The following is a 139,590-nucleotide window of genomic DNA, read 5'->3' as shown; positions in this document are numbered from 1 at the left end:
GCTGAAAAAACAAGCCGAAATACTGTTATGGCTGATTTGTTGTGAGAGAAATTCCGGCTGAAAAACAAGCTGAAAAGTACAGATTATAAGAGAAGCAAACAGGGCCACACACACTACTTAATTATGTGGTCAACTCAAGTGTCCACGCTAGTTGTCAAGCGTCGCATTATATCTCACTACTACTTTAACACCTACGTTGTAACAAATCAAACAGGTTGCGTACGCACTTGACGATTCTCAGAATCATGGAGAGAAGCAGACACACGCCCTGCAAATCAATTTCCATCAGTAAGCATGCATTATGCATGGGTCCAAATTCCAAAGTTCCCAAAGATATTTGCTTGAGTGGAGATATGCATGCAGCCGTAGTAGGTGCATGATCGAGTTCAGTCCTCAACTATACATGGCCAAGGAGCAGCGGCGAAGCCAGTGCAAAGTTGTCGGGGTCATGCGACCCCGATAACTTTGTACGAATCAGTGGAACCCCGCGTATTCCGGTCAGCTACGACCCCATCAAATTGAGTTCATGAATCTGTGCGACCCCGGTAGCAGTTTAGTCTATAGTTGCCGCTGCCAAGGAGACAACACGTCATGAGACAAAGGAATGGCGGCATGGTCAGCTAGCCGTTCCATGTCGTGCCGGCCCTTGTGTGCTGAGTTTACTGGTTAATTAGGACCCCGGCATGATAATGATAATGACATTAAAATGAATGTCATTGAAATATATATTCCATATGTCCTGAAATATAGTGCATTCTAGCATTTGAAATTTGTTCTGAAATATAGTGCATTCGAGGAAAAAAAGATATTGTTTACTTAAATAAAAATACATGATTATTTTGTATAAGGAAAGTAATTCATATACTTGCCATATTTTATATAATGAGACGGAGATTTCACCTTTTAATCATGCAGAAATAGAATTAGATTTTAATAGATTAGGAAGTTAAGTGAGGGGTACATTGCACTCTCCCTTATTTTATCTGAGAATGGTCAGAATGCATTATATTTCAGAACAGAGAGAGTAGACCACGATCTTAAGCCGATATATACCCACTCTATTAATTGTTTCTAGAGCTAAGACATCAATTTTGTAGATATTTTTTTAATCCTAAAACATCAAGTTTACTGGGCCGGACTACGGAGGGAGTATTATGGCCCTGTTTAAATCCAGAGTGTAAAGTTTTGAGGTGTCACATGAGAGTGTCGCATGTGGTGTTCGGATACTAATAAAAAAAACAAATTATAGAATCCGTCAGTAATCCGCGAGACGAATTTATTAAACCTAATTAATTTGTCATTAGCACATGTGTTACTGTAGCGCCACGTTGTCAAATCATGGACTAATTAGGCTTAAAAGATTTATCTTGTAAATTAGTCACAAACTGTACAATTAGTTATTTTTTTAGTTTATATTTAATACTCTATGTATGTGTCTAAACATTCGATAGGATATGTCCATATATATGTCTAAATATTCGATGGGGTAGAGAGTAAACTCCTGTGCTCCGTGCCAGTGACCAGTGAGCATTGAGCCGGCCGTAGTAAATCAGGTTGCTCGCTAATCATGGGTCGGACAACCTGGGTTTGTATGCATCCGACTCTCCGGCTGGTTATTCTTAGGTGCCGTTTGGATTTTGGAATAACTCCACTTTTGGTGAAGCAGTTTATTTTTCTTCAGCTTGACTAGTAGCTTTATTGTCTATTTTTTAAAACATTTGGTAAAACAACACTTCATAGTAGAACCCCTTGGTTCTAAAATAGTGAACGTTACAGTATTTAAACTTTATCTCAAAATACTTAACATTCTCACTTCTCAATGCACATTTTCCTTCTCTCAATACATTTCTATCTCTATTTCCCTCTCTTTTCTTATTGTGTTTTTTTTTCGCACCATACGTTTTCAGTCCTCCTTAATTAATTCCCGTGTCTAAACCTAAAACGTTAAATATTTTTGAGAAGCAGAGATAGTAGTGTCGTTCTTTTTTTTTTTTCCTCTTCTCCTATTTTTTCTTCCTTATTATCTGCTCGTTCCTTCATTCGTTTGTTTTCTTTTTATTTAATGTCAAAGCTATGGCTAGCTTGTTCGGTGGTGACACGGCTTAATTAGGCAAGGACGACAGCAGGTGGGGAGTGCTGGATTATTCTTTCTTTCTGTGTCTTGTGTTGTATTGTGCCCACCAGCAGCACAGCAGGTCATCGATCGTACGGTGCATGCGTGGTGACGCCAATCCACTTTCAATTTGAGTTTGACACCAACGCAACGCATAACTAACGCCTGCATTCATGTCCATCGAGCTACAGGCTGCTGCTGCTCGCGCACGCACGCAACAATGCTTTGTTTATATGCATCCCCCGGGGGTGTCGTCGTCGTCGACGCTTTTGCGTGTTGCCGCGTGACGATCGCGAGCACGGCCGCCACTTCTCCCAGTCCCAGGAGAGGCGGCGGAGGCCCCTGCCAATGCGACTGCCGCCGTACGTTTCCTCCTCAGCTTTCCTGTGGACGCAGACGGACGGGGCAGGCCGATCGAGGAGACGGCCTGATCCATATCCATCCCCCGGCCGGACGCCGCCGTACGATCCATCACGTGAAAAATATGAATGCCGCCAATCATAATACATGTCTGTTTGTCTGGATCAAGCCAAGACCTCCTCACCCTCCCCCGTCCCCGGCCTCTCAGCGCTTGCCGCACTCGCTCGACCCAGTGTCCTCGAGGGAAACCGAGCCTGTGCTCGCGCTCGAGTGTGTCACGGGCTTAGCAGCCAAACATGGAACGTACATGGCCACCCCGTTCCTGGTTCCGCAAACGTTCGTTTAGGTTTCCGATTCAGAAACATTTACGTTCCTAAGTTAATAACACCCTAAGTCGGCTCCCTTCGACTCCTCCCAGGTCTAGAATCTCTTCGCCATGGTGCTCTCCTGCATCTCGCTCAGTGGAGGCGGGGACGAAGTGCTCGAGCTCACCGCCGCCACCACCACCTCGTCATCGTCCGACGGGCACGGCTGGAGCGGCCACCATGCACACGTTGCTCCCAGGGTGAAGGACTTCTCATGCAAACCAAGTGCTCGATGCAATGCCAGTGACAAATGCCGGAATAACTCTACCACATGCTAGTCCAAGATGACCACATCTAGCTGTCAAGATAAGAGGGTCCTATCTTGCCTGGCTCTACAAAAAAATAGAAACAAACACAATAAGTTGTACCTGTCTGTCTCGTATTTCATGCCATTTTGCACCGTACGTACTCCAAAAGACATGGTTAGGTATGAGGTTATTGTTGAGAACCAAATGGCATGTCAGTGTATGAATATGATCAAAAATACCACCACCAAAATTAGTAAAATACGTACGCCGACCAAGTACAAGGTCCAAATATGGCTGTCCAAAATGAGTAGTGAAGCTTGACTTGTTGGTCGACGTTTCTCTTAACCATCATGGGTCCTTAAATGTTATCTAGCGAGCATAAAAACATTTTTCAAGAGGAGCATAAAAGCATCAGAAATGCTGGGTCAGATCGTCCTGACGGCCCTGTTGCCGTGGGCCGCGACGATATGAACGGTCCAACTATCCCAGATGACTCCTCTGGTCGGTTGTTTGATAAAAAACGTTCAGCTATGTTCTTCACTCAGGGGTTTCTAGAAACATCATTATGTGGCAAAATCGTCTAATCTAATGCTTTCCAGGAGTACTTGTCTTCCATTAGACATTAAGTACTCAAGGGAGAACACTAAATTACGCAGTTCCGTCGGACACACCCCAAGGGAGAACCCGAAGATCCACATTTTTCTATCAGGATCACAAATGATAGGATAAAGCTTACAACATTTTAGCCATTTCTTGCATCCCTTTCCATGCAACATCAGAGTATAATATTTATTGTTTATAATAGCAAAATATGATCATGCTATCAGGGTTATGAACAATTTAATTTAACCGCGGAATATAAACATGTGATCAAAGTTACAGCAAAAATAAATATCAATTTAAGACATGATGAAGCATCGACATATAAACTATGACAACAGATTACAAAACTTCTATTTATAAAAATATTTAGTGAGAGTTATAAATAAAAAAAATTACGATCGCAGCGTAAAGGAATCCTCGCTGAGCCCACCAAGAGATTTCCGCACACAAGTGTCACCTCTAGCATCCTCATGTCACCTGCAATAGGGTTGAACAAACCCTGAGTACTCAATTGTACTCCGCAAGACTTACCTGTCAGGAGAAAAGAAAAGACTCCAAGGACATGCAAGGCTATCTGGCTTGTGAGTTTATTGCATCTGCAGGAGCTTTACTAAACGTGAGTCCTTATATTCAATTTTATTAGCAGCCATCATTAGTTCATTAACTAACCATTTTATGTAAGCACATATACTACTTTCAAGCATGTGGTAAGCAATCAAAACCAGTTTTACAGCTTTCATATTCCAGTTCTTACTACGGTACTAGATTGTAGACAAGTCATACCAGATCACCCGGTGATTCGTGAACCAATGTATCCCAGTTGGGTACCATAAAACACACGTCCTGCTTGTATCCCAGGCACAAGCAAGACCAACCCACTACCCTCCTGTCACGGGGTCCAGGTTTCCGTCCAAACTTGGACTCCAAGCCTCCGCTTCTGAGTCCTAGACTCAGTGCGGTCCTTAGACCTCCACCATCCCCGCCTCCAATCAGTCGGTCCGGAAAGAGCCGGAACCTATGACAAGAGGTCAATGAGCCTTCTCGTGCCCATACACAAGTATGTGTTCAGAATAATAAGTCTGTGACCTGACTACCATCCATTGCAACGGCCGGTCCCTAACCGACATAGGCGGAACAAGTGTAATCCGAGCCTCGCTTGAATGCCAAACCAAGTCCAGAACCAAAGTACCATTCCGTCCGATCTCCTATTATCATTCATATATATTTTTCAGGTGATAACAATATAATAGCAATATTAATATCTTTCCTATCTCTCGCTAGTGACCGGCAATCACTCGACTTCTACCGAAGTCCTATAGCATAGCAATCTACACGATCCTGACATACTAGTAAAACATATAGGGTAAGGATATATATATGCAAGTGGGTTTTATTCAACTCCTTAAACTTAATGCACAAGCAAAAATTAAAGTGCAGAATAATAGGGGTTATGCATCGGGGCTTGCCTGGGTGACATATAACCAAAAGTTAGTATTCCATCTTTGTGATTTGATCCCTAGCACCATCTTTTCAGCTACTCCGTTTGATACCATCGATCCACCGTCGTTCCTATTATGATATGTATTGATGCAAATGCAGAGATGTCGCAATCAATCAAAAGGCAACAACAATTCTTAAAATACGAGTGCACAAATCAAGCTAACAAGCTAACTTTAATGACTAATATATTAGCTAAGTATCAACTTCACTAAACAAAGCATCATTTTCATCAACAAGTACTAATTCTTACCAAATCAAGTCTCTTTTTGATTTATTAATGATTTAATATACTCGAAACTAGGGCACATTAACTACTCTAATAAACTAATTATTATTGGGCTACAAAAATTACAGAGAACACCTGATAACACTTCTAACCTACTGTAAATTTTTTAGAGCTAACACTATCATCGATTTATCACAGAAATTCCTACAAGTTTATGTCTTAATAATATTAAGCATGTTAAAATAATTAGAGCAACCCTAAAAACATACAGAACCTATGCGAACAAAATACACTATCAGTTAGATTATGATTTTAGAAACGTAACAAAATTGGTGTGGCATTTCTATGATTTACTATGAATTTTGTAAGATCCCCGTTTTGGTAGAAAAAGAAAAAGACTAAGAAAAAGGAAGAGGACCGCTTGGACCAAATCTGGCCTAGCTCGACCCACGCACGGCGCAGGCGCGACGGTGGGCCGGCCAGAGCAGCCTAGCCAAGCCGACCTGGCGGTTATGCAATAAGGGCCCTGCATTTACCTTAAACTAACTCGAGGTAAACAACACTATGTGCTACTATTCATATAAGTCACAGTTTTCACACCTAGCCCTCCGAAAAAGCTTTTATTTACACTTCTACGCCCTCACCTCCTCTAGAGCTGAGTACGTGGTGGGGGAGCCGTCACCGGTGGGTCTCCAGCCGGGGCAGCCACGGCGGTGACGCTGGCAATGCACGGAGCACGACCACGCTCGGCCACACTAGTGGGGGCTGAATCACAGCCCGAGGGCGGCGCGTGGAGGCGACGCCCGCGGCGAGCATCAGCACCAGGGGCGGCCCGGCGTGGACAATGGCGGGGCGACAGTTGTCGCCGACGACGAGAGAGATGATGCAGGGGCATGGGCCAGCCTCCCTGAAGCCACGGTTCGGCCTCGCTACACCGGAGGTGGCGCATGTCGGCCCGACTCGTGCAATGCGGCATCGGTGGTTGGTAGCAGAGAGAGCGGACGGGCTCCGACCGATTCCCACCGGAGGGCGTCTCCCTGGCGGCACTAGAGCAGCAGCAGACCCGGCTATGTTTGCAGGCGCCGGCGGCATGGCTAAGGGCGGCCCGAGGCACCCTGGCCATGCACCCACACGGGCAGCCGCTTGGCGACAATGGCGCGGCCACGATGGGGGCTTGGGCGCGCTCGCGCGCGCGATGGCTGGGCGATGGGAGCGGCTGCGGTCTTGTTGGAGGTCGCCCGAAGCAGCAGGCCGCGAGCGTGACTGGACAGAAGGCGCAGCGACGGCAGCGCACCAGCACGGCAGCGGCGCTGCGGACTATGGAGGAGGCGCTCGGAAGGGGCAGCGCTGTGGGGCTATAAGTCCAACGCGGGGCCATGGGGGCTCGTGCGCGCTCACGAGGGGCCTAGCGACAGATGGGCGTGGCCACGATGGGTGATGCGGGGCGAGGGAGAGAAAGTGGCAGAGGCAAGCAGGGAGGAATGGAGAGCAAGCAGCGGCTCAACAACATCTAGAATGCAGAGGACAGGGGCAACGCAGCGTAGGCAGTGGTTGTGGCACCATCGAGCTCGGTCCTTTCTTCAACAACACGCGAGTCGTACCGGGCGAGGTAGGTGAGATGAGTGGCTGAGAGCGAGCACTGCAGTGACCGAACAGCAACAGACAAGAGCACCTCCTAGCACTCACACACGGACGACATTACGGTCGACAGCAGCTACGCACAAGTTTTAAAGCAAACGAAAAACTACTAACTATCACGATTGAGGTTTGACTAATTCCACAATTCTAAAGTTGATCTTATCAGCTATCTAATGGAGCAATCCGCACAACAAAAGGACCACCCGAGAGGAAGATACATGCGTGCCAAGATGAGTTCGTCTTCGAAGTTCCGGTTCACGACAGAGCGTTGACATAGGGCTCGCAACGCGTTCTAATGAACTTAGGTAAATTTTTCCGAGATCTACGTGACACTCAACACGACTATAACCTACACCATTCTCGAGTGCTCACCTTAGTGCAAATCACTAAATAAAAACATGGCACTAGTGTTTAACTAAATTTTCAGAAATCAATTGTCTAAATGGCATTGTCTACTATCATTTCATATTTAAAAGAATTCAAGGTTTCAGTTAGAATTAACATTCCTAAGCACTTTGCCGAATTTATTGCAAGGTCTAAACCTCGATGATTTTAACTAACAAACATAGCATGACATAGCCCATACTCCATACTAACCCACAGGAGCAAAACATTTGAACGCCTCTTAATTATTTTGCTTAATATAAATAGTCAAAAATAGCATCCTAACTATAATTTCAACTTCCTACCGATTCACGAAAGGACTAGTTTAAATGTCGGATTCGATTTCTGAACTCTCATATATACTATTTTGAACAACTTTTATTCACCAAAACAAGAGTTGCATTTCCATTTATTAAACTTGCGCTCCAAATTTTATTCAAGTACTAAATACAAGTTATGTTTTATTTTGTTTATAAAAATTGCTTCTCGTGCCAAACAATTAAAAGTATTTTTCCTATTTTCTTGTTAAGATTTTCATTAGCACATTTAAGTAACTAACTCACTATATTTATAGATATATTCCTCAGGCCATAATCTCAGTGCTTAGCGGACTCGTAACACCAGAGGTGTTACACATTCCCCAATCCCCACTCACCACCGAATTCCATTTTCCGCGCTCCACCGTGACCGTGCTCCCATGGCGCTCTCGACCGTGGCTGGCCGACCGCCATTCTTCATCTCCACCTCACTTAAGCGCCGCTGGCCGCCTTCCTCCCTCTCCATCGTAGTTCACCGACCATCATGTGGCTTTAGTTCGTCGCGCCCGCCCGACCGCTTCCATCCCTCTCTAATGGCACCGCGGGCCAAGAGCGGCGACTAATCGCCCTCTGCCTCTCTTCCTCTCTACAGAGCTTGGTCCGCATCCTCCCTCGGTGACGGCAACCAACGACGCGGACAAGATCGGGTAGGGCAGCGTCGCCTGCCTCTACTGGCGTTGGTGGTGCTGTCGCGCACATCATGCCAATCCCCACCGAGCCAAGGGCACCCACGAAGCGCGGCCCGTGCTGGTGGGGCTCGTGCGCTGCCGCTCGGCTTTAGCCCCACTCCAAGGCCGGAATCAACCGGCTCTGGCCTCTCCCTCTCCCTATGTTGCAAATGTATGTTTTTAGTGTTTCATATGTTATCAGAGATATGTTGCAAGTGTTTCATATGGATGTCGTTGCATATGTTGCAAGTGTTTCAGAGGCATGTTGCAAGTGTTTCAAAGGCATATTGCAAGCATTTGTTCAAAATATTTCATCTGTTTTAGACGTATGTTGCGAGCGTTTTTTATCTAGATGTTGCACATGTTTCACACATATGTTGCAAGAGTATGTTCAAAGTGTAATAAGTGTTTTCATGTTGCAAGCGTTTTAACTGGATGTTGCATATATTTCACACACATGATGCAAGTGTATGTTCCAAATGTTTTATCTGCTTCAGACGTATGTTGCACTCAAGTGTTTCATGTTGCAAGTGTTTCTTGTTTCAGAGGTATGTTCAGAGAGTCATGTGGGTACAGTCGGGCGCCGAGAGAAGGGGCGCGTTGAGCCAGGTGCTGCGGATAGGGCGCGCGGCACGCCTGAGGTGCTATGGACGGGGCATGCTCGTTCTCATCCCGGATCTTGGGTCTCGTCCGCGTGGAGAGAGAGAGAGGAGGGGATCAGGGGAAGGAGTGGGCACAGGGCGAGGCGAGGTGGACAGGGGCGGGGTACACGTGCGAGACGGGACGAGACGGACGTGCACGTGTAACCGCGAATGGCGCAGCGGTAGGCACAGGTGGGCGAGCTGGCGACGAAAGAAGCCGGGGTCGCACGATGGCATTTTTCCGATGGGGCATTCTGTACTTCTGCTAGGCCGTTTCGATGGAAGTATGCCTAAGTTACCGGCCGACGGAATCCTATCCCTTCAAACATCCCATCGCTAGCCATTACATTTAGGCTGACCTGTGACGCACATTGGGCCATCAAGGTCGAAGCTTTTAAGCCTTAGTTTCTTCTCCAAAAGTTTACACCCTATCTCATCGAATATTTAGACACATGCATAGACTATTAAATATAGACTAAAAAATAACTAATTGCACAGTTTACGACTAATTTGCGAGACTAATCTTTTAAGCCTAATTAGTCCATGATTTGACAATGTGGTGTTACAGTAACACATGTGCTAATGACTGATTAATTAGGCTTAATAAATTCGTCTCGCGGTTTACTAACGGGTTCTACAATTTGTTTTTTATTAGTATTCGAACACCCCATGCGACGCCTCATATCATACCTAATGTGATACTCAAAACTTCACGCCCTCGATTTAAACAAACCCGGATTTAGCCCTTGTTTAGTTCCACCCCAACTTCCAAAAAGTTGCTACAGTACATGTCACATCGAATATTTGCGACCCATGCATGGAGCATTAAATATAGACGAAAAGAAAACTAATTGCACAGTTTGGTGGGAAATTGCGAGATGAACATTTTGAGCCTAATTAGTCCATGTTTGAACACTATTTGCCAAATAAAAACGAACATGCTACAGTAGCCCTAAAATCCAAATTCCTACAACTAAACAGGGGCTTAAACAAGCCCAGTTGAAAATTGTCCTTTGCCATGGACCAGGTGCCAGGACATGTTCCCATTTCTGTTCTGTTTTCTAGCAGGCGTCGCCAATGGCATGCAGACGAATCATTGGATGGGCTCGCTGCAGCTTTTCAGGCTGCAGCTGCAGCTGTGGCCGTAAAAAATGAATTGATATCTACTATTGCCCGTGCTAACGCTACGATAATTTTTTAAGGTAACATAATTAAACAACTAAAATGGTGTATACATCGATCACATATTATAATATTAGATAGAATAAAAAAATATGATTTCGATGACAACCTGATACCAAATAAAGATTACTTGCATGACAAAAATGATATCAGAATATTGTAGATCTATACACAACCTTCCATTTTTTTACTAACAACAAAAATAGTTTGGCAAACATCGAAAATTAACATGTGTAGCCTGACTGACAGGTAGATTTTACTCCGCACTTGACAATCAAAATTCCACTTCACGAACAAATAAGCAAAAAGAACATTCCAAGGCTTGTAATTAATCCCAAGGGCTTGCAAAACTACCTGGATGATGAAATGACCTTGGATAGACTTTGCATGGAAGATATCTACCCCTTGACAACATTCTCTGCACAGATCTATCTCACGTTCTAACAGTTCCATATCCTTTGATATTTTCAAATATTGCCAGCTCATGCAATCATACTCCATTTTATGTGATATGTTATCATACCTACCAGCAATGTAACAAAGTAAGGTCAAGTTCTAGCCTGGCATATTAGATACACAATTTGAAAAATACCGTGCATTCTCACCAACACACATGATCTTAGAAGCAGAAATTAGCATCCTTACAGTTCAGGCACATGATAATTTATTTTTGATAAAAAATATGTTCAATCTGTTGGGAGTTTTTTCTTGCCATAGCAAGAGATACAGGAATCGGTTCACATTACCTGAAGATTATTTGTGTATGCCCACAATTTCACGATGGTCATCCTTGCACAAGAAGGTTCCAGCAGTGAACCAAGGTCGAGTGAATATACCAGGCTATTTGCTCGGAGCTTCAGATGAAACAAAGAAAGAAAACCATTTAATAAATGATGAAGGTTTCTTCTATATTAGTATTAGAGAGAAATTAAATAAGTCAATGAGTGCATACAGATTTAGCAGAGCATGTCCTACTACAAGATGTGATATCCCACAAGTTCACTTCATGGCCTAACTAACAGGATAATGTATAAGTAAAAAAATAGCACTGGGAATTGAAGGTACCTCTAGGAGTACCCCAATTCTGCATTAGGAGTTCCAGGTTCAGAGAATATCTGCTAACCTATCGTGATGAGAGCACTATTCGCCAACTCACAACAACAGCTATGTGGTTGTGATACTTCCATTACTGGCTTCCTGGTGCCGGCAATCCATCAAACACCTTAGGAGAACGGATGTCTCCATGTATAGAACACATAAGCATCAGTGTAGTTTGTACTCTGGCGCTCGGAACAGATCAAGTGTGAGTTTGTTCTCACTCTGTTGTCTCCTCCTAGGTAGGGCATAGCCTGTCCACACTTCAAATTGGAGAAGCATCATGATTGGATGGGGCAATTTTAGTCAAGAAAGGGAAACGATTCATATCCATAGTGGAACGGGCAACACAAAGCCTATAGAACAATGCAAAAATCAAGTAGAACAATGGTACAATTTGGGATGGAAGAAAATTAGTTGAAACAGAATAAATGAATTAAAAATCTGGAGCTTCTAGTGATGGTCTCTACCTGCTGCCGACGCCGCCTGGGTCAGCTGACACTTAACTCAGAGTCCTCCAGAGATGCTCTTATGGACATCCTCCGCCTCTGCATTCAATGACCTCAAGGTAGCCGCACCTGCTGCGCCTGCGCATCCTCTGCATTCAACGGCCTCAAGGTTGCCGCATCTCTGTGCCTGCGCCTCCGTCCACGGGAGCGAGAAGTCGAGCTCACGGCACGAGCGAGGGAACTGCGCGGCAGGCATTGTGGCGAATCGAGCGAGAGTGGCCGCAGGGGAGGGAGGGTTGCGAGCCCAGATTCGGGACCTAGGCAGATCCGCACCTTGGGAGACATTGGTGGTCCTGTCCTTGATGACGGTGACCTCGTCGACGACGATGACCTCGCGGTACATGTCGAGCGCAGGTCCGCCTCGGTCATGTGGTGTTCGTGGGCGCCGGCTTGCGGGCCGATGCGCCACCTCGCTGGTGGCGGCCACCGTCAGGCCCCGCCGCGCCGATGCGCGTCACCCTTGGGGGAGGGGCGACGCCTCGAAGGCGGCGTTGACGTGATGGCGGAGAAGTCCGCCTTGGCCACGTCCGCCAGGACGATCGCCGCCACCCTCGGCTCCCCGAACCCCGCCGCCGCCGCCGCCCTCATCCATGCGTTGGATTAGATCAGAGAGAGAAGGGGCACACACCAATGGCAGAAGAGGAGGAGACGCAACTGCAGGGGGAGGGCACGGGCGATCGAAATGTTTCAACGTCGAACGACGCGGCGGCGGCCCGGAAGGTTTTGAACGCGTTTTTTTTATTCGGTGATGACTAGCTTTGAGCGTTAAATCGCAGTCGCGGCGGGTCGCAGCGTGCGGCGTGGGAGGAGGGCACGGGGTGAGAAGCCTGGCATCCCACATCTAATCGTGGTCGTCAGATTTAGTTTAGGTGTCTTATTAGCCCTTGATTTTAATGTAGATGAATTATTGTGTGTATTTTTCTGGATACATAATGGCTGTAGGCTCTCAGCGGAGGACTTTTTCCTGGAGGACCTAGTACAATTTTGATTGGTCAATTATAGTAGAGATTATAAAATAATACAATTCTATCACAATGTCACAACCTTAAGAGAACCTTAAGATTGACCAATTATAAATAAAAAGTATCATGTTTATAATATTAAATAAATATCATCATATTAATTATGAAATATATTTTTATAATAAATTAATTTAAAGATATAAATATAAATATTATTCACTAAAAACTTGATCAAACATGAATCATTTTTTATAAATAAAAAGTATCCATGTTTATGATATTAAATAAATATCATCATATTAATTATGAAATATATTTTTATAATAAATTAATTTAAAGATATAAATATAAATATTATTCACTAAAAACTTGATCAAACATGAATTATTTTTTGTGGCACGCAACCCACAGTACATTCTTTTCGTGACGTAGGTAGTACTGTACATTCTACACCAAACAGCCGCAGCCAAAAAAGTCTTGCAGCGGTTGTGGCTGCAAAAAATGAATTGCTATCTACTTCCTGTTCGTGGAATGCATGAATGGTCGCCTGTCTTTACTTCGGTCATGAGCTCTCCATGTCAACTTTCAACCCAGTCTTATACATAGTAAAAAAGAAGAAGAAGAAACTCAAACCAGTATTTCTTGAAAACCAGCTTTCAAAAAGGGGGAAAAACACTCAACTCATGGACGGTACACGGAAGTGGATTACGTGAAAAATGACACAATCAATTACTACGAGAGCACAAAAATTATGCAAGGAACAACATGATTTTTTCTATTGCAGAAAGGCCGCCGCATCGACGAGGTGAGTTGCGTGTACCCAAGAGCCCAACAACAACCTGTCTCCAACTATACAAACATCTAATTAAACAACACAGGCCTGGGAAAAAAATACTCTCTTCGTTTCGCCATATTTATCAGGTCCTTGTTACCTAACCAGCACAGTAATGGATCAAAACTAAACAGAACAATGCCAAATTCGTACTCATTGGGTAAATCTATTCATCAAGTAAGCATACAGCCTTGTTGGGCTGAGTAAGCAGACTGGTTGTAATGTTGTATTACTAAGTTGCATGAGCAAGAAAATACAAAATAGGGTGGGAATGATTCAACGTTGAACTCCGGTGAAGATCTTGCACTAGTTTTCAATCTACCAGATCTGCTTCGTGTGATTTGGTGATTCGGTCACATCATGTTGGAAGTTCAATGAGCCATATTCCACAAGTACCGCACAATAGAAGTAGCCATAAATTAAGTGCTGATATCAAGTTAGGCCAGCCAGATAAACTTTGAACATCATACAAAATAACATGGGTAAATAATATTGGAACAAGTCATCAAGAAAATACATCAGCATATAAAAGTAAGCCAAACCGGATTAAAAGAAGAGACCAATGCTTAATTTTTCCACATCTCCAAAACCAATTTTGCATTTAGTAGACTATATCACCAACATAAAGACCTCTGATTTTTCCGTGAAAAAAGAAAGACTAATCCCAACTAAATCAAGTCCAAATCCAGCATCAAATAGCAAATTGCAAACTGCACATAACTGAGTCGATCCAAAATAATCCCAAAACATAGATATCAAATATGTAAATTTTGGATTACCATCAAAAGGGTGGTAATGTTGGAGAAAGCCCTTATGCTAAAATGAAAATCTCAAGCTTACATAGATAGGAAATCACCTACACAAATGTATTCTCCAGCCCTTTGCTATCATACAGACCTCAACACCCTGTCACAGATCCCTTCCAAATTTATGCCACAAGCCCACAAGGCAAGGACAATGGGCATTAATATTGCTTTCATGCCATTACATTCAAAATCAAAACATACACACTCTATCCTATGCCTACGAGAAACCCTGCAACAGATTTTAACAGCTTATCTACTAATATATCATTCATATTGCCGCTCAGAGCAACCCTAATTCTCCAAGTACCAATGAACTTTCCATATAATTCTGTTAAGATAACATGTAGTTGCATTATTCTGCAAAACTAGGTGGACTTACTACATCTCTAAAAGTCAATTAAACTAGCAATATCACAGATGGAAGGTTTATTTCATTATGATTTATGGAAAATTGCTCACTGCATTTTTTTTTTCTCAATAGCATATTGATTGAATCATTCTTTTCTAAAATCAGAGGATACAAATCATTTAAAATCATACTAAAAGTCTAAAGCAATGGATGGCCACTGGAGCTTTTTTCTGAAATATTTGTGCTGCTATGAATTAAGAAAAGTTATCAATTGCCCACAAGACTGAACACTACAAATCAGCAGCTTCAACAGAGAATCAATGGCTACCATCTGTGTCACTATAAACATGATGTAAAAATACAATGTGATATCCTGATAAGCTACAGATAATATTAGAGTCACCACCAACGATCAGTCAAAATGTAACCCCCAGAACATCCAACAAGCAAATCATCCCATTGCATCAAGAATTCAAGATATACAGCTATCCTCACTAAATATCGAACAAGTAAATCATTCCATTGCATCAAGATATCCAGCTCACCTCTCTGATTTTTTATAATAAGTACAGCAGTATGTAGTGCCAACTAGTATATGTCAACCTCTGTCATTTGGACAAACATAAGTCCCTCTTTAAGGAGAAAAGGAAACCGATCAAGTTGCGCAAAACCATCTCTGCATCTACCTCTATACTTTGCCTTTGATACAGCTGAGTAACAACCTCGTAACCAAAGCAACCGATTCAAAACCAACCCATACATACAACTCTATAAAACCATACCAGAAGAGCATGCGGCCGCCACCGCCTGGTTGGATGATTCACGCGGCGACGGTCCGACCGGCTTTCCAGGACTCGTACTCCGGGTCGTCGGTGGGCAGCTCGTAGCGGCACAGCGGGCACGAGTTGCGCACCTGGAGCCACGGCACGATGCAGTCGTCGTGGTAGCGGTGCGAGCACGGCAGCCTCTTGACTCGCTGGCCGGCGGCTACCCCGTCCTTGCAGACCGCGCACTCATCCCAATCGCCTTCCTGGCCGGCCGCGACGACGGCGGACGGGAGCGCCTCGACGGCGGATCTGGCGGCCGGGGGCTTGTTCTTGAGTAACATCCCCTCCCCGCCTGCCACGAGCACCTCGTACGCCGCCGCCTCCTCCCTGTGGTTAGAGGTGTACACAAACCCCTCCTCAGCGTCAGCGGGCGGCGGGAGCACGTCGGCGAGCACCTCCCACTCGGGGTCCGGGGCTTCCCCGGCGGCGGCGCCCGAGGGGGACGCGACCTCCTCCCACTCGAACTCCTCGAGCGGGTCGTCGGCGTCCTCGATCTCGAGGCAGTCCCAGCAGGTGGAGGTGAGATCGCCGTCGTACTCGGCCGCTTCCGCATCCGCGTCCGTGAACCCGAGGCCGTCGCCGTCGCACCCGGGCGCGAAGAGCGCGTCGCGGAAGAGGGCGACGTCGACGGAGCTGAAGAGGCTGCGGACGCGGTCGGCCGCCGCGGCCACCGCCGCCGACGCGGACGCGGACGGATCCGGGCGGAAGACGGGCACGAAGGCGTCGTCGGAGCAGTAGGACGCGCTGGGGGAGTAGGAGGACTCCAGGGTCCGGTGGATCTCGTCGCCGGCGAGCCGGGGATGGTGGATGTGGATCGACGAGGAAGCCATGGATGCGCGATTACGAAGCGAGAGGGGGGGATGGGGGGAAAAAATCGTGCCCGACTGGCCCGTGCCCCCTGCCCTGGGGAAGCGGCGTTTTCGTTTTCGGGAGGCCCTTTTTTGCTACACAAACAGGAGCCCTACAATTCCACGCTTCTCGGGCGACCGCGTGCTTCGTCCATGACGTGTGGGGTCACATGTTGTGGAGCCCCTGTGGCAGTGGGGTGGGGGCGGAGCACGCGATGCGCGTGGTTGGTGATCGCGCGGTCTCATGGCAGGTGGGGTACACGCTGCTGGACCCACATGTCAGTAGTGAGATGGGTGCAAGACGACAAGCGGCATAGGGTCCAAGCATGAAGATGGTGCCGATACCTTTGGCTGACAGGTGGGGGCCGAGGCGCTGTGTAGTGTGAAAGCGGAGCAAAGGTGGCCGGTTGCTTGGGCTGCGGGAACGACAGCGACGCTGGGCCGCTGGGAGCCTGGGATGCCGCTGCTCGCAGCAGCGTCACGGCACGGCAGCGCGGCGCGGGCCATTCGGCTCCGGCGTTGACCAACTGGGCCTCTCTACCCTCTAGGCCCAAGCCCAGTCGTGTAGTGTAGGTGATGTATGTCATGACTAGTTCAAAGAATTTACGCCACAAAATTCAGCGACTGCTGCTTTTATACCGCAAAAATCTTCTCGTCCTACATTTTTTTTCAAACATTATATATGCAAATATTTTATACTAGTACAGTAATTAGACTTTACACCTAGAACATGCGAATTCCCCATCTACATATGGTTTGATCGTTTTCTCTGTGCTACGCCTTATGCAGCATAATCCATGCCATTATAAATATATGCAAAGTATTGGTGTTTTGTTATACTACAGGAGCAAATAGAAAGTTAGATTGTTTATATTGTGTGCCTTATGGTCACCTCTATGTAATAGAATATATGAGGGAACTGAGAAAATATTGTGTTCACGCCTTGTGGTCATCTCTATGTTCCACATTCATATATTGTCTTTCTTATGGTCACTTCTATCTTAAGTTAGTTTCACTATATTATTCTTTAAAATATATTTTCTAAAACTCGTATTTGTTCGAAGTTGTAGATGTTAATATATCTTTTTAAAACCTTATCAAAGTTAGATATATAATATTAAGCTTCTAAAAGAGTGGGACTCGACAGAACACACTCGATGTCCTGTTTGAGTTGTCCATGCCTCACAAACCAACTAATCTAGAGTTAGGGGTTTGTTTATTAGATATCTGCCCCTAACTTTTTCGATCGGATTTCGTGGAGCTCTACCAAACGATTAAAATGCAATCGGATTGATCAATAAGAATTACTTCTCCATTTACATCACAAGCTTGGAGCTTAGAGCTTCCCCAACAACTATCGAAATCGCCAGCATATAATGTATTTAATTCCATCCGGACAAGAGAGAACATCAAAAGCGAACTCGCTAGCACCTGCTTAAATGGTACTCCCTCCGTCCCATTGAGTTTGTCGTTGGAAAACCGTGCCCCCCTCACAATCTCGGTTCCCGAGCAACAAACTCAATGGGACGGAGGGAGTAGGCTCGCATGGAAATTTGAAAAAATTACGGTCAGTGACACTGCGTCAATCATGCGTACACAGAGTTTTCCTCTATTTTTTAACTTTCTTCCTTCTCTTCTCGATGGCGATTTGAAGGGACCCATTGGGATGCCCTCAAAACAATCCACTCTCTAGCGCTCCGTACTTAGTCACAACAAAAAACAATTGTTTCTCACCAGCTGCTCTCAACTATACTATCATCAGAATTAGGCCATGTTTAGATCCCACCCAAAATCCAAAATTTTTCAAGATTCTCCGTCACATCAAATCTTGCGGCACATGCATGGAGCATTAAATGTAGGTAAAAAGAATAACTAATTGCACAGTTTGTCCGTAATTGACGAGACGAATCTTTTAAGCCTAAATAATCCATAATTGAATAATTTTTACCAAATACAAACGAAAGTGCTATAGTAGCCAAAAGCCAAAAAATTTCGCATCTAAACGGGGCCTTACTCTATCAGAAAATCAAGAGCGAAGCTTAAATATTAGAAAGTAGGGTTTTACTAAAGTGGCACTTGAACTTGGTAGGCAGTACCTGCTCCTTGATACGTACCAACATTTGCTGTCACTAAAAAAACCAGAACGTGCAGGCTTTTGATTTTTTTTCCTACTCGTTGTACTAATCCCGTTGGTGATGGCTTGTCACGTACCACACTGCACGTGGGCATTAGGAAAAGAATGAATCAACTGTTGACATTGATGGATGAGGAGGTGTGTGTGTGGGCACAATCCACATGCTTCCCTCCTCTGAAGTTTGTTGGACTTGAGCTCTTACCGAGCTTAGCCCCTAATATATGAAGCTTATTTCAATCTCTAAATGTGCGTGTGATTGGCCAAAAGGCAGCATTTTTAGTTGATGTGTCTCGTTGGATGAGCTGGATGGGGAGAGGGACGCTTCACCAATCGCTAGTGTGTCATGAGGAATAGTTAGGTTTCTTGTACGAGGAGGCACTCAGGATCCCGTGACGTTTTGAAGTCACCGTGGCATGGTCGCGGAGTCCAGTGTAGAGTTTTATAGTGCTATTTTCAAAACGACAATGGTTGGGCACGGGCATCCATCCTGTCCGGGTGGCTCATCCTCATCTACTCATTTGCTCTCTCTTCTCAAGAAAAAATACCCACTGCGCTTATCCGCTGATTCGCCTGTCTCTGCATGAGCGTGTGGATGCACATCCGCCCGGCCCACGCCCCCTTCTCCACACCGCGAGCTAGTCGGGTGCTGTGCCGTGCCCTTCCCTTCCGCTCGCCTCGTACCCCATCGCTGGTCGCGTCGTGCCTCGTCCCAGTCACCTGCGCCGCTCACTCCCTCGCTGTCTGTATCTCCCCCATCATCATCGCGCGCGCCGTTGCCCCCGCCATGGCCACATGGGCGCACGTGCCGTGGCGCCTTAGGTCTTCCCCGGCCGAGCCAAGGGCTCCCACCCCCGCCGGCCAGAACCGACCGGTCTCAGCCTTTTCTCACCTTATGTTGCATATGTATGTTTTAAGTGTTTCAGATGTATGTTGCAATTATTTTATCTTGATGTAGCAAAAGTATATCGGGGGATGTTGCATATGTTGCAAGTCTCTCAGAGGCATGTTGCAAGCGTTTGTTCAAAATGTTTTATCTGTTTCTAGACGAATGTTGTAATCGTTTTGGTTGCGTATGTTGCATATGTTTCACACAAATGTTGCAATAGTATGTTCCAAATGTTTCAGCTGTCTTATGTTGCAGCAAGTGGTTTTATGTTGCAAGTTGCAAGTATTTTATTTAGATTTCCATGTGTTTTCGCACCATGTTGCAAGTGCATGTTCCAAATATTTGATCTGTATTTAGACGTATGTTGCATTTAAAAAAATTCATGTTGTAAGGTTTTTATGTTGTTCGACCGGGGGCCGGCGGTCGGGGCGTGCTCGTTCTCAACTGCTCATCCTGGCTCTCGAGTGCCGCCCGCGCGGAGAGAGAGAGGAGGGGGTTAGGGGAAGGACTGGCGGGCGGAGTGCGTGCGTGGGATAGGGCGAAGGCGGACAGAAACGAGCTACACGTGTATCTATCCGGGCGCTAGCCACGCCGTTAATCCTAGTATTGTTATCCGGTCGCGGTGATGGCAGCAGTGTGAGCACCTGTTCATTTTGCTAAAATTTGGCTTATGTTGATATTTATGCTGAAATTCTATGAAAGAAAAATATCGTTCATTTATTGAAAAGTATGGCTGAAGTAGTACAGAACTTATTGGGCTCAGTTGCAGAGCCCACTCGCACTCAGCGGGAGTGACACCAGCAGCGATACGAATGCCAGTGGGCTTCCGATCCCGTGCTTCGCAAAGGGCCCAGTTGAGTTCTTCATCGAGCTGCCCAGGTCCCATATATTGATGTGTTCATCCGTGCAAATGCAATGAACACAAACAGAGTTCAGTTTTGCAGGAGCTGCTCTGATTCTTACTCTCTACTAAGAGTACACAGTATAAATATTGCTCTGATTCTTGCTGCAAGATTAATATGGCGATCACGCTCACGCATTGCAAAGACATGACCTGGACTGGTTGAGTTCCATGCCTTCTAGTTCCAGCCATAGGGAGCTTCTATGTAAGGAGGAACTGGCACCTTTGATGCATTTGCAAGTTTTTCTATATTTTTTTTTCTGGGAAAAAAACTGGAGCTCAAGGTCTAACTGTTCCCATGTGAGAGTGAAAACTGAAAACTGAACCTTAGGAAATGGAACTGTTCCCATCACCGTTGTCAGTCACTGCACAAGTCAAGAAGCAATCGGGGAGCAGAGCAGAGCTGCTGATTTCTGGGAAAGCAAAGGCATGCAGTGACAGCACCCCAACAGTTACTCCATCCATTCCAGAAATAAAAAAATTGTTTCAGCTTTTATTTATAATAAGTACATAGTATGTTTAGATACACAAAAAAACAGAACCATATATAATTTGGAAGAGAATACTCCCTCCATACTTAAAAAATAAAGTCGTTTTAGACAAGGCTTGGATCAAACATTGGAAATATAAATCATAAATAACTTTTAAGTTGTTGAATTTGAAAATATGAAAACCATATGTATAGATTTGTCTTGAAAAATACTTTTACAAAAATTTACATATATCACTTTTTGATAAATATATTTATAAAAATAAGTAGTCAAAGTTATACTTTGAAACCGTATCACTGTTCAAAACGACTTTATTTTTGAATATGGAGGGCCTACTATTTACCAATAGCGTGTTGCATTGATCTTCGTTGTTTCGTGGCCTCCGATCCATTATGCTTCCACGCGTCTCTGCAAACCGCTGTTCTAAGAGTAAGTATAATAGCAGACTGTAAGTTGGCTAAATGTTAAGATAGAAGAGAGAGAAGAGGAGAGAGAAGATAAGCAAGCTGTAAGTTTATAGCCGACTTACGCACAGGAACCAAGAAACTCCGTGAGAGAGACAAGTGAGTCATATATTAATAACAAAGAGCTAACTATTATATAAGTGGATTGTTATTAGCCTTGCTCTAAACAGACGTGCAAGTCAGGCGAGATCCGATTCTCTTGGACCCCCGTTCCTGCTAATCATTTTACGACTTGAATACTAACCTGCTTGACAAATCATTCGACGTTCAGTCACCAAAAAAAAAAAGAAAAAGAAAAATCCTTGACGACAATCAATTAGTCTCGGTAATGACCCCATTACGCCGCCCTCTGTTCTTTGTGTCTCGGTAACCGTTCCGTCTCGGAAATAAACAACAATCTTCTTCTTCCCGGAGTATGCGTAGCATGCACACCCGGTTTCATGTTTGCATCTCCTTTCTGCCACCACCACGTCTCTCTCTGAAGTCTGAAGACTGAAGAGACTGACGACGAAAGCTGACACCGTTCTGTTCCTTCCCATCTTAGTCTGGTTTATATTGAGGTTAGGAATCAATATTCGGCACTGTAGCACTTTCGTTTGTATTTAACCATTATTGTTCAATCATGGTCTAACTAGGCTTAAAAGATTCGTCTTGTAATTTACAATCAAACTGTATAATTAGTTATTTTTTTTATCTACATTTAATACTCCGTGCATGTGTCCAAAGATTTGATGTGATGGAGAGAGAGTGAAAAAACTTAATCTAAACAAGGCCTTACATCATGCCGCGTTTAGTTGCGTCCGGAATTAGCGCGCCGGATTTCCAGTGATACTGTAGCGCACTATAGCATTTCGTTTGTATTTGGTAATAATTGTCCAATCGTTGACTAATTAGGCTCAAAACGTTCGTCTCGCAAAGTACAACCAAACTGTGTAATTATTTTTTGATTTCGTCAACATTTAGTACTCCATGCATGTACCGTAAGTTTGATGTGACGGAGAATCTTTTTTTTACATAGTGTCAAAGTTGGGAGTTGGGGGTGAACTAAACGTGGCCTCAGCTCTGGTCTGATGAACATCAGTTACTGCTTCCCAGTTGCAGTTGGCTTTGCAGTTTGCACAAAAGCACAAAACAACTCCCTTTTGTCCACAGTTCACTCAAGATATATATATGCAATGCAAGCCCCCTGTTTTCTCTCCAAAGACTGAAACATTCTTAATCGGCCCTTGTGTTGGCAAGCTTCCCAATGACATGTTCACCACTCATGAAGTAGCTAACACAGATTGGCCATGCCCATGCATGCTACTGACTGTTCGGGTAGCTTCAAGCAACATGCTCAGCCTTGGTTACCTCATGTTCTCGCAAAGCTTCATTCCTTGGCTAGGTTACTTTGCAATGCAAGGCCGGCCGGCATGCATTCAGTTCTTTGGTGTCGGAAACATGCTAGGTTACTTTGCAATGCAATGCAAGCCCACAGTGCGCAAAGGCAAAAGGGCGAGCAACCGAAAGGCGGTGCTCCCGTTCAAAAGAAGAGAAGCCCATCATCCATCAACTCTGTGTTGTGCTAGCAGCAGTAGCTTGCAAGTCACTCCTTGCCTTCTTGCTTGGCTCTCCCACTGTCACTGTGAATTTTATTTTATTTTAGTACTACTACACATGCATCCGAAAGGAGGATGTAAACAGTAACAGCAGGAAGTTACCGGGGGATCAAAGCGTCTACGTATGGTTTGCTTTAGACAGTAGGAGTAATGAAAAGATTAGATTCGGGGCGGTCGCAAACCCCGAGGCTAATGATAGTTTAGTTTAAATAGCTGGAGACTAGAGAGGCTAAGGGAGTCAGAATAAGGGCATCTCAGTCAGTAGGCTCTGTATTGCATTGGAAATTCTGCATCAAGGAACAGTAACTTTCTTTTTCTTTCTTTTGAGATTGTAGCTACTATGTAGAAAATGAGGAAATTCAGGAGAACCTACTTATTTATGTTCTTTAGACTGTCTCCAACGATGAGAGCGCAAACATGAGACCTATTCCGGATTTGAGTCACCTACAGGGAAAAAAAAGTCACGGACTCAAATCCCTCGTTCTCCAACAACGAACCCAAAACAAGACTCGCAGTTTCCTCCGTCCGTCCGGTGCCGCTTGCTCCTCCGTCTTCGTCTTCCCCGCGGCCGGCCACCGAGCTGCGAGCTCCGGCGAGGCGCTGAGGAAAGGCCGACACAGGGAGTGGACGGAGGCAAGAAACGCCGCGGGCTTAAGCAGAAGAGGAGGGAAGAGGGAGCAGAGAAGGTACAGCGGCGGCCGGACGCGCCGAGCAATTAGCAGCGCACCGACGGCCGGCGCGCGACGCCACAGGTCCGCCACGGCGGCCGGCCGACCAACGGCGACGGCGAGGCACGCACAGAAGGCGGCAACACGGGAGAGACGCAGCAGTAGAGCGGGTGGGAGACGAAGAAGAAAGCGAAGCAAGCGCGAGAGGACAAGGGGGCGGAGAGCGGACGGACCGCGGGAGGCGCCGGAGCCGATTCCGCCGCCGCATCGGGACGGAGCGAGCGACGAAGAGGATGGGGAACGGTGCGTTCTTTTTTCTTTTCTTTGTTTGGCCAACGGACGACGGATGAGATTTGCGCCGTCTCTCTGGCGAGACGTTTATTTGCGTTTCGGATCGGCTTCGACGCAAAATGCGTCGTCAGTTTGGGTCATCCGTTGGAACGTATTTTCGGTACCCAAAAACACTGTGAACTACCTATTTTGTGTTTAGGTTGCGTCGTTGGAGATAGTCTTAGAAGAAAATTTCCCTTGATCTGAGCCTCATTTCAACACAACACAACCCTAGAAAGAAAATCCCTGCCATTGAATGGAAATGCAGTTTACAGCAATACTTGCCTCCAAGTAGTACTGGCACTATATTAGCAGTCAACTAATGATGATAGGGCAAGGGACACTCACAGTTTTTAAGTACAGGAAGATTAAACAACGTCAGTGGTGGTAGTCGGCACTGTCAGAGAGTCAGTCAGGAGGCCGTGAGATTTGGTAGTGTCAGATGTCAGTCAGATTAGATGGAAGAAGCAACAAGTAGTAGTCACGGAGCAGTTATTTTTGTCGTCTACAGTAAAAGAGCAGGTTTGGACACATTCATGGAGTACTGAATGTAGACGAAAAAAACTAATTGCACAGTTCTCGGTAAAATCGCGAGACGAATCTTTTAAGCCTAACTAGTCCATGAAAAGCCTTAAATGCTACAGTAACCCCACATGTGCTAATGACCGATTAATTAGGATCGTTAGATTCGTCGCGCAGTTTCCTGATGGGTTCTGTAATTTGTTTTTTTATTAGTATCCAAAAACCCCTCCCAACATCCTTCCGACACATCCGATGTGACACTCAAAATTTTTCACCTCCCCAACTAAACACACCCGTAGCTAGTAGCAGCGTGTTGGTTTGGTCGTAAATGATCGTGGATTATTTACTGTTGGTCGGTTTGGTGTGAGAGAAAAATACTGTTCTAGTTTATAATCCTCGATTGTATACGAGCAAGCGAACAGGCTGCTACGCCTTTGTTCGGCCTGTTTGCTGGTTGATTTCTGGGCTAATAAGTTCGACTAGTGCTGGTTTGTTGTGAGAGAAAAACACTGTTGGCTGACTGATAAGCTCTGGCTGAAACCAAAGGCTGGTTGATTTCAGGAAAGCAGGTTCTGTCACCCCAAGACAATGCTAGTTCTGTTTTTTCAAACGAACATGGTGATTCTAATCGCCTTGGTACCACATCGAAAACTTAAGAAAACTACTTAGGAAAAAAAAAATAAGAAAACGAGGGCTGTTTATATTTCAGGGTCTAAATTTTCAGGTAACAATTTTACACCATCAACTAGTATAATTAAAAAGACAGCTTATAAGAGCTAATTTATATTTTTTCTATAAACAGATAATAATAAAACAGAATTGCATGCTACCTGATTAATAACAACAAAAAATCAGACGTCTGAAACACTCGAGAAGCGAAAGAAAATGCTTTTGGCAAGATAATGCAGTGCCAATTGCCAAACCGAGCTAAGCAAGCAAAAGCAAAGGTTAAAGCACAGAGTAAAGAGCTCCCTGAGAGGTCAATACTGAAGAGCTCCATAAATTACTCATTCAAGAACACCCATTTGATCTCTCTCTCTCTCTCTCTCTCTCTGTCTCTGTCTCTGTCTCTTTCTCTCTATCCATGGATTCATTTGCATGGGCGTCGGTGTCTCAAGCTGCGGGGCTAGCCGGCGGCAGCGCCGTCGTCTCCGACGGGAGAGGCGGGGGGCTCTTGCCGCCGCCGACGCTCGGGCTCCAGCTCCCGGCACGGGCCGGTCTCGAGCACTTCATGGACCCCGGCCTAGTCCAGCTGGCCATGCGCTTCTCCTGCTTCGCTGCTGCAAACGGAGCACCCACTGCAATCCCCTCGTACATCACCTCCGAGGAGCACCCACTGCAACCCACCACCGGCAGTGGCAACGGCGAGCCGGGGTTCGGCGGCGGCGGCGACGCGCCGAGCGCCGAGGCCTGCTCGTCCAGGGCACCGGAGGCGGATTCCAACTCCAAGAAGAGGAAGCGATCGAACGAGGTAGTTGCTTACTGCTCACTAGTCACTACTACTACAGTGCTAATTGGTTTGCACCGGCCGGTGTCTCAGCGTTGTTGTCGGATCGCAGTCGCAGGACGTTCTTGGGATGATTGGGACGGATCAAGATCAAGGGATGGCGTCCGTGGATTCTTCGAAGGAGCGTGGCGAGGACGACGCCAAAGGCAAGGAGGAGACGCCGCCGGTGACCCGCAAGAAGAAAGGGAAGGGAGCTTCGGCGGCCGACGACGAGTCGGAGTCGTACATCCATGTCAGGGCCCGGAAGGGGCAGGCAACCAACAGGCATAGCCTCGCAGAGAGGGTAGGCACAGTACACACAGATTTAATTTGTTACTACTACTGTCTTGTAGAATGCAAGCAACTGGTCACCTGGATGAATTAGCTTTAGCACTTGAAAATACTCCTGAATGATGAACACCAAATTTGGTTCTTTTTTGACAGCTGAGAAGGGAGAAGATCAGTGAGAGGATGAAGCTTCTGCAAGACCTTGTTCCTGGTTGCACTAAAGTGAGCCTCCTGACCGCAAGAACAACTATACTTACTTTTCTGAAATCAGAACTTCTTAAGAATAATGACACCTTCTTTGGGCTGGGTTGGGTTTGGATCGATTTAGGTCACTGGGAAGGCGGTGATGCTGGACGAGATCATCAACTATGTCCAGTCCCTGCAAAGGCAAGTGGAGGTATGCATGGTTCATCTTGAATCTCATATACTGAAAGTCTCCCTTTCTCATCTGACAAAGGCAATGTACTGAACAAATGCATGATCCCCCTTGCATCTCCCAGTTCTTATCCATGAAGCTCGCGGCGGTCAATCCACAGCTCGGCCTCAACATAAAACAACTTCTGTCGAAAGATGTAAGCAATCTACAAACTCACCTGCAGTTCTTCCTTGTTCTCTTTTTTTTTTTCAGTTTTGCAAGAAACGCGCACCAAAATTACAAAATGATTCTGTATCCTTAATTTGGTGGAATGCAGCTTTTTCGCGCCCCCAGTGCTCCTTCAAGCTCATCTACTCACCTGGGATTCTCAATCTCCCACGAAATGATGCCCAAACTACCGCCATTGTCACGGTCAGGCATGCTCCCGGGAGGCGTTCATGGTTTGACCAATCCAGATGGCTTCAGAACAGCCATGGAGCAGCAACAAAACGGCAAAGATTCCATAGGAGATCATGTCTCTCAGGTTTGCATAGCAGAATCCCAGCGTGTTTCAGAGTACAAATTTAGAGCAATTATGCATTTGCAATCAGATTGGTTTTCAAGAATCCTAACCAAACTTTAGCCTCTTGAGCAGATGCCTCTCACTTTGGACGGATCGTTCCACCACAATGCAGCGCAAACGGCGGTGTATGGGGCCATAGTCGGTCCAGAGCATCTGAGCATGAGGTCTGTTCAGGATGGGTTTCATATGTGAAGTTCGGCACAAGCTCCAGCAGTCCAGCTCCATGGAGGATCAGAGTTGCTTCTGGTCACCTGACATGTGCCATGGAGTAGAGTAGGGCAAGGCACATAACTAGCATTTGTGCTATGGAGTTACTGCATAGTGCAGAGGCAGGACAAGCTTGATTCCTCCATGAAATGTTAGCATTGCTTCATGGTTGTAATCAGAGCTGAAAGTTCAGACACCGGAAGTAACTCTGCTGCAGCTATGAATTTATGATGATGTTGGAAACCCTGTCCGGGTGGAGTGTGAAGTGAAATTTGTGTTCTTGAAGAGAAACACCTGAAAATAGACACAGAATTGCTGCATTACAGGATCTTACTGGCAGCGTATTGTTTGTGTTTTTAGTTAATAATACATAAATAGCTAGTTAGCGAGCAGCACTAAAAACATTGTGTTCAGATTAAGCCCTCAGCTATTAGTTTTTTGTGGTAAAAGTGTTAACTATGACACAAATGCTCTTACTGATTCAAACTGCTGGTCCTCTGGAAAACACTTGGGGTCCTGCGCCTGACCTGAACGCCCAAAACAGCAGCCGGGCCGACGCCATGCTCGTGCTCACGTGCGCCAACGCCTCCAGGCTCGGCGGCCCCATCGCCCGCGCGGCCGCCGCATCCGCATCCACGGGGAGCGCTCACGGGTGGGCTCGCGGGGCCCTTCGTCGTCGCCGTCGACCTCCTCGCGCCAACCCACCGAGCGGAGGTACATGGAGCACTGCGAGAAGGACACGGGGAAGCCGGTGTTCGCCGTCGGGCTGGTAGGAGTAGGGCGGGGCAGGGGTGGCGCCGGAGTGGTCCAGAGCAGGGGCGGCGGCGTCTGGACGAACGAGAAGAGCACGCCGCCCGTGTAAAATCTTGGTGAAGGGCACAATTGCCATCCCCTGTTTGCGACACGTCTTTCGGTGGTATTTTCTTTCCAAAACACGCGATCTTTTTTTATTTTTTATGCTAGCTAGAGAACGAATTTTCCCATATTTTTTTCGGGTTATCTGGGTTCTTCTCCTTGGACAAGGGTTTGGCGTGCCCTAACAGGAGTTGAAGCAGTAATAACATCATGCCAAGAGCACCCTCTGTTGCACTCGCTGGAATATCCTTGCACCAGGCGCCTCCGTCGCCGGCGGCTACTTGCCTGCATCCGAATGCACAGCCATGTCGACGTCTACCTAACGTACGCTCCAACGAAACCCTTGTTGATTCGTCCATCCCTCGACCTCCCCTGGGTATGATTTGGCTGATCACACAACTGATCTATTAACATCAAATCGCAGTGCGAGACAGAAGACGTATGTGATCCTCAACGTCAAGTATCTGGCGAAGATGGTCAGGGAAGGCCAATCGCGAGACGCTTCCTACTACCTAGGTGGTACGGCTCGAGCTACGAGGGCAGGCTCCTCAATGTGTTCCTGTTTGACCTCCTTGCCTACAGGGCCTGCGACTGGCTCATGAGCATCTACAAGAAACCTGTGCTTGATAAGTATCCGTGCTTTGCCACGCGATGTCCTCTTCCTGCGCAAAGATCATGCCAGGTCAGGTCTCTCTTAATTACCCTCTTGATGTGCTGCGACTGTGATTGATTGATTGAAATATGCAGCTAGCATGCTAACTTTCTGTGATGAACTACTACTGCGTGCAGTGCCTTCCTGGATTGGCAACTCGTCAGGAAGAAGGCAGCGAAGATGGTCGAGGAGATGGCCTACAGGGCGCCCGAGCTCAGGGATAGGATGCAGTACCCGCGCAGCAGGAACAGCCTGTACCATTGGGTCCAAGTACGTATATATGTGCGCACTAGTTCTAGCACAATGGATTGATTTACTGGTCAAGTTATCTAATCTTACCTACCGTTCGTTGAAAAAAAAGGCGTCGCGTGAAGCATGTAAACCGGAAGCAGCAGTCAACTGATCTCGCCCAGTTCTATCTTCAGATGAAGAAGAGGTACAACAACATGCACGTGAGTGGATACCCTCTTGCTGCTTCTGCTTGTTGTTTTTTTACACTAGTAATAATGGGCCTGCAATTTGTTTAGGCTACCTTCTTCTTTGAGTCCGGGGGCAGATCTAGTGTCAACGGACATGTCTGGATAATGACATCTTTTTCTAACATCATATACACATGATAAAAAAAATATATATTTAGCTCTCGATTCATACCATACAATTGCTCTGCTTCATGACTGAGCTTTTCAACTGCAGAATCAGCAAGGGTAGGAGGAGAGCCGCTGATAGCTCTATTTGGTACGTACAGGGTACAGCTAGTTTTTCCTCTGTTTCATTCCTGTAATTATTTTGCTTACCAATTTACATGTTAACCGGTGTGCTAACGAGATTGAGTGAAACCTAGTTTTACCAATTAGTCTGCCTGAAAGCTACTTTTCCCCTTTTGAGTGAGTTTTGTTGTTTTCTGTCTTATTTATTTGCTCCTATGCCTGTACATTTTCGTCCTGATAGATGTTATTATTGGCTTGATAGCATAAAACACCATGTATGTTATGATTTGAATTGGATCCACATGCAAGCTAACGAAACAGCAACGGCCCCAATTTAGTTTCAACTTCTAGTTATTGTGCGAAGTCACTTTTGACTTGCTTCTATATAATAATGACTGGTAAACTCTTGTGGTCTTCAGATACATGTTTTGAAGCTGGTAGACTTCTGGGGCTTGAGCAAGGGCAATTCCCTGAATTTTTGTCAAAAGAAGGTAATTTCGGTTCACCACTGTTAAAAACTACCTTCATTTTTTAATTGCTGAGATTGTTTCTTCTCTGCAGACTTTCCGTACTTTCAGCATAAGCTAGCTCGTGGATGTGAGGTCATATCCAGTAAAAAAGTCAAACCTTCATCCAAACCAAGTAACGTGAATAATGTTTTCTGCAATTAGTCGCAGAGGCGTGCTGTTGTGGGCTCTTCAGTAACTAACTCAGGCAAGTTGTACCAGATTTCGTTGATTAAATTGGGGCAAGCTTCTGTAAGCTACAGCCAGGAACTCACTCGCACTCACGAACACAAAGTACCGGCGAGGGAGACGATGAACACAAGCTGTTTCCAACGACGAACGCCGCGGCCGACACAACGGCCTGTATCTTGGCACTTTTTATTTCTCTCGACTTGGCAACTATGAAACGAGGAGTACATGGTGTATTTAACAACCACGTGACGCACCACGGAGCTCACCTCCACTCACCCGGTCTTTACGCCATGATCACCCGCTCAGCGACACCAGGGAGCCATTCGCTCGTCCCGGACTGCGGCTTCCTCCATGCTGACCGGCGCCACGCACACCACGAACTCCTAAAATAGCCAAGCACTGAACCGGTCCTGGCAACTTCCATGCACAGCGACTAGAGTCCAGCTCGACCACGGCATGCCCGAACACAACGCGCCCTGGACAGGCCCTACACCCAGCCTCGCACCGCAGCTCGCCTGCAATGGCACAGACACGGACACAACACACACGACACCACCACGACGCGGCACAGTGACGCACACGCCATGGGCACTATGTGTCGGGGTTTATTCTAACAATCACCCCCTAAACCACAACACCCCGTACGCCGAACCTACATGAGCGTCTGCTCGTTGTCGACATCAGCGAGGAGAGCTGTTTCCTTCTTTTTCCCACGGCAGTCCTTGCCCATGTGGCCGCGCTCGCCGCACTCATAGCATCGCCCACGGAAGCGGCTCCCGCCACGCCTGCTTCCTGAGCTCGTGGTGCTGCGAGCGTCGTCGTCGTCGCGGCCACCGCCACGGGCGTTCTGCGCATCTCCCGCACGTGCACGATCCTTGTTGCGTCGCTGACGACGACGCGCCTCCCACTGCTCCTCCGTGAGCAGCAGCTGCCCGGTGCGCTCGCCTCCAAGCTCGCCGCCGCCACAACGCTCCTCGGCCACGCGCAGCCTGCCGACGAGCTCCTCGAGCGACATCTTCTTGAAGTCGGCGAACATCTCGATGGAGCATGCAACTTGGTTGAACCTCGACGGCACAACCCGCAGCATCTTCTTGACGACGCGCTCGTCCTCCGTGTCCTCGCCCAACTCGCGCAGCTCCGCGGCAATGGAGCCGATCCTCACGGCGAAGTCGTCGATCGCCTCGCCGTCCTTGAACGCCGCATTCTCGAACTGCTTGAGGAGGTGCTGCGCCTTGGCTTCCTGCACACGCGTGTCTCCCACGCGCAGCGACTTGATCGCCTCCCAAGCCTCCTTGACCGTCTTCTTCGCGACGAGCCCAGACTTCATCTCCGGCGGCACACCGCGGAGAATGACAGCCAGTGCCCGTCGATCCTTGCCGCGCTCGGCGTTGCCGCCCTCCACGGCATCCTAGAGCTCCATGCCCTCCAGGTTGCACTGCACTTCAAGTGCCCACTCGCGGTAGTTCGTCTTCGTCAGCTTCGGGATCTCGACGCCACCAAAACCGCGCTCCACCATGACCGTACGTGGCGAGCTGGTGCCTTCCTTCACATCACCACCGGCCATCGTCGTTGCCGTCGGACCTCTGCGTGGGATCACGCGCTTCTTCTTCGGCGGCTCTCGTGGTGGACTGAAGGAACCACCGTAGTACATACACCGGCTCTGGTACCAAATGTAAGCTACCGCCAGGAACTCACTCGCACTCACGAACACAAAGTACCGGCGAGGGAGACGATGAACACAAGCTGTTTCCAGCGACGAACGCCGCGGCCGACACAACGGCCTGTATCTTGGCACTTTTTATTTCTCTGGACTTGGCAACTATGAAACGAGGAGTACATGGCGTATTTAACAACCACGGGACGCACCACGGAGCTCACCTCCACTCACCCGGTCTTTACGCCATGATCAGCACGACCCGCTCAGCGACACCAGGGAGCCATTCGCTCGTCCCGGACTGCGGCTTCCTCCATGCTGACCGGCGCCACGCACACCACGAACTCCTAAAATAGCCAAGCACTGAACCGGTCCTGGCAACTTCCATGCACAGCGACTAGAGTCCAGCTCGACCACGGCATGCCCGAACACAACGCACCCTGGACAGGCCCTACACCCAGCCTCGCACCGCAGCTCGCCTGCAATGGCACAGACACGGACACAACACACACGACACCACCACGACGCGGCACAGTGACGCACACGCCATGGGCACTATGTGTCGGGGTTTATTCTAACAATCACCCCCTAAACCACAACACCCCGTACGCCGAACCTACATGAGCGTCTGCTTATTGTCGACATCAGCGAGGAGAGCTGTTTCCTTCTTTTTCCCACGGCAGTCCTTGCCCATGTGGCCGCGCTCGCCGCACTCATAGCATCGCCCACGGAAGCAGCTCCCGCCACGCCTGCTTCCTGAGCTCGTGGTGCTGCGAGCGTCGTCGTCGTCGCGGCCACCGCCACGGGCGTTCTGCGCATCTCCCGCACGTGCACGATCCTTGTTGCGTCGCTGACGACGACGCGCCTCCCACTGCTCCTCCGTGAGCAGCAGCTGCCCGGTGTGCTCGCCTCCAAGCTCGCCGCCGCCACAACGCTCCTCGGCCACGCGCAGCCTGCCGACGAGCTCCTCGAGCAACATCTTCTTGAAGTCGGCGAACATCTCGATGGAGCAAGCAACTTGGTTGAACCTCGATGGCACAACCCGCAGCATCTTCTTGACGACGCGCTCGTCCTCCATGTCCTCGCCCAACTCGCGCAGCTCCGCGGCAATGGAGACGATCCTCACGGCGAAGTCGTCGATCGCCTCGCCGTCCTTGAACGCCGCATTCTCGAACTGCTTGAGGAGGTGCTGCGCCTTGGCTTCCTGCACACGCGTGTCTCCCACACGCAGCGACTTGATCGCCTCCCAAGCGTCCTTGACCGTCTTCTTCGCGACAAGCCCAGACTTCATCTCCGGTGGCACACCGCGGAGAATGACAGCCAGTGCCCATCGATCCTTGCCGCGCTCGGCGTTGCCGCCCTCCACGGCATCCTAGAGCTCCATGCCCTCCAGGTTGCACTGCACTTCAAGTGCCCACTCGCGGTAGTTCGTCTTCGTCAGCTTCGGGATCTCGACGCCACCAAAACCGCGCTCCACCACGACCGTACGTGGCGAGCTGGTGCCTTCCTTCACATCACCACCGGCCATCGTCGTTGCCGTCGGACCTCTGCGTGGGATCACGCGCTTCTTCTTCGGCGGCTCTCGTGGTGGACTGAAGGAACCACCGTAGTACATACACCGGCTCTGGTACCAAATGTAAGCTACAGCCAGGAACTCACTCGCACTCACGAACACAAAGTACCGGCGAGGGAGACGATGAACACAAGCTGTTTCCGGCGACGAACGCCGCGGCCGACACAACGGCCTGTATCTTGGCACTTTTTATTTCTCTGGACTTGGCAACTATGAAACGAGGAGTACATGGCGTATTTAACAACCACGGGACGCACCACGGAGCTCACCTCCACTCACCCGGTCTTTACGCCATGATCAGCACGACCCGCTCAGCGACACCAGGGAGCCATTCGCTCGTCCCAGACTGCGGCTTCCTCCATGCTGACCGGCGCCACGCACACCACGAACTCCTAAAATAGCCAAGCACTGAACCGGTCCTGGCAACTTCCATGCACAGCGACTAGAGTCCAGCTCGACCACGGCATGCCTGAACACAACGTGCCCTGGACAGGCCCTACACCTAGCCTCGCACCGCAGCTCGCCTGCAATGGCACAGACACGGACACAACACACACGACACCACCACGACGCGGCACAGTGACGCACACGCCATGGGCACTATGTGTCGGGGTTTATTCTAACAATCACCCCCTAAACCACAACACCCCGTACGCCGAACCTACATGAGCGTCTGCTCGTTGTCGACATCAGCGAGGAGAGCTGTTTCCTTCTTTTTCCCACGGCAGTCCTTGCCCATGTGGCCGCGCTCGCCGCACTCATAGCATCGCCACGGAAGCGGCTCCCGCCACGCCTGCTTCCTGAGCTCGTGGTGCTGCGAGCGTCGTCGTCGTCGCGGCCACCGCCACGGGCGTTCTGCGCATCTCCCGCACGTGCACGATCCTTGTTGCGTCGCTGACGACGACGCGCCTCCCACTGCTCCACCGTGAGCAGCAGCTACCCGGTGCGCTCGCCGCCACCACAACGCTCCTCGCCCACACGCAGCCTGCCGACGAGCTCCTCGAGCGACATCTTCTTGAAGTCGGCGAACATCTCGATGGAGCATGCAACTTGGTTGAACCTCGACGGCACAACCCGCAGCATCTTCTTGACGACGCGCTCGTCCTCCATGTCCTCGCCCAACTCGCGCAGCTCCGCGGCAATGGAGCCGATCCTCACGGCGAAGTCGTCGATCGCCTCGCCGTCCTTGAACGCCGCATTCTCGAACTGCTTGAGGAGGTGCTGCGCCTTGGCTTCCTGCACACGCGTGTCTCCCACGCGCAGCGACTTGATCGCCTCCCAAGCCTCCTTGACCGTCTTCTTCGCGACGAGCCCAGACTTCATCTCCGGCGGCACACCGCGGAGAATGACAGCCAGTGCCCGTCGATCCTTGCCGCGCTCGGCGTTGCCGCCCTCCACGGCATCCTAGAGCTCCATGCCCTCCAGGTTGCACTGCACTTCAAGTGCCCACTCGCGGTAGTTCGTCTTCGTCAGCTTCGGGATCTCGACGCCACCAAAACCGCGCTCCACCACGACCGTACGCGGCGAGCTGGTGCCTTCCTTCACATCACCACCGGCCATCGTCGTTGCCGTCGGACCTCTGCATGGGATCACGCGCTTCTTCTTCGGCGGCTCTCGTGGTGGACTGAAGGAACCACCGTAGTACATACACCGGCTCTGGTACCAAATGTAAGATACAACCAGGAACTCACTCGCACTCACGAACACAAAGTACCGGCGAGGGAGACGATGAACACAAGCTGTTTCCGGCGACGAACGCCGCGGCCGACACAACGGCCTGTATCTTGGCACTTTTTATTTCTCTGGACTTGGCAACTATGAAACGAGGAGTACATGGCGTATTTAACAACCACGGGACGCACCACGGAGCTCACCTCCACTCACCCGGTCTTTACGCCATGATCAGCACGACCCGCTCAGCGACACCAGGGAGCCATTCGCTCGTCCCGGACTGCGGCTTCCTCCATGCTGACCGGCGCCACGCACACCACGAACTCCTAAAATAGCCAAGCACTGAACCGGTCCTGGCAACTTCCATGCACAGCGACTAGAGTCCAGCTCGACCACGGCATGCCCGAACACAACGCGCCCTGGACAGGCCCTACACCCAGCCTCACACCGCAGCTCGCCTGCAATGGCACAGACACGGACACAACACACACGACACCACCACGACATGGCACAGTGACGCACACGCCATGGGCACTATGTGTCGTGGTTTATTCTAACAGCTTCCACCTTACTGTCTTGTAGAATGCAAGCAACTGGTCACCTGGACGAATTAGCTTTAGCACTTGAAAATACTCCTGAATGATGAACACCAAATTTGGTTCTTTTTTGACAGCTGAGAAGGGAGAAGATCAGTGAGAGGATGAAGCTTCTGCAAGACCTTGTTCCTGGTTGCACTAAAGTGAGCCTCCTGACCGCAAGAACAACTATACTTACTTTTCTGAAATCAGAACTTCTTAAGAATAATGACACCTTCTTTGGGCCGGGTTGGGTTTGGATCGATTTAGGTCACTGGGAAGGCGGTGATGCTGGACGAGATCATCAACTATGTCCAGTCCCTGCAAAGGCAAGTGGAGGTATGCATGGTTCATCTTGAATCTCATATACTGAAAGTCTCCCTTTCTCATCTGACAAAGGCAATGTACTGAACAAATGCATGATTCCCCTTGCATCTCCCAGTTCTTATCCATGAAGCTCGCGGCGGTCAATCCACAGCTCGGCCTCAACATAAAACAACTTCTGTCGAAAGATGTAAGCAATCTACAAACTCACCTGCAGTTCTTCCTTGTTCTCTTTTTTTTTCAGTTTTGCAAGAAACGCGCACCAAAATTACAAAATGATTCTGTATCCTTAGTTTGGTGGAATGCGGCTTTTTCGCGCCCCCAGTGCTCCTTCAAGCTCATCTACTCACCTGGGATTCTCAATCTCCCACGAAATGATGCCCAAACTACCACCATTGTCACGGTCAGGCATGCTCCCGGGAGGCGTTCATGGTTTGACCAATCCAGATGGCTTCAGAACAGCCATGGAGCAGCAACAAAACGGCAAAGATTCCATAGGAGATCATGTCTCTCAGGTTTGCATAGCAGAATCCCAGCGTGTTTCAGAGTACAAATTTAGAGCAATTATGCATTTGCAATCAGATTGGTTTTCAAGAATCCTAACCAAACTTTAGCCTCTTGAGCAGATGCCTCTCACTTTGGACGGATCGTTCCACCACAATGCAGCGCAAACGGCGGTGTATGGGGCCATAGTCGGTCCAGAGCATCTGAGCATGAGGTCTGTTCAGGATGGGTTTCATATGTGAAGTTCGGCACAAGCTCCAGCAGTCCAGCTCCATGGAGGATCAGAGTTGCTTCTGGTCACCTGACATGTGCCATGGAGTAGAGTAGGGCAAGGCACATAACTAGCATTTGTGCTATGGAGTTACTGCATAGTGCAGAGGCAGGACAAGCTTGATTCCTCCATGAAATGTTAGCATTGCTTCATGGTTGTAATCAGAGCTGAAAGTTCAGACACCGGAAGTAACTCTGCTGCAGCTATGAATTTATGATGATGTTGGAAACCCTGTCCGGGTGGAGTGTGAAGTGAAATTTGTGTTCTTGAAGAGAAACACCTGAAAATAGACACAGAATTGCTGCATTACAGGATCTTACTGGCAGCGTATTGTTTGTGTTTTTAGTTAATAATACATAAATAGCTAGTTAGCGAGCAGCACTAAAAACATTGTGTTCAGATTAAGCCCTCAGCTATTAGTTTTTTGTGGTAAAAGTGTTAACTATGACACAAATGCTCTTACTGATTCAAACTGCTGGTCCTCTGGAAAACACTTGGGGTCCTGCGCCTGACCTGAACGCCCAAAACAGCAGCCGGGCCGACGCCATGCTCGTGCTCACGTGCGCCAACGCCTCCAGGCTCGGCGGCCCCATCGCCCGCGCGGCCGCCGCATCCGCATCCACGGGGAGCGCTCACGGGTGGGCTCGCGGGGCCCTTCGTCGTCGCCGTCGACCTCCTCGCGCCAACCCACCGAGCGGAGGTACATGGAGCACTGCGAGAAGGACACGGGGAAGCCGGTGTTCGCCGTCGGGCTGGTAGGAGTAGGGCGGGGCAGGGGTGGCGCCGGAGTGGTCCAGAGCAGGGGCGGCGGCGTCTGGACGAACGAGAAGAGCACGCCGCCCGTGTAAAATCTTGGTGAAGGGCACAATTGCCATCCCCTGTTTGCGACACGTCTTTCGGTGGTATTTTCTTTCCAAAACACGCGATCTTTTTTTATTTTTTATGCTAGCTAGAGAACGAATTTTCCCATATTTTTTTCGGGTTATCTGGGTTCTTCTCCTTGGACAAGGGTTTGGCGTGCCCTAACAGGAGTTGAAGCAGTAATAACATCATGCCAAGAGCACCCTCTGTTGCACTCGCTGGAATATCCTTGCACCAGGCGCCTCCGTCGCCGGCGGCTACTTGCCTGCATCCGAATGCACAGCCATGTCGACGTCTACCTAACGTACGCTCCAACGAAACCCTTGTTGATTCGTCCATCCCTCGACCTCCCCTGGGTATGATTTGGCTGATCACACAACTGATCTATTAACATCAAATCGCAGTGCGAGACAGAAGACGTATGTGATCCTCAACGTCAAGTATCTGGCGAAGATGGTCAGGGAAGGCCAATCGCGAGACGCTTCCTACTACCTAGGTGGTACGGCTCGAGCTACGAGGGCAGGCTCCTCAATGTGTTCCTGTTTGACCTCCTTGCCTACAGGGCCTGCGACTGGCTCATGAGCATCTACAAGAAACCTGTGCTTGATAAGTATCCGTGCTTTGCCACGCGATGTCCTCTTCCTGCGCAAAGATCATGCCAGGTCAGGTCTCTCTTAATTACCCTCTTGATGTGCTGCGACTGTGATTGATTGATTGAAATATGCAGCTAGCATGCTAACTTTCTGTGATGAACTACTACTGCGTGCAGTGCCTTCCTGGATTGGCAACTCGTCAGGAAGAAGGCAGCGAAGATGGTCGAGGAGATGGCCTACAGGGCGCCCGAGCTCAGGGATAGGATGCAGTACCCGCGCAGCAGGAACAGCCTGTACCATTGGGTCCAAGTACGTATATATGTGCGCACTAGTTCTAGCACAATGGATTGATTTACTGGTCAAGTTATCTAATCTTACCTACCGTTCGTTGAAAAAAAAGGCGTCGCGTGAAGCATGTAAACCGGAAGCAGCAGTCAACTGATCTCGCCCAGTTCTATCTTCAGATGAAGAAGAGGTACAACAACATGCACGTGAGTGGATACCCTCTTGCTGCTTCTGCTTGTTGTTTTTTTACACTAGTAATAATGGGCCTGCAATTTGTTTAGGCTACCTTCTTCTTTGAGTCCGGGGGCAGATCTAGTGTCAACGGACATGTCTGGATAATGACATCTTTTTCTAACATCATATACACATGATAAAAAAAATATATATTTAGCTCTCGATTCATACCATACAATTGCTCTGCTTCATGACTGAGCTTTTCAACTGCAGAATCAGCAAGGGTAGGAGGAGAGCCGCTGATAGCTCTATTTGGTACGTACAGGGTACAGCTAGTTTTTCCTCTGTTTCATTCCTGTAATTATTTTGCTTACCAATTTACATGTTAACCGGTGTGCTAACGAGATTGAGTGAAACCTAGTTTTACCAATTAGTCTGCCTGAAAGCTACTTTTCCCCTTTTGAGTGAGTTTTGTTGTTTTCTGTCTTATTTATTTGCTCCTATGCCTGTACATTTTCGTCCTGATAGATGTTATTATTGGCTTGATAGCATAAAACACCATGTATGTTATGATTTGAATTGGATCCACATGCAAGCTAACGAAACAGCAACGGCCCCAATTTAGTTTCAACTTCTAGTTATTGTGCGAAGTCACTTTTGACTTGCTTCTATATAATAATGACTGGTAAACTCTTGTGGTCTTCAGATACATGTTTTGAAGCTGGTAGACTTCTGGGGCTTGAGCAAGGGCAATTCCCTGAATTTTTGTCAAAAGAAGGTAATTTCGGTTCACCACTGTTAAAAACTACCTTCATTTTTTAATTGCTGAGATTGTTTCTTCTCTGCAGACTTTCCGTACTTTCAGCATAAGCTAGCTCGTGGATGTGAGGTCATATCCAGTAAAAAAGTCAAACCTTCATCCAAACCAAGTAACGTGAATAATGTTTTCTGCAATTAGTCGCAGAGGCGTGCTGTTGTGGGCTCTTCAGTAACTAACTCAGGCAAGTTGTACCAGATTTCGTTGATTAAATTGGGGCAAGCTTCTGTAAGCTACAGCCAGGAACTCACTCGCACTCACGAACACAAAGTACCGGCGAGGGAGACGATGAACACAAGCTGTTTCCAACGACGAACGCCGCGGCCGACACAACGGCCTGTATCTTGGCACTTTTTATTTCTCTCGACTTGGCAACTATGAAACGAGGAGTACATGGTGTATTTAACAACCACGTGACGCACCACGGAGCTCACCTCCACTCACCCGGTCTTTACGCCATGATCACCCGCTCAGCGACACCAGGGAGCCATTCGCTCGTCCCGGACTGCGGCTTCCTCCATGCTGACCGGCGCCACGCACACCACGAACTCCTAAAATAGCCAAGCACTGAACCGGTCCTGGCAACTTCCATGCACAGCGACTAGAGTCCAGCTCGACCACGGCATGCCCGAACACAACGCGCCCTGGACAGGCCCTACACCCAGCCTCGCACCGCAGCTCGCCTGCAATGGCACAGACACGGACACAACACACACGACACCACCACGACGCGGCACAGTGACGCACACGCCATGGGCACTATGTGTCGGGGTTTATTCTAACAATCACCCCCTAAACCACAACACCCCGTACGCCGAACCTACATGAGCGTCTGCTCGTTGTCGACATCAGCGAGGAGAGCTGTTTCCTTCTTTTTCCCACGGCAGTCCTTGCCCATGTGGCCGCGCTCGCCGCACTCATAGCATCGCCCACGGAAGCGGCTCCCGCCACGCCTGCTTCCTGAGCTCGTGGTGCTGCGAGCGTCGTCGTCGTCGCGGCCACCGCCACGGGCGTTCTGCGCATCTCCCGCACGTGCACGATCCTTGTTGCGTCGCTGACGACGACGCGCCTCCCACTGCTCCTCCGTGAGCAGCAGCTGCCCGGTGCGCTCGCCTCCAAGCTCGCCGCCGCCACAACGCTCCTCGGCCACGCGCAGCCTGCCGACGAGCTCCTCGAGCGACATCTTCTTGAAGTCGGCGAACATCTCGATGGAGCATGCAACTTGGTTGAACCTCGACGGCACAACCCGCAGCATCTTCTTGACGACGCGCTCGTCCTCCGTGTCCTCGCCCAACTCGCGCAGCTCCGCGGCAATGGAGCCGATCCTCACGGCGAAGTCGTCGATCGCCTCGCCGTCCTTGAACGCCGCATTCTCGAACTGCTTGAGGAGGTGCTGCGCCTTGGCTTCCTGCACACGCGTGTCTCCCACGCGCAGCGACTTGATCGCCTCCCAAGCCTCCTTGACCGTCTTCTTCGCGACGAGCCCAGACTTCATCTCCGGCGGCACACCGCGGAGAATGACAGCCAGTGCCCGTCGATCCTTGCCGCGCTCGGCGTTGCCGCCCTCCACGGCATCCTAGAGCTCCATGCCCTCCAGGTTGCACTGCACTTCAAGTGCCCACTCGCGGTAGTTCGTCTTCGTCAGCTTCGGGATCTCGACGCCACCAAAACCGCGCTCCACCATGACCGTACGTGGCGAGCTGGTGCCTTCCTTCACATCACCACCGGCCATCGTCGTTGCCGTCGGACCTCTGCGTGGGATCACGCGCTTCTTCTTCGGCGGCTCTCGTGGTGGACTGAAGGAACCACCGTAGTACATACACCGGCTCTGGTACCAAATGTAAGCTACAGCCAGGAACTCACTCGCACTCACGAACACAAAGTACCGGCGAGGGAGACGATGAACACAAGCTGTTTCCAGCGACGAACGCCGCGGCCGACACAACGGCCTGTATCTTGGCACTTTTTATTTCTCTGGACTTGGCAACTATGAAACGAGGAGTACATGGCGTATTTAACAACCACGGGACGCACCACGGAGCTCACCTCCACTCACCCGGTCTTTACGCCATGATCAGCACGACCCGCTCAGCGACACCAGGGAGCCATTCGCTCGTCCCGGACTGCGGCTTCCTCCATGCTGACCGGCGCCACGCACACCACGAACTCCTAAAATAGCCAAGCACTGAACCGGTCCTGGCAACTTCCATGCACAGCGACTAGAGTCCAGCTCGACCACGGCATGCCCGAACACAACGCGCCCTGGACAGGCCCTACACCCAGCCTCACACCGCAGCTCGCCTGCAATGGCACAGACACGGACACAACACACACGACACCACCACGACATGGCACAGTGACGCACACGCCATGGGCACTATGTGTCGTGGTTTATTCTAACAGCTTCCACCTTACTGTCTTGTAGAATGCAAGCAACTGGTCACCTGGACGAATTAGCTTTAGCACTTGAAAATACTCCTGAATGATGAACACCAAATTTGGTTCTTTTTTGACAGCTGAGAAGGGAGAAGATCAGTGAGAGGATGAAGCTTCTGCAAGACCTTGTTCCTGGTTGCACTAAAGTGAGCCTCCTGACCGCAAGAACAACTATACTTACTTTTCTGAAATCAGAACTTCTTAAGAATAATGACACCTTCTTTGGGCCGGGTTGGGTTTGGATCGATTTAGGTCACTGGGAAGGCGGTGATGCTGGACGAGATCATCAACTATGTCCAGTCCCTGCAAAGGCAAGTGGAGGTATGCATGGTTCATCTTGAATCTCATATACTGAAAGTCTCCCTTTCTCATCTGACAAAGGCAATGTACTGAACAAATGCATGATTCCCCTTGCATCTCCCAGTTCTTATCCATGAAGCTCGCGGCGGTCAATCCACAGCTCGGCCTCAACATAAAACAACTTCTGTCGAAAGATGTAAGCAATCTACAAACTCACCTGCAGTTCTTCCTTGTTCTCTTTTTTTTTCAGTTTTGCAAGAAACGCGCACCAAAATTACAAAATGATTCTGTATCCTTAGTTTGGTGGAATGCGGCTTTTTCGCGCCCCCAGTGCTCCTTCAAGCTCATCTACTCACCTGGGATTCTCAATCTCCCACGAAATGATGCCCAAACTACCACCATTGTCACGGTCAGGCATGCTCCCGGGAGGCGTTCATGGTTTGACCAATCCAGATGGCTTCAGAACAGCCATGGAGCAGCAACAAAACGGCAAAGATTCCATAGGAGATCATGTCTCTCAGGTTTGCATAGCAGAATCCCAGCGTGTTTCAGAGTACAAATTTAGAGCAATTATGCATTTGCAATCAGATTGGTTTTCAAGAATCCTAACCAAACTTTAGCCTCTTGAGCAGATGCCTCTCACTTTGGACGGATCGTTCCACCACAATGCAGCGCAAACGGCGGTGTATGGGGCCATAGTCGGTCCAGAGCATCTGAGCATGAGGTCTGTTCAGGATGGGTTTCATATGTGAAGTTCGGCACAAGCTCCAGCAGTCCAGCTCCATGGAGGATCAGAGTTGCTTCTGGTCACCTGACATGTGCCATGGAGTAGAGTAGGGCAAGGCACATAACTAGCATTTGTGCTATGGAGTTACTGCATAGTGCAGAGGCAGGACAAGCTTGATTCCTCCATGAAATGTTAGCATTGCTTCATGGTTGTAATCAGAGCTGAAAGTTCAGACACCGGAAGTAACTCTGCTGCAGCTATGAATTTATGATGATGTTGGAAACCCTGTCCGGGTGGAGTGTGAAGTGAAATTTGTGTTCTTGAAGAGAAACACCTGAAAATAGACACAGAATTGCTGCATTACAGGATCTTACTGGCAGCGTATTGTTTGTGTTTTTAGTTAATAATACATAAATAGCTAGTTAGCGAGCAGCACTAAAAACATTGTGTTCAGATTAAGCCCTCAGCTATTAGTTTTTTGTGGTAAAAGTGTTAACTATGACACAAATGCTCTTACTGATTCAAACTGCTGGTCCTCTGGAAAACACTTGGGGTCCTGCGCCTGACCTGAACGCCCAAAACAGCAGCCGGGCCGACGCCATGCTCGTGCTCACGTGCGCCAACGCCTCCAGGCTCGGCGGCCCCATCGCCCGCGCGGCCGCCGCATCCGCATCCACGGGGAGCGCTCACGGGTGGGCTCGCGGGGCCCTTCGTCGTCGCCGTCGACCTCCTCGCGCCAACCCACCGAGCGGAGGTACATGGAGCACTGCGAGAAGGACACGGGGAAGCCGGTGTTCGCCGTCGGGCTGGTAGGAGTAGGGCGGGGCAGGGGTGGCGCCGGAGTGGTCCAGAGCAGGGGCGGCGGCGTCTGGACGAACGAGAAGAGCACGCCGCCCGTGTAAAATCTTGGTGAAGGGCACAATTGCCATCCCCTGTTTGCGACACGTCTTTCGGTGGTATTTTCTTTCCAAAACACGCGATCTTTTTTTATTTTTTATGCTAGCTAGAGAACGAATTTTCCCATATTTTTTTCGGGTTATCTGGGTTCTTCTCCTTGGACAAGGGTTTGGCGTGCCCTAACAGGAGTTGAAGCAGTAATAACATCATGCCAAGAGCACCCTCTGTTGCACTCGCTGGAATATCCTTGCACCAGGCGCCTCCGTCGCCGGCGGCTACTTGCCTGCATCCGAATGCACAGCCATGTCGACGTCTACCTAACGTACGCTCCAACGAAACCCTTGTTGATTCGTCCATCCCTCGACCTCCCCTGGGTATGATTTGGCTGATCACACAACTGATCTATTAACATCAAATCGCAGTGCGAGACAGAAGACGTATGTGATCCTCAACGTCAAGTATCTGGCGAAGATGGTCAGGGAAGGCCAATCGCGAGACGCTTCCTACTACCTAGGTGGTACGGCTCGAGCTACGAGGGCAGGCTCCTCAATGTGTTCCTGTTTGACCTCCTTGCCTACAGGGCCTGCGACTGGCTCATGAGCATCTACAAGAAACCTGTGCTTGATAAGTATCCGTGCTTTGCCACGCGATGTCCTCTTCCTGCGCAAAGATCATGCCAGGTCAGGTCTCTCTTAATTACCCTCTTGATGTGCTGCGACTGTGATTGATTGATTGAAATATGCAGCTAGCATGCTAACTTTCTGTGATGAACTACTACTGCGTGCAGTGCCTTCCTGGATTGGCAACTCGTCAGGAAGAAGGCAGCGAAGATGGTCGAGGAGATGGCCTACAGGGCGCCCGAGCTCAGGGATAGGATGCAGTACCCGCGCAGCAGGAACAGCCTGTACCATTGGGTCCAAGTACGTATATATGTGCGCACTAGTTCTAGCACAATGGATTGATTTACTGGTCAAGTTATCTAATCTTACCTACCGTTCGTTGAAAAAAAAGGCGTCGCGTGAAGCATGTAAACCGGAAGCAGCAGTCAACTGATCTCGCCCAGTTCTATCTTCAGATGAAGAAGAGGTACAACAACATGCACGTGAGTGGATACCCTCTTGCTGCTTCTGCTTGTTGTTTTTTTACACTAGTAATAATGGGCCTGCAATTTGTTTAGGCTACCTTCTTCTTTGAGTCCGGGGGCAGATCTAGTGTCAACGGACATGTCTGGATAATGACATCTTTTTCTAACATCATATACACATGATAAAAAAAATATATATTTAGCTCTCGATTCATACCATACAATTGCTCTGCTTCATGACTGAGCTTTTCAACTGCAGAATCAGCAAGGGTAGGAGGAGAGCCGCTGATAGCTCTATTTGGTACGTACAGGGTACAGCTAGTTTTTCCTCTGTTTCATTCCTGTAATTATTTTGCTTACCAATTTACATGTTAACCGGTGTGCTAACGAGATTGAGTGAAACCTAGTTTTACCAATTAGTCTGCCTGAAAGCTACTTTTCCCCTTTTGAGTGAGTTTTGTTGTTTTCTGTCTTATTTATTTGCTCCTATGCCTGTACATTTTCGTCCTGATAGATGTTATTATTGGCTTGATAGCATAAAACACCATGTATGTTATGATTTGAATTGGATCCACATGCAAGCTAACGAAACAGCAACGGCCCCAATTTAGTTTCAACTTCTAGTTATTGTGCGAAGTCACTTTTGACTTGCTTCTATATAATAATGACTGGTAAACTCTTGTGGTCTTCAGATACATGTTTTGAAGCTGGTAGACTTCTGGGGCTTGAGCAAGGGCAATTCCCTGAATTTTTGTCAAAAGAAGGTAATTTCGGTTCACCACTGTTAAAAACTAGCTTCATTTTTTAATTGCTGAGATTGTTTCTTCTCTGCAGACTTTCCGTACTTTCAGCATAAGCTAGCTCGTGGATGTGAGGTCATATCCAGTAAAAAAGTCAAACCTTCATCCAAACCAAGTAACGTGAATAATGTTTTCTGCAATTTTATCTAAGCTGTTATTTCAGAATGCTAAGCTTGTTGCTTCCTTGGAGATACGTCGCAGAGGCGTGCTGTTGTAGGCTCTTCAGTAACTAACTCAGGCAAGTTGTACCAGATTTCGTTGATTAAATTGGGGCAAGCTTCCACCTTCTTTTGACCAGTTAAGTTAATTGTTGGAAGGTTAGATTTGTTACTGTGGGACGCCACTGCAGACGTCTGTTTAAAATTCCTTAGGCTTGTTAATTTCCTTAACTTTGTGATATTAGGCTATGTGCTGAATGGTTTGTGATAGATAATAGACTTGGTGCATCTATGGATGCAGAGGCTGGTATTAATTTTCATCCAGGAAAACTGCAAATGCTGCCATTGTGTTATTTTTGTCCTTATGAGTTTGTTGTTTTGGGCAGGCACAAAGGGCTCAAGATGCTTTCAGGAGTCTCAGCTAGATACTGTGCATCCAGGAAATGATCCAAAGAGGCCACGGACTGCTGGAAATTTTGGGATGTGAGTCCATTTGAGTACTGAATTGTGACGTGTTCATCAGTAACGATGCATTTTGGCACATACAAATACACAGTTATGCAGCCATGTTTATACTTCTTTTTCTATTCTGTGTGATGTTCTATGCAGAATTAGATAGGCTAAGGGAGTCAGAATAAGAGCATCTCTGTACATTGCAAATTCTGCGTGAAGATTGATCGGGGGGGGGGGGGGGGGGGGGGGGGTGTTGGAAATCTGCGTGAAGAAACAATAACTTATTTCTTTCTTTCTTTCTTTCCTTTTGAGATTCTAGCTACGTAGAAAATGAGAGAGTTCAGGAGAACCTACTTATTTGTATTCTTCAGAAGAAAATTTGCCTTGAGGCTCAATTCAACTTTCAACACAACCCTGTAGAAAGAAAATTCCCGGCCATTGAATGGAAACGCAGTTTACAACAGTACTTGCCTCAAAGTAGCACCGGCGCTATATTAACATTCAACTAATGATGATAGGGCAAGGAACCACTCACGGTTGTTTACAATTACAGGCAGGCACATTAAACAGTGTCAGTGGTAATCGTCACTGTCAGAGTGTGAAGTGAATTAGAGAAACACCTGAAAATAGACACGGATTGCTGCTGCATGGCAGCGTATTTGTTTGTGTGGTTATAGTTAATATATATAGCTAGTTAGCGAGCAGCACTAAAAAGACATATGTTCAGATTAAACGCTCAGCTTCTACTCTATTCTTTTTACTTCTTATTATTCTTTTTTTTTTCCACCACAGCGCTTTGTAGATTTCTCATCATTATATTCATTGTAGGCTTTGCTATTCCATGGATCCCTTTTCAGATCAGTTTGTTGTGATTTAGTGTGAATGTTGATGATTTCGCATGCTCTCTGTTCGTAACATTATGTTGTCCATTGAAACTTGCTGAGGCGTTGCAACATATGGAATCATATTGGCTTCAATAACTTGAACCTCGTAAAACGGGTCATTTTCATCTTGGATCAATGGGACATAAGCTGCTTGCAGTAAGCTTACAGTAAGAACGAAAGGAAACGATGCAGGAATGTGAAAACAGCTTCGGCAACAGCAACAACATACGAGTACCAGGCAATGGTTTCCTTATGGTCATCGTGCGTTTTGTATATATATATATATATATATTATATTTCATCATGGGTACATTAACTAATTCCTAAAATAAAGCCGAGCTGCCCACAACACAAACTGTTGATCTGATCTCCAAGAAGCAGTCTGTCAGTAACAACTATATAAAGGGGAGGGAAACAGCTGTGCACAAACTTCTTTTTTTATTATTATATTGTGAGGGACATCACAATTTTGCTATGTAATCATCCTCCATGCTTTATTGTTTTCCAAGGCCACTACTACCTCAATAAAATGTTAGTGGCCAGCAAGTCTACACCTACAAAAATTGCCACGGCAGGAACCCGTCTAGAAGTATCTGTAACCAAATAATGCTCTAGCCCATGGCCTTAATTTTACCCCCGGCACTGCTAAATATGAAGTTCTAACAAAAGATGTCCGTGGGAGAACTCACTAATCCCTCCATGGGTCGCTCTCGGGTCTAACTTCCGAGGGCTCAATCACCTTTGTTACGGTGCCTTCAGATGAGTCTGCCTCTGCGCTGGCCTCACCCATTGATACCTCGGCCTTCTCCGTGTCGGACCTTCCCCATCTCCCACCCAGGGCAATCGCCATCATCTCATAGATCTTGCCACCCAACTCAGCTGGACTCTCTGGCTGGAATTATGACAAACATTCCAACATTTTAATAAATGATTTTTACCAAGACCATCAAAATCTGTAAATGTATTCCATTGTACTTACAGTATATCCACTTGAGATTAAAGCAGACTCATATAGGAGCTCAACAGCCCTCTTGGCTTCTGTGCAATCGGGCTCATTTTTGCAAGCAGCCTGCCAACAATAATTTATCATTCAGATTAGTTACTTCATATAGCTCAAGCATGTTAATTGTTCTTAAGCTGGACAATTGATTCCCAAGGGGTAATGGTCTTACACTCAAATCCTTGATAATTGGGTGGTCGGGATTGATTTCGAAAATCCTTCTTCCCCTCATGAATTCCAAGCTTGATGTGTCACCAAGTGTTTGCGCCTTCATGAGCCTGTCAGATTTTGAGAAATACATATGTATGAGGAAACAGATAATGACTAAACAAAGCAATGGCTTAACAACAAACTTACCTTTCCATATTGGCGGACCAACCGAACTTGCCTGATACAAGAACACATGGAGATGAACTTAAACGCTTTGATATTTGGACCTTCGCAACCTTGTCACCAAGCTGTTGTTTAACCCAATCGCATAGGAGAGTAAACTCCTGCTTGGTTTCTTTAGTCTCTTCCTCTTCATCACCTGCGACAATAAATAAAGATATCTTCAATTCAATGCGATGGAAGTAATCAAACAGTGATAACCACTCTGAGCAAGCATAAGCATTTTCTCACCCAATTCCAGATCCTCTTTGCTGATATCCACAAATTTCTTCTCTTTGTAGGTCTGCAAGTTCTGAATGGCAACCTCATCTATTGGCTCAATAAGGTAGAGAACCTAATAAAAAAAAGCAAGCAGTACCCTGAGCCAAAGTATGAAAAGAAGAAAGAACATGTCTCTCTCATAGTCAATAGTGCCTTTACGTTAAAAAAAAAGGTCAATTGTGTCTATGTCAAGTACATACTTCAATATCTTTTTGGACCAGCTTCTCCAAGAAAGGAGCAGTCTTTGCACTCTGGAGACTATCTGTAGCGATGTAGTAGATTGCCTTTTGACTTTCAGGCATGCTCTCTACATATTGATCAAGACTTATCGTATCTCCCTCATTTTTAGAAGAGTGGAAGCGCAACAATGGGGCGAGGCGCTTGTGATTCCCTGTGTCCTCAATGCAACCAAGCTTAATAAACTTGCCAAAGCTCTCCCAAAACTTCTTATAGTCCTACAGAACAAATTAAAGAACATCAATATCAAGTAAACAAATTAACTAGGAGCAAACTAAAGGTCCGGTTGTACCTCCTTATCTTCCTTTTCAGCAATCTCTTCAATCATATCAAATGTCTTCCTGACAAGTCGCTTGCGCATAATTCTTACCTGAACAACAAAAAAAATAAGATTTTCTCTAAATATATCGACAGTAAGAACCTTCCGAATGTAAAATTTCAAAGGGGTAGAGGAAAAACTGGCAGGTGTTTCACCTGTTACTTACAATTCGACTTTCTTGAAGAATCTCTCGAGAAACATTGAGGGGAAGGTCATTTGAATCCACCACACCTTTCACAAAGCTCAAGTATCTTGGAAACTGCAAGATGCACGCTAAAATGAATAATCCGTTCCATCTCAATCGATGGATAGTAGAAAATAATAACAATATATTATTAGCGTTGCAAGATAGTGTACCAGTTCACCATCGAAGTCATCGGAGATGAAGACTCTTTTAACATATAGCCGGATATTTTTGGTCTTGGGATTCATTATCTCCTCATTACTAAGTGGTGCCATGCCTGGAACATAAAGAACACTCCTGAATTCCACCTCACCCTGTTTATAGAAAAGATCAATTTATTGACTATATACAATGTACATGAATTTAAGTGTTTCATAGAGTTGTTTAATGAATTCACACACCTCTGTTGTGAAGTGAGTGTGGGCAAGAGGGTCCAAAAACTCATTGAATGTCTTCTTATAGAACTCATTGTATTCAGTGTTCTCAAATTCCTTTGGATTTCTCATCTGCATGGAGGGAATAGAAATCAACTGTCTGTTTTCTTCATTAGCCCTTACTACCTTGGAGACCAAAGTGATCACAAGTACCAGAAGGGTGCTGTTCTAAGTATGAACAGGCAATAGTAACTCCAGACTTACCCATATGGGTTTTGTTTCATTGGCTAGTTCCCAGTCCCAATATTTCTCAGTAACAGTCTTCTTCTTCTTCTTTTTCTCACCCTATATGTCAAAGTATGCCTAATCAGTTGCAAAAGAAGCAAGATTCTACAAACATAAGGAAAACTAGGAGTCCATTCAGAAAAACTAACCTCTGTTGCCTCTTCACCTTCTTTCGGCTCTTCATCCTCTTCAACCTATCAATCAAGGGGGGATTACATCAGTGAAATAAATGAAAAGACAATACACATTCATAGATCAAAAGAACTGGTATGGTCAAGAGAAGTAAGAAGCTTTGTCAAGACCCTACCTCAACAGTTCTTGATTTCTCCTGCCATGTGTATATGGGGAAAGACACAAACTGAGAGTAGTTTTTTACTAAGCCTTGAATCCTTGAAGGGTCCGCAAACTCATACTTATCATCAGGCTATACAAGACATATTAACGTAAGGTTGCTGTTAAGAAAAAGCATTTCCTGGCATATCAGAAGAACATAGCAACATACCCTTAGAAACAGAGTAATCTGAGTTCCACGTGTAAGCATTTTCTCAGGATCAGTCTCTTCCTTGATGACATAAGAGCTACTGTCAGCCACAGCTTCCCACACATACTGTTTATCTGATTTTGGACTCTTGGTGGACACCACAATCTGCAATGTGGGTTTGACAAAATGTCAACTTAAATAATGATCTAAGCCAGTGCAAAACGAGAAAAAGCTCATTCCATGTAAAATTATTTAAGAAAAAAAAAATAGCATCCAAGAAATATCTCAAACCTTCTCTCCAACAAGAAAAGCTGAGTAAAATCCAACACCAAACTGACCAATTAGACCATTGTCCGCCCCAAGGTCTTTGTTTTCCTGAAGAGCAATACATTTTGACATTAAGGAAAAAGACAATGAAACAATCACATAGACACTACAGCATTTAGGCCATAACCATATCCCATACTCATAGATGTATGCACAATTGTCAAGGAAGGTATGATGCTGCACCTTGAGGGCCTTCAGAAATTTTGAGGTACCACTCTGAGCAATGGTACCAAGGCAGTCCTTGAGCTCATCTTTAGTCATACCAACACCAGTGTCACTATTGAAACCAATAGCCACCAGAAAGTCATGCCATTAGAGTCTGTTCACAGAACACCAACAAGTAGTTCTGTCATTAACAGGAACTTACGTGATAGTAATCGTTCCAGCATCAGGGTCAGGCTTAATCCTTATTTCCAGCTCACCGCCATCAGCGAGCAAAGAGGAATCAGTCACGCCTTGAAACCTCAGCTTATCCAATGCATCACTTGCGTTGCTGGTAGAGCAGCAGATAAGTAGAATCCATGAATAATGGCATCGAATGAATTGCCATAGGTTTCCAGGTTCCAGCAAAAGGTACTGACCTAACAAGCTCGCGGAGAAATACCTCCTTGTGACTGTATAGACTATGGACGATCAAATCCATTAACCGGCTCACCTACAAGGTAGAACAGAAACGAACATACATATTTCAGTAACCAGTGGTCGCACATAATCAAACTCGGTCATACTTTGGCAACATTTCTGCTGAACTGTGGGTAACCATATCACATTAATTCAACCCCTCAAAAAATTCTCAAGGTGTACGGACGAACGTCAATTAAAAATTCCATCTGAAATTACAGATATATATGGACCGTGCTCATGTCTCACCTCCGCCTGGTACTCGAACTTCTCCCCAGCCGCCTCCTCCCCGGCGGGCTTCTCGGCGACGGCCGCATCGCACCTCACCCTGAGAGACCTCCCCCTGCTTCTGTGGGCCTCCCACCTGAGCCCTCTGGCGCACCTGACCGCCACGCTCCCCCGCGGCGCAACCGAGGTCGCGGCGGACGGCGCCCTCCTGCCCGCGCAGGGCCGCAGCGCCGCCACCGACGACGCGCCCAGAGTCCCGCTCAGCGCCGGCGCCATGGGATGGGAGACGGTGACCGCGCACGCCACGAGCTTGCGCGCCAACGTTCGTAGAGAGGGAGGGGGAGAGGGAGCAGAAGAGGATAAGGGATGTGGGTTAGGGTTTTTGTACTAAGCTGCCGGAGGCCGGAGGGTTCAACAGGAGGTAGGAGATGAGATGAGGCGCGGCCGAAGCTTCTAGAAGCAGCCGGGCCCGAACACTGTCACTGAGTCATTGTGACTGTGAGCCGGGCCTCTTTTTTCTGCTTTCATAGGCCCAAATAGGCCTCTTTCTTCTGATTTCATAGGCCCATTTATCGAAATGTCATGAAATCATCCGTGATGATTTAGCCACCTCAGGCCTGTCTGGAACGCAGGAACATACTTTTCCTGTCAAATTGAAGTGATTTCTGTGAAATTTTTGCGCGATTTCTGTGAAATTCCTGCGTTCTAAACAGGCCATCAGTGTTGGAAGCTACTCCGATCCTATGCACCTCACTTCTCAAGAAACTAAAATATTTTCAAATTTAACTAAACATATAAAAATACTAATATCTATGGTGTGTAATAAATATTATTGGATTAATCGTCAAATATTTTTTATAATAAACTTATTTAGATATACAAATGTTTATACTATTTTCTACTTGAAGGTTTGATTCTTCACAAAGCTAGATATTTTTGGACGGAGGGTGTATCTTTCTTGCTGTTGCTGGTAACAGACTGAGCAGTCTCTATCCGGACACATCACAGCGTTGTGTTCTGTGTGTGTGTGTTTACAAGCTAGCTTCAAGCAACGTAACGTATACAAGTGTAAAAGAGAATCAGAAGCTGGCATAAAGATCGTGCTATATTTCTCTTTACTGTTCGTGAACATCTTGTGATTAACATTCCCATCACGCAGTCTTCTTTTATATCTAAGCAACAAGGGAAAAACACTGACATTGAGGGCTCCTTTGGATAGGGGCATCCCCGTGGTGATCGGACTCATCCACGGGTGGCGAGAGGCCCGTGTCACTGCTCCCCGTCGTGATCCACGGCACCATTTGGAAACCTCGTGGGTCAAAATAAGCCCGTGCCTTTTCCACCCCAACACCGTCAATCCGCGTGGCTCAAAATAAACGCCTCCGAGGTCGTGTTGTTTCTTCCCGGTCGGTCGTCGCTCCCTCCTCGCTCGCTACTCCCGTCCCGTGTCGCGTCGCCCAGGAAAGCATGGCGGCTAGGGTTTGAGCGCCGCCGTCTCCATCCCTTGAGCCAGCCGTCGTCGCCCCATGCCCTCGTCCTGTCGCCGCCGCCGCAACTCTGGATCCTGCTCCGACTTTAATCCGGGCGCACTTCCTGGATCATTTCTGGTCTCGTAGCGCCGTCGTCGCCGCCATCTCTGTCTGCACCTGCTACGTCCCCGACCAACCGTGTCGTGCGTGGTCTCCTAGGCGTAGGTTGGGCGCCTCATCCTGATTATCTTTGTGTGTTTCTTCTTAGATCTGCTCGTCTTTAGTCTTCACTTCTTAGAATCAAATCGAATGGATGAACTGGGTCGTGGTTCTTGGGCATGGCTGCTACTTTCAATTGAATCGCATTCTAGTTTTTTCTGCCTCACGAGTTCGAGAAATTAATGCTGCTACCTGTGATCTAGTTTTAGTTTTCGATTCAGAGAGAAAAATATAAAGTACTAATCACGTACTTATTTTCCAGGTAGAGAAATTCATACGGCTAGCTGTGATCGCTTGAAATTAATACCTCTACCTATGATCTCGTGTAGCAGAGATCACAGGAAATTATTTTTTTCTCGAGCAGGCTTCACAAGAAATTAATTTGGATCAGTACTTCATTAATACTGTACTGCTAATGGTAATCACGTTTTCTGCCTCACAAGAAATAGTTCTGATTTGGTACTGCTACCTGAGATCAAGAAATTAGTACTGCTGAAATTAGTATTCAGTCGAGTTGCTACCCGAGAGTAAACACACAAGCTTTAATACTGTAGTATATACCATTGCTCATATGCTCACTCATGTCCCTGTTCTGTAGGTTGTGAGGGATTAGTAAGCTTGTTGCTGCAAGTCAGTTGTTCAGTAGCTCTGATGACAATGGAACTGTAACTTGCCTACTATGTGCTGTAGCTGAGATTTTCAGAGACTTTATGTAGTTTTAATATATAGTTGCTGAATTATAGTTCACTCTTCATGGATTTTAGGGTTCTCATTTTGGTCATGTGGGTAGTGTGCTGACATATGTTTAAGAAAAAAAGTATACTTTGTTTGGTCAGGACTAATCTGAAGCGCAATTTGAGGCTCTGTTTAATTTACTCTTGTCTCGGGATTTCAGTATTTTCTTTGAATATAGAAATTATTGGATATGTTTACGCTGATCCATCTTGTATTGTTACTAAATCTTAACTGTCCATTGCAGAAAATTCAGTTCGTGACATTTCCATTCACTGTCTAGAAATTATTGGATTTGTTGACACTGTTCTTTGAATATAGAAGGCACAGGAGCCCTGGTTCTACAGCTCCTATAGGACGCCGTCGTCGAGGCGCGGGCAGTGGGGTGTAGGCGGAGGGGCAGATGAAGGGCAGGCAGAGGGAGCCCACGCCGGGGGCGGTCGAGCTGGAGAAGTCGACGGCGGAGGAGGGGACGCAATCTGCTGTGCTCACATGCTCAACGTTCGATCAACATCGGACGGAGGAGGAAAAATGAGCGACGTGGCCCAATGAGGTGCCCGAGCTTGGCTCAGGATTCGAAAGGAAAAGATAGGATTTGAGGAACTTGCCATCTCAAATTCTACATTTTTCCTATTCCTATCCTTTTCCTATATCCTATGTCCCAAATGAGCCCTGAATATGCAGGTGACCTTTTTTATATGATATGACACATAAATGTATACTAGAGAGTATATCCGTGGTAGTGATTTTGAGGATCAGAGCTGCATTTTTGAATTCTTTGTTTTTTCCTGAGTTCTTAGAATTTTTTTAGTTGGATGGGATTTTAATCCCCGTGGCTCCCAAACGGTCGTGGGGGATTTCCTCCCGGCGGGGGAGAGGGTGGCATGTACAGGGGAGAAACCCCCTGGGGATTCAAACCCACGTGCATTTATCTCCCTAGCATCCAAAGGAGCCCTGACAGCAACCAGAAACCCATTCCATTCATCAACCTCGGCTAAGCTCACCGCTGTCAGGAGGCTCTTTGAAGCAGTCGACATTGCACAGACCCATGGCTCTAATCTTCTCTCCGATCCTGCACAAGAACAATGAGTAAATATTTTAAACTTGTAGGGGAAAGAATGACTGGCGGGGCTGAATTTTCCTCATCTCGACTAAAATAAGCAAATTGCAATGGTCATGACACGACAGCGGAGGCAGAAACCAACCTATCAAAGCTTTTCCTTGGCTTTTCCGGCTGCTCATATTCGAGGATGCCGTCGAAGCAGTCCACGTTCCTCCTCGATCTCCGGTCTATGCTGGACCTCGCCTTCTCCCTGTGGCCCGTGCTTCGCCTGCGCTTATCTACGTGCTCGGTGCTCAGCGTATGCTCTTCATGGATCGTGTTCTTCTTCGATGGCTCTAGCCTTCGCGAGATCATGCGAGAAGGAGCCTTAGAGATGGCTTCACTGTCAGGCTGCGTTCTGTTTTCAGCTGCCGATGTCTCATGCTCATCTTTTTCAGATGGCAACTTCTTTATGGTCGATAAGAACTTCTTCAGAAGTCGTATGTACACTGGGAATTTCTCCAGGTTGCCGTGGTCACCTTCCTCAATCCACAGAGGTTCATACTGTCAGATTGATCTCTAATTCCAAACTAGGCCCAACAGCTCAGTTGGGCTTTTGATCCACGTCCTGATGGGGGTGCCCAGCCCACTATGGCTAGAGGGCCCCTGTCACACTGCGCAATAAATAGAGGTGGGGGCCGGCGGCTCTGGACATGAGGTTCGCCTGAGCTGAGCTCCCCACCGACAAACCCTAAACCCGATCTAGTGAGGGGCGCAGCCAGTGACGGGAAGCACCTCCACCACTGCACTACGCCGCCATCGATCTTCACTGCCGGTCGCCACTGCTCATCACCGACACCGTCTTCACCGACCGTCGCTGCCCTAGCGCAGACACCGACGCAATGCCCATGGCCGACGCCTCTGGATCGAAGGCCTATGATGGTCGGTAACCTAGCACTACTCCTCCCTCTAATCTCTGTCTAGTTCATGTATTAGGACATGCAATTCATTTACAAGAAGTACCCGGCTAGATCTATGACCTTATGGTTAGAATAGTTTAACAATGGTACCAGAGCCAGGTTTTTCTAGGGTTTTAGATCTAGAACGGGTGAACGATAAAACACAAAGTAGATCCGTTTAGATCAGAGAAAAGAAGAGGGTCACCGAACCCTAGCCCTAATCGGGTGAAGAACAGAGAAAAGAAAGGGTCTCGAAACTCAAAGCCGAAACCTAACCCTGTAAGGTCGAGATGGTGGACTAGAGGGGGTGAATAGTCCTTTCTAAAATTAATCACGTCCGCTAACCGAAATAAGTACGGAATTTTAAAATTATCGGTCTAGCCAAGACTACACCCCTCTATTTATGTTCTCTAGCACCTTCCAAAGATACTAATTAAGCAACAAAGCTGCCAAGCTAGCTAGAGCTCACCTAACCAATTCTAGAAGCAAGGTCACATAAACCTATGCCACTAGTACTTTAACTAACAAGGGAGCTCCTACACATGCTAGTAAGCAAAAGCACAAAGCCAACTAAGCTCACTAGGAATGCTCAATAACAAAGCAACCAAAGCCAAATTAGAGAGCGCAAATACTTAGCTACGCAACTAAGCAATGTGACTAACAAGGTTACACAAACCAAATTAGCCACGCAAGGGAGCTATTTCTATGCTACACAAGTAAGAAGGTAACTAGTGAACTACACAAGCTAACTAATTACAAGAGCAACTACACAAGCACAATGTATATAAAAGTAATCACAAGCTTGTGTAAAGGGATTCCAAACCAACGGGAAGAACAAGATTGACACAGTGATTTTTCTCCCGAGGTTCACGTGCTTGCCAACACGCTAGTCCATGTTGTGTCGACCACTCACTTGGTGGTTCGGTGGCTAATTGGCATCACCCGCCAAGCCCGCACGTTGGGCACCACAAGAACCTACCTCGAAAGTGAGGGTAGCTCAATGACACGCTCAACTAGAGTTGCTCTTCACGGCTCCCGCGGGGTGAGCACAATGCCCCTCACAAAGCTCTTCTCCGGAGCACCACACAAGCTTCTTGCGGGCTTCGACGGAGACCACCACCAAGCTGTCTAGGAGATGGCAACCTCCAAGAGTAACAAGCACCACCGGCTTGCAACTCGATCACCTAGTGCCACTCGATGTAACCTCATAATGCAATCGCACTAGAATCGCTCTCTCACACAATCGAATGATCACTATCAAGCATATGTGAGATGGAGGGCTCCCAAGCACTCTCAATCATGGACATAAAGCCCCCTAAGGTGCTCAGCACCAGCCATGGCCGAGACCACCTTCTATTTATAGCCCCATGGACTCAACTAGCCGTTACCCCTTCATTGGGCAATTTTTGGGACGACCGGACGCTCCGGTCATATCGACCGGACATAGGACCCCAGCGTCCGGTCGCCCGATACCTGCCACGTGTCAACGGCTTCAAACGCTGTTCACCCAATCTCAACGGTCAAGAGATGACCGGACACAGCTGCTCAAGTGACCGAACGCACCAACACCAGCGTCCGGTCGTTTCCAGTAAGCATCTAGTAGCGGTCGGATGCGGCCGGTCGGTCACGATCGGACGCAGCATCAGCGTCTGGTCCTTCTCCAACTTCTCTGCGTCGCCTATGTCACCGTACGTCAGCCTGACTAGACGCACCACGCCAGCGTCCGGTCGAAGATAGACACTTGCGCGTTCTCTGCTGCCACTGACCGAATGCAGCACCCCAGCGCCCGGTCACCACGTGACCAGCATCCAGTCCACTCTGTGAGACCCTGTCTTTTCTGTATAGGGCACCGGTGGCACCATCGGACTGTCCGCACTCTACGGGCAGACACTCCGCTAGTGAAGTTTCAAACCCTTCTCGCCTCCGTTCAATCGCCGAGTTGATCTACATCAACTCCAATTTCATCTCCTTTGTAAATGTGCCAACACCACCATGTGTATGTGTGTTAGCATTTTCACAATTATTTTCCAAAAGATTAGCCACTCAACTTGCCACACCACTCAATCCTAGCGATGATGCAAAGTTAGATCACTCGAGTGGCACTAGATGATCGATATGCAAACAAGTTTGCCCCTCTTGATAGTACGGCCATCTATCCTAAACCCAGTCACCAACTTCTCTACACACCTATGACCAGTGAAATGAAATGCCCTAGGTTATACCTTTGTCTTGCGCATTCCATTCCATCTCCTCCAATATCGATGCAACACATGCACCAACACAATCAACAATGATATGATCCACTTCATATCATCACATGATCATATTAGTTCATCGATCTTGACTACACTTGTTTTTCACAGTTGCCTTCGTCCATCGGCACCAAGTCTTGCTTAAGCTTCACCGCCACACGGTCCATCGCTCCAAAGCCTCCAACTTACCCTTCACGCTTGCAACCGGTCTATCAAGCCAAGTCTTGTCTTGATCTTCTCCACCTTGATCACATGACTCAATGTCATGTCTCATGTGCAATAAGCTCCTTCATCATCACATGTGTGAGCTTTGCAACATCTCCAAACCATTTTCACCTTCACAGCATATGTTGCTCACACACATGTACTTATGGACTAATCACCTGTGTATCTCACATAAACACAATTAGTCCACCTAGGGTTGTCACTCAATTACCAAAACCACACAAGGACCTTTCAAACCCGTGAATCAATCACGGGGAAGAAGAACATTGAAACCCTAACCCTAACCAAACCCTAATCTCGATCCTAACCCCATCCCCAACCCTAAATCGGATAGATCCGAGAAAAGAAGAAAGGAAAAGAAAAGGGGAAGGGGAAGAGACCTACCTCGTCGCCGCACCGTGCTGCCGCCTTGTCGGCGCGCGGGCGGGTGCTCGGGCAAAGGGCGCCATGGCCAGGCCGCTCAACGGCTGCGCGCTCATCCGCTGGGGAGCGCGCGTGCCAATGAGAGGGCCGACGATGGCACCATCATCACCTCCGTACCATAGCGGGACTGAGACAGAGGAGGAGGAGAGGAGATCAGGGTCAGATCTAGGGTTTTGGAGGGGATTAGGGCACCGCCGCCCAGACCGTTTGACGGCGGCGTACTCACCCGCTAGGGAGCGTGCACGCCGACGAGGGGGCAGCGACGGCGCCATAGCTGCCGCTCATCGCTTGCGTTTCGCTTGGCTACTCGTTGCTGCTGTGCTGAGGAGAGAACGGAGCGCAATGAAGAGAGAGAGAAGAGAACCGAATGGTCTAGGGTTTTAGGGTCAGCCGCGACCGGGGGGTTTTGATCCTACGACATTGACGCTTGGCCGTCAGATCGAAATGGACGGCGTCGGTTGATCGGGCCAACTTGCGACCCAGGCGGGCGAGCGCGCCGCATGGCTTTGCCGGCCCAGGCCTAGGTTGTGGCTTGGGTGCGGGCATCACGTGCGCAGAGAAGTGGGCCGAGCTGGTTTTCCTTGTTGGGCCAATGAACAGTGCTGAAATTGAGTCATTTTTTACTTTTTTATTTTCCAGTATAAGTTTTTTTTTCTGGAAAATGGATAAATGGCTCAAAGAAAATAGAAAAGAGTTTTTTTGCCTATGGTTAAAATTCATTAAACTGAATTAATTTTCCGCTGCGTATTTAAAGTTGTTATTTTCATTATTAAATTCGAACCAACGGGAGAATTTAATTTTGAAAAATAGATATGTTTTTAGTTTATTATAATATTGATATTATTCTGACCAACGTTAATTAATGACAATATTATGATGTTATGTCATGCATTAATTTTATTTTTACCCAACGGTGATGTAGAATTAGTGTAGAGGACAATTGTATGTTTTAATTTTGACCAACGTTGGAACTAAGGCATGCAATTTGCTATTATTATGTTTATGTTCTCACTCCATATGAATTGTGTTTTCAGGCGGATACAACTTGATGGGTTGTATCAAAGAGATCCCCACTCTCAAAGGTGACAACTACACAGAATGGAAGAAAAAAATTGACCTGGCCTTCATCTTGTCTGAGGTGGACTGGGTAGTCACCTCACCGTGTCCCACTGAGCCTATGGCACTAGTGAGGGAGACAAATAAGGCTGATGCCGCTTGGGCAACTAGAGAGAGGGATTTTAAATCCCAAAAAATGTCCTATCACCTTGAGCATAGGAAGTGGGTCACTGCCAACAAGAAATATATGGCTGTGATAAATAACACGATTGAGCCTACAATTGTGGGCTTAATCCTAGAGTGTGACACCGTCACCGAGTACCTCGATAGAATAAAGAGTCAGTTCACTGGTTCTTCAAAGACATATGCTACCCTGCTGATAAAGCAGCTGGTGATAGAGAGGTACTCTGAAAATGGTGGTATAAGAGAGCACATACTAAGGATGGGCAATTTGGCATCCAAGCTAAAACCAATGGATCTGACTCTCAAGGAAGAGTTCCTTATCTATCTGATTTTTGCTTTCTTGTCTAAGGAGTTTGACACTTTTATTGTCAACTACAACATACAGTCCGAGAAGTGGGACTTAGAGAGGCTCATAGCTATGTGTGTGCAAGAGGGGGAGAGAATGAAAGCTGCCAATGGTGGCACTATCAATTATGTGAAAGACAACAAGAAAAAGAATAATAATGCTAACTCCTCCTCAAAGTCAAAGGGAAATGGTCCCATGCTGTACCAGCCTCAGCAGAACAAGTTCACAGTAGAAAAAGACCAGTGTCTCTATTGTAAGAAGATAGAACATTATAAGAAAGATGGTCCCGATTACTTAAAGATGATCATGGCAAAGAAAGATGAGAACATTATTACGTTCATAAATGAATTCCTGTATGTACAGTATTTGTCGGTGCAAAAAGTGACCAACAAGTAAATATTTATAGTTTTGCCGTATGTTGTGATCGGAGGTGGCCTAGCACTCAATGATACAAGGTTTATACTGGTTCAGGCAATGTGCCCTACGTCCAGTTTGAGTCGGTCGACAACTTTATTTCTGAGCCCAGGTGCTCGAAGTTTGCAGTGGGGTTACAAACGAGAAGGAGAAAGAAGGGGTGCACGAGAGGTCTGGTCGGCTCCGGTCAGAAGGGCCGAGAGCGACATGAGCTCCTCTATGAGCTAAGTGTTCAAGCGTGTGCTTGAGGTCCGAACTTGGCAGTTCTGTGGTTGTGAGCTAGTGAACTTGATCGATCTGGATTAACTTGTATGAACTTGAATCAACTAAATGTTGGGAGAGAGCACATCCCCTTTTATAGATGAAGGGGATGGCCTTACAAGTGAGAGGGAGAGAGTCCGTATGCTTCTAAGTCTTGTTGCCCACACCGACGGGTACAAGAGGATGGTAGGCGCCCACAACACTGTTGGATGTCGGTTGTAGGTGGGTGGTTACGTTGTCTTGTTTTGGGTATGGTAGATGTCGGCACCTGCATATACTGTTGATGCCCAAACACATGTGAGGAGTTTCACCATGTTCACTCGGTACGGTAAGTCCCGGCGCCCACAACACTGTCGATGCCCAGAGGCATATGGGGGGCCTTACCGTATGAGAGTTAACGACGCCCACAATACTGTAGAGGAAAATGTCGGCGGCTACAATACTGTTTGTGTCAGGGCAATTGCAGAGTACTGTTCCTACATGTGATAGGGTACGGTCCATGTGGGGGATATACCCCCGGGTACCACATGATGGTACATGGGCCGCACCATCCAAGGTGGCTCGGCCTGTATGATCAAGGCGTGCACATCAAGATTACAAGTTGTACTAGATATTGTAATAGTACCAAATTGGATACTTTACTTATAACCTTATCTCTTCGGAGTATATAAGGAGAGACAAGGGTCCCCTAGAGGATAGGTTAATCTGTATACATATCAATACAATACACCAAAGACACAGGACGTAGGGTATTACGTCGACCAGACGGCCCGAACCTGTCTAAATTGCTGTCTCTACGCCTTGTGTCACCATCTGGTTCCTGATTACACGCATCGTCTACCGACAATCTACCACCACGGGCACCCCCCTCGGTGGACTGCCGACCATATTTCGTCGACAGTGGTGCGCCAGGTAGGGGTCCCCTTTTAGGGGTTGTGCGTGCTGATCTTCCGGCGAATCAGATGGCGATTTTCTTCATCAACGTCCTCCGCGGCAACTCGGCTTTTCGTGGCGGGCGTCCTTGAACTACGATATCTATGGCGACTCATCATAACGTGGTCGGCTATGGCGGCAGCGTGCACCATGTCGCGTGCGGACATGTTCATCTTGGCCTCGTCCTGAGAGACGTGCTGACGGCGGAATCCATCTACACCGGCGACGAAAACTCTAAAGGGGCACAACGTCGTCTACATGAGTACACGGAGTACGTACGGGGCTACACCGTGGCTTGCCGGCCTAGGCTGGCACGTCACACTCGACCACCTTCGGCTTGTGCTGAACCCCGTAAATCTCGGATCAGCACAGCGTTGAGCTCTCTGAAGTCGAATCCATGTCATCGACCAAGCGCATCTCGATCCGTGTTGTCAACTCGACACATCTCCGAATCGACGCCGTGCTATTGATCCCATCTCCTGAACGAGGTGCACTAAAGCATCGGCACCATGCATGATCCTGTGCGTGCTATGGCGACAAGCTAGCAAGGAGGCCACGAAGATGAAGACCATGTCCATCTGCTTAAATACACGTGCAGGCCAGCATTAATTAATCAAAGATATTTGATTCATTGATTGACTGCTGCATATACCATATACGCGTGCATGCATGAAGATTTCATTAGAGGAGTATGTACGCATCTTACGCGCGTATGGAGCAGATCCACGTGCGAGATACAAGCCAACGTACCTGACAGCATGAAGTCAAGCCGCCAAGCGAGCCAGAAGCAAGCCGTTCGGGCTATTGTCAAGCCATCACGCAAGCCACGCCGAGCCACAAAGCGAGCCGTTGAGCGAGCCACGTCGAGCTGACCAGCGAGCGACGCCGAGCTCCGACCACATCGACCACAGACCACGTCGACCACGTCCCGAGTAGCTCCACCGAGCTCCGACCACCTCGACCACCAGACCACGTCGACCACGTCCCGAGCGGCTCCGCCGAGCTCCGACCACCTCGACCACCAGACCACGTCGACCATGTCCCGAGCGGCTCTGCCAAGCTCTGACCACGTTGACCACCAGACCACGTCGCAATGATGATCGCAGCGAAGAACGGCGCTACGACAACCGCGACCATCGTCGTGACGACAAGTCAGAAAGCTCGAGGACCGAACAACTTCATCGCCACCGACCAGATTTCTATCCAAAGATAAGTACACTTCTAATATTTATATTTAATATAATTTTCATTATGATGTTTCTCCACAACATCCTCGTCATGATTATTCTTCAAATAACGTTTGTCCATATATACAATCTTAAATATAACATACAGCTATACTTAATGCAAATCCTCGACTAGTCATGTTGACGCTCGATGCCTCCTGAGACAGCCCTGTCTCCGGCTCCTCCCTACACGTGCACGAGCATCTGCCCTCTACGTTATGGGTGGTCGGCAGCGGCTCCTTAGCGATGCTTTGTTCTTCTTACATGTGCACGGGCTCCGCGCCCCGCGTTATGGTTAACGGGCTAGCTAGGGCTGGAGACTCAGCTATATACTAACTGGTCGGGCAGTTTATATTAAGTATAAACACAAACTTCACATTAACACTGATGTTTACAAAGCACCAACTGCTTTATCACATCATGCTCATTTGCAAATGACTACTGAGCGTCATACGCTATTTCTTCACCGCTGATTTTTCTCCATAATTTATTATTTTGTACATCATGTACTACCGTTCTATGAATTTATATTGCAGGAATTTCGAGCTATGCTCGGGGACTTCGTCGCTCGCTCCTCGACCTGTGCTCGGAGACTGCCTCGATCACTCTCCGACCACAGCTCGGGGACTTCGTCACTCTCCTACCACAGCTCGGGGACTTTGTTGCTCGCTCCTCAACCTATGCTCGGGGACTGCCTCGACCACTCTCCGACCACAGCTCGGGGACTTTGCATCTCAACTACATGCGACTGGCGACTCGCATACAGTTGGGATATTCTTTCTCATTTAGACCTTGCTACAAGGCTCATACCTTGCCTTCCAGCAAGCTCGGGGACTACATCGGAACGATGCACCTGCCGGTGCATCTCGTATCGCCTGTACGACGATTGGATTCTCAACTTAACTGGGAATTCTTTTTAGACCCTGGCACCACGTGCCTACGTCACCTACTACCAGGCTTGGGGACTAAGTGGGCACACTTCACGTTGTGGTGAACGTGTTTGTTTTTCGACCCCTACGCCTCTGATGATCAAAGACGCTACGCTTCAAGACTCACTTACATTTCTTTTCAGAAATACAAGTGGGCACACTTCCCAGGATGGAAATCTTTTTCTTTCTTCTTAAGAGCACCATATATTCTTTGGACAACCTATTTCTCCGGCGACAACGGTGGTCGGAGATGTCAAGAACTCAAGCCTCACTGTTTGGAGAATGTTAAAATGGCGTGTCGCATTAGAATACATGGCGCTCGGGGACTAACTGTGGGGGATATACTCCCGGGTACCACAAGATGGTACATGGGCCGCACCATCCGAGGTGGCTCGGCCCGTATGATCAAGGCGTGCACATCAAGATTACAAGTTGTACTAGATATTATAATAGTACCAAATTGGATACTTTACTTGTAACCTTGTCTCTTTGGAGTATATAAGGAGAGACAAGGGTCCCCTAGAGGACAGGTTAATCTGTATACATCTCAATACAATACACCAAAGACATAGGACGTAGGGTATTACGTCGACCAGATGGCCCGAACCTGTGAAAGGGTTGAGATGGCGACTAGAGGGGGGGTGAATAGTCCTTTTTAAAACTTAATCACGTTGGCTAACCAAAACAAGTGCGGAATTAAAACTATCGATCTAGCCAAGACTACACCCCTCTATCTATGTTCACAAGCACCTTGCAAAGATACTAATCAAGCAACAAAGGTGCCGGGCTAGCTAGAGCTCTCCTAACCAATTCTAGAAGCAAAGTCACACAAACCTATGCCACTAGTACTTTAAGCAACAAGGGAGCTCCTACACATGCTAGTAAGCAAAAGCACAAAGCCAACTAAGCTCACTAGCAATGCTCAATAACAAGACAATCAATGCCGAATTAGAGAGCGCAAATACTTAGCTACACAAACTAAGCAAAGTAACTAACAAGGTTACACAAACCAAATTAGTCACGCAAGGAAGCTACTTCTATGCTACACAAGCAAGAAGATAATTAGCAAGCTACACAAGCTAACTAATTATTAAAGCAACAACACAAGCTCAATGTATATAAAAGTAATTGCAAGCTTGTGTAATGGGAATGCAAACCAATGGGAAGAACAAGGTTGACACGATGATTTTTCTCCCGAGGTTCACGTGTTTGCCAACACGCTAGTCCCCGTTGTGTCGACCGCTCACTTGGTGGTTCGGTGGCTAATTGGCATCACCCGCCAAGCCCGCACGTCGAGCGCCACAAGAACCTACCCTGGAAGTGAGGGTAGCTCAATGACACACTTTACTAAAGTTGCTCTTCGCGGCTCCCGTGGGTCGAGCACAATGCCCCTCACAAAGCACTTCTCCGGAGCGCCGCACAAGCTTCTTGCGGTCTTCAACGGAGACCACCACCAAGCTGTCTAGGATGTGGCAACCTCCAAGAGTAACAAGCACCACCGGCTTGCAACTCGATCACCTAGTGCCACTCGATGCAACCTCATGATGCAATCGCACTAGAATCACTCACTCACACAATCGGATGATCACTATCAAGTATGTGTGAGATGGAGGGCTCCTAAGCACTCTCAAGCATGGATACAAAGTCCCCCAAGGTGCTCAGTACTAGCCATGGCCGAAGGCCACTTCTATTTATAGCCCCAAGGGCTAAACTAGCCGTTACCCCTTCACTGCGCAACTGTCGGGTCGACCGGACGCTCCGGTCGTGTTGACCGGACGCTGGACCTCAGCGTCTGGTCGCCCACAGACGGCCATGTGTTCGATTCCAACGGTCACTTGACCTGACCGGACGCAGCAGCTTCAACTGACCGGACGCTGGACCTCAGCGTCTGGTCATTTATAGTAAGGTACCGACCTTGACCGGACGCGTCCGGTCACACTTGATAGGACGCAGCCCAGCGTCCGGTGCTCAACCCTAGCCACTGTGCCGTCTGACAGCTCGACCGGACGCAACCTTTCAGCGTCCGGTCGCTGAGTGACCCAGTGTCTGGTCAGTAGACCGACGCTAGCATTATTTCGACCAACTCCATTTCAACTCTAACTTCTTCACCCTTGCTCAAATGTGCCAACCCCAAGAATTTGCATCCAGCGCAATAGAAAATAGGCATTCCAGAGAGGGACCCAAACCCATCTCAACCCTGCAAACACCACCTCCTTTGTAAATGTGCCAACACCACCAAGTGTACACCACCATGTGTATGTGTGTTAGCTTTTCACAATCATTTCCCAAAGGATGTTAGCCACTCAACTTGCCACGCCACTCGATCCTAGCGACGATGCAAAGTTAGATCATTCGAGTGGCACTAGATGACTGATATGCAAACAAGTTTGCTCCTCTTGATAGTACGGCCATCTATCCTAAACCCGGTCATAAACTTCTCTACACACCTATGACTGGTGAAATGAAATGCCCTAGGTTATACCTTTGCCTTGCGCATTCCATTCCTTCCAATGTCAATGCAACACATGCACCAACACGATCAACAATGATATGATCCACTCCATATCATCACATGATCATATTGGTTCATCGATCTTGACTTTACTTGCTCTTCACCGTTGCCATCGTCCATCGGCGCCAAGTCTTGCTCAAGCTTCACCGTCACGCGGTCCATCACTCCAAAGCCTTCGACTTGCCCTTCACGCTTGCAACCGGTCCATCAAGCCAAGTCTTGTCTTGATCTTCTCCACCTTGATCACATGACTTAATGTCATGTCTCATGTGCATTTAAGCTCCTTCATCATCATATGTGTGAGCTTTGCAACATCTCCAAGCTATTTTCACCTTCATGGCATATGTTGCTCACACACATGTACCTGTGGACTAATCACCTGTGTATCTCACATAAACACAATTAGTCCACCTAAGTTGTCACTCAATTACCAAAACCAAACAAGGACCTTTCAACCTATCTAAATCGCTGTCTCTGCGCCTTGTGTCACCATCTGGTTCCTGATTACACGCACCGTCTACCGACAATCTACCACCACGGGCACCCCCCTCGATGGACTGCCGACCATATTTCGTCGACAGTCCCTGCTATCATGGTTTGACTTGAGCGCCTTGCCTTGCTTTCTCCGTTCGTTTCCTGGTCCTTTCTAGGCGGGCGTCCCCGGTCGGTTGGTCCCAGTCGGCTCTAGTTGCGTCAGTCAGAGAAGAGCAGTGAGCAGGGTCTTTGCATACCTTGGTCGGAGACGTGGGGTCGGAGTCAGAGGTAGTGCTTTGCCAGGCCTTCCGGTCGGAGAGACCGTCTGGAGGCGGCTAGAGACCAAAGTGAGCGCTCCGGTCGGAGAGGTGGGCCGAAGTCGATAAGCGGGCGCTGTTCCTCCTCGGCCAGACCTTCCGGTCGGTGATTGGACCGCCCTTCTGGCCTGTTGTTTTAGACTCTTGGGCTGGCCCATGAGTTGCGCGCTGTCTGCTTGGGCTGAGCCTTTGTGGGGAAGCCGGTCTACGAGGGACCCCGGGTTTATGAACCCAATAGTATTCGAAATCTACTTGGTGGATTGACTCAGATGCAACTGTTCATATTGCTAATTCTTTATAGGGATTCCGTTCGACGAGGACTACGCAAAGAAGCGAAAGACATGTTAAAGTTGCAAATGGAGTCCGAGCAGATGTCGAAGCCGTTGACGATATTTCTCTAGAGCTTGCTGATGGCTTCACACTTTTACTTAGAGATGTACTTTATGTTCCCTCTTTACAGAGAAACTTGATTAGTGTTTTATGCTTGGACAATGATGGATACGATTGCTATTTTGGAAATGGCAAATGTAAGATAACATTTAATAATGCATGTGTTGGTCTTGCTATCTTATAAAATGAGCTTTATTTGTTATCACTACGTGATGATGTAAATGTTGTATGCGATGATGGGAACGTTGCGTGCGACAATGAGAATGTATCCTCGTCTGTGGATGTAAACAGAAAACGAAATAGAGCTCACGATGCGTCGTCGAAATTCAGGCACTGTCGTTTATGTCATATTTCGAGGGGGAGAATAGAAAGACTAGTTAAGAATGATATTCTTCCTCCATTAGAGTTCTCAGATTTAGAACAATGCAGAGAATGCATAAAAGAAAAGTATATAATGAAAATTAAGAAAGATGCTAAACGAAGTGCAGAAATTTTATAGATTATTCACACAGACATCTGTGGTCCATTTTCTGTAAAGAGTGTGGATGGTTATGATTCGTTCATAACATTCACAGATGATTACTCCCGTTATGGCTATATTTATCCAATCAAAGAAAGAACAGAAGCATTGGATAAATTTAAGATATTTAAGGTAGAAGTTGAAAACCAACACAATTTAAAGAATAAGATAGTCAGGTCCAACCGTGGGAGAGTACTATGGTCGGCATACCCCATATGATCAAGTTCCTAGACCTTTTGCAAGGTTCTTACAGGATAATGGCATAGTAGCCTAGTATTCTACACCAGACGAACCTCAGCAGAATGGAGTAGCTGAAAGACGTAATCGTACCCTGATGGATATGGTGCGCAGTATGATAAGTTACTTCACCTTACCATTGAGCCTATGGATGGAGACGTTAAAAACCGTCATTTATATTCTCAATAGAGTACCAAGTAAGTCGGTGCCCAAAACACCGTATGAGTTGTGGACAGGAAGAGAACCCTCACTAAACCACTTACGTGTGTGGGGGAGTCCTGCTGAGGCTAAAGTATTTAACCCAAACATTGGGAAGCTAGATCCCAAAACAGGGAGTTGCTATTTCATTGGCTACCCAGAAAAGTCAAAATGTTTTCGTTTCTACTGTCCAGACAGACATACAAAGTTTATGGAAATGAGACACGTGTTGTTATTTCATTGTCCTAGAGGATGAAATGATGAGGGGGAGCATGATAGCTCGAGAAATTGACCTTGAAGAGAAGCGGGTGTATGCGCCCTCCGATGATTCATGAGCAATTTTTCTCACTACCTGTTGTCGCTGCACCGACAGTGCAAGATACTGTGGTGCAAGCACCTGTTGTTATTCCGCCTATGGCAACAATGAATGACGATGAGGAACCTGTTCTTCAGGATCCTGTAGAACCTATTGACACACATGAGGGGGAGCAACAACAGCCTCAAACAGAAGATGTGCCAAATGTGGAGGCCCCTACAAAGTCTCAAAGAGTTAGAAAATCAGCTATTCCTGCTGACTATGAAGTATACAACACTGATGAATTTCAAATGGAGGATGATCCCACCTCATTTGAAGAAGCCATGAGAAGTGACCATTCATTAAAGTGGCTTGAGGTCATGGAAGATGAAATAAAATCTATGAATTCCAATAAAGTTTGGGACTTGGAAATAATTCCTAAAGGAGCCAAAACAGTAGGCTGTAATGGGTCTACAAAACAAAACTTGACTCTCAAGGGAATATAGAGAGATATAAACCGCGACTTGTGGCAAAAGGCTTTACGCAAAGAGAAGGGATTGATTACAATAGATGGTCGGTAACCTAGCACTACTCCTCTCTCTAATCTCTGTCTAGTTCATGTACTAGGACATGCAATTCATTTACAAAAAGTATCCGGCTAGATCTATGACCTTGTGGTTAGAATAGTTTAACACATACTTGTGCTGGCACAGCTCCCAGAGCCGCTTGCCATGGGAGCAGTCGACGACGTCATCTTTTGTGCTCTGAAAATGAAAATAATGATCCAGTTTATTAATGATCTGAAGCTAGTTGAAGAATACTACCACGTAGATGTGTATAAAGAGCTTACATGGATTACCAAAACCGGGCATTTAACATGGGGGATTTTGTCGATGTTCTGCAAATGGAACAAGTGTTAGCATATACATGATGTAAATCATTCATCTTGATACTTCAGACAGAGAGGCAAACCTTGTATATGTCAAACCAGTACGTTTTCTTCACAGAATACATGACACACAATCCAGACAGTATTGGACTGTGTAGAACAACAGCTCTTACGCGATCGAAACGAACAGCTAAATCAAGGGTTGGTCCGCTGCCAACGGACTGACCATACAGAACAATGTCTTCTTCCCTAGTTCCATAAACGTCCACAAGGCACTTGTATGCAGCCTCTATGTCAGCAAAGGTATTAGCTTCACTTGGCTGAACATGGATTTTACAGAAAGATTGTGTTAGCACTGTTGTTTTATCCTAAAAATGGTTCGACTGCTAAAAAGATGAACTAGTTCAGAACAAACGTCCCCTGAATCAAACTCACTCTAGCATGAATCAGTTTCAAAGTCTCTTTTGTAACCAGAAAGGCCAAGAATAATGTTGTGAGGTGCCCCTCGACTGAAGGTGACATGGTACCGTAAGAGCATAGTTTTAAAAAAGAACAGAGATAAATTACCTTGCCTGATGACTGCCCATAACCAGAGTAATCATACCTGCGAAGAACGATGGAATTATTCTAAGACAGGCAACTTCAATCGTCAGAAGGGCATGACAGAGAATTTGCTAAAGCTTCAAGAAGGACAGAGATTTATTTACATGGTTCAGCAAGAACGAACGTCAATGAAAATGTCCATATCCAAAAAAAAATATTCACAATGCACTAGTAAAATATTGCAAAGAAATTTTGAATGTTTGTGGGCGATGGAAATGAAATCTAGAATAAATTTTATGATCATACTGCAACATAACATTAACAGTTGATACAGTTTGCACATAAGCTCTCTTGGACTTCGTCAAGAGACTTTGTCTGTCATAAGGATACTAATAGTTGATATACAGGATGCAACATCGGCTGTCTTGGACTTTGTCAATTGGGGTTTTAGAAAAACTGAAGTTAATTATCTGTGCGATTTGCTGATTTCAGCTCATCCAAAGTAATATTGTATTTCATGAAACTTTTTATCTTTTAACCATCTTTAAAAAAATCGTTTGATGGCTATATCTTTTTAATCAATCTATACATGTTCTGTCGACAGCTCCTACACATCACTCTCTTTGTCTCTTTGTCTCACTTTGATGGGCAAATAAACCCCTGGACCACATCATTGTTCCCTCCTTTTCTTCAGACTCCTGCATCTAACCCCACCCTCTTGTCTCAAAATCCCTCTTGCCCTCTTTACTTAACAGGTAGTGTGGACAGTGGACGTGCACCCAGTTAGTGCATTGTACTTAATTGTACTTGTTAATTCAAGAGAGTAAAGTAAAAGGATGTATCTGTACAGCTTCTCTGGGAGTATTTCTACTTTGCATTTTACAGCTCATGTTAAGGAATAAAACTCATACTCCTAGTGCAAGATTCAGCCATGCAGGCAAGCTTCCATTTGACATAATTATATATAGAGCTAAAAATTGTGTAAGCATTTTCATGGTCAACATGAAAACTAAAAAATTACTATGTAAGACTAGTTTCACCTAACAGTATGTTCCGTAATGAGCACCCTTGCGTGTTCTAGGCCATCGTGTGGTTCATTCATGTAGCATATCTGCATCATTGATGTAACATCCAATTAGCTGTTCTGTTATCTCTGGGTTTGTTTGCTAGTTTGCTACGAATCCAATCCAACAGTCCCGATCTTGATCCCTTGATCGAGCGAAGGATTTCATGCCAGGATAATATCGGGGGCATGTGGACGGGGTTGTTTTACTGTGTATACTTGAGGTGTCATTGTGTAGCCAAATAGTTAAGTCAAATAGCAAATAAATTTAAAACATGATGTACGATAGTCGAATTTAATATACTGCTCCAGCAGGGAAAAGCAAGTTCAATGAAAGGTCAAAATGCTGTTGCCATGAGTGAGAGTGACCCACATAACAAGTTGAAAATACAGCTTCAACGAACAGTCCAGATCGTGTAGGCTAATCAAGCAATGATATCAAGCAAACTTTAGTGCTCTACTCTCTGACTGCTGTCCAATGATTAGCTTTCTATCTACAGTGCCTAGTAAAAATTAAACAACCACAAAAAATCGTATTGAGACCTTTGAACATGCATGCCACTTTCAAGAAAGGATGGGCATAGAACTGGGCTACTTTTGCACCAGCCAAACCAAACAGGTTCCGAATGCAGAATGAGCTTCACTAGAGTATAGAACTATCCTATCCTACCAAGAAAAGTGTCAATAACATCTTCACCTCAAACGGAGACAAAAGACAAAAGGATTTCCCAAACACAATAGTTTTACAGGTTCCGGATTGACAATAAATCGATTGCAGAATGAAAAAACGTATTTTTTTCCTGCTACAGTGGCAGCAGCAACAAAATTTACATCAGTTGCACCTACTATAGATGTCAAACTAAACCTTATAGCCAAATAACGTGTGCAACTCTCTCATCAATCAGACGAAAATCTGATCTCCCCAAAAAAAAATCAGGAGTATCAATTGCACATGATAAATCTTTAACAAGAAATCAAACCCCCATTCAGAAATACTATAAGGTAATGAAAACAGTCAATGCAAATCGAAGTAGCATGCAGCACATGATTACCCCGCTCAATAACAGTAGGAGGACATGTATGATCACTATATTCATCATATTCAATTCACCACTCAGACAGAAAACCATTAATAACACGGAAAGCGACAGAAGGCAAACATTTGTTTTTTTTTCCGTAAGTGATCAAGGCACGCCCATTCTAAAGGATCAAACCATGATCTTATCAGATTGTGGGTTGTGGCCTTCTGGAAAAAGATATGTTCGTTCTTTCAAAAACGAAAAAGAAAAATGTGTCCCGATCAGTTTTCACAAGATCATTTGATCTCCACAGAAAAAAAAAAATCCCAAGATCATCATCCATCCAGTATCCAGTATAACTAATAATAAAGTAGTAATCTTGGTCGCCCAACCAAGTCAAAAGCATCGGAGAAACCAGTCAATCACACAACAACACGAGCGCTTGATCACTTACCCCATGAGGTTGACGTGGAGTCGTGCGCTGAGCTCGACGAAGATCCCGTACATCTTGCCGAGGTCGGCGGCCGGCGCTGCCGTGGGAGAAGAGGACGGTGAGGCTGGCGCCGGGGTGCCGCACGTACACGGCGATGATCTCCGAGCCCCGCCGCGTCCGCACCCGCCTCGCCTCCACGCCCACGCTCCACCGCACGCCCGTCATCGCCACCCTCCTCGTTGCCACCTTACACGACGGCGCATCCTCCGCCGCCGCCGCCGTCGCCGCTGGCTCGTCCTCTTCGTCGACCACGCCGTAAGACGGCGGGTCGGGAGGGAAGAACGCCATCTTGGAGGCCACCGATGAAGTCACCCCACCCATATCCAATCCAACCAACCTCAGAACTCCGGCCGCAGCCGCATCAGGGTCTTCTCCGGCCGGGGAGGGTGGAGGCGTGGCAGCCTGGAAATGAGGAGGGGCTTCAACTTCACGGTCAGATTCTTTTAGAGGCCCAATTGGAAAGTTTCCAGCTCAGAGCTGCTCCACGGAAGGGGGTGTGCATGAAGTTGTGGTGTTCTTCGGGGATCTGAGTGGAAATAGTCAATTCCTCCGGGCTCCGGGGTCTATCGGAGGGGAGAGGGGGTTAAAGATTGGCGCGGAATTAGGGGGCGGATTTGCCGAGTTGCCTTTGCCGGGAGAACTGTCATGTGACCACAGCAAGGCCAGCACGTGAGGTCCACTTTTTACCAAATTTTCAATTTTCTTTTTTCTTTTATTATTAGGACCCAGCTTCCAGGCTATACATGTTATTGCTGCATTGCCTTGTTTGATTGATCCGGGCTTATAAATGTCTAGAGATTTGGGCTAGTACTATGTGAATGCTTATTGCTAAATATCGAGCATAAGATCAAACCATTGTTATTATTATATATTACAATGAAATGTAACATTTGTTCTGTCCAGATCTCCATCTTTGAATTTGAATTGATGTGAGTAATGCTAGTAGCTACTACTAGTACAAATTATTGAAAGTCCTTACTACCTACAAATTATTGATGTGATATTGAAAGTCCTTACTACCTAGCTACAAATTATTGGATCCGTAAAACAATTGTATTAGTTGTACCGCTGAAATTGTTATGTTTATGATGCTCCAATGCTCCAAAGTCAGAAACAGAGTTATGATTTCTTCCAATGCTTCCAGTTGAGCAAATGAACTCAAATGCGCATGCTCTCCTTCGTTTTGGATGTCAAACTCGAAGCTTAGCTCGCGTGTGTGTGTTCGCTAGAAAGAGTGCAGCATTGCTGGGGCTGACATGCCTGCCTGCTGCTTGGGAGGTCAATCATGACCTGAATTTCTTTTTCCTGCTGGGCGGTCCACTTCTGGTGGCACTGTGCCCTACTGTTTGGTACCCATAAACTCGGCAAAATGAAGCACTGCTGCACTGGCATCATCATGCAAAAATTTAGGAACCATGGCCTGCTGATGCTCCAGGAACTTATGCATGCATGTCACTTCAGGGTTCAGGCACTTAGTGCCACATAGGGGTTCAGCTGACAGCTTAATAATACTCTAACCAGCATTAGTTAACGCTGTCATCATAAAACCCAACATGAACCACAAAGCATTGCTTCTGAAAGAAATAAAAAACTTCCCCCGAGAGTTGGCCCGTACACTGTCTGAACCGTATTTACAGGGTTTGAAGTTTGAACGGGCCCAAACATTGTTAACTCAGTTGCCATTTGACATTTGGTACATTGTTAGTAGCTCCGATCACAAATGTATTTATAAGCAAAAACAGGAGTCTTGACTGGCGAGTGGCGAGCAATGTACCAAATTTGCAAGCTCTCCGTGTTTTTTTAGGAGTAGCAGCACGGACGGTTGAGAGGAGGAATAGGAATATTGGGATGGGACGGGATGCACTTGGGCTGGTGGACGAGCCCGCAAACCCATCTTCTTTATTTTATAGGTTTAATTTCTGCTCAAAAAAATTATAGGTTTAATTAGGCGTGTTGCTCACATAATTATGCTTACATATGTGGGATTGCCTAGGCCCAAATGTTGCATTGCATCACTAGCTAAGCAACCCAGCCTAGGCCCCAATGAAGCGCGGAGATGAGATCATATTTACACCCCATGTCGCGTGCCTGAATATTTAAACAAGTTTGCAACTATACCGCTAGTGGTTGTTTGGATGAAGAGTTTATAGATTGGTTTAGATAAAACTAGTTTAACACCGAGTTTCCGCAAAATCTGTTCTGATTTGTTAGTTAGTTAGTTAGTTAAGATCGTATTTACCGGGAATCGTGTTTGGTACATAAAGTGGGTATTAGTTATCCAGTTTTCAGTTTTGAGAAAAACAACTCCCGTTTCCACAAAACCCATTATTTTGAGTTTTCAGGAAATTGGTTGTCTCCATCCTGGTTTTATGCTCACGTAAACAAACAATCAGCGGCCGTCCGACACACTTTGCTTCATTAAAAAAAAGTATGTTATTTCGAGGGAGCATCATGGGACAGGGCGCGACGGCGCGTACTAGGACTAGGAGCGCTACGTCTCTGAAAGTCGGTGGTTACACGACCTTGGTCAGCAGCATCTGCACAAACTCCTCCAGGTCCCTGTGCGATCTCCCGCCCACCGCCACTGCGGCCGCCGCCAAGCGTCCGAGCTCCGCCGCGCGCTCCCTCACGGTCTCCCCCTCCTCCCCGACGGCCGCGGCGATCGCCGCAGCCATCGTTCCGCGAGCAGCCGCGCGTCCGTGAACTGGTCGGCGCCCATGGGCCACGCCAGCATGGCCACCCCGGCGGCGGCCGCCTCCAGCACCGAGTTCCAGCCGCAGTGCGTGAGGAACCAGCCCACGGCGCGGTGGCGCAGCACCTCCACCCGCGGATCACCAGCCCGCGCGACGCCGTGGCCGCCTCGAACCCGTCCGGCACAGCCGTGCCCGCCCTCGCCGCCCACACGAACGCCGCCGAGCTCCGCCGACAGCGCCTGCTGCGTCCCGAAGCTGACGTACACCACGGAGCCATCCGGGAACGCGTCCAGCCACGCGGACACCCGTGCCGCCGCCACCGCGGGCTTCCCGCCGCGGTCGCCGCCCGGCGTGGCGGTGGCCACGCCGGCGTCCGACAGCGGACCCACGGCGAACACCCGCTTCGACGCCAGGTCCGGGAGCGGGTGCGTCACGTAGTCCGCCTCCAGGGACGCGAACGTGTTGGCGACGAAGCACGCGCTGCCCAGGTTCCAGAGGAAGAGCTGCCGGATCGCCTCGGACACCTCGTCGCCGGCCTCGTACTGCCGGAACAGCCCCGACAGGTGGCGCCACGGGAAGGTAGGCAAGCCGGGGACCTCCGGGAACGTGACCGCCTCCTCGTCGGCGGGCTGCGCCAGAGGGCGTGCGACATGGCGAGGTGGAGCGCGCAGGAGGGGGAGAAGGTGACGTGCGGCAAGCCCAGCTCCTTGGCCAGCGGCTGCGTCCACCCGGTTAAGAAGTCGGAGACGACGGCCGTCACGCGGTGGGCGTGCCGTCTCTGCTCGTTGCACCAGGCGAGGAGCGGTGCGCGGAGCGCCGCCAGGGAGGCCATGAAGGGCCGGAAGAGGTGGCGCGGGAGGTCCTTGGTGTTCTCGCCGCTCCCCGGCGGGAGCAGCGGCGACGACGGGAAGGGCAGCGCGAGCACGGCCACGGACGGGCACGCACGGACCAGCGGCGCGAGCAGAGCGGCGTTGCCGGACGTGACGGCAAGGCAACGGTGACCGCGAGGCCGCGCGCGGCGAGCAGCGCCGCGAGGTCCAGGAGCGGCAGCATGTGGCCCTGCGCCGGGTACGGCACGAGAAGCACGTGCGGGTCTTCGCCGCCGCCGCCGCCTCTGCCGTTGCTCGCAAGGTCCTGCGGTGGCGGCGCGTGCGTGCCCATGGACAACTGGAGAAGGACAATGGATGGACCCGAGCCGTTGGGTTTTTTTTTCCTTAGATGGAAACAAGGGCGCTACAGGTTAATAAATACTCGACCAAGTTTATTATTATTGGTTAATAAAGTCTTCCGTTACAGTTCCTCGTTTAGAATGTACGTACTCCTTCCACGAAAGAATACACGTCTCCTTTTTCAACGAGTCAAATTGCTACTTTTATTCGTCTTGGGCTGAGGGAGTAGTACGTTTTACATCATGAAAGTTCACATGGCATGGATTGATAAAAAAGAATGGAAATCTTAGGGATCAAATAGTTTCAAGATTAACTAATTCCATATAGAAATAGTAACAGCATTTCTATCTTTAAGTAGGTTTATTATAAAAAATTATTCCATAACTAATCTAGTAATATATATTTATTAGACATCATAAATATTAATGGTTTATTATATAATATTTTATTATATTTGGGATTGTCGTGACTCCTCACAAAATGAGATTTTTATTACTTTTATTTAGGGAGAACAATATTTTTATTATTTTTATGAGAGATTTTTTTTTAAGTGCAGATGGATGGGCTTGTCGTTCAGTTCCCAGACAAAAATATAATGGAGACCCGCTCGAACTCGATCTTGACCAGCAGATATGTTGCTTTTCAAATGACTGAAGGTTTTTCGCGATTCAGTTCCGTCAGTCAAATTCGTTCAGCTATCCGACTCACTTTCTTTTGACTGCTGCAGAAATTTGCAGTCGACTGGTCAATACACCAACCCTAGTAGGAAGTTGGTCTGAAAAATGCATGCATTGTTAACATTGTGGTACAAACAAAGGAAAAAGTCTACTTAAACCCCCACCTTTTATACATGGTCTACTTCACCCCCCAACTATGAAACCGTCTGTTTTACCCTCCGGGCGGTTTTTGACAGCGGTTTTGCTACAGTAACAGCGAGTTTGCTACAGTAATGGTGGGTTTGAATTTTTTTATTTTCGGTGAATCTTTGAAAAATCACAGTAAATCATAGAAAAATCATAAAATAAAAAATCTAATTTTGTTGGACTCCACATGAGTAGATCTACATAGTGAATATATAATACGGTATGCTTTAATACAAAATTTTTACTGTAGCCTTAGATTAATTGGAAAATCTAATTTTGTCTGTAATTAATTGGAATAATTCATAGTTGCAGCTTCTATGGTCCAATTGTGGTGAAATTTTTATGGTACGCTAATTATTGTATGCTTGAACTATAGTAAAAATTTCGTACTCATTGGACTATGTATAACTTAGTTATAGATAAATTCTAATTAATTACAGACAAAATTGGATTTTCCAATTAATCTAAAGCTACAAAAAAAATTTGTACTAAAGCATACCATATTATATATTCACTGTGTAGATCTACTCATGTGGAGTCTAATAAAATTAGATTTTTTATTTTATGATTTTTCTATGATTTACTATGATTCATCGAAAATAAATAAAAAAAAGGAATTCAAAACACCGGGCACTGTAGCAACCCACCGTTGCTGTAGCCGAACGCTGTTACTGTAGCAAAACCGCCGCTGAAAACCGCCCAGGGGGTAAAATAGACGGTTTTAAAAAGTTCAGGTGGTAAAACAGACAGTTTCATAGTTAGGGGTGAAGTAGACCCAGTATGAAAGGTGGGGAGTTAAGTAGACAATATCGATCGAGATGGCGTGTGTTCCTTCCACCGCCGGGTCAACTGAAAATCAATAGCGATGGTGCCTTCATCCAAGAGAATTTGACAGGTGGTTTGGGCTTCATCATCGAGGACCATCATGGCGAAGTGTGATTGCTGCCGAAATTGCAATCCGCGTGATTACTGCCGAAACAGCGGCTTGTGCGAAAGCATTGCAATCCGCGACTGGCTATGGAATATCTCGGATACAGCTCGAAGTGGACTCATCGGTGTTGAAGGAGGCGCTCCAATCGTCTACTATGGACCTCGCAGCTAGTAGGATGTTGCTAAGAGACACTCGTGATCTCCTGCAACTACGGACCTCGCTACTCGTGTATAATGATGTTCTTTTCAGTAGTACACTACAGAATAAACAATCACTGCCAAAATTTTAAAAACCGACTGATAGATGCATCACTGCCGGTTCGTAAAGAAAAAAACCTATCACTGTCAGATCTTCTAACAAATTGACAATGATAAATATTATAACTGTCAGTTAGTAATAAAAGCCGATCTATCACTATCGGTTGCATTACCCAACCTCCAGTGTTCCACAGGCTCCAGACCCAAAATTTTTATTCATCCCGGTAAACTTTCCACTGACACCGTGCACACCTTTCTTCATCTCTCTCCACTCTCTCTCCTAGATTTATTTCTCTGCTCCTCCCAACTCCTCACCCCTCCGCTCGATCTTCCCAAATCCACCCCGGCACGCTCCACTCCGGCGAGGGCACCATGCCGCCGTGGGCGCCAGCGAGCGGTCGGGACACCGGCGTGGCGCGAGCACGGATCCACCCCGCGGGAGCGCTGGCGAGCGGGGCACGCAGATCCACCCCGACAACTTCTTCCTCCTGGCGCTGGCGAGCAGCTCGGCGCGGATCCACCTGGTGACTTCGTCTTCCTCCTGGCGCGGGCGAGCGGCTTGGCGCAGATCCACCCCGGCGGCTTCTTCTTCCTCCTGGCCTCCCGCCCCTCCCTGTATGTTGGATGAATCAATTTGTGGAATCTCAATTTGTCGATGAGTTGATGTGTTGAACCCTTCTCCTTTGTGTGTGATGGACGAATCGATTTATGTATGAGTTGATTTGTAATGTGTTGAATCCCTCCTCGTTTGTCTGTGATGTATGAATTATTTCTTAGATGAACTGCGGTGGCAGCCGAGTTTCTTGTATGAATCTCTCCTCGTTTGTGATGTATGAATAGTTTCTTGTATGATTTGTGGACGAGCATGCTTGCTGGATTCCTATTTTTTGTGTTTTCTAAGGCCTATCAGTGCCGGGTGAAGTACCGGCAGTGGTAGCAAAGAGTCATCACTGCCGATTACCTCGTGCCGGTTCAAAGTCCGGCAGTGTTTTCCTGTTCTGCAGTAGTGTTTAATCCCTAGAAACTACAATTCTGCCGTGCATGAGCTAGCTAGCCTAGGGTTGAGTTGGGATCCGGGGTGAGTCTTATGTTTGGATGAGCCCCCTCCCAGAGTTTGTAAAAAGTTTGGTGGCTCGCGACTCTGTCGAGCCTATGGTTCCAATAACAACTGCAGTGGGGGCGTGTGCGTGCCCATAGACAACCGGACAAGGACAATGGATGGACCTGAACGGTTGGGGTTATAACTCATGTTAACAAATACTCGACCAAGGTAATTATTATTGGTTAATAAAGTCTTCCATTGCCGTTCCTCATTTAGAAAGACTAATAATACAGTTTGCTTCTGGCTATATGGATATTTGCAGCTCATCTCTTAGCTCACTTATATAGTAGTTAGTTCTTTACTATTAATATATAGTCCATTTGTCTCTCTCACAAAGTTTTTTGGTTTTTTATTTAAGCCGACTGTAAGCTTACAACCTTCTCCTCTCTCTTTCCCTCTTCTTCTTTTTAATAAAATTTAGGCGGGGAATCTCTCTCCCTTAGTAGTTCTTCCTAAAAAAATATAGTTGCTCTTAGAATGTTTCCATGAAAGAATAGAGGTCTCTTTTTTCAATGAGTCAAATTGCTACTTCCAAGGGCATTCCCAGTGGGCATCAGAGTTATTTTGTAGCTACTAAGCTATCAAATAAGCATTTTCGATGATGTGATAACATTTTTAAGAAAAGAGAAAGAAAATAAGTTTTACGGGGACGAAACTCTCACAATTACCAACTCTTTATGGGTCATAAAATTAAATGCATATTAAACCATAGAATAAAACTTTTCACTGAGAATAAGTGTTTTATTCATGTTTCATTCCATTCTATGTGATATGACAGTTTTGAAAAGAACAGCACAAAACTCCTGACCGATCAAAATAGTCAAAAATAGTATATGTACTTATTCGTGTTGGACTGAGGGAGCAGTGCGTTACATCATGAAAGTTCACGTGGCATGGATGGATGGATAAAAAGAGAATGAAAGTTTATTATAAAAATTTATTCCATAATTAATCAAGTAATATATATTTATTATTAGACATCATAAATATTAATGTTTTATATAGTATAAATTTGGGATCGTTTTGACTCCTCAGAAAACGAGCTTTTTCATTACTTTCTGGAGAGGGAAAACAATATTTTCATTATTTTTATTTAGGAGAGAACATTTTTATAAGTGCAGATATGGGCTTGTCGTTGAAGAAAAAATGGAGACCCACTCGAACTAGAGCAGCAGATCGACCAGCAGATATGTTGCTTTTCAAATGACTGAAGCTTTTGCGCGGTTCAGTCGGTCAAATTCGTCCAGCTATCCGATTCATCTCCAACCCTATGCACTTTCTTTTGACTGCCGCACAAGTTTGCAGTCGATATTGGTCAATAGTAGGAAGCAGGTCTGAAAAATTAAACTGGCAGATGCATGCCATCGTCAATCGCTGTCGAAGCGTGGTTGGCGAAGAAGGACCTGCAACTGCAACTGACTAGTGCAACCCTGCTGGCGTGAGTCGCTTGTGAGCTTTCCGGGTTCCACTGTTAGTCCATGGATGTCGCCGCGCATCGGTCCGGTCCTCCTCCGTCCCCCCGTGCTCTCCAAAAGGGCCAGGAAAATTTGAGAAAAGCGGCGACCACTGAGAGCAAGATTCTAGATGTTGATTTGCTGATGCTTTCCCAACTTGGTCCATGGCATTTTTTTTCTTCTTATACATTTTGATCAACATATACTTTAGAATGCTATTTTCTTTGTACATTATCTAGTACTTACTGCTATAGAATGCTATTTTCTGTTGAAAAATAAGGCATTTTCATATTTATTTTAATCTATAAAAATAACGCAATAAAAAAGAGAGTGAAGTCATGAATAAAAAGACAGAAACAATTCACGACAAATGTTAACATGATGATAAGACAAATTATAGAGCCAGAACATATGTGAAACATTGTTTTACATAGCTGAATCATCACAGACATGATCGTTTTACATAGCTGAAGCATCACAGACATGATCACAAATATAAAAGATGTGTTCTCAAATATTAAGATCATGATGATCACAAAATTAATAGAAACCAGAAAACCAGTACTAGCATAATCATCCAAATCAACCAAACAGAGCATGTTGAATATGAAAGCAGTATTGCCTAGGAACATCATGATATTGATAATGAAACTCAGAAGAGGATGAAGGAGATTATACCCTGCGGCGGAGCCGCTCGCACCAGGAAAAGCCATGGTGGTGCTTTGCTGTTGTAGTCGTCCCGCTCGATGCAGTGCAGAAAAGGACGCCGTGAAGAGGCACCGCTACAGGTTCAGCAGCGAGTAGTCGTGTCACCACCGACACTCCCCAAAAACGTAATCGCCCATCTTCACCCGAGCAGATGAAGCCCACGACGGAGATGCGTTCCGGAGGCCTACTCTTCCATCTCTGGTGTGTATTTCGCCAAGAGAACTTAACCGAGAAGGGATGATTTGTTTTATAGGCAGAGGCCAGAAGACGAGAAGTCGACGGCACCGAGGGATCACACCTCCCTTCTGCGGTGGGAGAGACGGAGACGGAGAGCCAGAAGTCACGGGAGTTAACCTCCAATCAATTCGTCACAGGAAACGGAAATGGAGTTTCAAAAATAAAGGCCTCGCCCGTCCGCTCGCTCGCCGCCGCCCGCCTGCCTGCCTACCTCGCCTCGCCACGCCCACGCCCACGGGCTCGGGTCGGGCCGGGCGGCGGCGGCGCGCGCGCGCGTGTGGCATCCAGGTGATTCACTTTTACTTCTCAAATAGATCGATCAATGATCAAGTATTTAAGTAGAGTCGCCTCTCAATTAAATTCCCATATGGTATAAAACCATTAATGTACATGTACGGACCATAGAGTTTAATAGAGATATTAAATAAATGGGCCAAGCCCATAATATCTAACAATCCCCACCAAACTCTAGGGTACGCAGTTTGAAATTCTCAGAACCACATTCCTTTTATATACCAGTGTTTCGTTGGAGACTGTTAAGTTGAACATCCATCTAGAGAGCTAGCTACACTCATCCACAACTGAACAATGGACAGAACTTTGAATTGACAGTTTTGTGCGAGATGAGTTTCACATAACCTCTTAACTGATACTAGGCTGCCAAGTGCCTTCCCTCTGTTTTGAAGCATATAAGTCACACTTCGAGGCCTTTTCATGAGCATCTAGAGATTACCCACATCTCATAGATTGTGACTAGCAATCGAGCTCATATAGGTGTGTTCCTTATAGGATGTTCTGTAGGACAACATCCCCGCTATACCAAGCCGCTCGGATCACATTAAGAACTTAATCATCCTGCCTAACAGTATTAGAGAGACGGTGCATCTCCAACGAACTGAGCTATAATCTAAGGGGTCTCTCCCTCAGTCAATCAACAGCTTGTTTCGCCATCCTAATTCACGGGATCTCCGATCACATAGGATAGGTTACCACTGTTGATGGCTCTATGTGGGTCTCAAACCCAGTTCTCTCGACGCACCTTCTATCACATTGCGTGACAGACCCTTAGTGAATTGATCTGCCAGATTATTTGATGTATGGACATAGTCCAATGCAATTACTCCGGAGTTTCTCAGTTTTCTGACAGTCTTCAAACGTCTCTTCACATGCTTTGTGGACTTCATGTTATCCTTAGAACTGTTTACCTTAGTGATCACAGTTTGATTATCACAGTTCATGGAAATTGCTGGGATTGGTTTCTCAACAATCGGCAAATCCATCAGGAGATCACGGAGCCACTCTGCCTCAGCACTAGCGGTATCCAATGCGGTCAGTTCTGCTTCCATTGTAGACTTCGTTAAGATAGTCTGCTTGCAAGACTTCCAAGAAACAGCACCACCTCCAAGTAGAAACACGTATCCACTCGTGGCATACAGCTGATCCGCATCAGAAATCCAATTAGCATCACAATAACCCTCTAGTACCCTCGGATACCCCGAAAAGTGAATGCTGTAACTCATTGTCCCTTTCAAATAGCGCAACACTCTCTCAAGAGCATTCCAGTGAGTATCTCCAGGATTTGACACAAACCGGCTCAGTTTGCTTACAGCGAACGAGATATCAGGCCTGGTTGCGCTAGCTAGGTACATAAGAGAACCAATTATCTGTGAATATCTCAATTGGTCTCTTGCAATTCTGTGATTCTTCCTCAAATGAATACTTGGATCGTACGGAGTAGGAGCAGGCGTACACTCATTGTACCCAAATCGGTTCAAGACCTTTTCCACATAGTGAGACTGCATAAGAGTTACCCCACCATTTCCTTCCTTCCTTGAAAGCTTAATGTTGAGAATAACATCAGCCTCTCCCAAGTCTTTCATCTCAAAGTTACTCGACAAAAAATCTTTTACTTCTTTAATCACATTTAGATTGTTGCCAAATATTAATATATCATCCACATATAAGCATAGTATCACACCATCACCACCACCAAACCGATAATATACACATTTATCAGCTTCATTCACAACAAAGCCGGCTGATGTTAAAGTTTTATCAAACTTCTCATGCCACTGCTTGGGGGCTTGCTTTAGGCCGTACAGGGACTTCAATAACTTATAAACTTTACCCTCTTGACCATTTGCAATAAACCCATCAGGCTGATCCATGTAGATCTCTTCCTCAAGCTCTCCATTTAGGAAGGCTGTCTTAACATCCATCTGATGAATGAAAAGACCATGTGAGGCAGCCAGGGATAGCAACACACGAATGGTCGTCAATCGAGCAACAGGTGAGTAAGTATCAAAGTAATCTTCACCTTCCTTCTGTGTATAACCCTTAGCAACAAGCCTAGCTTTGTACTTCTCAATTGTACCATCAGGCCTCAGCTTCTTTTTAAACACCCATTTACAGCCCACAGGTTTGCAACCAAATGGACGATCAACCACTTCCCACGTCCCATTGGACATAATGGAGTCCATCTCACTTTGCACTGCCTCCTTCCACATGTCAGAATCAGGAGAAGAGTATGCCTCAGAAATGGTTGTGGGAGTGTCATCCACGAGATATATAATAAAGTCTTCTCCAAAGGATTTTGCAACTCTTTGCCTCTTACTCCTTCGAGTGACAGTATTATCATCCTCCTCAGGATTTTGCTCAAGCTCATGGGTGTTATCATCAGCGTGTATATTTGATTCATGAAGTTCAGGAATAGGATCATGACTAGACATGCTAGATGCACCTATTTTCATTGGAAATTCATTCTCAAAGAACGTGGCATCTCTAGACTCCATGACCGTTCCAACAGCCATATCAGGAGCACTAGAATTTATTATTAAAAACCGATAGCCCACACTATGAATGGCATAGCCTAAGAAAACACAATCTACAGTTTTTGGTCCAAGTTTTCGCTTTTTGTTTATTGGCACGTTCACTTTGGCCAAACAACCCCAAACGCGAAGATAAGAAATATTTAATCTCTTTTTCTCCCAATCCTCAAATGGAGTGATTTCTTTGTTCTTTGTGGGCACTCTATTTAGGACATGATTCGCAGTTAAAATTGCCTCACCCCACCATTCCTTAGATAAACCAGCTGTCTCCAACATGGCATTCACCAAGTCAGTTAGAGTGCGGTTCTTTCTTTCAGCAATCCCATTGGATTGTGGTGAGTATGGAGGTGTCCTCTCATGAATTATACCGTGCACCGCGCAAAACTCAGAAAATTCATTAGAGAAATATTCTCCCCCGCGATCGGACCGCAACCGTTTGATATGCTTTTCAAGTTGATTCTCAGCCTCAGCTTTAAAGGTTTTAAAATAATGTAATGCCTCATCTTTTGTTTTAATTAGGTACACATAGCAATATCGAGTGCAATCATCTATGAACGTTATGAAGTATCTCTTACCACCTTTTGTCAAAATTCCGTTCATTTCACAAATATCGGAATGGATGAGATCAAGTGGAGCCAACTCTCTCGCCACAGCTGCCTTGTGAGACTTGCGAGGTTGTTTTGCCTCAACGCATGTATGACATTTGGAGCTTTTGGCAACGTCAAATTTAGGAATTAAATTCAAACCAGCTAAGCGGGACATGCAACCAAGATTAACATGACATAATCGAGAATGCCAAACATTCATCTCAACATTAACGTTATTAACGACATTATTCACTGCAAGAGGTAAAGTATCAACCAAAGACAAGCGGAACAAGCCTCCGCTCTCATAGCCTTTTCCAACAAAGGTTCCATACTTTGACATAACACATTTATTCGACTCAAACACAAGTTTAAAACCGTCTCGACATAGCAGAGAGCCACTAATAAGATTTTTCCTTATTGAGGGGACATGATGCACGTTCTTGAGTTGCACGGTCTTCCCCGAAGTAAGCTTCAGATCCACCGTACCAACACCATGAACACCAGCACGCGCGCCATTCCCCATCAGCAAGGCTCCACTCCTCCCGACCTGGTAAAAAGAAAACAAGGACTTATCAGCACACACATGTATATTTGCACCTGTATCAACCCACCAATCAGGTGAGGAACAAACTGTAAATGCAGATAAATTACCATACCCAGCAGCGTCTGCATCAGTCTCAATGGTGTTGACTGTCTTCGCCTTTGGTGGAGGCTTCCACTTAGCCTCAGGACACTCTCTAGAAAAGTGCCCAGTGTTCCCACAAGTGAAGCAGTTCATCTTTGCCTTGTCTAATCCCATCTTCTTATTATTACCTTTCTTGAAGAAGGTAGTGGATTTCTGCTTAAGCTCCTGCTGGGGCTTCTTCTTTTGTGGCTTAGGACGAAACTTTTGCACCACATGTGCACTAGTAGTCGTCTCACCATTCCCACCCTTGCTCTTTCCCTTAACATCCTTTGCTCTTGCCTTGTCCTCAACATCAAGAGTGCCAACAAGTTCAGCAATGCTAAACTGCTGCCTCTTGTGTTTCAAGGTAGTAGCAAAATCAGTCCAGGAAGGTGGCAGCTTAGCAATAATGCAACCTGCCACGAACCTGTCAGGGAGAGGACAGCCGTACAGCTCCAATTCCTTCACCAGTCCCTGTATCTCATGAGCCTGTTCGACTACAGGACGGTTATCAACCATCTTGTAGTCATGGAACTGCTCTATGATGTACAGCTCAGAACCGGCGTCGGAAAGACCGTACCGGGCCTCAAGGGCTTCCCACACAGCTCTGCCAGTCGGGAGTGGTATGTAGGCATCAACTAGAGAATCATTGATGATGCTCAACAGTGCAGCCTTGCACATGGTCTCAGCATGTCCCCAAGCCTGCTCATCCTCATCGGATCTCACAGTAGCAGGTTGCTCATTGAGCACATGACCATAGCGCATGGCCGACAACCACAGAAGGGCTTTCTCATGCCACCTCTTGTAGTGAGTGCCCTCAAACGGCGTAGGCTTTAGCATACCCGCAAAGCCAACATATGAAAATGGCCTGAAATTTATGTTTTTGGATTGTTGAAAAATAAGGCATTTTCATATTTATTTTAATCCATAAAAATAACGCAATAAAAAAGAGAGTGAAGTCATGAATAAAAAGACAGAAACAATTCACGACAAATGTTAACATGATGATAAGACAAATTATAGAGCCAGAACATATGTGAAACATTGTTTTACATAGCTGAATCATCACAGACATGATCGTTTTACATAACTGAAGCATCACAGACATGATCACAAATATAAAAGATGTGTTCTCAAATATTAAGATCATGATGATCACAAAATTAATAGAAACCAGAAAACCAGTACTAGCATAATCATCCAAATCAACCAAACAGAGCATGTTGAATATGAAAGCAGTATTGCCTAGGAACATCATGATATTGATAATGAAACTCAGAAGAGGATGAAGGAGATTATACCCTGCGGCGGAGCCGCTCGCACCAGGAAAAGCCATGGTGGTGCTTTGCTGTTGTAGTCGTCCCGCTCGATGCAGTGCAGAAAAGGACGCCGTGAAAAGGCACCGCTACAGGTTCAGCAGCGAGTAGTCGTGTCACCACCGACACTCCCCAAAAACGTAATCGCCCGTCTTCACCCGAGCAGATGAAGCCCACGACGGAGACGCGTTCCGGAGGCCTACTCTTCCATCTCTGGTGTGTATTTCGCCAAGAGAACTTAACCGAGAAGGGAGGATTTGTTTTATAGGCAGAGGCCAGAAGACGAGAAGTCGACGGCACCGAGGGATCACACCTCCCTTCTGCGGTGGGAGAGACGGAGACGGAGAGCCAGAAGTCACGGGAGTTAACCTCCAATCAATTCGTAATTCGTCATAGGAAACGGAAATGGAGTTTCAAAAATAAAGGCCTCGCCCGCCCGTCCGCTCGCCTGCCTGCCACGCCCACGCCCACGGGCCGGGCCGGGCGGCGGCGGCGGCGCGCGCGCGCGTGTGGCATCCAGGTGATTCACTTTTACTTCTCAAATAGATCGATCAATGATCAAGTATTTAAGTAGAGTCGCCTCTCGATTAAATTCCCATATGGTATAAAATCATTAATGTATATGTACGGACCATAGAGTTTAATAGAGATATTAAATAAATGGGCCAAGCCCATAATATCTAACATTTTCTGCCTACCATATGGATTACTTTAGTATTGCCAATAATCAATATTGTTACTTACTGAAGCCAATAATCAATATTGTTCCCTAGTACTTACTGCTATAGAATGCTATTTTCTGCATAGTCCATAGGGATTACTTTAGTATTGCCAATAATCAATATTGCTGTACTAGGGAACTAATTTATTCTGACTTGCCATTTTTCATCTTGTTGCTGGTCTATTTACTTACTGAAGTCAGTTTGCTGTAAATCCTAGTGAGATTAATTTTCAATATCCTTTAAAAGTTCAGAAAACCAAATTTGCTCGTGCTCTTTAGTGTTAGAATCTGATTTTTGTTTTCCTAAATACTAAAGCTAGGAAATATTTCAGATTAATTAATTTGTAGTTCTTCTCCCGAGCATTGTTGTGTTGGACTTGAAATTTTAAGTTCTTCTATAAATATTATAGGCTAATATTGTTAATATTTTTACAGTGCTCCTTCTCTTAAGCAATGGCTTAATTGCTTTACCATCGTAGTGGTTATATTGCTAGGCTGTCCGAAGTATAGCAGTCTAGCAGTAGCAGATGGTCCTATTAGAAAATTCTTTTGTGCACTCAAGTTAAAAAAAAGGTGGATCATCCTAATACATATGCTTTATTCTTATTTATTACATGTTAAGAACCATTGAATTATGGTCGTGCGGAAGTACTTAGAACAAGACAATGGAAATATGGCTGGTTACTTGAACATTATTCAACATATATTATAAGCTACCTAATATATTTTCCCCGTGTTAAGAGACGAAAAGAATCCACTTGAGTCCACTCTTGTTCACTTTTGGTGAATAGGCACAACATAAATTGAATTGAAATAGTTTTAGATGCTTTGTTATTGTTTTTGTAAATATGGTATAGCAAATTATTACTATTAAAATATGATAAAAATGATTAGAGCTGGCTTAAAAGCCAATTGTTGGCTCCGGTGCATGGCAGTAATGCCTGAACCCGCTGAAGCCTCGGAGGTGGTGCCCCAATTCGAGTAGGACGGGGTCATCCTTGACTCTGTAAACAATACTTTACCGCCGCGAGTTGCGTTTAGAGTAATGCAGTGAGTCGCGTTGGGGCGTTTGGGTCCCGTCGCAGATTGCCGAGGTATGCCGCTGCCGAGATAACCCGGCCAAGACTAGCTCGGCGGCTCGCTTGCGGCTTCAAAGTTACTCGACGGCTTGCACAGCTTCCACGTCTCTGCAATTCGCACGTCTTGAAATAAGGGTATATTTGGATCCAATGCTCTAAACTTTAGAGCTCTAAAAATTTTAGAGCATTTTAGATCATTTTTGAGGTCTAAAGCTCTAACGCGAGGTGAGCTAAAGTTCAGAACTAATTTTAGACTATCTATTTGGAGCTTTAGCTCTAAATAGGCTCGCGGTGCCGTCTTGGAGTTAAATCATCGCTTGATCGCCGCCTGGGTACGTGCACGCCGTATGGATGGTAACATGTACGTCTGATTTTCTCAATGGATGGCTTGCTTGCATCATCTTGCATGCATGGGTGCTCTAGATCGCGCTTGGTTATTTGCCACCCGGCCATGACGTAGTCATTGATTGGCTGGCTTGCTCGGCCATGCATATGCTTCTGCGTCTTGTTTATTTGCCCTGGATCTTGTCAGCTGGGTCCATGCGTAGTGCCGACAGCGAGGCCCAGAGTTTGGGGTCGAGGTCGACGAAGTTTGCCGCGGATCCTGATTGATCATGCCGTTGCAGGACGCAGAGCCACGCTGCCGCTCGACTCACGCACCGAAGCGTGCTGGCGCGGATTGCGACAGGTGCCGCGGCTAGTTGTGCGGTGATATAGGGTCCGACCAGGGTGGCAGCGAGTCCACCGCGGACCACCCGGCCAGCCGGTCCGCGCCGACCACCCAGATTTATTTTCGCGTCGCGTGTAACCTGTGGAAGTGGGCCTATTTGAGATTGCTTATTAGGCCAGCGGGTCCGCTCGCGTCCATCCCATCGTGGCTTCCCGCTCGCCTCGCCCTTCCCGCTCGTGCCACGTGAATGAGAGGAGAAAAGCACATGAATACAGAGAAAAGAGAAATAATAATAATAATCAAAAGTAGTGCACGAGAGGGCTCAAACGTGAGACCTATTGATTTTAACTACTCCGTCCATCCTAAAAATATAGTTGTTATGGGAGTCGGCACACAAACCAATGCGAAAGTTAAAAGACCTGCACGTCCCTACATGTTGTCTCCTCTCTCTTCCTCGTTCCCGTCACCGAGCCCGACGCTTGCGTCACCGAAATCGTGGAGGAGAAGGAGACAACGGACGCGGCCTCTACATCGGTTTAGGAGAAGAGAAGGGCAGCGTGTCTCTGTGCCGGTGGAAAAGAAGAGTGGCCCGAGCACGGGCTTCCGCACCGGTGGAGGAGAAGAGGATCCAAGGCGGCGGATCTGCGCGGGAGGGGGCGAAGCAGAGGGGTCGACGGCGGATCCGGCGATGGCGGACGCCGGTGGAGGAGAAAAGGAGCCAGGGCAGCGGACTTGCAAGGGAGGGGCGGAGCGGAAGGGCCGCCAGTGGATCTGGCGATGGAGGAGAAGAGGAGCCAGGGCAGCAGATCTACGGGGGGGGGGGGGAGCAGAAGGGCCGACGGCGGATCGTCCGGCGATGGCGGTCGTCGGAGGCATCGTGGAGGAGAAAGGGGACGGCGAACGCGGCCTCCGCGCTGGTGGAGGAGAGGAGAAGGACGACGCGCCCTCCATGCCGGTAGAGGAGAAGAGTGGCCTGGGCGCCGGCCTCCATCTGATGGAGGAGAAGAGGAGCCAGCAGGGTGCGACCTCTGTTCGGGTGGTGTGACCTCGCCGTGGCGGCTGGTGTGGAGAGGACGAGGTGGGAGCAAGCAGATCGAGGAGGGAGCAGGGGCGACGCGATAGGCTGTAGAGGCTAGAACAACTCTTTCTTTGGGACAACTTTCGAATCGTAGAACAACGCTTTTTCTAGGATGGGGGAATATACTACTCACACCACTACAACATATAGGTGGTTTGTGATACTTATGGATTTTTTATTATGAAATACATCATACTATTTAAGCCAAGAAAAATGTATTCTATTCTCACAAAATAATATCATGACTAAAACACCACATAACATCTCATAGAATAAGAAAAAAATCACACATGTACTACACGAACATAACACGTATTGTCGACTAAATATGCTCGGCAGTCCACCGAGGGGATCCCTACGATGGTAGATTGATCGGAGGGATGCGCGAGACCAAGAACAAGAAGGCAATAGAGACACAAGAGTTAGACAGGTTCGGGCCATCGGCACGACGTAATACCCTACTCCTGTGGTCTGTTGGTTTGTATTAGCTATCGTATGATATTGCATGTGTTTTGAGGGGGTCCCCTACCCGCCTTATATAGTCCGGGGGTAGGGTTACAAGTCGGTTAGATCTAGGAGATAACCGGAAAGCAATAACAGATTGCATGAATCATGGGATCATACGTATCCTAACAGATCTTATAGTATCTTCAGGATATCTTCCCGGTGTCTTGCGGGACACGCCGAGCGGCATCGTGCCCCGCAAGGCTTCGTCTTGTGGGTTGGGCCGCCCCTGGGAGCGTAGCCCATGTGGTCTACCGTGGGTATCCGGGGTCGTACCCCCCACAGCTAGTCCCCGAGTGCCTTGTATCCGTTGTGCAAGGTCATCTTGAACTTGTCCGAGCAGGTGTGAACAAAGCCGAGCAGTCAGACTCATGGTCCGACCACCGTGATGAGTTGCCGAGCAGTTGTGAACCCTCGCCGAGCAGTTGCGAACCATCGCCGAGCAGTTACAAACTGTCGCCGAGCAGCGCATCCCAAGTAAGGCTTGCCATAAGGATGTAAGAAGCTCAAGTTCAAAATCAAAAATTACCCCGCAGTGGACCAAGTGTGCCCACTTAGAGTCCGACCACGAGAAAGGGAGATAGTCGTCTTCAACTTCAGGAGGCACGGAGCCTTCCAGATTAAAGCAAACACACTCACCGCGAGGTGAAGTGTGCCCACTTGGTACCTGAGCCTGACAGTAGTTAACGTAGTCACGTGGTGCCAGGGTCCAAAGTAGTAGAAAAGCAGAAAACCAGCCGAGCAGGCAACCAGTCTCTGGGCGTAACTCCGAGATGAGAAAAGCACATTCACCGCGAGGTGAAGTGTGCCCACTTAGTCCCCGAGCCTGACAGTAGGTGACGTAGTCACGTGGTGCCAGGGTCAGAAACAACGGTCAACGGAAAATTTTCCACACTGTGGTAAGGAACCAAGTTGTATTGATGACGCAATCCCCGAGCCACAAGTGGAAATCTTGGAGAAAATAAATCGTGGAGAAAATTCTAGAGTAACGGCTGTACAGTGAAAATTACTGAACCGTAACAGATGGCGGAGAAGTCAGCGAATATTCGGTGAGCAGTAACAAATAGCAGCAATACATGCTGTAGTTGCGCGAAAGCCCAGGTAACGGCCCACCATGCTATGTCGAAGAATCTGGAGAGGCGTAAATGGCGGGGTGGTTTCCCAAAAACCCTGGAATGCGAAAGGTGGGGTAAGTGCTTGAAGGCATCTAGGCCCCTAGTGGTTTCGGTGATTAATGACAACGGAAGATTATTGTGACTAACGTGTGTTTTGCAGAAACAAGTTGAGTTAGGTCACAATAACGGCGATTGTTTGGGCTATAATGATTTACACGCCCCTTGATGGAATTCGTTTCGATTTTCAAAGGATAGACTACAAGGTTAAGGACGAACTAGTTCTAAGTGTCGTTTGGTGTTGAGAGGCACTTAGAGTAGTTTAAGACTTTGTTTTTTCCTTTGACCGTACTATTAAGGGGGGTACAAACTAGTAGCTTGACCTAGGTGAGTCTAGTGTTTTAGGTGTGGTGCACACTTGTCAAACTTAGCACTAGGTAGATCAGAGATAGTCCGAGGATCAAATGGAACAAACTTCGTTTTGGAAAGTTCACGATTCAACGAAGTTTTAGGCCATTTAGATCGATCGGACGCTGCACCGGACGCTGGCCGATGCGTCCGGTCAGTTCAAGTCCGCACAGTGAAAGCGATCGGACACTGAGAGAAAAGTGCACCGGACGCGCAGGTGCAACTGTTCATGCGTCCGGTCAATACAGAGAAGCGTCGCGACGATCTGACGCAGCATCGGACGCTGCACCAGACGCATGCGTCTGTGCGTTCGGTGACAGTCCAGAGAGGTTCCAGAGAGGGTTTTGCTCGATCGGACGCGTCCGGTGCATACCGATCGGACACGCGATGCGTCCGATCACTGCTGGAACGTTGTTTCGTACAGTAGCCATTGGGCGACCGGACGCTGCACTGGACGCGTCTGGTGCAACATTAACATGCGTCCGGTCAGTACGCAGTGAGCTCTTTTTGTTCCTAATGGCTAGTGACTTGTGTGGGGAGTATTTATACTTCTCCAACTCGTCCAACTCAGTACTCTTGCTCATTTGTTCAGCTTAGAAACACCTTGAGAGTGCAAGGAAGTGCAAGAGCCTAGTGAGGTGATTTGAGATTTGAGAATCCAAAGAGTTAGCCCTCATTAGTGAAAAGGAGTAGCAAGTGTGCATCCATCTTACTCATTAGGCTTTCCATGGTCAAGTGAGAGTTAGTGCTTGTTACTCTTGGTGATCGCCATCACCTAGACGGTTTGGTGGTGATTGGGAGCTTGGTGATCATTCGGCGGAGCTTGTGGATGACCCAACTCAAGTTGTGAGCGGTTGTGGGCGATTCACCGCGACGGAGCATCAAAGAATTAGCCCGTAGAGAGCACTTGGTCCTTGCGCGGATCAAGGGGGAGCTATACCCTTGCACGGGTGCTCCAACGAGGACTAGTGGGGAGTGGCGACTCTCCGATACCTCGACAAAACATCACCGTGTCCCTTTCCCTCTCTTTACTTTGAGCATTTACTTTTATGCAATTCATATTTGTCTTTACATTCATAGAATTATCATGCTAGAGTAGGATTGGAACCTAGGGTGCTAAACTTTTTATCCGATAGATTATCTAGAAACACTTCTAGGCACATAGGGGTGAAATTGGCTAAGTGTACGGGTTAAATTATCGAAAGAATTTTAGAGAAGCCCAATTCACCCCCCTCTTGGGCATCTTGATCCTTTCAATTGGTATCGGAGCCTAGTGCTCTTTAATTAGGCTTAACCGCCTAGAGCAAGATATCTCATGGGGATGGACCACCTCCCATGTTCGATGGAGATGACTTTCCTTATTGGAAAATTCGTATGGAGGCGTAGCTAGAGGCTATAGATGTTGGAGTGCTTAGAGCCACCACACAAGGCTACCCAAAACCTCAGGATGACACAAACCTCACCGTTGATGATACCAACCATGAGAAGTGGAATGCAAAAGCCAAAACACCCTTTTTAGAGGCATTTGCAAGGATGTGTTCAATCGTGTGCGGAACCACAAGGACGCCCATGATCTTTGGACGGACATTTGTACGCTCCATGAGGGAATCAAGAGTGAGCCTGAGGAACGCTATCATCTTGTAATGAAAAAGCTTAATGCATTTGAGATGCTTACTAATGAGAATGCTAATAAAATGTATTCTCGATTGAATGTGCTTGTAGAGGAGGTCAATGGGCTTGGACTTACACAAATTCAACCATCCGATGTTGTGAGAAGAATCTTGGGTGTCCTCCCCATTGACAAGTATGAGCATATTGTCACCGTGCTTCACCAAGGAGATCTTTCCACCTCTACTCCAACTCAAATATTGGGAAAGATCAATGCTCATGAAATGTACATGCACATCACTCCTCAAGATGGCTCTTCCTCTGGCAAAAAGAAAGATTTGGCATTCAAGGGTAGCCAAGAGAAGAAAGGAAAAGCAATAGTCAATGAAGTCATTCTTGCAAGCTCAAGTGATGATGATGACTCAAACATTGCTCTCATGGTGAAGAAGACCACCAAGATGATGAAGAGGCTAAACAAGAATGGAGTCAAGTTTGACTCAAAGAAGAAGATGTTCTTCACTAGTAGCAAGAGGAAGCCCATCTCCGAAATGGATTGCTACAATTGTGGTGATCTTGGTCATCTAGCTCATCAATGTCCTAAGCCCAAAAAAGACAAGTACAAAAAGAAGTACAAGGACAACAAAGATGACTCAAGTGATGAGGATGACAAGTACAAGAAGAAGAACAAGCCATACAAGAAGAGAGATGGCAAGAAGAAAGAATACCACAAGAAGAAAAATGGCAAAGCATACATTGTTGGTGATTGGCTCACGGATCTTGATACATCAAGTGGCTCATCCGGTGAAGATAGTGATGATGAAAAAGAGAAGGTGGCCGCCATTGTGATTGGGTCTTCACCATCTACACCACCATCATCGCCATCATCCTCTACACACCTATGCCTCATGGGTAAAGGTGACCGGAAGGTACAAAGTGAGGATGAGAGTAGTGGTAATGAAAGTGGTGATGATAGTGATAGTGAAGATAAATTTGAAGCACCCACCTATGATGAACTTGTCAAATTGCTAAACAAGTATTCTAAAATCATCATGAAAACAAGAGATAAAAATGAAAAGCTCAATCTTGAAAATGACACACTCTTAACTAAATATGACATAGCCAAAAAAGTTAGTGTTGAGCTTAGAGATGAGAACAAAGTTGTGTTATCCACTCTCAAGGAGCTCAAAACCTCTCTAAAAGAGCTTAAAGAAAAACATGATAAACTTGAGGGAATACATAAAGAGCTCAAAACTAGACACAACTTGCTAAAAGATGAGTATACCAATCTCAAAATTAACCATGAAAACCTTGTGCTTTCACATGAGCTTTTATCCATTGAACCACATGATGCTACTAACAACATTGTTAAGATTGATATAGCCACATCATGTGATGATTTGATTGATGAGAGCATTGAGCAAGGTTCTAGTAGCAAAGGCAAGCAAGTTGTGGTGGCAAATCAATATGATGACTATGTCAAGCTCAAGAATGAGAATGAGAAGCTCAATGAAGAAATCAAGCAACTCAAGAAAGAGAAGGAGCATCTCTCCACCGGATTGCACAAGTTCACAAGAGGCCATAACCTTCAAAGTGAATTACTCATGAACACCATGATGAAGATGGACAAGAGTGGTATTGGATACTTGGCAAATCAAGAGAAGAAGATGAAGGCTAAACAACAACATCAAAACAAGCCAAAGCCCAAGCTAAAGAGATGCTTTGAGTGTGGACAAGAAGGTCACTTTGCCCATGAATGTGAAACTCCACCACCTCAACCCTTGCCCAAGCATGCTAGACCTTTTGCTTTCAATGCTCACTACATGCTTAGAAAGGATTCTAGTGGAAAGATGAAAGTCTTGTTCTTAGGTCCACCCAACAAGAATAGGCCTAAGAAAATTTGGGTTGCTAAGTCACTAGTTGAGAAGGTTAAGGGCCCTCATCATGTTTGGGTCCCTAAAAATCAAGCTTGATCTCTTATGTGTGTAGGTGAACTATAAGACCGGTGGAAGCCATTGGGTTATTGATAGTGGTTGCACTCAACATATGATCGGTGATCCTCGTATGTTCACCTCACTTGATGAGAATGTAGATGATCAAGAAAGGATTACATTTGGTGACAACTCAAAGGGCAAAGTAAAAGGATTGGGCAAAGTGGCAATATCAAATGATCACTCCATTTCAAATGTGCTATATGTTGCTTCCTTGAGTTTCAATTTGCTATCCGTTGGGCAATTGTGTGATCTTGGCTTTCAATGCTTATTCACTGAAAAAGATGTTGTTGTGTCAAAGAAGGAAGATGATCAAGTGATATTCCAAGGTTTTAGATACAACAATTTATATCTAGTGGACTTCACCTCCGATGATGCTAATTTGAACACATGTCTATTCATCAAAACATCACTTGGGTGGCTATGGCATAGAAGACTTGCACATGTTGGGATGAGCTCACTCAAGAAGCTAATGAAGAATAATTTGGTGAGAGGCTTGAAGGACGTGAAGTTTGAGAAGGATAAGCTTTGTAGTGCATGTCAAGCCAGCAAGCAAGTTGCCAACACTCATCCAACCAAAGCGTACATGTCAACAACAAGAGTGCTATAACTTCTCCACATAGACTTATTTGGACCTACAACTTACAAGAGTTTGGGAGGCAACCTCTATTGTCTTGTGATTGTTAATGACTACTCAAGATACACTAGGACATTCTTTCTTCATGACAAGACCGAAGTGGCCGCATTATTTAAGAAGTTTGCCAAGAGAGCACAAAATGAGTTTGATGTGAAGATTAAAAAGATAATAAGTGACAATGGGAAGGAATTTGACAACACAAACATTAAGCTTTATTGTGATGAAGTTGGAATCAAGCATGAAGTCTCCACAACTTACACTCCACAACAAAATGGTGTAGTAGAGAGAAATAACCGGACATTGATCACCCTTGCAAGAACTATGCTTGATGAGTACAATACAAGTGAAGATTTGTGGGCGGAGGCTATTAACACCGCATGCTATGCATCCAACCGTCTCTTTCTTCAAAAGTTTCTTGGCAAGACCCCTTATGAGTTGCTCAATGGGAAGAAGTTGGATGTCTCATTCTTCTGGGTGTTTGGTTGCAAATGCTACATCTACAAGAAGTGGCAACACCTAGGGAAGTTTTAAAGACGTTGTGATATTGGCTTTCTTGTTGGTTACTCATCAAAGTCCAAAGCATATCAAGTATTCAACCATGCCACCGGTTTGGTTGAAGAAACATATGATGTGGAATTTGATGAATCTAACGGCTCCCAATGAGCACATGAGAATCTTGATGATGTAGGTGATGAACCCTTGAGGGAGGCCATGAAGAACATTCCGGTTGGAGACATCAAGCCCAAAGATGATGAAGATGAGGTTCAAGTGATCAATCCACCTTCTTCATCGAATGTACCCCAAGATAATGATAAAGATGTGAGAAAAGCAAATGAAGATACATACATCTCTCATGATCAAATGGTGGTACAAGCTCAAGACGTTGATGCTCCACAACCTCCTCCCCAAGTTGTTGATAGAAGAAACTCTCCACTACTTCACGCACATCCACAAGATCTCATCATAGGGAGTCCCACAAGGGGTGTAATGACTCGCTCTCAAAAACTTGTTTCATTTATTGAACATCACTCTTTTGTTTCTTGCTTTGAACCTACTAATGTAGAAGAAGCTCTTCAAGATCCGGATTGGATAAATGCCATGCATGAAGAATTGAACAACTTCACCCGAAATAAAGTATGGACACTTGAAGAGCGACCTAAAGGTGCAAGAGTCATTGGAACAAAGTGGGTGTTCTGCAACAAGCAAGATGACCAAGGCATTGTTGTGAGGAACAAGGCAAGACTAGTGGCAAAGGGGTTCTCTCAAGCTGAAGGCTTGGATTTTGGAGAGACCTTTTCACCGGTTGCAAGACTTGAAGCCATTCGTATCCTCCTTTCATATGCATCACATCATGAAATGAAATTATATCAAATGGATGTGAAAAGTACTTTTCTAAATGGTTTCATAAATGAACTAGTCTATGTTGATCAACCTCCCGGGTTTGAAGACCCTAGATATCCTAACCATGTCTATAGGTTGTTCAAGACGCTATATGGGTTAAAGCAAGCCCTAAGAGCTTGGTATGAACGCCTTCGAGATTTCCTCATTGAGAAGGGCTTCACCATTGGGAAGGTCGACACCACACTATTCACCAAGAAGTTCAATGGAGAAATCTTCATTTGTCAAGTATATGTTGATGACATCATATTTGGCTCAACAAATGAAGACTATTACAAAGAGTTTGGTGAATTGATGTCGAAGGAGTTCGAGATGTCTATGATTGGAGAGCTTATATTCTTTCTTGGTTTTCAAGTCAAACAAATGAGAGAAGGGATTTTCATCTCTCAAGAGAAGTACACAAAGGATCTTCTCAAGAGGTTCAACATGGATGAATGTAAGCCAATCAAGACACCAATGCCATCAAATGGACATTTCGACCTAGATGAGGGAGATAACCCGATTGATCAAACCTTCTACCATTCCATGATTGGTAGCTTGTTATACTTAACCGCTGTCGATACGGGACCCATAGGATACCCCGCAAGGGAGAGAGAAGATCTAGTTCAACTAGGATTCTTCCCATGTAAATCTTAGTAGTGGAACTATTAAGTAATCCTACTAGGAAATCTCATTGTAAACCGACTAGGACTCTGGCCTCCTGACTATATAAAGGAGGACAGGGCTCCTGTCAGGAAGGGAGATAATAATCAATCCAACGCAAAGGCCTAAGGCCGACTGGACGTAAGGTTATTACTCGATCTACGATCGAGGGCCTGAACCAGAATAAATTGGCTGTCTCTTGCGTTAACCATCGAGTTCAGCATATGCTGAAGCCCGAACATACTGCCCCGGGTACCCCCGTGGCAGGCTATCGGTGGTGAAACATCGACAGCTAGCGCGCCAGGTAGGGGCTTTCGGCGACTTTGCATCCAAGAGCTCAATGGACCTCGACAACATAATCTTCCCGATGGGATCAACTTTCATCTTCGGCTCATGGATCTGCGAGGCAGACAACAACGGCAAGCTTCAAAGCCATCTCCTCGAAGATCCAGATCATCTTAAAGAAGTTCCTATTTCAACAACTGCAACGGATCAGCTCACCAGAAGATTCGCGCAGCTCATAGTATCCGATTCAAATCAGATTTCACGACCACTCGTATCTGATTCGAATTCAAGCTCCAAGGCGAAGTTTTATCCGAGTGCTTTCAAGAAACCGAGTTCTTTTTTGGCAAGGTTCCAGAGCACAACCCAAAACAACTCGGATTACCCCTAGAGCTTTCTCAAGGAGTCGAGTTCTTTTCCATTTGGGCTCGACAACATGGCAAAATCCTATCAGGGACAGTTCGAAAGATCTTTCAATCCTAGATTCGGGATACCACTGACAGGAGCTCAGGAGGGTCTCGTGCTAACGATAACATCGCAGGACTGTATCATCCACTAGCCGGGTTCTGTTCCTGAGGGTAGCGGAACCCAACTAGTCGGAACAACAACAACAGCCATTCTACCTTACCAAGAAGGAGACTCGATCTACGACACCGAGGCATCTACTAAAGTTATCAGCGACTCCGACAGCATGAAAACTAACGCCAATAACAGAACGACTCACGCACGAGAAGTGCTCATGGTTCGATGTCCACGGTCACCATTAAATCCCCTGGAAGTGCCCGATGTCAGATCATCAGATGAATCAGAATCCAACATATCACCCTTTGCCTAGGGCTACGATGGAGAAACCGATAGTCAGAAACAAGCTAGAGAAAGAAAAAACAAGTTAAAGCAAGGGCGCCAACACCATGCTAGGTAGCGCAGGGAAGCTTGGATCAGATATGAGTCAGAATTGGCTGAGTACGACAAAAGAAAATCGCAACGAGAAGTTGAAGGAAGACGCACGGCAAATACGCCTTACGATAAGATTCGAGAAGCATTAGAAGAACTCGGAGCAACTTCACATCCTGGTGAGAAGTATGAACAACTCCAGGACTTGCTCCGATCGACGATCCCGAGAACGCATGAAGAGAAAGCTCGATCAAGACTACCCGCCAGATCAACAACCCACCGGCAAGAAGATCAAAATCAAAGGAAATCCGCTTTCGAAAGACTTGGGCCGGGTGGAAGCCATGACGGAGGAAGTAGGAAGGAACATAATCAAGGCCACCGATTTGAACAACTAAGGAAGACTAGGAGCAGGGTACCTACCCAGACAACCTCGCAAGATTGTTCCCATCAGAACAATAGTTGGCCAGAAGAAGGTGCCGAATCTGAGTTTAAAGAAACCAAGGCACATGACAGGTTCCCCTGTTTCGCGAACAGGCTTGCATTGGTACGATTACCTCACAAATTCAAATCGTCTAACCACTCCAAGTATGATGGCAAAACTGAACCAAGGCAATGGCTCAGAATATATTCACAATCAATTGAACTAGCTGGAGGAGACGACGATATCAAAACCCTTTTCTTTCCCATGGCACTGGAGGCCATGCCCCTCCAATGGTTCGACAAACTGAACCCAGGATCTATCAGAAATTGGGAGGATTTGCAAAGAGCTTTTTGTGAGAATTTCGCAGGAATCATTACACACCCAATCACTCATGCAGAACTAAAAGGACTCAAGCAAAAGGGAGGTGAAAGTCTTAGAAATTACTATCGACGATTCGGCGAACTACGAGCTCAAGTACATGACATAACCGAATGAGAAGTAATTGAAGCTTTCTCTCACGGAATCATGGCTAGGTGGCAATTTCAAGACTTCTGCAAAGAAAATCCGAGAAACAATGAAGAATTCAGACGTACAGTAGAAAAGATGATTACTGCAGAAGAAAAAACACGAGAGAGGTTCCCGGACAGAAGCAACCAGGACAACTCGGACAAGCAAAATCACCGAAATAGCAGACATCAAGAAAGAAAACGTAGACCAGACAATACTGTGGCAATGGACGACAAATCAAAGAAGTTTCCCAAACCCAGAAGATATGATGACATTGAAAACATACGTTGCCCATTGCACCCTAGTGGGAGGCACACCATCGGAAATTGCTATACTTTCAATGATCGATATACAAGAAAAGATAGTAAGGAAAACACCAAAGAGGACAATCAGAAAAGAGAAGAAGACAACCACGAGGACAAAGGATTCCAAAAACCCAGGGGAACGGTAGTAGTGGTTTTCTCAGGGGCTCCGGATTGCAGAAGCAAACATCAAGAAAAACTAGCACTGCGGACCATTATGACAGTAGAACCGGCTACACCAAGATACCTCAATTGGTCACAGTATCCTATCCAATTTACTAGAGAAGACCAATGGACTAGCGTGGGAAACGTAGGCCATTATCCACTGGTTCTAGATCCGACTATTGCTGGTATGACCGTCACCAAAGTACTAATCGATGGAGGAGCTGGACTCAACATCATCTTTTCAGAAACTCTAAGGAAAATGGGACTACAACTCACCGGGATGATTACGCCAACAAGCACGCCTTTTTACAGAATAGTACCCGGCAAAGCAGCCATGCCACTCGGACAAATTACTTTACCTGTTACCTTTGGAACTCCTTCAAACTACCGAACAGAGTTTATCAAATTTGAAGTCGCCGACTTCGATTCGTCATATCATGCAATCCTCGGACGTCCAGCACTGGCCAAATTCATGGCAATACCACATTATCCGTACTTACTGCTTAAGATGCCAGGTCCCAACGGTATCCTTTCTCTTCGAAGCGATTTGAAGCGCGCTTTTGACTGCGACGTTCAGGCAATCCAAATTGCAGCTAAAGCGCAAGCCAACAATGGAAGAAAAGAAATAGCCGCAATCGCTGCAGAGACAAACCAAGAAGAATTAGAAATACCGGCTAAAAAGCCCAGCATCATCGCACCACCAAAAGAAGCCAACGTCAAGCAAATCGACTTAGGCACAGGCGATACCTCCAAGACAGCAACCATCAGTGCTCACCTCTCGGTAAAATAGGAACTCGTGCTCACCAACTTTCTTCGGGACAACAAAGATATCTTCGCTTGGAAGCCGGCCGACATGCCAGGAGTCCCAAGGGAGTTGGCTGAGCACAGAATTGATGTTAACGAAAGCTCCAAGCCTGTAAAGCAACGGCTACGACGATTCTCACCCGACAAGAAGGCAGCAATTAAAAAGGAAATAACAAGACTGATGGCAGCCAGATTCATCAAGGAGATCCTTCATCCAGATTGGCTAGCAAACCCGGTCCTTGTGCAGAAGAAAAACACGGACAAGTGGCGTATGTGCGTCGATTACACAGATCTCAACAAACATTGCCCAAAAGATCCGTTCGGGCTACCACGCATTGACCAGATAGTTGACTCGACAGCAGGATCTGCGCTATTATCTTTTCTCGATTGCTATTCAGGATATCACCAGATCGCACTAAAAGAAGAAGACCAGAGCAAGACATCTTTCATCACCCCGTTTGGTGCCTACTGCTACAAGACCATGTCGTTTGGACTAAAGAACGCTAGCGCCACGTACCAAAGAGCTATCCAGACTTGCCTTGGGAATCAAATTGGTGAAAATGTGGAGGCATACGTGGACGATGTGGTGGTGAAAACAAAGAACCCAGACACTCTAATTGAAGATTTAAAGCAAACCTTCAAAAACTTGAAGAAATGGAGATGGAAATTGAACCCAAATAAATGTGTATTTGGAGTTCCCTCAAGACAACTACTCGGATTTTTGGTCAGTCAGCGAGGGATCGAAGCCAGCACCAAGCAAATTCGAGCTATAACAGAAATGGGCCCACCTAGAAGTGTCAAAGATGTGCAGAAACTAACAGGATGCATGGCGGCCCTCAACCGCTTCATATCAAGACTCGGCGAAAAGGGGTTACCTTTCTTTAAACTACTAAAGAAGACAGACAAGTTTGAGTGGACAATAGAGGCCGATGAAGCTTTCAAAAAACTTAAAGAATACCTCACTTCGTCGCCTATCCTGACACCTCCAAAGAAAGATGAAGATATGATGCTATATATTGCGACAACTCCTACCGTAATCAGCACAGCAATAGTCATAGAAAGAGAAGAACAAGGGCGCGTGTATAAAGTGCAACGTCCCGTATACTACATCAGCGAAGTACTGTCAGAATCCAAAATCCGGTACCCGCATGTACAAAAACTACTCTACGCTCTACTCATTACCTCACGAGAGCTTCGCCACTATTTCAAAAGCCACAAGATCACCGTGGTGACAGATTTTCCACTCAGAGACATCCTACACAATAAAGATGCCACGGGGCGCATATCCAAGTGGGCAGTTGAAATTGGAGCTCTTGACATCAATTTTACCCCACGGAAAGCAATCAAATCTCAAGCCCTCGCCGATTTCGTGGCCGAATGGACAGAGATTCAACAGCCTTTATCAGATACAATCCTTGACCACTGGAAGATGTACTTTGACGGATCACTCAAACTAGGCGGGGCCGGTGCAGGCGTTCTCCTCATTTCTCCAGAAGGAAAACAACTCAAGTACGTCCTTCAGATATTATGGCAAGCTACAAATAATGAAGCAGAATATGAAGCCCTCATCCACGGGCTATGAGTGGCGATTACCCTCGGAATAAAAAGATTACTCGTATACGGCGATTCAGCAGTAGTCATCAACCAAGTCAACAAAGATTGGGATTGCACCAAAGAAAACATGGGTGCTTATTGTGCTGAAATATGGAAACTTGAAAAACACTTCCAAGGATTAGAAATTTTACACGTCCTACGTGATTCCAACATGGCAGCAGATGTCCTTGCCAAGCTCGGATCAGACAGAGCAAAGGTTCCACCCGGCGTATTCATAGAAGAGCCATCAGTTCCCTCTATCAAACAACCCGATGAAACAACACATGAAATTCAGGCTAAAGGCGTTCAGATCTTGGTAATCAACACTTCATGGAGCCAAGTTTTCATCGACTATATCAAAGAAAATAAACTGCCAGCAGATAAAGCAGAGGCCACCCAAGTTGTTCACAGAAGCAAAAACTACGTTCTAGTAGGAGATAAACTTTACAGAAGAGCAGCATCATCAGGAGTACTCCTAAAATGTGTCTCATTTGAAGAAGGCAAAGAGATCCTAGATGAAATACACTCAGGTTGCTGTGGAAATCATGCCGCTTCAAGGACACTAGTTGGCAAAGCATTTCGCACCGGATTCTACTGGCCAACCGCTTTGAAAGACGCAGAAGAACTTGTCAGAAAATGCAAAGGTTGCCAAATGTTTGCAAGACAAGCCCATGTACCAGCTCACAATCTTATCTGCATCCCACCCGCTTGGCCCTTTTCCTGCTGGGGGCTGGATCAAGTGGGACCCCTGAAGAAAGCAAAAGGCGGCTTCGAGTACATCTTCGTAGCAATCAACAAATTCACCAAGTGGATTGAATACAAACCACTCGCGAAGTACAGCACAACCAAAGCAGTCGAGTTCATCCAAGACATTATGCACCGCTTCGGCATGCCCAATCGAATCATCACAGATCTAGGCTCCCCCTTCACAGCTATAGAATTCAAGAGCTGGGCACAAGACTGTGGTTTCAGTATAGACTATGCGTCTGTTGCACATCCAGAGGCCAACGGACAAGTAGAAAGGGCTAATGGACTCATACTAGCCGGATTAAAGCCAAGATTATACGAAGAACTAGTGGACTATGGGTCCAAATGGATTGAAGAATTACCGAAAGTAGTATGGGGACTACGAACTCAAATAAGCAGAGCAACAGGCTACTCACCCTTCTTCCTAGTTTATGGGTCAGAGGCCATACTGCCCGCCGACTTGATCTGGACATCCCCAAAGATAGAGCAATACGATGAAGGAGAAGCAGAACACACAAGAAGATTAGAACTCGACAGCTCAGAAGAAATCAGAGTAAATGCTACCCTCCAATCAGCCAGATACCTACAAGGTTTAAGACGGCATTACAACAAAAGTACCCAACCCCGATCACTACAAGTCGGAGACTTAGTACTAAGAAGGATACAGAAGACTGACGGACGACATAAGCTACTCAGTCCATGGGAAGGTCCGTTCATTGTCACAAAAGTCACCGGACCAGGCACATACAAGTTAATAACCGAAGATGGAAAAGAAGTCAGCAATACATGGCACATCAGCCAGCTAAGAAGATTCTACGCGTAAAAACAACTCAAGAAAAAATAGATATGCAAGCCACAAGGGACCAACGTTCACAATCGATGAAAAGCAATACTCTTCAACAACATATGTAGTAGTTTATACTCATGATCAATAAAGATGACATTCATCCACAGCATGTCTTGTCATGACTTTCAACGAGTTGTTTTCACGAAACAAAAAGCAAAATGGCTAAAAACATGCCTGAGCATTCCGGCCGAGAGCAAAATAGCTGAAAAGACGCTTGAGCCCACCGATGAGGGTAGCTAAAAGCTAACACCCGAAACAAAAAGTAAAATGGCTGAAAACATGCCTGAGCATTCTGGCCGAGAGCAAAATAGCTGAAAAGACGCTTGAGCCCGCCGATGAGGGTAGCTAAAAGCTAACACCCGAAACAAAAAGCAAAATGGCTGAAAACATGCCTGAGCATTCCGGCCGAGAGCAAAATAGCTAAAAAGACGCTTGAGCCCGCCGATGAGGGTAGCTAAAAGCTAACACCCGAAACAAAAAGCAAAATGGCTGAAAACATGCCTGAGCATTCCGGCCGAGAGCAAAATAGCTGAAAAGACACTTGAGCCCGCCGATGAGGGTAGCTAAAAGCTAACACCCAAAACAAAAAGCAAAATGGCTAAAAACATGCCTGAGCATCCCGGCCGAGAGCAAAATAGCTGAAAAGACGCTTGAGCCCGCCGATGAGGGTAGCTAAAAGCTAACACCCGAAACAAAAAGCAAAATGGCTGAAAACATGCCTGAGCATCCCGGCCGAGAGCAAAATAGCTGAAAAGACGCTTGAGCCCGCTGATGAGGGTAGCTAAAAGCTAACACCCAAAACCAGTCGACCGAAATTTAACTTCAAAAGACCCTCCAGCACTTCGTTCCGAAAAGCAAGAGGCTCGGGGGCTACATCCAGATAGGAATACTTTTTCCTCAGAAAAGCACAAGTGCCACTCAAGAAAGCACTCGGATGCCGAAGTTTGTCAAGGCAACATTCTATACCAAGTCGTTTTACATAGCGCAGGCAAAAGGTTGTCAACGCAAAGATCTACATCTAACAAGTCATAGCACGGACAAAGCACTCGACGGATCACAAAAGAGGAAGAAAAGAAAAGTAATCGACAAATCAAGGGGTCTCGTCAGGATAACACACAGAGTTGTTTTGCGGAGCGGAGACAGGAACAGGACAAAGTACTCAGCAAGTCAAGTAACTTCAACCGCACCCAGGCAAAGAATACATCAACAAAAATAAAGAATCTTCATTTAAAGGGGAGTGTAATATTACAAGGGGATGCTCAATCAAGTCTGGAGTTATCATCAGAAAGGGAGATGTCAATATTTAGACTGTCTACAACCCTACTGGCTAGACCTTCGACCTCGGGCTCCATCCTCTCAACGGCGTCAAGGTATTCTTGGCTTTCAGCTTCCTCTGCTATCTTGGACAGAGGCGCCTCTGGAGCAAGGACCCGGACCTGGGCCAGCACATTCTTGGTACATACTTGGGCACACTTCTTCGCGAACTCTTGGAAATGAGTCGGAATCCGGGGAATGAACTGCGCCCAAGATTGCCCGTCATCCGCTGGAGTCCAGAGGACATCGACTACTGAGTGAAAAGATTTCCACAAAACATTCCAATTTTTAGTAGCCGTCGCCAGCTTCCCGGACAAGCCTTCAATAGTTTTTTGGGCCTGCACAAGATCTCTGTCAGCTCCGCACCTAATCAGCCTAGCAAGGGCGAGTTCTTCCTCAGCATGAGTAATTACCTCCTCAGCTTTATTATGACTAGAACAGACAAGGGCCTTCATTTCATCGATACTCTCCGAGAGCTTCTGCTTCTCAACTCGGAGAGCTAGACAAGACACCCAAGAACAAGTCAGCGGAAAAAGAAGTCAAAATACAAAAAGAAACAGGCCGAACCCGTGGCACCTTTGCATTCATTCTTCGCAGACTCCACCGCAGCATCTCTCTGCTTCTCCGTCTCCACTACCCGGGCGCGAAGGGTCTTCTCCTCCTTTTGGTACATTTGACGCTCTGTCTCCAACTCAGCCCGGAGGAGGTCAAGATCGGCTTTCAGAGCATCCACCTCCGAAGACAACTTCCTCTCATTTTCAGATGAGAAAAAGAAGCCAGAATGATCACGAGAGAAAGACTGAGCAAAGAGAAACAAGGCGTAAGAACAGAAGAAAAACAAGCATGCAAAAGAGGAGTGGCAATAAAACCTACCTGGAGCTTTTCACCAAAAGAAGTCACGAGGGTCGACAAGCTCCCCCAGGCTGCGGTAAGCTCCAATAACCGATGAGTGGCATCGAACTGTTGCACCACGTCACCGGAAAAAGAGGGGCCGCCGGAAGCAAGAGAAGGGGAAGGAGAGGCCGGCTGGGGCGAAGAAGGAACGACCAAAGCAACCTCCAGGGAAGCCGGAGCCAAACCCTTAGAAGGACCCGGCGCGACGGCCACAGTCACCTCCGGAGCGGCCAAGTCCGCAACTCCGCCAGGTAGCTCTGAAGCCCCCGTGGCGACTTCATCAACAAAATGTTGTGAGTCCTGAGGCTCAGAACTCGTTGGCACAGCGGGAGGCAGAGAAGAAGTCGATGAAGAAATGAGAGAAGACGAAACACTGAAAAATGATAAAAGGAAGCACCATTAAGAACCAGAGGAAGGAAGATAAAAGCCAAAAAGATAAAGCTAGAATCTACTCACCCAACCACTTTCTTCTTCGCAAAGCCAAGAGAAGGCCTCGCAGGGGGAACCACGACGGCGAAGACGTCCCCGCCACCTGGCGATGGGCGCGGGATAGCCGACAACGGAGCCGCGGAAGAAGCCGGGGCTGGAGCCATGGAAGAACTCCGCACCGGAGGAGCAGTAGAGCTCGGGGCAGAGGCAACCAAAGAACTCGACACTGGAGCTTCAGGAGAAGTTGGCGCGGGAGCCTCGGAAGAACTCACACCCGACCTCCGATTACTTCAAAAAGTTCAAAACTAAAAGTCAAGACGAAGAAGAGAAATTCAATACAATAAGAATATGAAAAACAACTCACCGCCGCATGACGAGGGGGACTTCATCATCCTCTTCTTCCTCAGCCAAGGAAACCAGAGCACCTGCTGAAAAGAGAATAAAAGTACTTGGATCAAGAGAGAGACATGAAAATAAAGGAACAAAGAGTATTAAATGTGCTCACCTAAGAGCATGCTAGCAACGACTGGAGTACCTGAGGGAGTACTTGGTTTGCGAGGCTTCTTGGAGACAGGCAGGCCAGATGAAGACCCATCCGTTCGCCCCCTCTTCGGGACACTGCGAGGGCCGCGAGGGACTAGACGAGGAACATATTCTTCATATACATCAACAAATCCGGAAGAAACCCCAGGAAGGGCTGTAGAGGTTTGGGACTTACTAATTGCAGAGGTTCCAGCTAAACGATCCCCAGTCTCCGCCACGGCAGGAAGAACATCAAGGGGGATCGGATCGACAAAGTTTCGCCCAAGCTCCTGTGGAAAAGAATAAAACAACCAAGACAAAGAAAAGCTAAGCAAGAACGGATGCAGCAAAAGTATATAAAGTACTCAAACAAAAAGATAGACAACTCACAGCTAGAGGCGGGTTGATGGCCGAGAACTCAGAGACGGCAGGAGGAATGACGCTCACTCCTTTCAGCATCTTCTGGAGATGCTCGAGTACCTCCTCACCGGTCAGCTCAAGAGCTGGGACCATGCGTGAAGGATCCTCGGCCCCAGAATACTCAAAGCCGAGATGCTCCCGCTCCTTCAAAGGCTGAACCCGGCGATGAAGGAAGCTTGAAACAATACCAAAGCCGGTCAAACCCTGCTGTTTCAGCATGCTAATCCTATCAAGGAGTGGCTGGATCGCTTGAATCTCAGCAGGTGACTCAAGCTTCTTGTCCCATCGGTCATTCACCACAGGACCAGATCCGGGGTGGACGACAAGGAAAGGGATCAAATTGGCAGCGTAGAACCACTCGGCACGCCAATCTTTGACAGAATTGACCAGGTCATAATCAAAAAACTTAATTTTGAGACCCTGGCGAAACTGAATCCCGCAACCGCCGAGGGCGCTGGTTTCTTCACGGCGGGGTTGAGGTTTCAGACGAAAGAAAAAGCGAAAAAGAGATAGAGAAGGAGGGATCCCAAGGAAGGCTTCACAAAGGTGAACAAAAACAGAAAGATGGAGAACGGCATTGGGGGTTAGATGGTTCAGACTAACCCCGAAATAACCAAGAAACTGATGAAGGAAGGCGGAAGCAGGAAGACAAAGTCCAGCGCGGACAAAGGAAACAAAAAGGACAATCTCACCAGGACCCAGAGCCAGAACCCGATGCTCCCCGGAACTCTCCATTCAGCGATGACTTTGCTTTGGATCAAGCCGTCGCTAACGAGCTCACGCAGCTGGTCTTCGCTTGTTGTTGGAGCCGGCCAAACCTTCTGAGCCGCCCTGATGGCCACGAACTCCTGGTTTTCAATCAAAGAGAGGGATGACTCCTCGTCCACGAAGGTCGCCTGAGACTTGCTTGCGGTTTTCTTCTTTCCCATGAACTGGCGGAAGCAAAAAAGGCACTAAGGAAGATGAAGCTAGGATGACGGTGCTCGGGTGATGGCGACAATGATGGCGGCGGATTTCTGAGAGCTAGGGTTTAAAGGCAAGAGCTAGGCAGCAAGGGAAAGGAAGATAAAAGGTCTTTAAATAGATTTTTAGTGATACAAACGGCCCACAAGGCCCGTTAAAACACAATGTGGGAACACAACGGTCCATTTACCGATGCAGCTAAAACGACGGAGGGCACGAATCCACACAACGGTACAAACCAACGGGCAAATTTCAGACTTATCCGTCCAATGCCATGGCAGGGTTATTAGATTGATACAAGAACAACCCGTCAAACCAAGAAGAAAGAAAGAAGAAAGAAAGGGTTACCTCACGAGGAACAAAAGAACCCGGTTATGTAAGAAAGAACTCGGTAGTCTCACGAACGACAGGGATCACAACAGAAAAGTCAAAGACAACTCAGAAGACAAGATTCGTTACATTACAAGCGACTTCAAAAATAGAAGATTACAAATCTTACAAGACCCAACGAACTCGGCACCACGAAAAGCAAAGTAGCAAAGAGGAACACGGACACGACTAGGCTCTGGAACAACTACGTGTCCCAAATTGCTACTCGGAAGGACAGACCGCCATCAGCTACACTGTTTTCTTCAAAGGACGGACGCAGTGCATCCAAGGCGGAAATCGGCAGCACGGCAGGGCAACATGAAGCAGAGAAGGCCGGCGGGCATCTGTCTACCCAAGACCGATGTGATGCTGGATATGGTGTTGATCTGCACCGAACGGTCTCAAGACAGGCGACGAGGATCAACCCAGAACTGCCGGATGAAGGAACGAAGCCCACATCACAAGACTTCCTCCAACTACCACCACGTACATCCTGGCACAATGCTGTCGCGGGATTAGCCTACCTCTAATCCCTATCACAAGACTTCCTCCAGCTATGACAAGACACACAGGAACTACAAAATATGCCCGGGGGCTGCTCTACTTCACAAACTACCATGTTCATGACCACCAAGGTTTCAACAGAATGTCCAATGGACGAAAACAAGCACTCCGGGACAGTATTTATAGACCAAAGGATCGGCGCACATGGACTAGGAGTACCAATGAAATAAGCCTAACAAAGGACATAGTGAAAAGACAGGACTCAATAATAGATGACTTAGGCGAGAGGAAGAAGTACTCGAAGACGGGCATATTTGGAAGAATATACCAGCACAGTACAACCTGTGAACAAAAGGCATTTACACTCAACCACCACCATACAACTACATCTGACAATAGCAGACCATCAAAAAATATGCCAAGACCTCACATCCGAGTTCTTCTTGAACAAAACAACACGGATATACGCTCGGAGGCTCGGCCAGCACCATAGCTTAATCAACACTAAGCTAGGGAACCCGGTTTTTCATTTCAACTACTCCCGGAGGCTCGGAACCAAAGACAAAGGACCAAGAATACAAGAAACTCAAGACTACAACGACGACGATACATCAAGACTCTTCATCCGACTTCTTTTCTAAAGAGAAGAACTCGGAAAAAGCGCGGAGCTACGGGATAGACCCAAAAGCACGAGGCTGGGGGGCTACACTCAGTGAGTGACTGAGTGTAATTTCACCCAAAAGGAACCCGGACATAAGCTCGGAGGCTGCATGCCGCGAAACTACTCGGATGATGGTTTAATCCAAGACTAAAAGGCCACTTCGGAAAGATGCCGCGAAACTACTCGGACGATGACATAATCCAAGTCTTGGGGACTACTTCAGAACACAAATTTTCAAACAACATAAAGGATCAAGACCCTCCAACTTTTTGTTCCAAATAGCAAGAGGCTCGGGGGCTACACTCAGTGAGTGCACTTTTTCTTCGAAAAAGCGCACGTCACCAAAAGACTTCCTCAACGCAGACCATTTCAAGACATTACGACAAAAAGAACCCGGAACGAGCCATATTCGAGTTCTTTTTGATAAAACTTCAACGAACAATCAGAACAACTTCAAGACAAGATCCTCCAGCTCCTTGTTCCAAATAGCAAGAGGCTCGGGGGCTACAACCAGATGGATGTATTTTTTCTTCAGAAAAGCACTCACCACTCAAAGATCCTAAGAAGCGCTACAAGGTTTCACTCCAGAAAGCACTCAGATGACATCTTGTTCCTACTCAACAAGACTTGAAGGGGCAGAGCGAGACTTTCAGAGCTCAACCATGAAGTGCTCGGGGGCTTGTTGATACGGGACCCACAGGATACCCCGCAAGGGAGAGAGAAGATCTAGTTCAACTAGGATTCTTCCCATGTAAATCTTAGTAGTGGAACTATTAAGTAATCCTACTAGGAAATCTCATTGTAAACCGACTAGGACTCTGGCCTCCTGACTATATAAAGGAGGACAGGGCTCCTGTCAGGAAGGGAGATAATAATCAATCCAACGCAAAGGCCTAAGGCCGACTGGACGTAAGGTTATTACTCGATCTATGATCGAGGGCCTAAACTAGGATAAATCAGCTGTCTCTTGCGTTAACCATCGAGTTCAGCATACGCCGAAGCCTGAACATACTGCCCCGGGTACCTCCGTGGCAGGCTATCGGTGGTGAAACATCAACAACCGCATCTAGGCCCGACATCATGTTTAGTATGTGTATGTGTGCTAGATTCCAAGCTAACCCTAAGGAGGGTCACATAGCTACCGTTAAAAGGATCCTTAGGTACCTTAAGCACACACTAAGCATTGGTCTTTGGTATCCCAAAGGTGCTAGATTTCAACTAGTTGGCTATTCCGATTCGTATTATGCCGGTTGCAAAATTGATAGAAAAAGCACATCCGGATGGTGCCATATGCTTGGTAGATCTCTAGTGTCTTGGTCCTCAAAGAAGCAAAACAGTGTTGCTTTGTCCACCGCCGAGGTGGAGTACATCGCCGCAGGAGCTTGTTGTGCACAAATCCTTTACATGAAGCAAACCATTCTAGACTTTGGTGTAGTTCTAGAAAAGGTACCTTTATTGTGTGACAATGAGAGTGTCGTAAAACTTGCTAACAACTCGGTTCAACACTCTCGCACCAAGCACATAGATATCTGTCATCACTTCCTTAGAGATCATGTTGCAAAAGGAGATATATCTTTAGAGGGAGTAAGGACGGAAGATCAATTGGCAGATATTTTCACAAAACCTTTAGATGAAGCACTGTTTTGTAAGTTGAGGAACGAGCTTAATGTTCTTGATCTAAGCAATTTCTCTAAAAATTAAGCTTGTGTTGTCCCTAGCATTGCATTGTAATATAAAACATGGATAATTTTTGTAATGCATTTAGGGCTTGTCTAACATGGTTAAGATAACCGCCTTAAAGCGTGTGAAAAAGCTTAACCTTGGATCAAACTTGACAAGCAACTAGATTTACTTTCAAGTATTGCTTTGCATATGCTTGTTTGTTGCTTTGTCATTTTCTTTTCTTTTAAGTTTTGAGCATCCACTGTGTTCGTCCACAAGTAGAGAGAGCATTTGACGCTTCCAAAGGATCACAAACTCTATTGTGTGGCCACATGATGCTCCTTGCCCCATTTTATCGCTTATTTTCATCAAAATTAGTTAAGCCTATGGCAAATTATTTGAAAAAACTTGAGGGTTTGAGAGAGGTCACTTATACCAGTTCCAATTGGTGTTATTTGGGTCTTATTTGAGTTAGAACTTGGTTGGGAAAAGGTGCCACGAAGAATGGAGGAGAAAAATGCACTCAGAGGTGCACCGGACGCTGCACTGGACGCACAGTTTCAGCGTCCGGTCGCTGTAGGAAAATACAGAGAGCACACCGGACGCTTGAATAGTAACTCCCATGCGTCTAGTCATTTTAGAATGATGCGTCCGGTCGTCTCAGCTCAACGTCACGGTTGCACCGGACCTGGCCCAATGTCCAGTCAAGGAGCACCGGACGCGTCCGATAGTGTTTTTCGCGTTCTGGAGCTCTCTGGATAGGCACCGGACACACTGTTCCAGCGTCCGGTCACTTGACCTACCGCGTCCGGTCGCTTGACCTGCCGTGTCTGGTCGCAGATCGAGAAGCGCACCGCGTTTTAAAACCATCATTCTGTTTTTTTCCTCTTTCCATCCATACGCCGCCGTAGCCACGCTCTTCTTACCCTAGCCACCACGCCGCCCTCGCCCATGCCACCACACCATGCAGCCTCGCCTGCGCCACCGCGCCACTGCAGCCTCGCCCGCGCCACCGCAGCCTCGCCCGTGCCACCGCGCCACCGCGCCGTGCCTGCACCGCCACCGCACCACCACGCCGCGCCCGCGCCATGCCTGCATCGCCGCCACCATGCCGTGCTGCCACAGCCGCCGTGACCTCACTTGCCCTAGTGTCACCGCAGTCGCGGCCTCCCTTGCCCTAGTGCCACCGCAGTCATGACCTCCCCTGCCCTAGCACTGCTGCCGTCACAACCTCACCTCTAGCACCATCGTTTTCCTTCGCGTAGCCGAGTCATCCTCACCTATGCGCACCACCGTGCCCCACGCTGCGTTGCCATGTTCTTCACCATCTATGACGTGCTCTGTTCCTTATCTTTTCATAGGTTCTCGACAGGTAGCAAAGCCCCTCGATCATTTTCTTATCTCAAATTTCTTTGCTTCTAATAGGAAATGCTTATCTCTAGTGATACATTGCTTATATATATATTCCATCTATCTATCGTGCAGCGAGTCGTAGCTTGTTGTGGCAGTGGTTGGAAGTGATAGCTGAACTCGGGGCCAAGCTCACGAGTATGGTTTGAGGCCAAGCCTCACTGAGTGTCAGTGTCTCATGTTGAGTCAGGGGGAGTTTTTCTGTGCCAATTGGTTTTCTTGGCGGTTGATTCACCTTGGCAGTTGATTCTCCTTGGTAGTTGATCGTTCAGTGCCAGCTATGAGGTGCAAGAATGCCGGTGGAGGTCCGAGAGATAAGAGGCCCCCTCCTCCGCCTAGAGGCTCAAAGGGCAAGTCTGTGAAGAAAATTAGTTCCAAGAGAAAGCGGACGCTTAGTGATAGAGACGCCGAGATGGCCCGAGCAGTGGCAGCAGCAGCTGAGAGAGCAGAGGCTGGTGGTAGTACAGGCAGTCTCTGCATTTTAGAGTGGTTGACTCCACCTCAGAGAGCAGCTCTTGAGACTCTGGAGACCAGTCTTGGCAGTCCTCCTAGCACTGTCATGATTGGAGGTCGTCGGTTTTCACTCCGTGACCGCGAGTTGGGCACAGCAGAGACAGAGGATTCTACAGAGACATAGCCCGAGCAGCAGACAGTGGAGCAAACAGAGGAGCAGCCATAGCAGCACAGAGAGCACTCAGAGGCCACTCAGTCACCTCCAATTCGTCGGTCCACGCGCTCTCGCTCTCAGGTTCCTCCTAGGCCCGACGAGCAGCGTCGGGGGTGTCGACCACCACCCAGACGGGAGAGGCCAGTGGTTCACTTAGACCTTCACGAGGCTATAGCTCGACAGGTGCAGCAGCTGAGGTTTGTTGACTTTCCTACTTGGTTTCCACCTCGGTGGGATGAGAGGGCTCCAGAGCGCTTCTTCACGGTGCTTCAGCATGATTTCTACACCGCTTACGTCCGTAGTGGTATCCGATTCAGGATCCAGCGTGTCTGTTCTCTGATGGATATTGTCGCAGCTGGTGGAGAGCAGATCCGACCCCATCTCACCTTCTTACCCGGTCTATCAGACCTTCTAGGGCGGACTGGATGGTACGTTGAGTCTTGGGTCAGAGAGTTCTATGCTTCACTTTGGGTCGAACTAGGACATCAGTTTATCCATTTTGCTTTTACTAGACGTGATTTTAGACTTCAGAGCTCCCATGCTAGAGAGATCCTCAGGATCCCAGCTTTAGACACACGGATTCACGAGATCTGCTATGGCCTGATAGAGCCACCGAGACACCCTCATGATGGAGAGGTTCCTCCGACAGAGATAGTCAGGGCTTGCTTTTGTGAGCCATTTGGGGAGGGTTCCAGCCGTCGTCCTCGTGACCTCACACCTACAGCTCGTCTTTTGGACGTAGTCATGAGGAAGACTCTTCTCCTGAGGGAGGGCTTCAGAGAGGGACTGACGCATATACAGCTTTGGTTGGTGTCCCATCTAGTCTCACAGACTGCATTTGACATCTGGGATATCATTATTTCAGAGATGGAGGACACCATAGCAGAAGGTTTCAAGGGTCACCGATAGCTGCCATATGCTCACTGGATTTTCTTTCTTATCTCTCAGGCAGTTACACAGATTCCTCCTCCGATACAGGCAGAGCTGACCTACACAATGACTGAGTTTCCTCACTACAACACTCGTCAGTTGATTCAGGGCCGGCAACAGAGGGTAGCTAGATCATCTCGATAGAGACATGTCATACCCGAGACTGAGGAGCAGGATGAGGCTATTAGGGCCATTGCAGAGGCAGAGCTTGCACAGACCGAGGCACAGCCCGAGGACGACACCTCTTCAGATGATGACTTTCTGTCTGATAGTTTGGATGAGGACTACCGGCCTATTCCTCACATGCCTCCGCGCGAGCATGACCACAAGGCTGGCGGCTCTAGCTTAGCTCCACCACAGCCGCCACAGACTGACCCGACACTGCTTGCTATACTTGAGAGGATGCGGGAGGATTAGGCACAACAGGCACAAGAGCAGGCTGCAGCTACCGCAGCACTACAGGCTCATCAGGACAAGTTCCAGCGATAGCTTCTCACTACTCAACAGCAGCAGCAGGCAGCTCAGCAGCAAACCAACATCATACTTGAGGCAGTACTCAGGCGACAGGGATTCAGCTTCCTACAGTTTTGACTCCAGCTTTATAGCCCGGAGGGCTTTAGAGTCATGCACCGCTACCGGCGTAGTTTACCTTGCTAGTCCAGCAGATGTCTCAGGGTTTTGTCTCCACTGGATTTACACAGTCTCAGGGGTTCACGCCGATTGTCACTGGCTTTACACCTACGACTCAGATGGAGTCTCTTCTTATGACCGGTACCCTAGCTTACCAGAGGATGTCTGCGTCTTACAGTGAGCTCATAGGTCAGCCCACTCCATTGGCACTTCGAGGTTCTATGATCCCACCAACAGCTCCAGGCACGGGGACAACCGAGACACTCGCCTCTTCAGTTGCCTCCTCTGAGCCCATGCTTATTGCTCCCACTACTTCATCGGCTCCAGTGACAAAGGCTGTGGCAGTGACCACTACAGCTCTAGAGTTTGTTTCTATTCTGCCAAAGGGACAGGTAGATCAGAGTTCTTTAGACTCCAAGGCGCTAGCTGCTCAGTTTGAGTTTTCACCGCGTCTCTCACCACCCGACTCGTCTATTCCAGCCCCGCCTACTAACCCTTAGGTTTTGGTGTTTGACGCCAAAGGGGGAGAGAGAGCGAGTATGTTAGACTTAGGGGGAGCATGTGAGAGGGATTTGTTTCTTTTGTGTGATACTTTCATAGCATTCATACTTACTCTCATGCATTTATGCTATACATATGCGTTGAACTCTTGTGACATGTGATCTCATTTCTCACTTATATATATCATGTCACTTGCTCTTGCTCATATGCTTTGCTTCTGCATTTTAACTCCGATTCATATGAGCTTTATATTGTACTTAAGCTTATTTCATATCTCTTAAAGTACATGTTGTGGACTTGGTATGCATGAACTTGATCTAACCTTTTTGTTCTTATTGTCACAAGTTTATACAAACCAAATTTGTTGAAAACCTCACTCCTCTCTTACACATACTCGAGGTGATTATCATCAATCACCAAAAAGGGGGAGATTGAAGGCAGCAAGGCCCCTAGTGGTTTCGGTGATTAATGACAATAGAAGATTATTGTGACTAACGTGTGTTTTGTAGAAACAAGTTGAGTTAGGTCATAATAATGGCGATTGTTTGGGCTATAATGGTTTACACGCCCCTTGATGGAATTCGTTTCGGTTTTCAAAGGATAGACTACAAGGTTAAGGACGAACTAGTTCTAAGTGCCGTTTGGTGTTGAGAGGCACTTAGAGTAGTTTAAGACTTTGTTTTTTCCTTTGACCGTACTATTAAGGGGGGTACAAACTAGTAGCTTGACCTAGGTGAGTCTAGTGTTTTAGGTGTGGTGCACACTTGTCAAACTTAGCACTAGGTAGATCAGAGATAGTCCAAGGATCAAATGGAACAAACTTCGTTTTGGAAAGTTCGCGATTCGACGAAGTTTTAGGCCATTTAGATCGATCGGACGCTGCACCGGACGCTGGCCGATGCGTCCGGTCAGTTCAAGTCTGCACAGTGAAAGCGATCGAACACTGAGAGAAAAGTGCACCGGACGCGCAGGTGCAACTGTTCATGCGTTCGGTCAATACAGAGAAGCGTCGCGACGATCTGACGTAGCACCGGACACATGCGTCTGTGCGTCTGGTGACAGTCCAGAGAGGTTCCAGAGAGGGTTTTGCTCGATCGGACGCGTCCGGTGCATACCGATCGGACGCGCGATGCGTTCGGTCACTGCTGGAATGTTGTTTCGTACAGTAGCCATTGGGCGACCGGACGCTGCACCGGACGCGTCCGGTGCAACATTAACATGCGTTCGATCAGTACGCAGTGAGCTGTTTTTGTTCCTAACGGCTAGTGACTTGTGTGGGGAGTATTTATACTTCTCCAACTCGTCCAACTCAGTACTCTTGCTCATTTGTTCAGCTTAGAAACACCTTGAGAGTGCAAGGAAGTGCAAGAGCCTAGTGAGGTGATTTGAGATTTGAGAATCCAAAGAGTTAGCCCTCATTAGTGAAAAGGAGTAGCAAGTGTGCATCCATCTTACTCATTAGGCTTTCCATGGTCAAGTGAGAGTTAGTGCTTGTTACTCTTGGTGATCGCTATCACCTAGACGGTTTGGTGGTGATTGGGAGCTTGGTGATCATCCGGCGGAGCTTGTGGATGACCCAACTCAAGTTGTGAGCGGTTGTGGGCGATTCACCACGATGGAGCATCAAAGAATCAGCCCATAGAGAGTACTTGGTCCTTGCGCGGATCAAGGGGGAGCTATACCCTTGCGCGGGTGCTCCAACGAGGACTAGTGAGGAGTGGCGACTCTCCGATACCTCAGCAAAACATCGTCGTGTCCCTTGCCCTCTCTTTACTTTGAGCATTTACTTTTATGCAATTCATATTTGTCTTTACATTCATAGAATTGTCATGCTAGAGTAGGATTGGAACCTAGGGTGCTAAACTTTTATCTGGTAGATTATCTAGAAACACTTCTAGGCACATAGGGGTGAAATTGGCTAAGTGTACGTGTTAAATTATTGAAAGAATTTTAGAGAAGCCCAATTCACCCCCCCCTCTTGGGCATCTTGATCCTTTCAGTGCTTTATAACTGCGCCGCCGCACCCCGCGTTCCCACATTTGCCACTTTGCCGTTTCATCTTCCTCCTCAGCCCTCACACTTTTTAGATTCACATTCTCTCGCACTTCCGCCACCAATCCCAAACTAGATCTGAGAGATGGCACCAAAGAAGGGAGCTGGAAAGCCGAAGAAGGCGACCGCCGAAACCTGCCGCGACAACAAGTGGGTGGCGTCAAACATGGGGGAGGTGGCGATAAACAAGATGGTGGAGGCGGGTGTCCTTTCTGACCGTGTCACCACCAGATGGTGGCCAGCCAGCGGTGAGCCATACCCGATGCCACATACAGACGAAGTAGTTGTCTTTGAGGATTATTTCTGGCGTGGATTAGGATTTCCCGTTCATCCTTTCTTGAGGGACCTGTTGGAGTTCTGGATAGTTAGTCTGTGCAACCTCCATCCAAACACCATCCTGCACATCTCAATCTTTATCCATTTCTGTGAGGCATATCTCGAAATTCTTCCCCACTTCAACCTCTTCCGTCATCTGTTCTGGCCAAAGAAAAAGGGAGGCGGCGGTTCCAAGGTGGTTGGCGGTGTTTATCTCCAACTCCGTGATGGAATGGCAGGTGAGTACATCACTGTACTGCTGAATACCTCGCTGAAGGGGTGGAACGCTAGGTGGTTCTACATGAAGCAAAGCCACCCCGCCATCCGCTGCAACGTCGACCACGTTCCGGAGAACTAGAGAAGCTGGTCAGAGAAACCAAGCAGTGCTGACATGGAGCAAGTGAAGGAACTCCTCGGCCTAATAAATGGCATGGAGATTAACGGTGAACTGGTGGCGGCGAGTTTCATAGTGCGTCGCGTGCAGCCCTGCAAAGAGAGAGCCCACGCGGGCTTTGACTTCAAAGGGGACACCGACGGTACCCGGGAGAGGGTGGAGAGGCTGTCGAAGAATGATGTGGTAAGGCGGGCAGCAGAGCTATTCGCTCCAAGTGCATCTTTCAGCGTGTTAAGGCAGACCAAGGCCTTCAACTGTACGAATCCCCCTCCTCAGGTAAAAACCTTAATTATTGTCCCTTGTACATTTCAACCTGTTGTGTTGCTGAGTAGTGAGCTGATTTACTTGTGGAAAGATCTAATCGCAGGAACGAACGGCGTACTTCTTGGACGTGCCAAGGAGCGATTGGCCGAGGGTGGTGGACGCCCGGCCAACAATGCAGCCTGAGGAGGATGCCACCAGTGCCTCATTGGAGTCCGAAGGCACGGACACTGGTCGGACTGAGAGTCCCCTCGTAACGGAGAAAGTCAGGGGAAAGAGGGCGGCGATAGATGAACCTACCCGAAAAAGGAGGAATACGATGGATGTCGCTCCCCGCAAATTGGGTGGCATATCACTTGGTGGTGACCAGACCACTCGGACGTAGAGTGCGGCGATGTCCGAGTGGTTGGATGACGACGAGGCTCCAGTGGCTCCTCCACCGAGCACTAGAGCGCCTCCGCTCAACATGCACGCGGAGGTGCAATCGAAAGGAGGGGAGTTAGTCCCCGAGCAGCAAGCAAAAGGAGTCCCCGAGCAGCAGGCGAAAGGAGTCCCCGAGCAGTAGGTGAAGGGAGTCCCCGAGCCCTAGGCAAAGGGAAACTCGGAGCCATGGGCGAAGGAGAGGCCAACGGCGGAGACCGCGGGACCTCCACCCTAGGGCACGGGAGTCGACCCCAAGGGCGCACCTGGATGCTCGGGTAGGCAGCGCCGGTTTAGAAAAGTATACCGGCAAGCCGACACATAAGTATCCTTGCCTTGAGTTATTTTATTGTCATATCCTTATCTCTTCTAGCAATTTGATGAACTAATCTGATGCAGAACGAGAAACGCTAAAGATTTGAATGCCCCGGTTAGACTGGCGAGCAGCCGAGTGCCGGTCATGGAGCCAAGATGGAGCAGATAGGCTCCATTCTAGATTCTCCGAGTGCTCAGTAGCGCGGGGAAGATGCAACCACCACTGGCTGCGAAGTAAGCGATGACGACCAGCCGGCAGTGACAATGGGTGAAATAGCAAAAACGCCCAGAGCAACAGCGGATCCTATTGAGTCGTCAAGGGCGGGGGCAGAGGTTGTCGAAGAATTGCTGAGATCTGCAGCATAGGAACCAGCAGCGTTGAAAGAGCGAGCGACCCACCCAGAATCCCCGTAGGGAGTGGTCGGTTGCTCAGTGCAACCACCGAGTCCCCGAGGAGCGCGACCCCCCGTGGAGGAAGAAGACAAAGTCAAGGAAATCCATCGAGAGGAGGCGCAACCTCAGACTGTTCGCATCTTCCACAAGCGTGGGGAGGAAGTGGTGGTCGTGGAGGAGGAGGACACCACCCGAGAGGTGAAGAGGCTGCGTTCCGTCCTTACCACGGCCATGAACCAAATTGAGGTTAGTATCATGTCAGCGCTATCTGTCTTCGGCGTTGAGGGATGTGGTCCCCTATAATCTTTGATGTTTGTGCAGAGCATTGCGCGGACTGCCGAACATCGGCAGCATCTTATCAAATGGATGGAGCCCCTTGCCAAGGAGAACAAAAAACTGAAGGAGGCAATGAAGCTCATGGAGAAAAACGTCTAGAGGTACCGGCGCGAGCGTAGTCTTGCCAAATCCAACACGCAGGATCTGAAGTACCAGAAAGGCGTCCTATCCGAGCAGTTAAAAACCGTTTCCAAACAGCTAGGGCGCACCTCCGAGCAACTAGGAAACACCTCCGAGCAGCTAAGGAGCGTCTCCGAGTAGAAAAGAGGTATCACTGACCAGCGTATTTTGTATATGTTGCTGAACAGCCCTGACCTTGCTGTCGCCTGTTATGATTGTAGAGCAAGATGCCGAGCTCAACTAGTTACGTCAAGTAGTCAGTCAGCTCCAAGCGGAGAAGGAGGAGGTGCTAGGGCGAGCGGAGAGGCTAGCCAAGGATTTGGAAGGTGAACTTATCATGGTCAGAGTTATTGTGGAAAAGTTGATTCTGTCTAATGACTCCCTTCGGTGCTTGCAGAATATCGTCAAAGGACCAAAGGACAGTTCGACGCGCTAGAGCTCGAGCTTCAAATCCAGAGGGGTAGATTCGATGCCATGGTGGCCGGAGTCAAGCCATTGCTGGACTGCGTGGATATGGAGGTAGTACCCAACGGCCGACCACCACATCCGAATGCCATCATTGACAGGTGCAAAGCGGCGTGGGCGAACTTTAAAAGCTTCAACCGAGACGCCACAGTCTCCATCGTGACTCACGTCTTATCGGTGGTTCGATCCCACTATCCAGTGATCAACCTTCAAGCGATAGGGGCCAGATTCGTCAGAGGGACAAGCATGACAGAGGAGGAGCAGCTGAGCGATGTGGTGGAGGACGCGGTGAAGAAACTAGCCGACGACGTCAACCTATTTGGCGAGATGAACGGTGATGGCCAAGCCCCATAGCCAAAGCAGAGAGACCTGTATGTAATAGCCTGACCGAGGGGTTAAATATACCGTGGTCGGAGAAAACATTTATGTTATTGTATAAATGTTGAAAATAGACATCGTATGCGTGCCTAGGTGACTTGTTATCGGTGGTGGTGAAAAAAGATGTGTAGTTAACTCTAACACGTTTTATACATGGTATAAGTAGAGTCCGAGCAGCTAGTTTGTTACTGTGCACTTGGCCTCAGCTAGCCCATATTCCATAACATCGGGCGCGGAGCCCGTGCATGTGTAGGAAGAACAGGCATGACCGAGGAACCGCAGCCGATCTCCCATATCGCAGAGCGTGGAGCCCGTAGCACGCGTAGAGGGATCGGAGACTAGGTCTTTTCCAAAGAACACAGTGCGGAACGTGCTGCTCGGCGGTTGGTGAAAAAATCTTGGAGATATACATAGTATAAGTGGCGTCCGAGCAGTTGATTCCTTACTACACTCTTGGCCTTGGCTAGCCCATAGCCCATAATGTCGAGCGCGGAGCCCGTGCACATGTAGGAGGAACAGGCGTGACAAGGAACCACAGCCGACCACCCATAACGTAGAGTGCTGGAGCTCATAGCACGTGTAGGGAGAGATCAAGGACAGGGTTTTCTCCAAGGAACATAGAGCGGAATGCCGACTACTCGGCGATGGACAAAATATCGTAGAGATATTCAAATATGGAGAAGCTGGGCGATACATTTATGGAGATCACATATACTTATCGGAGTTCGTGCTGGAGTAGCTTGGAGCTAGTAGTCGTAAATGGAGATAAAACCGAAGTGGAGAAATAGTGGAGACAAATTATGGCGAAAAACACTTTATTCAATATGGAGTGAAATATACATATCTAGAGCGTTTTAAGGGTAGAAACGTATAAGGTGCTCGATGTGCCATGAGTTGGAGATGTCGACTCCCTCCATGTCACATAGCCGGTAAGACCCTGGTCGGGTAACCTCTTTGACCTTGTAAGGCCCCTCCCAAGGGGAGGAGAGCTTGTGCATTCCCTCGGTTTTCTATTTTCGGCGTAGAACGAGGTCGCCGACAGCAAACGAACGACCTTTGATGTTGCGATTGTAATATCGATGCAGGCCTTCGAGATACTTGGCTGTGTGAAGGCAAGTGATCAGGCGTTCTTCTTCGGCTCTATCGTTGTCCTCTGTCCGAGCAGCTGCGGCTCGCTCTTCATTATAGTGCTCGACCCTGGGTGCTCGGAAGGCAATGTCTGCAGGAAGCACGGCTTCCGATCCATAGACCAGAAAATACGGAGACACACCGGTGTTGCGACTAGCTTGAGTACGCAGTCCCTAGATCATGGCTGGAAGTTCTTTGATCCATCTGCCCAGATGCTTTTTCTCTTTCTGATCCATCTGCCAGTTGTTCGACGAAATGGTTTAATGGGATTGACACGCGCCCTGTCCACGCGTCGACGTGCGCTGATGCCTTGCGCCGCATGATGTGTTTGCCAACTAGCTATGCCACGTGCCCTCGCTCTCCTGGCCCTGTCCCCGAGCCCCCGACCGCGTCATGCTCTCCACGCCCCCAACTGCCACGCGGCGGTACACCTGTTGCCGCGGCCGTCACCGACATCGCCATCGTGGCATGTCCGTGGCTGCTGCTACCGTGTGCCCTCGTCATTGCCCCAGTTAGCACCTCCCCTGGACTGCCCTCCGGCTATGCCTTCGATGCCAAGCAAGCCCAAGTGAACCCCATTGCCTTGGGCCCTGTTTAGTTGCACCCCAAAATGCCAAAATTTTTAAGATTCCCTGTCACATCGAATCTTTGAACGCATGCATGAAGCATTAAATATAAATAAAAAATAAAACTAATTACACAGTTTAGACGAAATCCACGAGACGAATCTTTTAAGCCTAATTAGACTATGATTGGACACTAATGGTCAAATAACAACGAAAACGCTACAGTAGCGTTTTGCCAAAAATTTTGGCATCTAAACTGGCCCTTGCCTTTCGGGGCTATAAAAGCCGTGGAACCCTGCCATGGCCACTGCAAGATCCGTTGCCGCTCATTCCTGGTTCCTCGCCCTCCACTGCCTCTCCGCCCTAACCAAGCACCTCGCGAGACCCGACTCCACCTCCTCGTCTTCCTGCTCGCCCCGGCCGAGCGAAACTGAACCTATACGCCGCCATCGATGAGCCACCGCCTCGGCACCTCGGCTCCGCCCGCTGGCTTGCGCGGCCAGCGTCCCGTGCGCCATCTCCGCTCGTTCTGCTACCATCACTAGAATTGCGTGGGGTCAGAGCAGCTCGCCTGCCAGTCCATCTCTACGGTCGTGCCCTCCGTGACTGGAATCGGCGCCGGGGACTAGGTGAATAAATGCTGACTCAGATGAATAGTGAACGAGATCGTCGGTTTATTAGTTAAAACCCTGGGGTCCTTTTTGCAATATGGATAGCGCGCCCTGGGCTGCGCCACCTGGGCCAGCCTGCTCCCGCGCATGGGCCCGCTGCCCACTCGCGCTAGGCCTCGATTGGCCCTTGCTGGGCCGAAAGCGTCTACGCGGCCCTTTTTCCTTTTTCTCGTTTTATCTTTTTTTTAAAAAGCTGAGAACTTATAAAATTCATAGTAAATCAAATAAAAATCTTAAAATAACAAATACAGTTTTTTAACTCTAAACAACTATTACTACACTTTAAACTCATAAAATCACATGCTTTAGTACAAAATAATTGTCTTAAAAATTAATCTAGTGTTTGTTATAATTAATTAAAATAGTTGGTGTAGTCCAAAAATTATGAAATATTTACGGTAGCTTTACCCTACTGTGTGTGAGCTGTGATAAAAGTTTGAGTCTCATTGGATGTGTGATGAATGAGTTATGGGTTTATCATGTGAAATGCTAGTTGAATGCTTAATAATTAAATTAAAGGAAAATATAAATAGAAAATATGTACCCAAAGGGTTACCTTACTGTTTTAGAGTCCTATGAAAACCTTAGTATAACTTTGGCATCATATAGAGAGCTAAAATTTTCATGTGTCACATGTAGCTTAGTTGCAAAAATTATGTTAATACCATGTGATGTGGATGATGTGCTTCTATTTGGATGGCATACACATAAATGTGTTGTTTAGGTTGAATACAAAAGGAAGATGACATTAGTATATGCTAGCAAGATAGTAGCTTTGTCATGTTAGCTCTCAACCATTATGAATTTGGTAAACACTAGTGTTGTTATACGAGTACATCTACATATGTGATGCTTTCACTAAATTGTATATGCGTGTATAATATAGTTACTTAGATTGCATGAATTGTGTGTTTATGACCTGTGTATGAATGGTTAGTAAAGTAGTCTTTGTGTTGTGTAGAATAGTATATATGTTCATATGTCCTTAGTAGTTCTATTTGTTTGACTATGTTTAAACTAAAACTTGTATGTGTTAGTTTAAAGTAATTTGTTTCATGATGAACTAGTATCTCATCCTAGAAGTTAGTTATTGGTTGAAGTGATACATGAATGGTTGTAGTTTGTATGTTATATTAGCTTAGTGTGAACTTAGGAGATGATCCCTTGTAGTTTTATTTGACTTAAATATGTATGTCATAATATGTCACACTTAAGTCACACACACCATGTACTTAATTATCAGTAAACGAGTGTCCAGTGAGGTAAACTAAAAGAGATAATATCACCATGTAAGTACCACCCTTATCACCTAGTAAACTTAGCTTAACTTAATTCAATTAAGTCTCTCCTATTAGTGACTAATATGCTATATGTGTTGCATTGATGCAATTCATTTGTTCATGTAGCTATTAAGTAGACACATGTAATATGTTTGTGTGTGTTATAATCATGGTAGTATAATTATCCTCATGCACACTAGGTTTATAAGTGTATTATGTAACCTATTGATATAATTGCTAAATAACAATTATGGAACTTTAGTAAAGTTAGTATAGCAAGTGCCAACTGAAATCACTTTCGAATTATTAAACATACTAGTATGTTTCTTGTGATGACATCTATGTTAGTATAGATTTCTTGTTCTTGTGATGTCCATATAACAAATCTATTAAAAGTCACCTCCAACTTATTTGTTCGACTTGTGTGTGCCTTGTTACGTAGCCATTTTCTATAACTTTAATCAAGAGAAAGATGTAACTTTATTAAGTAACTATTTAAACTACTAATAAGCCATCTACATATCTTGTAAAATTAAACCCGTCATGGGTAATGGGTTTTTAGCGGGCATAGTTTCTATTCATGAGCATGGGTTTGGGTTGGCAAAACCCAGCGGGTTTGTACCCGTTGCTATCTTTACTGCCAAGCAATGCTGACCTGCAGCTCTATGATGAACCCAAACATGGGGGATTATAAGGGACGGACACGGCTATCATCACCTGCCGCCTACCCCTCAACCGTGGGGCACGAGGCAAACGAAGGTAGCCTCTAGCTTAACACCTTGTCTACGCTATCGACTAGTACTCTAGTGATGTACAGGGTTATCTGTCTCTATCGAACACAATGGTCCCGGCGTCCGATGCGATCCAGAGAGTTTCTAGAAAGCTCAAATTCACATCAGACACATTCGATGGGGTCCATTAGACCCTAATCATCGTCCGATGCACACACTTCAGCACGATCGCCGAGTGAACAGTGCTAGCGTTGCGTCCGGTGCCCTCATTCGTTATCGTTCGATGCAAAGTTGTAGCTTTGATTGGGCTAAAGTTAGCTAGCGTCCGATGCACATGGTTTCAGTGTCCGATGCAACCAAGCGAGCTCTATCTTATGTCAACTTCATCCCTTGTGCATATGTGCTATCTCTACCAAGTTTCACCACTTGTGTACGTGAGTTAGCATTTTACAAACTTGTTTTTCAAGGGATGTTAGCACTCACTGGGTCCTAATGCAAATGCATTGAATTCATTCACCTAGTGGCACTTAGATAACCGTATTTGCTTTGAGATCACCCCTCTTAATAGTACGACAATCAATCCTAAATGTGATCATACTCTCTAAAGTGTCTTGATCACCAAACAAAATAGCCTATTCAATATACCTTTGCCTTGAGCCTATTTTGTTTTTCTCTTTCTTCTTTTTCAAGTGTAGTACTTAATCACAGTCACTTGTGGCCATCACCATTTATCATCATGGTTGCCATCTATCTCCATCTTGGGCTTGGACCAACTTATCTCATCTACACACTTAGATATAGGGTTAGTCCAATAGGTTTCATCAATTAGCCAAAACCAAACTAGGGCTTTGAACGCATGCCCGGAAGCATGAGGAAGAAGAGGAGCTCAGGCTATTCAGTCGCCGGAGTTGAGGAAGAAGGCGAGCTCGCTGTCGAAGTTGACGAAGAAGGAGGGCGCAGAGATGAGCTTTGCACGCGCGACAGAGAAGAGGAAGAAGAGGAACCGCGCCAGGCCTAGTGAGCTTCGGCTCCGCCCGGCCCTAGCTCGCACGGGCAGCCCCATTGCGCTTTGTCTCTGCCCCCTGGTGCGCGCGGCTAAGCTCCGCCTGACCCCGGCGCTCGCTCAGTCGGCTCCGCCCCCGGCCCCGGCGCACAGTGGAGGAGGGGAGGAAGACGATTGGCACGCCGCGCATGCCCGAGCGCCGGCGGAGGAAGCGCGAGGCTTCGCGCTCGCGTGGCTCAGGCGGCGGAGGGCGCTGCATGCGGTTGGGATAAGGAGGAGTAGAGAACGAAGGGATAAGGAAGAGGAAGAAAAATAAAAAAGTAAAAATGGCAAGTGGGTCCCACATGTCAATGGGAAAGGAGTAAGAAGCATTTGAAAAGACTCACACGTGGGCTCTACCTGTTAGGTAGCTGATCCCACTTTTAATGTCTCTAGACCAAACAGAAAACAGGTCCGTTATATCCCTCCTTAACCAAATAAGAAATGGAACCATCCATCCCTCAAAACAGAGACGGGATCATCCCTCCCCACGTTGTCTCACAACCGAACACTATCTTAACACAAACATGAGATGAATCCGTCCCATCTCAGAAATCTAGGTTGGGTCAAATCTATCACTAATCATCCAAAACCAAACACATGCTAAGAGTTTGTTAAGAATCCTTCTCATAAACAAGCTAGGATTAGGATTCGCTTTCCGATAGAGTTTTTATTATTTATATTTTACAACAGTATATGGCCAGATGGCACGACCGGTCGTGGTGTTACTTGTGTGGTTCTTCTCCTTGGACAAGCGTATTGTCGGTTAAAAGAGTATATATATAAGGGTATTTTGGCCACTTATTGAACCCTTATATACCCAGCTCTTTTTAGCCCACTTCGGTTGCCTTCCACCGTCGTCCTAATCTGTGCAAACGCCGCCGCCCCCTCGCCTTCCTATCTCCTCAAACCCTCAACATCCACCACCCGTACACAAGAGAGCAAGGCAGGGACAGAGACTCAGCCGCACCTGATTGGAGTCGAAGAAATAGCATCAAGATCAAACCAAGAGCGATGGCGGGATCCGGCGAATCCGAGCGAGCGGTGGCGGCATCCGGCGCATCCGAACGAGCGGTGGCGGTATCCGGCGAATCCGAGCGAGCGGTGGCGGGATCCGGCGAGGGCGGCGAACGCCCTCTGTTGCACTCGCTGGAGTATCCTTGCACGACGCGCCTCCGTCTCCGCCGGCTACTTGCCTGCATCCGGGAGCACATCCAAGTCGACGTCCACCTAGCGTACGCTCCAACGAAACCCTTATTGATTTGCTTGATTTGTCCATCCCTCGATCTCCCCTTCGTATGATTTGACTGATCACACAACTGATTGATTAACATCGCAGTGCTGAAAAGAACATGTATGTGATCTTCCACGTGAAGTATCTGGTGAAGAAGGTTAGGGAAGGCCAATGGCGAGACGCTTTCTACTACCTCGGCGGCTTTGCCAGGCGCGATTCGAGCCACGAGACCAGGCTCCTCACTGCGTTCCTTCAGGATCTCGTTGCTTTCAAGGCCTTCGCCGACGGCCACATCAGGGTGATAGGCTACCTCTGCGACTGGCTCATGAGCATCTACAAGAAACCTGTGCTTGATAAGTACCCGTGCTTTGCCACCGTTGTTACCGATGTCCTCTTCATGCGCAAAGATCATGCCAGGTCTCTCTTAATTAGCCTCTTGATGTGCTCTGATTGATTGATTGAAATATGCAGCTAGCACGCTTACTTTCTTTGATGACTACTACTGCAGTGCCTTCCTGGATTGGCAACTCGTTAGGAAGAAGGCAGCGAAGATGGTCGAGGAGATGGCCTACAGGGCGTCCGACCTCAGGGATAGGATGCAGTACCCGCGCAGCGGGAACAGCCTGTACCATGTTATACCCATTGGGTCCAAGTACGTATGTGCACACTACTGTTTCTAGTTTTAGCACACTGGATTTACTTACTGGTCAAGTTATCTAATCTTACCTACCGTTCGTTCAAGGTGTCGCCCAAAGCATGTAAGCCGGAAGCAGTCAACTGATCTCGCCCAGTTCTATCTTCAGATGAAGAAGAGGTACATCATGCACATGAGTGGATACCCTCTTGCTGTTTCTGCTTGTTTTTACACTAACGGGCCTGCAATTTGTTTAGGCTACCTTCTTCGAGTCCGAGGGCAGATCCTAGCTATTCAGGTATTGTAGTGTCAACGGACATGTCTGGATAATGCCTTCTTTTCTAACACCATATACACATGATAAAAATATATTTAGCTCTTGATTCATACTATACAATTTGCTCTGCTTCATGACTGAGCTTTTCAACTGCAGAATCGGCAATGGTACGACGAGCGCCGCTGATAGCTCTATTTGGTACGTACAGGGTACAACTAGTTTTTCCTCTGTTTCATTCCTATAATTATTTTGCTTACCAATTTACATGTTATACGGTGTGCTAACGAGATTGAGTTAAACCTAGTTTTACCAATTATTCTGCCTGAAAGCTAACTTTTCCCCTTTTGACTGAGTTTTGTTGTTTTCTGTCTTATTATTTGCTCCTATGTCTGTACGTTTTCGTCCTGATAGATGTTATTGGCTTTGATAGCATAAAACACCGTGTATGTTATGATTTAAGTTGAATCCACATGCAAGCTAACGAAACAGAAACGGCCCCAATTTAGTTTCAACTTTTAGTTATTTTGCGAAGCCACTTTTGACTGGTAAACTCTTGTCGTCAGATACATGTTTTGAAGCTGGTAGACTTCTGGAGTTTGAGCAAGCGAAATTCCCTGAAGTTTTGTCTAAAGAAGGTAATTTGGGTTCACCACAGTTAAAAACTAGCTTCATTTTGAATTGCTGAGATTGTTTGTTCTCTGCAGACTTTCCGTACTTTCAGCATAAGCTAGCTCGTGGATGTGAGGTCATATCCAGTAAAAAAACTAAACGTTCATCCAAACCAGGTAACATGAATAATGTTTTCTACAATTTTATCTAAGCTGTTATTTCAAAATGCTAAGCTTGTTGCTTCCTTGCAGATACGTCACAGAGGCCTGCTGTTGTGGGCTCTTCAGTAACTAACTCAGGCAAGTTGTACCACATATCGTTGATTAAATGGGGCAAGCTTCCACCTTCTTTGGTCCGTTAAGTTGATGGAACGTTAGATTTGTTACTATGGGAAGCCACAGCAGATGTCTGTTCAAAATTCTTTAGGCTTGTTCCCTTAGCTTTGTGATATTAGGCTATGCGCTGAATGGTTTGTGACAGATAATAGACTAGGTGCATCTATGGATGCAGAGACTGGTATTATCTTTCGTCTAGGAAAGCTGCAAATGTGGCCATTGTGTTATTTTTATCCTTGTGAGTTTGTTGTTTTGGGCAGGCACAAAGCGCTCAAGATGCTTTCAGGAGTCTCAACTAGATACCGTGCATCCAGGAAATGATCCAAAGAAGCTGCGGACTGCTGGAAATTTTGGTGACGTAAGTCCATTTGAGTACTGAATTGTGATGTGTTCATCAGTAACAATGCATGTGATAATGTTATTATAGATCACAATTGGTAATTGCATAACTATGAGTGTCTTCTCTCAGCATATGATCTGAACTACTGCTGGAGATGTGATGCCCGTATGACATTTAATAAACTCATCATTGCATGTAACAATGTTATTATTATATATTATTGGTTACGATTTACGGTGCTAGATCGAGATCGATCTGTGATATCTGGATTAGATTAGAAGCATAAGCTACACATGCTTCATATGTATATTTTAAGGAAGAAATAATTCCATTCATACCGTCGCTTAAGGCGCACTTTTCATCTGTGGCACCAGTGTGTCAAATGACATGTTGGAGCAGTATAAGTAAAAAAGTGCGGCTTGATTGGCGGTATAAATGAATTAGTGTCTTTAACAATATTAGTTTTCAATACTGAATATGGTTGCAGAGGGTACTTACTTTGTAGTTACCTATGTAATCCACTCCTTTTCGTGTGCATCTTTTTTGTTTTATCGGTTATTGATGAATCCAATGCGAAATCATGAAAGTTGTGTACTCAGGATCAATCTTCAAACTTCAAGGCATCCCATTTGGCAGTCATAAACGAAGGAACTGCATAAATCAGGAGCACAAGAATTCCCTTGTTAAGGTTTGCTCCCTCCGCACAACCACTAGTCACCTAGTATAGTAAAAAAAATCTCAGCCTCACTATTTTTTGTGTTTTTATTGCAGTTATATGGGGCGCAGGCATGAGATGGTGTACGGACTAAACTATGGCTTGATGCTTCTCAGCTCCATTAATTTACCCCACATAAGGAACTTAGTTATAGCGGCATCTTTTGTGGAATATGTCGCAGTGTAAGTTAGTTTAACAGCTGCTATGCATTCAGTACTCGGAACTTCTAAAAAGGGCAGACCCAGTGATGAGGCTCCCACACGAGTGGAGTCTGGGAAGGGAAAAACCGAAGCAAGCCTTTCTCCCGCAAAATCTGCGGAGTACTCGGAACTTCTAAGTAACTTAAATCGTTATGATATTATTGTTGCGCTACTAGCCTTTCAATTGTGTTTTTTTTGGGTTGGCTATTTGCTCTTCCTTTTTTGCGGGAATTTGATAAGCACCCCTCTGGACTTCAAATACTATTTTTTTTGTAAGAAATTAATTAAGAGTCACCGGGAAATGAACAACCTGTTCAGCTGCACTGCTAGTGGCTTATCTGTGCCTACTGCTGCAGCTACCAGCAGAGCCGAACAGCAGCCAGCCAACAGGATCAGCAGACAATCAAGAAGTACTCTCTCCAGCTCATAAAGTGTGTTTTTGTTGTCCTAAGTTGAACCATTTTAAGTTTCATCATATTTATATGAGTATCATCAATATATATGTAAAGTATCAATATATTCATCATGAGATAATTTTAGTATTTACTTGGTGTAAAAAATATTGGCATGTTTCTTTATAAACTACCCCCTCAATTCTAAATTATAAGTCGTTCCAATAATTTTGGAGAGTCAGAGCATCTTAAGTTTTGATAAAAAAACGTGGAAGCTAAAAATAACAGGCTCCGCTCGCACCACCGACCCAACCTTATCCTCTTCTGTCTTCTCCACTCCGGCGTGGAGTGTGTGGCCCCGCTTAGACCGTGTTGGTTCCTCGGACTAAAATTTAGTCCCTATCACATCGAATGTTGCGTGGCCTCGCTTAGGCCGTGTTTGGTTCATCGGACTAAAATTTAGACCCTATCACATCGAATGTTTGGACACATGTATGAAGTATTAAATATAGACTATTTACGAAACTAAAAATATAGATTGAGACTAATTTGCGAGACGATTTTTTAAGCCTAATTAAGTCATGATTAGACACTAATTGCTACAGTAAAAATGCTAATGGTGGATTAATCAGGCTTAATAAATTCGTCTCTCGGATTACTCACGGAATCTATAATGTCTTTTTTATTAGTATCCGAATACCCATGATCCACTCCATATAACATTCGATGCGACACCATCTAAACTTTGGTTTCCTGAACCAAACGCGGCCTTACACTCCCTGCCCCCAGCAGCTCCTCCGCAGACGGCACGTCGCCCACCGTCCCGGGTAACACAGCTTCGGTCCAGCCCGCTGGACTGCGGCTTGCGGCACCACCGACGTCTCCAGTGCCACGCAACGCCCACCAGGCGCATGGTGAGGTACTCGTGTCATTTTGCCCTTTCTCCTGCAGGCTGCAGATCTGAGTAGGAAGGACCCCTGAAAGTTGTGTGAGCGATGGGCACAAGCAGGGTTACCTGATATTCACCCCTGATTTGGACTTGTCCTACATTTATTTGTCCAAGTTTTTGCAACGTAAATAACTAGGATAGCCTGCTAATGATGTATTGTGAAATATAAAGCTCTTTCTCCTCTGTGCCATAAAACAACAGTTCTAAAATGTGTGCAGGAACTCCACGTCGCCAGGGACGCCAACATATCCGGTGGCGCCCCGCTGCCCAACACGACTTCGCCAGCGCCCGCGGAGGGGGGCGGTGCGCGGGGCGTTGAACCTCTCCCCTGCAGTGAGGCCGTCGGGATGGAGGCTCTCCAGGAGGTTGGCACCCACACCGTTGCAACACCTAACACCGGAGCCCACGGCTGGGCTGCTCCGGGGGTGCCCGCCACTGTTGGTGACGGCGTTCCGCTGCAGGGTGCGTCAATTCAGCCAGGACGTCCCCAGGCAGCCACCGAAGAGGTGGGCATCAAGGCTGCTGCGCCCACCGCCACCATCACACTACCTGCTTCGCCGCGGACCCCGACAAGCACCAGCCGTGGCAGCACAATGGAGCGGCAGGGTTCACCAAAAACACCGTCTCCTGAAGGCATCATCACAAGCGTCCAGAGGCCGGCATCCACCATCTGCTGGGAGCACGATCGCAGGATGTCGAGTGCACAGCGGGCTGCGACGCCTCGGCGATCACCATGCCCCAGCCAGGGTACGCCTTGTGCTAGGTCCAGGAGGTTCTGCCCTGGGTGCGTCTATGTTAGGCGCAATCCACGTGGGCAGCGAACGATGACTGCGAGCAGAGCAACTGCACCAACTCAGCAGAACGAGGCGGACAACTTCATCAACACAGTCACTGTACAGACCGTCGAGCCGCTGCTCCAGGGACCACCACAGGCCACGGTGGTGACAAGGCGAGGGAAGAAGAAGGCCTTAGCCCCGATGCGCAAGAGTATACGCATTGCTACAGCTCCCTGGCCGAAGGGTGATGCGCATGCGAAGGCCCGCCAAGTGCTCATGAAGAAGCTTGGCTTCATGGAGGATGGGGAAGCTCGAAAGACGATGCACTGCTGGGCTACTTCAAGCTCTTCGGCGGCCCACTGTCACAGCTGGTGATCAAGGCACTGGCAACCCTTTGTGGCCTCGACGATGGCACGGACGCAGGCTGCTCCCAGGCGTAGGCTTCAGGGCCCGGGAATGCTACAGATGCCCAGTTTAGGGGAAATATCAGTCTCTGATGTCGTCGTAGCAAAACTGTAACATCCTGTGTTGGAATGTGAGGGGGCTCAATGATGTGATCAGACAAGACACGTTAAACTTGTTAGTCAGGGACACGGCTGCCAACATGGGCATGGTTTAGATTGGGGTTAGGAATCAGTATTCGGCACCGTAGCACTTTCGTTTGTATTTGACAATTATTGTCCAATCATGACCTAACTAGGTTCAAAAGATTCGTCTCGTAATTTACAATCAAACTGTGTAATTAGTTATTTTTTTATCTACATTTAATACTCCATACATGTGTCTAAATATTTGATATGATGGAAAGAATGAAAAAACTTACAATCTAAACAAGGGCATGGTATGTCTCCAAGAGACAAAGCTGCGTAATATGGATCGTGCTGTTGTCCGACGTACAGTTGGCGCAAAATTCACAAACAACTTTATTGCTGTACCGGCTGTCCAAACAAGGGGAGGCATCCTTCTCGCAGTAAATGAGCATTATTTCGAGCTCTCCGATCACCACTTATCTGCAAACGCAGTGACGGCAACATGCACCATGAGAGAAGATGGGAACAAATGGCAGATAACAGTGGTGTATGGCCCACAAGGTGATGCTGAAAAGCTTCAGTTCTTGCAAGAGCTCAAATCAATCCCAAGGCCGGCACATGGGAGGTGGCTAATCCTCGGAGACTTCAATCTCATCTACCAGGCAGAGGATAAGAACAATTCAAACCTCAACCACAGACTAATGGGCGCTTTCAAAGCGGTGATTGATGAGTTAAATCTAAAAGAGATAGGGCTCAATGGCCGCCGTTTCACCTGGAGCAATGAACAGGAAAGACCGACACTCATGAGGATTGATAGACTGCTTTGCACGCCAGATTGGGAACTAACCTTTCCAACGTGCTTCCTCCATTCCTTGCCGTCTCTCATGTCAGACCACACCCCACTTCTTCTACAAGGAGAGCTTCAGCACTATAAGAATTCATCCTTTCGCTTTGAGAACTTCTGGGTACATGTTGAAGGTTTCCAGGAGATGGTTGAGCAGATTTGGAACAGACCCATCCTTTCTGCACTGCCGCTCAAACGGCTCAACACAAAACTAGCAAGAGTGGCCAAAGGTATTAAGAGATGGCGCAGAGAGAAAATTGGGGACACGAGGCTGCAGTTGGCCATCGTCAAAGAGGTGTTGTTGCAGCTTGAAGCGGCTCAAAAAATCAGAACACTCACGCCCCAGGAGCTTGACCTACGTCGCCAGTTAAAAGCAAGGAGCACCGATCTCGCCACCATCGAAAAGTCAAGAATCAGGCAACGCTCTAGACTGGCACACATCCGTAGTGGAGACGCGAACACAAAATTCTTCCACATTAGAGCCAGCACGAGGTTAAGAAAAAAATACATACACTGCCTGCACACGGAAGAGGGGGTGGCTGTCACCCATGACGACAAAGAGAAGGCGGTGGCTGATTATTTCTCAAACCACCTTGGTTCAGTGCCTCCAAGATCTAGGACCTTCAATTGGAATGCTCTTGGCTACATCCCAAGAGACCTTTCGATGCTTGAGTCACCATTCACACAGGAAGAGATAAAACACATAATCAACTCCATGCCATCTGACAAAGCACCTGGCCCAGATGGATTCACAAGTGCCTTTTTCAAATCCTGCTGGGAAATAATTAAAGAGGACATCACAGCAGCACTAAACAACATGTTCATGCTCAACTCCCAAGGCTTCGAACTGCTAAATTCAGCAAATATTGTTCTACTCCCAAAGAAGACGGAAGCCAGGCGAGTAACGGACTTCAGGTCCATAAGTCTCATTCACATCATCGCAAAAATATTCGCCAAGCTGCTTGCAAATAGGTTGGCCCCCTGCTAGACTCCTTGGTCTCCAAATGCCAAAGTGCTTTCATCAAAAAGAGAAGTATCCATGATAACTTCCTCTATGTCCAAAATATGGTGCGGACCATGCATAAACAAAAGTTGCCGACCCTCTTCTTGAAACTTGACATACATAAAGCTTTCGACACTGTTAGCTGGAGCTACCTCCTGGAAGTTCTACAGGCGCTAGGATTCGGACCACGATGGAGAGAATGGGTGTCAATCCTTTTCCGTATCACTTCATCAAAGGTGCTGCTAAATGGACAGCAAGGCCCGGCTTTCGGTCATAGGATGGGGGGTTCGACAAGGTGACCCCCTATCGCCTACGCTCTTCATTGTAGCCATGGATCCACTATAGCGACCGCTGGACAGGGAGACACAGCAGGAGGTCCTCACCAATCTACCTCTAGCCGCAGCAAGATGGAGAACTTCCATGTATGCCGATGATGCAGCAATATTCATTAACCCTCTCAAAGAAGATCTAGAGGCCATCACGACCATCCTTCAGGAATTCGGTAGAGTCTCGGGCTTGCACATAAACCTGCAGAAGAGTTCGGTTCACCCGATCAGATGCCAGGACATTGATCTTGACCATGTCTTGGCCTCCTTCACTGGGACAAGAGAACCTTTCCTGTGTCGCTATTTGGGTTTGCAACTGCATACTAGATCACTGCAGAAGGTCCATGTGCAACCCCTTATTGAGCGCATCGGCCAGAGGCTGCCAGGTTTGAAAGGCCAGATGCTGAATAGAGCAGGCAGGCAAACCTTAGTCACCATGGTGCTATCTTCAATGCCTACTTACCACTTGACGGTGTTCCCCTGTAACAGAACCGACCAATTATACAAAATTAAGTAAGAGAATCATCCGCCAGAGCAGACAATTTAGCAAACTTAAGCCCGTATAACCCGGTAGTCCGTGAAATCACGAAGGATTTCAAACCAACTTCCATTCCAGCCAAGATCGTAATAAGTTTAGCGGTCACCATCACATATTACATAAAAGTTTGCATCACGGATACATCAGAGTTTCAATATAGTTATTACAAAACCAGTTTGAATAAAAGTAGCGGAAGTCATTTGTTCAAACCACACACACACTCACGCGGAGTTTAAATATAGTGCCAGCGAATGATCATCTCCA

General features: G+C 47.0%; 12 protein-coding genes and 2 pseudogenes across 27 annotated transcripts; 8 read left to right on the top strand and 6 right to left on the bottom strand.

The window, feature by feature from the left end:
* Window positions 1-15,299: 15,299 nt before the first annotated feature.
* LOC136501209 (uncharacterized) lies at window positions 15,300-16,484 on the bottom strand. The gene has a single exon (XM_066496708.1). The coding sequence runs from the start codon at window positions 16,453-16,455 to the stop codon at window positions 15,619-15,621; it is 837 nt and encodes a 278-aa protein (XP_066352805.1). The 5' UTR covers window positions 16,456-16,484; the 3' UTR covers window positions 15,300-15,618.
* Window positions 16,485-25,336: 8,852 nt separating this feature from the next.
* Window positions 25,337-27,857, top strand: LOC136501720 (transcription factor bHLH79-like). 2 transcript variants are annotated; one of them, XM_066497244.1, is made up of 7 exons: window positions 25,337-25,938; window positions 26,027-26,257; window positions 26,398-26,463; window positions 26,570-26,638; window positions 26,742-26,813; window positions 26,934-27,140; window positions 27,240-27,857. In XM_066497244.1, exons 1-7 carry the CDS (start codon window positions 25,552-25,554, stop codon window positions 27,369-27,371), a joined length of 1,164 nt encoding a protein of 387 aa, XP_066353341.1. In that variant the 5' UTR covers window positions 25,337-25,551; the 3' UTR covers window positions 27,372-27,857. The 2 variants fall into 2 exon arrangements, with proteins under 2 accessions (XP_066353341.1, XP_066353342.1); XM_066497245.1 differs by having other exon boundaries at window positions 25,339-25,938; window positions 27,252-27,857.
* A 589-nt stretch (window positions 27,858-28,446) lies between these two features.
* On the top strand, window positions 28,447-30,307 carry LOC136501721 (uncharacterized). 4 transcript variants are annotated; one of them, XR_010770357.1, is made up of 7 exons: window positions 28,447-28,565; window positions 28,666-28,923; window positions 29,031-29,163; window positions 29,255-29,345; window positions 29,587-29,628; window positions 30,020-30,091; window positions 30,162-30,307. XR_010770357.1 is itself a non-coding variant. In XM_066497246.1 (5 exons), exons 1-4 carry the CDS (start codon window positions 28,452-28,454, stop codon window positions 29,294-29,296), a joined length of 552 nt encoding a protein of 183 aa, XP_066353343.1. In that variant the 3' UTR covers window positions 29,297-29,329; window positions 29,421-29,452. The 4 variants fall into 4 exon arrangements, 1 of the variants encoding a protein (XP_066353343.1); XR_010770356.1 differs by having other exon boundaries at window positions 28,452-28,565; window positions 28,666-28,928; window positions 29,255-29,329; XR_010770355.1 differs by having other exon boundaries at window positions 28,452-28,565; window positions 28,666-28,928.
* A 2,261-nt stretch (window positions 30,308-32,568) lies between these two features.
* On the bottom strand, window positions 32,569-33,243 carry LOC136500270 (uncharacterized). The gene has a single exon (XM_066495624.1). The coding sequence runs from the start codon at window positions 33,241-33,243 to the stop codon at window positions 32,569-32,571; it is 675 nt and encodes a 224-aa protein (XP_066351721.1).
* Window positions 33,244-34,461: 1,218 nt separating this feature from the next.
* Window positions 34,462-34,848, bottom strand: LOC136500267 (uncharacterized). The gene has a single exon (XM_066495623.1). It carries the CDS (start codon window positions 34,846-34,848, stop codon window positions 34,462-34,464), a length of 387 nt encoding a protein of 128 aa, XP_066351720.1.
* Window positions 34,849-35,883: 1,035 nt separating this feature from the next.
* On the top strand, window positions 35,884-36,855 carry LOC136501398 (transcription factor bHLH49-like). Of its 2 annotated transcripts, none has more exons than XM_066496915.1 (5): window positions 35,884-35,935; window positions 36,042-36,110; window positions 36,214-36,285; window positions 36,389-36,610; window positions 36,722-36,855. In XM_066496915.1, the coding sequence occupies exons 1-5, from the start codon at window positions 35,897-35,899 to the stop codon at window positions 36,839-36,841; spliced, it is 522 nt and encodes a 173-aa protein (XP_066353012.1). In that variant the 5' UTR covers window positions 35,884-35,896; the 3' UTR covers window positions 36,842-36,855. The 2 variants fall into 2 exon arrangements, with proteins under 2 accessions (XP_066353012.1, XP_066353011.1); XM_066496914.1 differs by having other exon boundaries at window positions 36,710-36,847.
* Window positions 36,856-37,916: 1,061 nt separating this feature from the next.
* On the top strand, window positions 37,917-39,777 carry LOC136501397 (uncharacterized). Of its 4 annotated transcripts, none has more exons than XR_010770258.1 (7): window positions 37,917-38,035; window positions 38,136-38,393; window positions 38,501-38,633; window positions 38,725-38,815; window positions 39,057-39,098; window positions 39,490-39,561; window positions 39,632-39,777. XR_010770258.1 is itself a non-coding variant. In XM_066496913.1 (5 exons), the coding sequence occupies exons 1-4, from the start codon at window positions 37,922-37,924 to the stop codon at window positions 38,764-38,766; spliced, it is 552 nt and encodes a 183-aa protein (XP_066353010.1). In that variant the 3' UTR covers window positions 38,767-38,799; window positions 38,891-38,922. The 4 variants fall into 4 exon arrangements, 1 of the variants encoding a protein (XP_066353010.1); XR_010770257.1 differs by having other exon boundaries at window positions 37,922-38,035; window positions 38,136-38,398; window positions 38,725-38,799; XR_010770256.1 differs by having other exon boundaries at window positions 37,922-38,035; window positions 38,136-38,398.
* Window positions 39,778-42,130: 2,353 nt separating this feature from the next.
* On the top strand, window positions 42,131-43,102 carry LOC136499048 (transcription factor bHLH49-like). Of its 2 annotated transcripts, none has more exons than XM_066494753.1 (5): window positions 42,131-42,182; window positions 42,289-42,357; window positions 42,461-42,532; window positions 42,636-42,857; window positions 42,969-43,102. In XM_066494753.1, exons 1-5 carry the CDS (start codon window positions 42,144-42,146, stop codon window positions 43,086-43,088), a joined length of 522 nt encoding a protein of 173 aa, XP_066350850.1. In that variant the 5' UTR covers window positions 42,131-42,143; the 3' UTR covers window positions 43,089-43,102. The 2 variants fall into 2 exon arrangements, with proteins under 2 accessions (XP_066350850.1, XP_066350849.1); XM_066494752.1 differs by having other exon boundaries at window positions 42,957-43,094.
* A 1,061-nt stretch (window positions 43,103-44,163) lies between these two features.
* Window positions 44,164-46,673, top strand: LOC136499047 (uncharacterized). 7 transcript variants are annotated; one of them, XR_010769875.1, is made up of 9 exons: window positions 44,169-44,282; window positions 44,383-44,645; window positions 44,748-44,880; window positions 44,972-45,062; window positions 45,304-45,345; window positions 45,737-45,808; window positions 45,879-46,082; window positions 46,389-46,485; window positions 46,612-46,673. XR_010769875.1 is itself a non-coding variant. In XM_066494751.1 (5 exons), exons 1-4 carry the CDS (start codon window positions 44,169-44,171, stop codon window positions 45,011-45,013), a joined length of 552 nt encoding a protein of 183 aa, XP_066350848.1. In that variant the 3' UTR covers window positions 45,014-45,046; window positions 45,138-45,169. The 7 variants fall into 7 exon arrangements, 1 of the variants encoding a protein (XP_066350848.1); XR_010769876.1 differs by having other exon boundaries at window positions 45,879-45,959; window positions 46,046-46,082; window positions 46,389-46,672; XR_010769877.1 differs by having other exon boundaries at window positions 45,879-45,959; window positions 46,035-46,082; window positions 46,389-46,672.
* Window positions 46,674-47,760: 1,087 nt separating this feature from the next.
* On the bottom strand, window positions 47,761-52,456 carry LOC136499124 (heat shock protein 90-5, chloroplastic-like). The gene is made up of 19 exons (XM_066494818.1): window positions 52,068-52,456; window positions 51,779-51,852; window positions 51,565-51,690; window positions 51,381-51,474; window positions 51,162-51,245; window positions 50,892-51,035; window positions 50,697-50,813; window positions 50,539-50,583; window positions 50,369-50,449; window positions 50,132-50,236; window positions 49,904-50,044; window positions 49,713-49,805; window positions 49,520-49,597; window positions 49,191-49,445; window positions 48,961-49,063; window positions 48,697-48,868; window positions 48,512-48,617; window positions 48,319-48,408; window positions 47,761-48,231 (listed from the first exon to the last, which is right to left on the bottom strand). Exons 1-19 carry the CDS (start codon window positions 52,320-52,322, stop codon window positions 48,028-48,030), a joined length of 2,367 nt encoding a protein of 788 aa, XP_066350915.1. The 5' UTR covers window positions 52,323-52,456; the 3' UTR covers window positions 47,761-48,027.
* A 2,964-nt stretch (window positions 52,457-55,420) lies between these two features.
* Window positions 55,421-74,117, bottom strand: LOC136501466 (uncharacterized; annotated as a pseudogene).
* A 2,061-nt stretch (window positions 74,118-76,178) lies between these two features.
* On the bottom strand, window positions 76,179-77,565 carry LOC136498839 (UDP-glycosyltransferase 89B2-like; annotated as a pseudogene).
* A 14,235-nt stretch (window positions 77,566-91,800) lies between these two features.
* Window positions 91,801-118,043, top strand: LOC136500266 (uncharacterized). Its single transcript, XM_066495622.1, has 5 exons — window positions 91,801-91,963; window positions 95,769-97,391; window positions 117,562-117,585; window positions 117,649-117,749; window positions 117,801-118,043. The coding sequence occupies exons 1-5, from the start codon at window positions 91,801-91,803 to the stop codon at window positions 118,041-118,043; spliced, it is 2,154 nt and encodes a 717-aa protein (XP_066351719.1).
* Window positions 118,044-130,485: 12,442 nt separating this feature from the next.
* Window positions 130,486-134,508, top strand: LOC136501667 (uncharacterized). The gene is made up of 12 exons (XM_066497182.1): window positions 130,486-130,859; window positions 130,964-131,275; window positions 131,367-131,510; window positions 131,601-131,672; window positions 131,750-131,790; window positions 131,926-131,967; window positions 132,333-132,404; window positions 132,474-132,554; window positions 132,630-132,677; window positions 132,974-133,071; window positions 133,653-133,741; window positions 133,825-134,508. The coding sequence occupies exons 1-11, from the start codon at window positions 130,639-130,641 to the stop codon at window positions 133,710-133,712; spliced, it is 1,191 nt and encodes a 396-aa protein (XP_066353279.1). The 5' UTR covers window positions 130,486-130,638; the 3' UTR covers window positions 133,713-133,741; window positions 133,825-134,508.
* The last annotated feature ends 5,082 nt before the right edge of the window (window positions 134,509-139,590 follow it).

This window comes from Miscanthus floridulus, chromosome 13, assembly GCF_019320115.1.
Source record: "Miscanthus floridulus cultivar M001 chromosome 13, ASM1932011v1, whole genome shotgun sequence".
Taxonomy (NCBI): Eukaryota; Viridiplantae; Streptophyta; class Magnoliopsida; order Poales; family Poaceae; genus Miscanthus; species Miscanthus floridulus.
The sequence above is the reverse complement of the archived record's forward strand: the minus strand, read 5'-3'. Positions and strand labels throughout refer to the sequence as shown.

Excerpts from the sequence above, each read along its gene's own strand:
- LOC136501209 (XM_066496708.1), bottom strand. The coding sequence starts at position 16,455 with ATGGCTTCCTCGTCGATCCACATCCACCATCCCCGGCTCGCCGGCGAC.
- LOC136501720 (XM_066497244.1), top strand. The coding sequence starts at position 25,552 with ATGGATTCATTTGCATGGGCGTCGGTGTCTCAAGCTGCGGGGCTAGCC. Across the intron at positions 26,258-26,397 it reads GGCATAGCCTCGCAGAGAGG|CTGAGAAGGGAGAAGATCAG; the intron begins GTAGGCACAGTA and ends CTTTTTTGACAG. Across the intron at positions 26,814-26,933 it reads AACAACTTCTGTCGAAAGAT|CTTTTTCGCGCCCCCAGTGC; the intron begins GTAAGCAATCTA and ends GGTGGAATGCAG.
- LOC136501721 (XM_066497246.1), top strand. The coding sequence starts at position 28,452 with ATGCCAAGAGCACCCTCTGTTGCACTCGCTGGAATATCCTTGCACCAG. Across the intron at positions 28,566-28,665 it reads CATGTCGACGTCTACCTAAC|TGCGAGACAGAAGACGTATG; the intron begins GTACGCTCCAAC and ends ATCAAATCGCAG. Across the intron at positions 28,929-29,030 it reads CAAAGATCATGCCAGGTCAG|TGCCTTCCTGGATTGGCAAC; the intron begins GTCTCTCTTAAT and ends TACTGCGTGCAG.
- LOC136500270 (XM_066495624.1), bottom strand. The coding sequence starts at position 33,243 with ATGAAGTCTGGGCTTGTCGCGAAGAAGACGGTCAAGGACGCTTGGGAG.
- LOC136500267 (XM_066495623.1), bottom strand. The coding sequence starts at position 34,848 with ATGAAGTCTGGGCTCGTCGCGAAGAAGACGGTCAAGGAGGCTTGGGAG.
- LOC136501398 (XM_066496914.1), top strand. The coding sequence starts at position 35,897 with ATGAAGCTTCTGCAAGACCTTGTTCCTGGTTGCACTAAA. Across the intron at positions 36,111-36,213 it reads CCCTGCAAAGGCAAGTGGAG|TTCTTATCCATGAAGCTCGC; the intron begins GTATGCATGGTT and ends TGCATCTCCCAG. Across the intron at positions 36,611-36,709 it reads TAGGAGATCATGTCTCTCAG|CCTCTTGAGCAGATGCCTCT; the intron begins GTTTGCATAGCA and ends ACCAAACTTTAG.
- LOC136501397 (XM_066496913.1), top strand. The coding sequence starts at position 37,922 with ATGCCAAGAGCACCCTCTGTTGCACTCGCTGGAATATCCTTGCACCAG. Across the intron at positions 38,399-38,500 it reads CAAAGATCATGCCAGGTCAG|TGCCTTCCTGGATTGGCAAC; the intron begins GTCTCTCTTAAT and ends TACTGCGTGCAG. Across the intron at positions 38,634-38,724 it reads GCCTGTACCATTGGGTCCAA|GCGTCGCGTGAAGCATGTAA; the intron begins GTACGTATATAT and ends TTGAAAAAAAAG.
- LOC136499048 (XM_066494752.1), top strand. The coding sequence starts at position 42,144 with ATGAAGCTTCTGCAAGACCTTGTTCCTGGTTGCACTAAA. Across the intron at positions 42,183-42,288 it reads TTGTTCCTGGTTGCACTAAA|GTCACTGGGAAGGCGGTGAT; the intron begins GTGAGCCTCCTG and ends GGATCGATTTAG. Across the intron at positions 42,858-42,956 it reads TAGGAGATCATGTCTCTCAG|CCTCTTGAGCAGATGCCTCT; the intron begins GTTTGCATAGCA and ends ACCAAACTTTAG.
- LOC136499047 (XM_066494751.1), top strand. The coding sequence starts at position 44,169 with ATGCCAAGAGCACCCTCTGTTGCACTCGCTGGAATATCCTTGCACCAG. Across the intron at positions 44,646-44,747 it reads CAAAGATCATGCCAGGTCAG|TGCCTTCCTGGATTGGCAAC; the intron begins GTCTCTCTTAAT and ends TACTGCGTGCAG. Across the intron at positions 44,881-44,971 it reads GCCTGTACCATTGGGTCCAA|GCGTCGCGTGAAGCATGTAA; the intron begins GTACGTATATAT and ends TTGAAAAAAAAG.
- LOC136499124 (XM_066494818.1), bottom strand. The coding sequence starts at position 52,322 with ATGGCGCCGGCGCTGAGCGGGACTCTGGGCGCGTCGTCGGTGGCGGCG. Across the intron at positions 51,475-51,564 it reads GCTGGAACGATTACTATCAC|TGACACTGGTGTTGGTATGA; the intron begins GTAAGTTCCTGT and ends TGGTTTCAATAG. Across the intron at positions 49,446-49,519 it reads CTGAAAAGGAAGATAAGGAG|GACTATAAGAAGTTTTGGGA; the intron begins GTACAACCGGAC and ends TTTGTTCTGTAG.
- LOC136500266 (XM_066495622.1), top strand. The coding sequence starts at position 91,801 with ATGGCGGTCGTCGGAGGCATCGTGGAGGAGAAAGGGGACGGCGAACGC. Across the intron at positions 97,392-117,561 it reads CTTTGAGTGTGGACAAGAAG|AGATGGAGGACACCATAGCA; the intron begins GTCACTTTGCCC and ends TCATTATTTCAG. Across the intron at positions 117,750-117,800 it reads TTCAGGGCCGGCAACAGAGG|GATGAGGCTATTAGGGCCAT; the intron begins GTAGCTAGATCA and ends ACTGAGGAGCAG.
- LOC136501667 (XM_066497182.1), top strand. The coding sequence starts at position 130,639 with ATGGCGGGATCCGGCGAATCCGAGCGAGCGGTGGCGGCATCCGGCGCA. Across the intron at positions 131,968-132,332 it reads GCCGCTGATAGCTCTATTTG|ATACATGTTTTGAAGCTGGT; the intron begins GTACGTACAGGG and ends TCTTGTCGTCAG. Across the intron at positions 132,555-132,629 it reads TAAACGTTCATCCAAACCAG|ATACGTCACAGAGGCCTGCT; the intron begins GTAACATGAATA and ends GCTTCCTTGCAG.